The sequence below is a fragment of a genome, unplaced genomic scaffold (assembly GCF_019419815.1).
Source record: "Pyrus x bretschneideri cultivar Hongxiangsu unplaced genomic scaffold, Pyrus_bretschneideri_v1 Contig40, whole genome shotgun sequence".
NCBI classification, from domain to species: domain Eukaryota; kingdom Viridiplantae; phylum Streptophyta; class Magnoliopsida; order Rosales; family Rosaceae; genus Pyrus; species Pyrus x bretschneideri.
Genome location: NW_025999724.1, coordinates 2,120,014 through 2,260,757, shown reverse-complemented (window position 1 = coordinate 2,260,757; position 140,744 = coordinate 2,120,014). Strand labels below are relative to the sequence as shown.

At 36.8% G+C, this 140,744-nt stretch overlaps 16 protein-coding genes, 1 long non-coding RNA gene and 1 other non-coding gene across 24 annotated transcripts; 10 read left to right on the top strand and 8 right to left on the bottom strand.

Moving 5' to 3' along the window:
* The first annotated feature begins 7,748 nt into the window (after window positions 1-7,748).
* Window positions 7,749-11,233, top strand: LOC103965873 (BTB/POZ domain-containing protein POB1). The gene is made up of 6 exons (XM_009378965.3): window positions 7,749-8,218; window positions 8,957-9,082; window positions 9,460-9,581; window positions 9,677-9,740; window positions 9,863-10,142; window positions 10,252-11,233. The coding sequence occupies exons 1-6, from the start codon at window positions 7,954-7,956 to the stop codon at window positions 11,063-11,065; spliced, it is 1,671 nt and encodes a 556-aa protein (XP_009377240.1). The 5' UTR covers window positions 7,749-7,953; the 3' UTR covers window positions 11,066-11,233.
* Window positions 11,234-11,600: 367 nt separating this feature from the next.
* Window positions 11,601-14,205, bottom strand: LOC125467894 (protein CURVATURE THYLAKOID 1A, chloroplastic-like). Of its 2 annotated transcripts, none has more exons than XM_009378966.3 (5): window positions 14,003-14,204; window positions 12,611-12,708; window positions 12,351-12,458; window positions 12,128-12,199; window positions 11,601-11,862 (listed from the first exon to the last, which is right to left on the bottom strand). In XM_009378966.3, exons 1-5 carry the CDS (start codon window positions 14,142-14,144, stop codon window positions 11,797-11,799), a joined length of 486 nt encoding a protein of 161 aa, XP_009377241.1. In that variant the 5' UTR covers window positions 14,145-14,204; the 3' UTR covers window positions 11,601-11,796. The 2 variants fall into 2 exon arrangements, with proteins under 2 accessions (XP_009377241.1, XP_048421938.1); XM_048565981.1 differs by having other exon boundaries at window positions 11,822-12,012; window positions 14,003-14,205.
* A 21,830-nt stretch (window positions 14,206-36,035) lies between these two features.
* On the top strand, window positions 36,036-37,013 carry LOC103965910. Its single transcript, XM_009379009.2, has one exon. The coding sequence runs from the start codon at window positions 36,036-36,038 to the stop codon at window positions 37,011-37,013; it is 978 nt and encodes a 325-aa protein (XP_009377284.2).
* Window positions 37,014-37,800: 787 nt separating this feature from the next.
* Window positions 37,801-40,017, bottom strand: LOC103965875 (GDSL esterase/lipase At4g01130). The gene is given in 7 exon segments (XM_048565943.1): window positions 37,801-38,016; window positions 38,019-38,088; window positions 38,090-38,239; window positions 38,715-38,757; window positions 38,759-38,858; window positions 38,956-39,132; window positions 39,825-40,017. Coding segments are annotated over 7 exon segments (825 nt in total). The 3' UTR covers window positions 37,801-37,924.
* An 8,497-nt stretch (window positions 40,018-48,514) lies between these two features.
* On the top strand, window positions 48,515-53,763 carry LOC103965877 (common plant regulatory factor 1). Of its 2 annotated transcripts, XM_048566037.1 has the most exons (14): window positions 48,515-48,826; window positions 49,965-50,069; window positions 50,229-50,379; window positions 50,471-50,533; window positions 50,622-50,717; window positions 50,831-50,908; window positions 51,339-51,374; window positions 51,465-51,625; window positions 51,833-51,881; window positions 52,009-52,057; window positions 52,392-52,633; window positions 52,747-52,824; window positions 52,919-53,044; window positions 53,149-53,763. In XM_048566037.1, the coding sequence occupies exons 3-14, from the start codon at window positions 50,317-50,319 to the stop codon at window positions 53,377-53,379; spliced, it is 1,272 nt and encodes a 423-aa protein (XP_048421994.1). In that variant the 5' UTR covers window positions 48,515-48,826; window positions 49,965-50,069; window positions 50,229-50,316; the 3' UTR covers window positions 53,380-53,763. The 2 variants fall into 2 exon arrangements, with proteins under 2 accessions (XP_048421994.1, XP_009377247.2); XM_009378972.3 differs by lacking the exon at window positions 49,965-50,069 and having other exon boundaries at window positions 48,517-48,826.
* Window positions 53,764-54,729: 966 nt separating this feature from the next.
* Window positions 54,730-58,537, top strand: LOC103965878 (putative glucose-6-phosphate 1-epimerase). The gene is given in 9 exon segments (XM_048566038.1): window positions 54,730-55,947; window positions 56,140-56,214; window positions 56,636-56,692; window positions 56,786-56,949; window positions 57,109-57,243; window positions 57,358-57,460; window positions 57,775-57,813; window positions 57,815-57,875; window positions 58,101-58,537. Coding segments are annotated over 9 exon segments (957 nt in total). The 5' UTR covers window positions 54,730-55,818; the 3' UTR covers window positions 58,295-58,537.
* A 71-nt stretch (window positions 58,538-58,608) lies between these two features.
* TRNAM-CAU lies at window positions 58,609-58,680 on the bottom strand. Its single transcript has one exon. It is a non-coding gene; the product is annotated as a tRNA-Met (tRNA).
* Window positions 58,681-61,299: 2,619 nt separating this feature from the next.
* Window positions 61,300-63,777, top strand: LOC103965879 (NDR1/HIN1-like protein 6). 2 transcript variants are annotated; one of them, XM_048566039.1, is made up of 2 exons: window positions 61,300-62,514; window positions 63,319-63,777. In XM_048566039.1, the coding sequence occupies exons 1-2, from the start codon at window positions 61,775-61,777 to the stop codon at window positions 63,374-63,376; spliced, it is 798 nt and encodes a 265-aa protein (XP_048421996.1). In that variant the 5' UTR covers window positions 61,300-61,774; the 3' UTR covers window positions 63,377-63,777. The 2 variants fall into 2 exon arrangements, with proteins under 2 accessions (XP_048421996.1, XP_009377251.1); XM_009378976.3 differs by having other exon boundaries at window positions 61,305-62,514; window positions 63,324-63,777.
* A 6,284-nt stretch (window positions 63,778-70,061) lies between these two features.
* LOC103965880 (ubiquitin-conjugating enzyme E2-17 kDa) lies at window positions 70,062-73,064 on the top strand. Its single transcript, XM_009378977.3, has 4 exons — window positions 70,062-70,218; window positions 71,105-71,232; window positions 72,226-72,330; window positions 72,720-73,064. Exons 1-4 carry the CDS (start codon window positions 70,149-70,151, stop codon window positions 72,861-72,863), a joined length of 447 nt encoding a protein of 148 aa, XP_009377252.1. The 5' UTR covers window positions 70,062-70,148; the 3' UTR covers window positions 72,864-73,064.
* A 1,627-nt stretch (window positions 73,065-74,691) lies between these two features.
* Window positions 74,692-75,359, bottom strand: LOC103965881 (heat shock 70 kDa protein-like). The gene has a single exon (XM_009378978.3). The coding sequence runs from the start codon at window positions 75,216-75,218 to the stop codon at window positions 74,982-74,984; it is 237 nt and encodes a 78-aa protein (XP_009377253.2). The 5' UTR covers window positions 75,219-75,359; the 3' UTR covers window positions 74,692-74,981.
* Window positions 75,360-77,662: 2,303 nt separating this feature from the next.
* LOC103965882 (ethylene-responsive transcription factor CRF4) lies at window positions 77,663-78,993 on the top strand. The gene has a single exon (XM_009378979.3). The coding sequence runs from the start codon at window positions 78,026-78,028 to the stop codon at window positions 78,872-78,874; it is 849 nt and encodes a 282-aa protein (XP_009377254.1). The 5' UTR covers window positions 77,663-78,025; the 3' UTR covers window positions 78,875-78,993.
* Window positions 78,994-97,308: 18,315 nt separating this feature from the next.
* Window positions 97,309-98,138, top strand: LOC125469168. The gene is made up of 3 exons (XR_007251526.1): window positions 97,309-97,471; window positions 97,630-97,729; window positions 97,846-98,138. It is a non-coding gene; the product is annotated as an uncharacterized LOC125469168 (long non-coding RNA).
* A 2,908-nt stretch (window positions 98,139-101,046) lies between these two features.
* LOC103965886 (mitochondrial carrier protein MTM1) lies at window positions 101,047-104,882 on the top strand. Of its 2 annotated transcripts, none has more exons than XM_048565976.1 (10): window positions 101,047-101,631; window positions 101,964-102,038; window positions 102,210-102,335; window positions 102,781-102,840; window positions 102,963-103,133; window positions 103,433-103,532; window positions 103,690-103,781; window positions 103,896-104,045; window positions 104,224-104,279; window positions 104,396-104,882. In XM_048565976.1, the coding sequence occupies exons 1-10, from the start codon at window positions 101,401-101,403 to the stop codon at window positions 104,529-104,531; spliced, it is 1,197 nt and encodes a 398-aa protein (XP_048421933.1). In that variant the 5' UTR covers window positions 101,047-101,400; the 3' UTR covers window positions 104,532-104,882. The 2 variants fall into 2 exon arrangements, with proteins under 2 accessions (XP_048421933.1, XP_009377260.2); XM_009378985.3 differs by having other exon boundaries at window positions 101,055-101,631; window positions 104,221-104,279.
* Window positions 104,883-105,381: 499 nt separating this feature from the next.
* Window positions 105,382-107,813, bottom strand: LOC103965885 (putative transcription elongation factor SPT5 homolog 1). The gene has a single exon (XM_009378983.3). The coding sequence runs from the start codon at window positions 107,554-107,556 to the stop codon at window positions 105,547-105,549; it is 2,010 nt and encodes a 669-aa protein (XP_009377258.2). The 5' UTR covers window positions 107,557-107,813; the 3' UTR covers window positions 105,382-105,546.
* Window positions 107,814-110,005: 2,192 nt separating this feature from the next.
* On the bottom strand, window positions 110,006-111,099 carry LOC103965883 (arabinogalactan protein 41). The gene is made up of 2 exons (XM_009378980.3): window positions 110,684-111,099; window positions 110,006-110,304 (listed from the first exon to the last, which is right to left on the bottom strand). The coding sequence occupies exons 1-2, from the start codon at window positions 110,865-110,867 to the stop codon at window positions 110,198-110,200; spliced, it is 291 nt and encodes a 96-aa protein (XP_009377255.2). The 5' UTR covers window positions 110,868-111,099; the 3' UTR covers window positions 110,006-110,197.
* A 6,532-nt stretch (window positions 111,100-117,631) lies between these two features.
* Window positions 117,632-121,938, bottom strand: LOC103965888 (tubulin gamma-1 chain). Its single transcript, XM_009378989.2, has 12 exons — window positions 121,721-121,938; window positions 120,948-121,148; window positions 120,728-120,839; window positions 119,947-120,347; window positions 119,667-119,720; window positions 119,481-119,585; window positions 119,098-119,172; window positions 118,955-118,999; window positions 118,679-118,807; window positions 118,314-118,418; window positions 118,154-118,231; window positions 117,632-117,968 (listed from the first exon to the last, which is right to left on the bottom strand). Exons 1-11 carry the CDS (start codon window positions 121,847-121,849, stop codon window positions 118,163-118,165), a joined length of 1,425 nt encoding a protein of 474 aa, XP_009377264.1. The 5' UTR covers window positions 121,850-121,938; the 3' UTR covers window positions 117,632-117,968; window positions 118,154-118,162.
* Window positions 121,939-128,927: 6,989 nt separating this feature from the next.
* On the top strand, window positions 128,928-131,624 carry LOC103965890 (mitogen-activated protein kinase kinase kinase 7-like). The gene is made up of 2 exons (XM_048566152.1): window positions 128,928-130,833; window positions 131,031-131,624. The coding sequence occupies exons 1-2, from the start codon at window positions 128,928-128,930 to the stop codon at window positions 131,180-131,182; spliced, it is 2,058 nt and encodes a 685-aa protein (XP_048422109.1). The 3' UTR covers window positions 131,183-131,624.
* A 148-nt stretch (window positions 131,625-131,772) lies between these two features.
* Window positions 131,773-137,241, bottom strand: LOC103965891 (protein SUPPRESSOR OF PHYA-105 1). Of its 3 annotated transcripts, none has more exons than XM_009378992.3 (9): window positions 137,125-137,241; window positions 136,836-136,883; window positions 135,026-136,396; window positions 134,749-134,906; window positions 133,756-134,560; window positions 133,454-133,600; window positions 133,033-133,350; window positions 132,875-132,934; window positions 131,773-132,599 (listed from the first exon to the last, which is right to left on the bottom strand). In XM_009378992.3, exons 3-9 carry the CDS (start codon window positions 136,349-136,351, stop codon window positions 132,408-132,410), a joined length of 3,006 nt encoding a protein of 1,001 aa, XP_009377267.2. In that variant the 5' UTR covers window positions 136,352-136,396; window positions 136,836-136,883; window positions 137,125-137,241; the 3' UTR covers window positions 131,773-132,407. The 3 variants fall into 3 exon arrangements, with proteins under 3 accessions (XP_009377267.2, XP_048422108.1, XP_018507556.2); XM_048566151.1 differs by lacking the exon at window positions 137,125-137,241 and adding an exon at window positions 137,012-137,113; XM_018652040.2 differs by lacking the exon at window positions 137,125-137,241 and having other exon boundaries at window positions 136,836-137,116.
* Window positions 137,242-140,744: the final 3,503 nt, after the last annotated feature.

The window sequence follows — 140,744 nt, the reverse complement described above, 5'->3', positions numbered from 1 at the left end:
AATATTATGTGCATCCTTGTTTTAATGCGTCTAATATGCATACGTCAATATATGAATCATTTATATGAAACAAAACCAAATCAAGTTCTGTTTGCTTGGAAAATGATCAGACCAAATTGAGAAAACCGTTTCCCATAACATTATAGCAAGTTAAACCTATAAACTTGTCTTAAGATTGTTGGAAAAATAGGTCTAATTACTATATTAAATCACATTAAAAATCAATAAATAATTCATGCAATTATATATCAAAGTAATGCATGCACATGAGTAGTCAATGTTAAATGAACATGACATAATGGATTAGAAAAACCTGAAAATACGGTCGAGGCGAGTGTTATACACTTTGTCCTTAAAACAAGTTTACACCCCACTACGGTACTCATGATTGATCGGCGCATGTGTCTGAAAAGACAACGACCACGTCCTTGTAATAGTAGCACTCCAAATCACAAGGCTCCATGAACCACGATTGTGTTTGAACTCAATGAGGCTCTCTAATATTTAATGCACTATATGTATGTATGATGAAAAGTTCTTATGTGATTAAAGGGGGCTTCCCTATTTATAGATTGTAAAATACCTCTTTGGAAAGCATGTGACTATTTATGAAGAGTCAAAGTTACAACTCTTCATTTGAGTAGACGCATCTTTCTACCAAAAGGCTCCACCTCTAATTTTCATTCAATTAATAAATTTAATATAATAATAATATTATTAATTTTTCCAACATATCCATAGCACATAAGGAGGTTCCAATCCATCCATTTACCGGCTAGAAACAAGTAGTTTCTGGCACACACTATTATCTAGCGGAAATAAAATAATCGCAGGAAACAAAATGAAGCTTATGCATTCTCATTTACTAAACTTGTGGATCTCTAGCTTCCACAACTCGAGCTCTTATCTCAAGCCTTTTTTAACATTGACTCACCGCATAAAAAATCGCAGGAAACACTTCAATAGCTAGAGGAAGAACTTCGACAGACCGCTAGAAGCATTTCTATAGAAAATCAACTCAACACGTTTGAGCTCCTAGAAGAACAACAAAGCATATTCTAGGACTTCTATTTCCTTCGAGATGTTTTGGGCCTAGTTCGCACTAACTCGTATATAAGGAACTTAAGGCGCATTTGCTTGCCCTCACTAAACTTCCTTGGATTGGACTGGCTTAGCTGGTATTGCTAGCCGGTGTTTGATGCGATCAAGGATTACCATTAATGAGACTAAGTCGGACTCGCACCGACTAAGTCTTTCACTAGGTAGTCTTAGTGAAGATCCCAATATGTATGGGATTGCTAGTCCCGTCACCAAACATGGTCTGTTTGCCCACTGCATCGTCTACACATTGCATCGTCTGCAAGCGTTCCTCTGCAACACCTTTTAATCACCGCCCAGATCTGAAACAAAGCCCTACCCACTGCCCAAACTTCAAAATCCAACCAATAAAATTTAAAAATAAAATAAATAAATAACGACAACAAAATCCAACCCTAAAATTCAAAATTTACCCATTGCCAGAAAATTCTGAGATGGCTTTGCATGCGGGGAAGCCAATGCATGTATCAGTGGGAGGAGAGAGATTTGAAAATTTTTGGGAAAAAAAAAAAGGATGAGGAAGGTGGAGATGCTTAACGATGACAAGAGGGTGAAGAGGATGAGCTTGTTTTGAAGGATTTGTGATGAGCTTTACACCTGCATTTTGCAGGAAAAAGACGGGAGAAAGAAGAAATGGGGCGGAGCCAGAGGGAGAAGAAAAGAAAAGATGCTTTGAGAAGGGTAGTCTTTCAAGAGTAAAAAAGTAAAAGGTCAATAAATAATAAATATGCATTAAATAATATAAAATATTATTATATATACATTAAACAATATAAAATATTACTATATATGCATTAATTAATATAATATTATAGTTCTTTAATTATCCTGCTTTTTAGTTCAACATTGCACCAAACGTTTCGTTAATTAGTTCAGCTTAGTCTAGTCTAAGCTAGTCTAGCTTAGTCCTGAAGCTAGTCAAATCCAAGATAGTCTAGTACAACAAAAGCACCGTTAGGGTGCGTTTGTTCCACCTCCTTAAGAGGGACTGGCTTGGACTGTCTTAGGCAAGACTATAATCTCATGTTTCGTAGGTTGTTGGACTAACATAAATGGGACTCGCCTCGACTACGAGTCCCACCACACTTCACTAAAGCCATGTATCTATTCCCAAGTTTTCACTTGCTAAACCCAGACACCCAGTTCCTCCATGCTTCACCTTCTTCTTCCTCGACACGGTCACCATAGCCAGGTTGTCACCATAAGCCTAGGGAGGACGACGACAACGTTGTGTTGCAGTGTCTATTTCATAGTTTTGTTTTTTCCATCGCTCACATGCCTCATACATGCCCGTTTTTACATTTGGATTTAGACATTGTAATGCAGTGTCTGTTTCCTGGTATTGTTTTTTATTTTTTGATTACTGCGTTGAAGTGTCTGTTTTCTGGTTCTATTTTTTTCATCACTCACATGCCTTCTATGCTTAACCTCTCGCGTGACTCTTGATTTCTACATTTAGATTCAAACATTGCAATGCAGTGTTCCTTTCATGTTTTATTTTTTACATTTGGATTCAAACACCGCAACCCAGTGTCCGTTTATTGTTTTGTTTGTTATACTTGGATTCAAACACAGCAACGCAATGTCCATTTCCTGGTTTTCAACTATTGATTGTAGAAGTCTATGTTTTCTAATTTTGAATGTCTGCTTTCTGGTTTTGCATTATAGGCGTGTAAATGATGGTGGAAAAAATGCAAACGTGTACGGAAACAGTTTCGTGAAAAGGGAGACAAAAAATCCAAACAGCTTTAATTGCTTAATTAGCAATCAAAATTGTCAAGCTCCAAGAATTTGCGAAACTGTTTCCTCTCTGATACATCAAGTCGACTACAAAAAAATAGTTTTTAATCATACTCAAGTTTCAACATTGGTATCTAAATGCTTTCCTGATTTAATGAATTCTTTCTTCAAACATCGACTTTACAATGTCATCACCCCATTGTGCTTTACAAATGTAAAGACCTTAAGAAGTTACAAAATTTCATATCCTTTCACAAATGAGAAAGCACATGTCTTTGATCTCCACAAGTCCCAATTAAACACCAATAGTTGAACCATTGATAATCGAAATCACCGGATCCCAATTCTGCTAATTCCAATTCGATTTCAAAAGTTGAGGAGAGACAAAGAGATGGCGACGAGTCCGTCGATACTGAAAGTGGGGCTAGTGATAGCTGGGATGTGCGTCGGCAGGTACCTAGTGGGCCCACCTCTATACTGGCACTTCATGGAAGGCTTAGTCGCCGTCTCCCACTTTTCTTCTTCCTCCTCTTCCACTTGCCCTCCTTGCACGGGCAATTGCTTTTCTCACCATGTCCTCCATCCCCATTGGTAATGACATAAAGCATATGTGACATTCATTATTGACCTATCTCTAATTAATAAAAATATATCATTGATTAAGTTCAAAACAAAAATTTGTCATTGATGTATGATTAAATTGTAAATTTTTTGGTTAAATTACCTTTTAATTTTAGGGTTGAGTGTTATGTTTGGGATGAATATACCCTTTTAAATAATTAAGGGAGAAAATTTTAAAAATCTTGATTAAATGTATTATTTGTTCAAATTATACATTTTATTGTAGAAAAGCTTGCATTGCCGCCATAATACCTAGTGTTGATGTGGAATAAAATGTCTCTTAAAAAACAAAACTCAAATATCATCTATATCACATTTGCGATAAGTATCTGAACTTATACATCCACATTACCTCCATATTATGTATCAAACCCATCCACATTACCTCTACATTCAGTTTCAAACCCGTCCACATTACCTACACATTTAATATCAAACCCATCCACATTGCCTACACATTCAGTATCAAACTCATCTACATTATGTACACATTCGGTATCAAACTCATCCATATTACCTACACATTCGGTATCAAATTCATCCACATTACCTAAAACTTGATTTCTGTCATGTCTCCTGGTTGTTGAACTTTTAAGTACGAGAACTAGACATAGTAAATTAGAAAATAATCCAATATATGGTGTCTTAAACTTCACTTAAAGAGGTAAAACTCTATACTAATGAACTGGACTAATTTCCAATCATGTTCAATTTCAACAGCCAAACCAATATGCTTTCTAATTCTTGCCCATATTATATTTCGATATGTCACATGCCGTAATTCTTAGATGTCAGTTTTTGTACACATATTGGTGATGGGAATAAGTAGATGGTTGTGGTCGTACAAGCCTATTTAGGTTGGTACCTAACTATTCTCTTAAACCTAATTTTAGGTTTGTACACGTTGCAGTTGGACCGTATCATACAATTTACCAACCAAAAGAATCTAGTCAATGGACATCGCATTTTTTCTGCCCAGCAGTTTCTATACTTCAGCGAATCACGTTACATAATACATACAAATATAAAATAATCAAACTATATATACACACACATATGAGATAAGATCAAGGGACAAATATTTTGACAAACATTTTTACACTTTCTTGTAGCCTTTAGATTTTATAACATTCAACTGTCTAAATTAACAGTGATATGGAGAGTTATAAAATTAAATGACTTGGATGATGATGTGAATTATAACTAATAAAGAAAGCACTAATCTAAATTAAAAATTAATATCTAATAGTATAAAATTGAAAAAACTAATAATCAAACTTCGAAGATATGCACCCGCCTAGCCGCTTAGGCGCTAGGCCTTAGCTCACCGTCCGACTAGCGCTTATCGTCTTTTAGAACATTCCTATCCCTATATGTATATATATTGTCATGCGATAGATTTTGTTAAATATTCAATTAGCTACCGACGAAATTCAAACTTACACCGTCATATAAGGGCTTAACTATATATATATATATATATATATTTAGGAACACATGAGTAGACTTGGCCAATGATCTGAGAGTAGCCTAATTAAACTGATTGTCGGCCACCCAATAAACAATAGTAATTAAGCGGTTGATGTTTTTTTTTAGTAAACGATATTATCTACTATAAGGAGGTGGTGAGTAGGTTAAGCCTCACAATGAGCTAGCAATAATGTAGTTCAAATTCGTATTTGGTGAAAATCGAACTTAAGATCTCTTATTTATAAGTAACGAAAGATACCACTAGACGGTAGTATTCAGTGACAAACAGATGAGGATTTAGATTGCAATAAAATATGGCTTGCAAATCATACTTTTATCGTTTAAACCGTGTACAAATGATTGACTTTAGACCTTATCCGCAAATCAACAGAACTTGTACGTGAAGAACGGCTTAATTCGACCCATCAACACTCTCACGACACCGTGACTAATTCCACAAAATATGCATAAAAAGAGACTCTGGTGGCCTGCTCAAAAGTCGCAACCGTAGCATGCACGAAGGGCATTTGGGGTGTAAACGAAAACTACGTACGTACCATCACTTTTAGTATTCGTTGTTAGTTTATTACTGTTTAGTGTTTATGATCCAATTGGGAGTGGGTGAAAATTATTAATTTTCGCTCTGTTGACATAAAAATTGTCATAATAATTTGGTATTAAATTCGTTATTTATCAAATTTGAATTTAAAATTTTTCACTTGTAAGTGAGTAAGAATGCTAATATATTATTATGTTGTAGTACTAAATGATGACCAAAAGATTTGAAGAAAAAGAAAATGAAGTTTTGATCAGTTCTTCAATTTTTTTTTTAACCAAAATAAAAAATGTTTTAAAAGAAGTATATATATGTTTGATTGTAAGAACTAATAGTTCAATAATATATTGGTTTGAAGAACCACCAAATGTAATACATGCTCAATCTATTATTAAGGAAGAGCTCCAATACGGAATTGGTGTGGGATTTTTTTTTCCTTTCGGCTTGATTAAAAGCCCCAATAAGATTTACGAGGCTCACATGAAAGAACCCCATCTTCGCAAAACCAATTTATGCTTTTTTGTGGAATTGATTGTTTGATCGTTTATTAAATTGATGACATGGTGAGTGTGCGACTTTTCTATGGATTAACATGTAAACAATATTTGTACTATATTAACAAAAAAATATTCATCAATAATTTAATGAGAGAATAGATATTCAAAGAGACTTGATAAAAAAAAGACGATCAAAGAGTCAAAATGTATAAATTGAGACAATTTAAAAACCGCAGGTCTCGTTTGGCAGCTTGGACTCTACTGACTATTTCTGTCGGATAGGGTAAATAGCCACCGGATAGTACTGACTAAATTAGTCGGGTGTTTGGTGCAGTATCGGACTAGTGACCGTATTATTTATACTGTGTTTGATATTATACTATATAGGAGGCATCAAACTTTAAAAAAAAAAATTTAAAAAATGAAATCATTTTTTTGTTCCCAGGTCTCTCCGCACCCCCCCAAACACCCTCCCTCTCTCTCCCTTCTTCTTCCCCGACGGTAGAAGAATCCCAAATAATTGTTCCCCAACTCTCTCCGCCACACCCCCCAAACTCCCTCCCTTTCTCTCCCATATTCTTCTTCCCCGACTAAATAATCCGGACGTTTTGGTTGGTTTTATTAAGCGGGTGTGTACCGTATTATCTTATCCGACCGGTTAAATTAATCCGGTGCTTATTTAGTACGAGTGAACGCCAAACACCCGGGTCCGTATAACTAATCTTATCCGATCCTTTATCCGATTTACCAAACAGGACCGCAATGTGCAATGTAAGAAAATTAAATCTCATGATTTTTATTTTTAAATTACCCATATAGGGTGTAAAATGCAGTTAGCCCATATACATGTTTTTACTAGTTTTCCTTCCTTGGGTGTTTTGTTTGCGTAAAACACCCTTATTTTTACACTAATTTTGTTTAATATGTATTTCTTACCGTGTAGACATCTCAGTAACTGTCTGTATTTTGTTTTTATCAATTAATTGTCTGTAGTTATGTTATCAAATCTTTTATTAAACTATTACTCTACTAATTTACAGCTTTTCCTTAACTAATATTCTCTACATATCTGCTGTAGCAAAACTTAACTATATTCTCTTTTATCCTTTTACCCTCTTGAGAACCCCTTAATATAGTAATTACAATTCATTAGCAAACAAAAAAGTACGTTTATTATCCAAATTCCAAACAACGAAGTTACACACCACAACCTCTTATGCACCACTTGTTATCATGATATGAATCTATCCATATGTTACCAACTCTTTTAACTTCATTCAGTGATATGATTTAGTTTACACATATTCACTCGTTAAGTTTGGTCTTATCAGAATTTTACCCGTGTGAAACGAATCCAAAGAAACCCAATTTGTTATTAGGCATGTATGCAAGAAACAAAGTTTAAAGTGGAATTAGTACTCAACAAATAAGGTAATGAAGGATATGAAAATACCCAAAAATTGGGATAAGCTTTTGAATGAGTAAATATTTTACACATAGCATATGTGGCCACCTTAATTGACCTGTCACAACCCCTAATTACATATGTTTACCTTGCTAATTGCTATTTAATTACCTAAAAGAGGTTAAAAACAGAAGCTGCACAATAAAATCCAAGTCAGATGCACCAACCCAATTGACAGAAATTTCAGTAAACAGTAACAAACAAAACCAAAGCAGCGCACAAAAGAAGGTTAAGGGAGAGAGACAAACACAGAGAAAGTTTGAAGAGAGAGAGAGGAGAGAGAGAAGGGTCGTCTACCGCTTCAGTTTTATCATCACGACTTTATGACCCTCTCCCTCCTCATCTCATCCTCATCATTTCTCATTCATTCCATTTCTCTGCTCCTCCTCTTCCCGTCACCTACCGCCACCAGCCAAACTCCGTCCTACCTACTCCCAGATTCTGCCACCTCAGACCCTCTTCGGGTCGTCTTCTTCTGTGGGGCTTTAGCTCGTGGGGGTTGAATCATGAAGGAATTGAATACGGATCTATTCGACCCGAGAACTACGCTGATGGAACCCGACTTCTCGCGGGCCGTGACGCCGTCGGCCGACGCTGACGGCGACGATTTCGGCTTCGCCTTTAACGATAGTAACTTCTCCGACCGTCTGCTTCGGATCGAGATCATGGGTGACACACCCGAGTCCAGACCCGATTCCGAGGCCTGCACCAGTATTGCTGATTGGGCCCGTCACCGGAAGCGGAGGAGAGAAGACATCAAGAAGGAAAACAGTATGTTCTCTTTGGATTTTTCAATTCGAGTTTTGAATTTTGATGGGTTTTGTTTGGTTTCCGAGAAATTAGGGAAAGTTTGAACATTTGGGGTTTTAGGATTTCGAATTGGGGATTACTTTGAAACTGTTTGTTGCTTGTTCAGCTGAAAAGCTTAGTAATTTGGTGTTTATTTATCATAGAAGTGAAATTATTATTATGATATTGATATTGGTTATTCCCTAATAATTGTACTTAAATTTCAAATGCAAATATTTGGGGGCAACTTTTGATTGAGTCCGTTACATTACTCTATTTTGTTTGTTTGGTTGCTGAGAAAATTGTGGAAATGAAACGGAAGAAGGGGAGTTTCATATGAAATTCGGGTGATACTTCGTATATTGTACGCCTCATAAGTAATCAAGGTATTTCACTTTGCGGAGCCATATGACTGCATAGGACTTACTTGGTTTGACCTGGGACTTCAATTTAAAATTTATACTTGATTTCTTCAACACTTTTTTGGCCGACATGTATTCAACTTGGCGTTTCCATGTATTATTCGATTGTGATTTGTGGACAAGAAGGTATAATTTCCGTTTCCCTGTTGGTTTGTTTTTCCCTTGATTGTTTGGGATTGTGGTTTCTGTTATCTGGATATTCTTCATCACCTGCATGATTCTCACTTCCCATGCATTTTGTTTATGCACATGATGTGGTGTTATGGCAATGTTGGTTAAAGTTTTAAATTTTGTTCAGTTCTGGATCTCGCTGAATGCCCCGAGGAGCAAATCTTGAATGACAACCAGCCTGATATGGATGATTGTGAGGGCTGTGAAAATCAAGATGAGGAAGCAGTTGCAATGGTTGAAGAGTCACCTTCAGGTAACCGAATGTTTCTTAAGTGAAGTTTATAAAGCACATAAGAAGACGGGCTTAATTGAGTAGGATCTCCCATATGCACATTCCTCTGTGTCCTTGAGCTCTAAAGAAAGTCGTATGAATAAAATAATAATGGCTTCGACATAATTCTTTTTTATCTATTGCATCTCTAAGGATTCTGAGCGAGAATGCTGTAAATTTATGAGAATAATATTATCTGAGGTGAAACCCTGATACTATCTAATGAGCGCTTACAATTTCATTATGTCATATCCTTGTCTTGCTGTGAGTCATCTTTGCGGCCATATTAAGAGATCTGCTTTGTAATTCTAGTGGTGTCATGTTTTAAGCGTTCCAAGCTTGAATGAATATTCTTATAGGGGATGAAGCTGCAAACAGCAATGATTCAGATTGGGGAATGGATTGTTCTACAGTTGTGAGAGTTAAAACATTGCACATTAGCTCTCCAATTTTGGCAGCCAAGAGTCCATTTTTCTATAAGGTAATTGTCCTCTGGTTTTATCTGTTCCTGTATATTTGCTCGTTATTGTCAGTGGATAGTTTTTCTCATTGCCCTCCTTTTGTATTATTATGCAGCTCTTTTCAAATGGGATGAGGGAGTCTGAACAGCGACATGTAACCTTGCGAATCAATGCGTCCGGTAAGAACAAATATTAGAAGCTTACTGTCCCCTGAAATGTTTCCTTCCATGGAAACTACTACTTTACGAGTTGACCATGAAGAAGTTACCTAACAAGTGTCGTTTTGTTTCCCTGAGTGCAGAAGAAGCTGCTGTCATGGAGCTCCTAAATTTTATGTACAGCAATACCTTGTCCACCACCACAGCTCCTGCTCTACTAGATGTGTTGATGGCTGCTGACAAATTTGAGGTTGCTTCATGCATGAGGTATTGCAGTCGGCTACTGAGGAATATGCCGATGACACCTGAATCTGCATTGCTTTACCTAGAGCTTCCTTCAAGTGTCTTAATGGCTGAAGCAGTCCTGGCATTGACTGATGCAGCAAAGCAGCACCTCGCTGTCCGTTACAAGGACATAAGCAAGTAAATTTCTGTGTGACTCATATTTGAACTTGATCTGACTAAGTTCTTGTTCATTAAAGTTGTTTGAAATTTAGGAGATATATTTTTGACAGTTGGTTCTTTCAACCAGGTTTTTCGAAGAGGTGATGGCCTTACCCCTAGCTGGAATAGAGGCAATTATATCCAGTGATGAACTCCAGGTTGCATCAGAGGATGCTGTATATGACTTTGTGTTGAAATGGTCTAGGACTCACTACCCTAAGTTGGAGGAAAGGCGAGACATCTTGGGTGCTCGTCTTGCACGCTACATTCGCTTCCCATACATGACTTGTCGAAAGCTAAAAAAGGTCTTAACCTGTAATGATTTTGACCACGAAGCTGCATCCAAGCTTGTCCTTGAGGCCCTTTTCTTCAAAGCTGAGGCTCCACACAGGCAGCGAATTCTTGCAGCAGAGGAGTCAGCTACCTTGAATCGTCGGTTTGTGGAGCGGGCATACAAGTATCGCCCTGTTAAGGTGGTAGAATTTGATCTTCCGAGACAGCAGTGTGTGGTGTACCTGGACTTGAAGCGGGAAGAGTGTGCAAATTTATTCCCATCTGGACGGGTTTATTCTCAGGCATTTCACTTGGGCGGGCAAGGGTTCTTCCTCTCTGCGCATTGCAACATGGACCAGCAGAGTTCTTTCCATTGTTTTGGCCTGTTTTTGGGGATGCAGGAAAAAGGGTCAGTAAGTTTTGCAGTGGACTACGAGTTTGCGGCGAGATCAAAGCCAACTGAGGAATTTATCAGCAAATACAAAGGCAACTACACATTTACCGGGGGCAAGGCAGTTGGCTACCGTAACTTATTCGCCATACCATGGACTTCCTTCATGGCCGATGATAGTCTTTTCTTCATAAACGGCGTCCTCCATCTTAGAGCGGAGCTTACCATCAAACAGTGACTTGTCTGTCAAGCCGATTGTCGAAGCACAAGTTTAATTTTCGTTTTGCTTTTATGTGTTTGCTTTTTACCATCCTTGTCCTAACTTGGACAAGGCATTGTAATAACTAGCCACCATTTAGCCCTCTCCGGTTGAGGGCTTAAACATGATTACAACTATTTACTTTTCCATTCTCAGTTAATCGTGATTATCATGTATTTAAGGTATCCAAATTAGGCGAAGTCCAAAAGTAATCCAAATCATGGTATGGTGGCGCTTTAGCGGTCATGTGGGAATGGCAATTCAAACCGTTAAACTCGATAACTGTGGATAACTGCTAGCATGAAACATATTTGGGATGAAATTTGGTTATATTTCAGATATGGGAAAAAACTAGGAATATTATTAGGTTATGGTTTCGGGTATAGTAATAGTGGTCTCTAATTCGTAACCGACCCCATTAATACATATTGTTTCGGATATGGTTTTGGAAATATTATTCGAATATGGTTTCGGATATGGTTAAAAGTGCAAGAGCCGATTCCGATAGACCAACTGACATAAAATTGCCAAATCTTATTCCAAAGATGAAGGATGGTAGTACATTAACATGACTACAACAATAGTTCAAATATTATAAACCTATTTTAGATTACAGGATACAAATGCCTCTTACAGTGGACGTACATGAATCAAAACGAAAGGATGTCGACGATAAATGTGCTTGAAGTTTGCCACCGCGTCATACGGATCTATTCAGTTCCGGCAATCTTCTTCTTCAGTGCCTCAATGTCTGTAGCTAGTTCTTTTCTGCTTGACTGAGGGTGATACCAAACACAAATAGCACTTGTTAGAATTATCGAGTGCGCAGATACAGAAAGCAAATATGTTGTTCTAGCCATTAAAATCATTGATGGATGGACGGGGGCATTGCGTGAATGACGTGATCATCCAGTGTGTACGAGATCCTATTAAGGGGGCGAATATGAAACGAAAAGCAGATCTTATTTCTTGTAAAGGAATGCATCGTGCTTGAAGAAAACAGCGATAACTCAAACTTTAAGTCGGGAATTTTAGACTCACCTTGAAGAGTAGGTAACGGTAGACAAACCATCCAGTGTATCCTAGCCCTACCAACTCCAGGACCTTTGGAAGCTGAAAGTCAATTCAGAGTAGTTCAATTAATTTCTAAAGAGGAGATAAATCAACGACATGGACAAAGTTGTAACTTGAAAAATAGATTCATCACTTTCCATTTCAAAACTGAAAAACCTAGAGGTATGTGGTTTCCAAAGAAATCACTCACAAGTGGCACTGAATTGACGGCACCAACAATTATTGAGGACAACCACACAGTGACTATCGCCCCACCGCCATACAGAAGTACTGTAGACTTGTTTTCAACTGCATCCCACTGGGAAGGAGAACATACAGGAAATCATTTTTAAACCAACTATTGGATTCACTTCAGCAAGAAAAGTCCAAACAAAATGGCAGTAAGTAGAAGAAACATAGAAATGATTATCATAAGATTCAACACAAAGGGGAACAAAAAGCTTTTCATACCTTCTCCTTCAAGTCTGATATAAGTTCATTAGTGTCGACGGATGTGGATGTCTCTTCTGAAGATGAAGCTCTGACCTGAAGAGAAAGCCTCCGGGACCCTTTGAAAGAATAACAATCTTTGCTTAAGCTTATAGTTAATACATTCTTAACAGTTTATATAAAGAGACAAATTAAAAAAATAAGAAATCAAACTCAGTTTCCAATAGACAGTGAAACCAATTAAGTAAAAGAAAAAACTAAGGATAACAATGGTCTGCTCTAAAAGCTTAAGCAATGATTTTTATTTTCAAACGGTCTGCCAAACCAAAAAGTGAAAAATTCACACCCCAAAAGTCTTTTAAATATCATCTTCGTTTGCGTGTCTTGGATTGCATATATGTGCTCTAGAGTTGCAGCAAATTTCGAGCAATATATGAGATTGGCCAATTCCTACTCTACTCTATGAGACTATGACTGTTGCCTTTTCACAGAACGGCGTACCTGAGTTGAGTCCCACCACCTATATCAACAACTATCAAAGAAACCTGACATGTCAACTTGGCTGTGACCGTGTTATTTGCCCTCACGCTTTGAGCACTAAGGTTCCCTTCTCTTACCAATTAACTGATCAAGGCTATGAAAGGTATTGAAGTGGAATTGGAGCATGGAAGCAAAAAACAACGCTTTTAAGTTCATTTACTTGGAATGCAGTCAATGCACCAAATCAGCTATAAGCCTAAATGCTTAGATACATAAAATACGTGTTAAAATCCAAAAACTCTGACACTCGTCATTCCCACCCATAAAATCTACTGAGACTAGTTCCATATGAAACTAAAGTCGGAATCTTGGAGCCCCATTCTAAAGTTAGAAGTTACTACCGCAATGATCCAACTTAACCAACTAAGATACATTCATTCCTTCTCGTAATTTCTGCATACCTTAATTTCCCGTCTATGACGTATATTAGCACAGGAATGCAGGACAGTTATCTTCGTTTCAATCAACACCCAACTTTCAAAATATCAAAACAGCAAGGTTCAAAACCTCTGCGTTAAGAACCAGAACCAGAACCTTACCTTTCCTCTACATCTATTAGCTTGAGAAATGCAGGAAAACAACAGAACAAAATTCTTCCTTCATGAATTACTTCAATTCACAAAACCATTAACAACTAAACGCAGGGAAAATACTTGATATGCACAAGTCAACTGCAACTAGCAGATAATTCCATTGACACCCACATAACAGATATTACCAAAATAAATAAAAAATCACAAAAAAATTTCCCTCCCACCCACATTTTCTCAGCAACCCAAAAAAGCAAGTAAAAGAACACACATAAAAACCACAAAAAATAACATAATTTGTTAAGAAATAAACTTAAAAATACAAGCTTGAGAAGTAGCTCACCTGAGAAGGATTTAAGAGGGAAGGAAGAAGGGGAGGAGAGGCGAGGAGGGAGGTAAGGCAAAGCGGAGCAGCGGGTGGGTTTGATGGGAAAGCGTGGTATGAAGACGGCGGTGGCCGCCATGGATGAGGCTGTCGCTGCCATTAGAACTGAGTCGTATCGTCAGCTGCTTGACTTGGTAGCCTTGGTTGATTGCTTCTGTTGCTGGCAATGATTTTGTTTCTCTCGAAGTGTTGGGTGTGTGTTGGTTCGTTATCTCGGAGGGTTGTATCCCTTCCTCAGTTCATTGGGAGAGCTTGACACGTGGCAGATTAAACCATCTTGATTGGTTAGTTCCCTATCTGAAATCCACGTTTGAGGTCTCTTTTTGTCAAAGCTCAAAACAAAATAATCTCTCTTTTGCTTCAATTGCCTTATTTTCTTGTCATTGAAATGAATAAGCAAAGATGCTAAATTTTGAGATTCTTGGATGCCACAAGTTGTGTGCAACTATATGCTTATCTTTTTTATCACGTAATTAATTATAATGTTTGGGCAAGACCGAGATAATATGTAAGTTTAATTTAAAGGGGTTTGACATATGAGTCATTTAGATATTAGCTACCTCGACCAGAATGACTCATAATGCCATTAGATCAAGAATTTGTAAATTTGTATATGACATTGCAATGTTTTAAATTTGAGGTATGGAGTTGTAATTGCACCCAAATTTAAGGGTGCAAACTATAATTTTACCCTAATCATAAAGGATATTTTGAATTTGCCAAGATACACATACTTGAAAGATAGTCTAAATACTAAAGAGGTTAGGTCATGATTAATGTTATATAAATGTTACTCAGTTTAATCATACTAGTTCACTCTAGAAAGTTGAATTATTATTCAATTCAATTGAAATAATTAAGTTATATCTTGTGTTAAAAAACGATTAGTATAAGAGAATATAGAAATGTTCATCTAGACACCTAGGTTGTGAACATGTCAAAACAATGTATCTCCACTGTAATGACGATACACTATTTATATACCATCAACATCATAGGGATACGCTGTTAATGTACTATCTACCCAGGTCTTGCACAAACCATGCACACAATCCAGGTGCTCGGGTGAGCGAAGCTTTAAGAGCATGTTGAATATGTGTGAGAGAAAGAAGAGTGGTGTGTTCCATAGAGCATATCAAAAGTGCATATTTAAGTTACAAATCAGAACAAGAGCCATTAGAACCCATTAGGTGTAATGATCTAACGATTCTTATTAAATCTGTAACTTAAATGTCCAGTAGGAAAATCTCTTGGAGTGTCAACTATTTGCTCCAAATGAATTCCAGACCCGTATTCCACACAGTACGTTTTAGATTCGATTTCTAGCACTGGTGAATCGAACGATGGTAGCCAGGAGAAGGCTGAAATGCCTCCGTAAGTCTTCCCAACTCCCAAAAAAATAGACTTCCATGGCAAGCCATCAATTGGTCCATTTTTAGAAAGAAAGAAAAATTAAAAAAAAAAAACTATTTGCTCCCAATGATTGTATAAGTTTTTTGTTTCTATAAGACCAACCCAATTCACGAAAGTATGGGCTTCTTTGAGAGGCTTGGGCTGTTAATGAACCACTACACAGACCCAATTGAGTCAGTGACCCACCTCAAAAATATGTCTTAACCACAGAACAGTAGCAACAATTTTAAATCATATTCAAGCACGACCAAATTCGTGATTTAGTACTGTAGTTTAGTGGTATTCCTCTTCACTTATAAGTGAGAGGTCTTAGGTTCAATTATCGCCAAAGACGAATTTGAACCACATTATTGCTAACCCATTGTGAGGCTTAGCCTACCTTCTCTATCTTAGTGTAGATTGCTAACCCAATGTAAGGCTTAACCTACCTTACTATAGTTGTTAAAAAAAATAAAAAAAAATAGGACAACCAAATTATGATTAATGACCTCGTTGAATAAAAATAAAATTAATGAAAAAGATTGCATTGCTGGCAGTGAGCACTTTTTCTCCAACAAAATAGTATAATTTCATGTTTATTTTTTTGTCACTATGAATTAATCAGATTTGTTTATGCAAAATTGGATCATTGGTTGGCCAGCAACTCTTACTCGAAAGAATTTTTTTTTTTTTTAAATACGTTATTATTTATAGTAAGGGGAAAGGGTGGGTTGACACACTCCAACCTAGAATATTCATTTGGACTTTGAATTGAGCTGTAATGGCCGACACCAGAAGGGTGACGAAGCCATAAAGTGTAGTGATGTGAAAAATATGAGTAAATTTAAACCTAAAAGTGCCTAAATGCAAGAGTGCGCTTGTGAGCAGGAATGAACCCATTTCACACATGATGTCAGAGTATAAGTAAAGTACTAAAAAGTAGAATGAGATTTTTACCATCGAAGGTAATCTCTAATACCAAGATTTGCCAAGAATCGTCGTTGACACAAAAGTTCTGGTACTAAAACCTGGAGGGGCAAAAAATAAAGGTGAGTGGGTCTAAAAATAAAGCTTTGTAAAACCTTTTCAAAATGTAATAACCCGTCACTGTAAAACAAGTATAGTTTCCAAACATAGCATACTACATATAGTATAAAAATACTTATTGTAAATGGTAATATCATCAAGAATGCAATACTTCATAATATTTTGTAAATAAATACTCAACATCCAGTAATCACAATATCTCGAATAAACGAACATATCATATCGAGTGCTCATCGACATATGTTGACACACAAGTTCATGCAGAGATCTTCTGACATGAATTAATAGACTGGGTGTAATAATGATTTACGCTCTAATACTACAATCATGTGAAGACTAGCGTTATGCGCATCACGTACGAGTCCTAATTACCTATAGCAATCTAGGACAGGATTGACACCTACAATGGATCCAAAGTGAGCGTACGGTGCGATGTTAACATACAAATGAAAGACTGGCCATGGCCTAGTCTAGTACTAACACCAGTGTAGCACACGTTGAGCAGATAACGTAAATATGGTCATACAATGGTAAATCGGTAATGCTAGTCAACATAATATTATTTCATAAAATATTAATCATGACCATAAATGAAATCTCATAATAGTTTGCATGCTTGTACATCCCGTAGGAATTAGTATAATTTCATAAATCTCAACAATATAACATTTCTTATAAACGTTAATTTAATTATGACATCACGTAGAAAATTCATTAATAATTATATATATATATATATGGAAACTAAACAAGTGTAAATACTATATAAAGAAAAGACATAATCACATATACTTGCGAGGTGCAGCCATTCGAACTAAGCATAATATTGGGACTGATTAATAAAACTCAACAAAAATGATTAAATTTGGGAAAACGAATTGTGGATTTGGAACCAGGGCATCGAAATACGCTAGAAAAGGTCCCGGGCAATTTTTGTAAAAAGTCAATAGTCAATCCTAAAAAGTCAACCGAGATGTCGAGCTGGTCAACTACGTTAAAACTTCGGAATTTCACAAAATGGATGTCAAAATCGGGCTCGGGGCGTCGAAATTAGCCCAGGAGGGTTTTCGATAAAATATCAAAAAAGTCAACTAACGGTCAACAATTAACTTTAACAGAATATTCTATTCTCAAACAAAATATTCTGTTAAAGTTAACTGGAAGGTTAACGAAATATTCCCTCTAATTCTTAAATGGATCCGGGTCATGCGTTTGGGCCAATTCTTGAATCCGGTTTAGGACTTTTTCTCTTTTCTTTTCTTTTTTTCTTTTCTGGTTACCGTTGCACCTGCCAGAAAACTGGGGATTTGGCTAGGAAACTTCCAAGGCTCCGATTAGCTTCAAAACTCAACCAAAATCAATGCATAATATATGGTTTTAAAGCTGGAAGTACAAAAAGGAGAAATATACCTACATGAGGTCTTACAGTGGCCAGAGTTGGTCGAAAAATGGTTCGAAAGCCATCGGATCCTTCACCGAAAAATTGGGTAAAACTTTCTGAGGTTTTTCCTACCATTAAACTAGTCCAAAATCACATACAACACTTAAATTTGATACTAAACGACGAAAAAGGAAGAAAGTGGGGGTCCCGAGGCTTACCCCTACTCGAAAACAGAGATCTCACCAGAGATCATGGTATCGACGGTGGTTTGTTTTTGTTTATGCACCGATTGTGAGAAGAGAGAAAACAGGTAAGGGAGAGAGAGACATGGCAATGTAGTGGCATGAGAACTCGTTGAGGTGGTGATCGTGATGATGGACCAGTGTTGCTGCACTTCCGTGCAGTGCACAAAGCTAAGAGAAGGAGAGTTTGCTGGTTTATAGAGAATGGAGGGTTACATAGTGAAGAAAGAGAGCTGAGAGGGAAAGTGTGAAGTGAGAGAGATAGAGATAAAGTGAATTGAGTTAGAGAGAGAGTGACCCGAGAGATTTGGAAGGCATGAGAGAGGGAAAAAGAGTAAAGAGTGGGCCCCACTAGCTCACAAAAAAAGGCCACAAAAGACGAAACAGAAAAATATCTTGCGACGTGAAATTATCGAAATGCCCTTCACGTTCGTAATTTCGTAAAATTTTAACTGTAACTCCGATTTCGATTCTGCTTGCACCTACACGTTTGTACTTTCAAGTACAACACAAATACGCTAAATGATACACCCCAACCCAAAATGTCCACCTGGACTCCGAATCGAGTCGTGCTAGCCGACATTAGGAAGGTGATGAAGCCATAAAATATAGTGATGTGGAAAATGTGAATAAATTTAAACTTAAAAGATCTTAAATACAAGAGTGCGCATGTGAGCGGGAATGAACCCATTTCACAAGTGATGTCAGTGCATACATAAAGTACAATAAAATTAGAATAAGACTTATACCATTAGGAGTAGTCTTCGATATCAGTGTTGGCTAGAAATGGTCGTTGACAAGAAAATTGTCACTAAAACCTAGATGGGTGAAAAACAAGGGTGAGTGAGCCTAAAAATAAAGATTTGTAAAAACCTTTTCGAAAACCTAATAACCCATCGCTGTAAAACAAGTATAGTTTTCAAAATATACGTACTACGTATAGTAAGCAAATACTTACCGTAACCTGCAATATCTCAAGAATTCAATATGGTAAAATATCTTGTAAATAAACGCATGACGTCCATAATCACATAAGCTCGCATAAGCAAACATATCATATCGAGTGTTTATCGACACATGTTGACACACAAGTTCATGCATAGATATTCTGACATGTTAATTTAATTACGGCAGTCATATAGAAAATTCATTATTAGATGTATATATGGAAACTAAATAAATATATGTATATATCAAAGAAATGACCCACTCACAGATCATGTCGTCGAGTCGACCATGCCTCATAGCATCAAGAGTCTTAGCGATGTGTTTCGCCTAGAAACGAAACCATTTATGTAAATACGTAATGTATAAACGCGTTTTCGTACAAAGTATGGCTAATAAAGAAACTATTTTAAAATGGTCGAATTTCAGAAAACGGAGGGTGGATTCGGGTCTGGCACGTCGAGAAACTTAAGGAAGGACCTCAGGTTCCTCCACAGGTTGCCGCAAGATGGCTACATAGGCAGCCACGCGCCACCCACGCCCACATGCTTACGAGTATGACAGTACTCGCCTTCCTCACAAGTTCTTGCAATTTTGCAAGTTGCAAGGCCATCTTTTCGAGCTCCATTTGAGCTCATTTCTTAGTCATTTTCAGAGTTCTATATATGAATTTGAAGCTAGGAATAAGAGGGAAAGAAATATACCAGTTTGAGGTCCAGATGAAGCCTGAGACGGCCGAAAAAATGGCCTGATGGCCACAGTTCGATTTCCAGAAATCTGGGAAAAAAACTCCCTTGAGGTATTTCTGCACCATTAAGACCCACGTAACAACCTAGTAATCGTCTAGAACATTAACAAGGGGAAGATTAAAGGGATATCAAGTCCTACCTTACCTGGGATGACGGAAAAATACTCAGAAAGCTCTGAGTTTGAGTTTTTAGGTTTGGATGCCCAAATAGGGCGTTTGTACATAGTATTGCATTAGTAGTGGGTTGGAGGCAAGGACGACTGGTGGTCATGAAATAAGGCATCGGCGATCGCCATGGCTACTTCTGTGTAACGAACACAGAGTAAGTGAGAAAGATAGGGTGTCCAAGGGAGATGTTAGGGAGTGTGATCCCCTTGAATTTGAGTTTTGGAAAGGATGACAAGTAGTGGCCTTAAGGTGGAGGTTTAGTGAAGCTCGCCAGAGGTATGGTGGTAATGGCAGGTCTCTGTGTTTACAGAGTGAGAAAGGGTGTGAAAAGAGAGATAGAAATGAGAGTTGAAAGAGATAGAGAGACCCAAGAGTTTAGGGAACACGGGGAATGGGAAGAGAATGGGTTATGGGCCCCACTGGCTCACAAAACAATGTCACAAAAGAAAGAAAAAAAACAAAGAAATATCCCCCGCGATGTGAAATTACCAAAATGCCCTTTACGTTCGTAGTTCCGTAAAGTTTTAACTTTAACTCTAAATTCGCTTCCTCTTATGCCTACACGTTCGTACTGTCGAGTACTTTAAGAATACGATAAAATAATAGTTTGCACGCGTCACTAAAAGGCAGTCAATTAAAGTCAACAATCTCATCTCTAAGGCATTTTCGTCAAATCACTCTTTTAAATTTATATCATAAAATTAGGGACGGGTTGTCACACTAAAAGAATGTTTCATACGTCTCCTCATACGGTGGTCAACGAAAGTCAAAAATCTAGCCACATTTAAAATTAATAAAATTGTAAAATTAGAGACGGGTTGTTACAATCTGCCCACCTTAAAAAAAATTCATCCCCAAAATTTAATATCACTTGTTACACATAAAATACTCCAAAGATAGGAAGAAAAAAAATATATATATACACACACACATGCCCTTTATGCAAAAGGATCTCCATTTTTTTTTAAATGGGGATTAGGTGTGGAGCCCACTCCACATCAAACTTTAATGATCTGAACCGTCTATTTTGTAAGTCTCGATTCATAGATCATCCTTACAAAAATTCAATTGAATCCGAAACCATTTGCCTATTTAATTATCAAGATAAAATTTCATTGTTTCTTATATAAAAAAGTATTCGTTAATTTCTTTGAACGTAATTAGATGTCTTAAACATTTCCGATTTGGCTAATATTTTGCAAGGATGATCTATGAGGTCCAACTTGAAAAATACACGATTCGGATCGTTAAAGTTCAATGTAGTGTAGACCCTACAACTAATCCCCATTTTTATAAAAAAAAAAAAAAAAAAATGGGGATCCCTTCCCTTAAAGGTATCCAGTCAGAGTGGTTGCATAAAAGAGAATGTCATTCTATTGCGATCGGATTGCAATGATTCCTCTTTCATGCCTTCAAACTCAAACTTTCCTTCTCCTTCAACATAATACTATAATATAATACCTTTATAAAAACACAGAGTCAAAATATTTATATATATATGTATAATAACATCATCAAAAATACATATATAATAACGTAAAGTTAAAATAATTGTATTCAAATCAAAACTAAAAATAGAAAAATTTTCACCTACGCACTCATAGCGTCACGTACTCTGAGAATAAGTGTAGTATCGTTGGGTCAAGTCCAAACAATAAATAAATAAAAATGCTAATGTAGACAGGCCTACTTGCCCACTTGCTTAACAATTCCAACGAATAAGTTATCGATATTACAGTCTGCAGCCTGCAATACCGACAACTGATTGTTGCCTCAATGAGCAAATAATAAATTCTTGAGGGTGCAAGATTACCATCTTGCCCTCATTGGGAAATACATATAAATTGTCTGATTAAGGCCACAATCGCTCTTACGTACTACCCTCTCGGGTGACAACGTCAATAGTACATAATTTTGTTACATCGTAATCTCAATCATTCGAATACTAGTTCATAAAACTCTTATATCTATCATGTAAACTCTTTTGTCTATCATGTACTATCCGCAGAATCTCTATACAACGTCTCAAACGGTGCCATACCCAAAACCGAAATTGTAACCATAGTTACATGCAGTGGCGAAGCCATGAATTATTCACGAGAGGGGCGAAATTTAAAAAGTAAGAATTTAGACAATCATTCAAGGTCTCAGTCCAGGGTTTGCGAGAAGGTTAGCCAATATTTCATTCAACTAAGTAAGCTCATTTTATTGAGAAGATTTGGACTATTTGAAATATTCAAAGGAGGATTTGGAGTACTCGAAATATTCAAATGAGGATTTGTGCACTAACCGTATTATTTGAAGGAGGATATAAGTATCGTTTCTTATAGTATCGTTCCATTACGTAAATGTATAATGAGAACCTAAAAGACGTTAGGCTTTAGTCAGGCGGCAGCCTGGAGCCTAATGCCTAGCGCCTAAGCAGAACCTTGATTTATTATATTCATATAAATAAATGTCTATTTATTATAATAATAATATTATTAATATATAAAAATATTGAAAATTCTCCTTAGTACTTTGGTAAATCTAATAGCATGAGATAAAAATTCAAGTGATTACGAGTTTGTAATGCTTTACGAAATATTTTTTGAATATATGAATTTATTTTATATTGTATATGTGTGACTTGAAACTCATATAAAACAAAAGGATGTAGTGATTATATTTATATGATAGTGTGTACCATAAAAAATAAAAAAGAAATATAATTACAAAATTCAACTATTTTGTCGATTAGTATATCATTTTCTTTCAATTAGAGTGCTATCAGTTCTCCTGGTTATGGCGAAATGAATGGCAGTAACTACTGCCACATGTAAAATGTAAACAAAACTCAAAGCACTCAAACGGTGTCGTGTACTTAAGTTATAATAAAATAGGGTTTTAACTTTTTCGTCTTCTTCTTTCCGATGGAGGGTATGCAAACTCTGCAATCTGCTACTGCACCAAGCTTTGCAACTGTAACCATGGCTATCTTATTAAAGCCGAGATTCGCATTAGGCCGGATGTTCAAAAATAAAAAAAATAAATTAAAAAAATAAAAAAAACCAATCAGTTGTTGTGCAACAGTAGAACCAAATCACCGGAGAATAGGGAAGGGCTGAAGCCTGAACCAGTCGGGTTTTCCGGCGAGGGGAGAGGCTCAACCAGTGCTCTAGTAGTGTTTTCCGGTGAAGGGAGTGACGGCCGCCACTCCTCGCCCTCACGTGGCTTCGCCATTGGTTACATGCAAGATAAGTGTATGTTACAACCATACTTAGTTTATAGAACGGACAGACGTAACATGTTCCCAAGACTTGGAAGTGAAACGCGCATCACAGTGATGTACAGTAGTGACGTGCACACCATGTAACTGAGCAATGCAATTCACAACGCCATAACAAGCAGATTCATATTGAATTTCTCTCAGATTTAGTGAAAAACTATGTCGAGAAGGCTAAAAGAACACTCAAGAATTTGAGGGTCAAAACAAGTCTATTAAATCTAGAATACATGGTAACTGGAATGAATGCATGACATCTCACTACAACGATAGCCTCTGAGAGATTCAATCACCAACGATAAAGATTCGTTCAGCAAAATATTTGTTGGGTAATTGAGGAATTAATGGTCACAACTAAAATTTTAAGGTCCAAGCGATTCTCCTAGACGATCTGTCTGCATCCAAAAAATTGTACAAAGTGCAATAGGGTAAACATGTACCCAAGCTTGACTAGAATGCCTTCCAACACAAAGAGGTGACTATGGAATCACGGCCAAAATAGACGTCAATCGAAATGCCAAAAAATCTGAAAACTTTCAAAAATGAGAAATTTTACTAAGTGGTCTAAAATGTAGTCCCTCTGGACCAACAAAAAGTAAGCTGACTTCTCAAGTCAGTTGATAATCACTAAAACATCATTATGATCTCCACATGTACAAGATACCTCATACCGGGAGCTTCTGGTGATATTTCCCCATCTCCATTTGGATACAGGAAATGATTATAACAACTCGAACGATTTATTGATGATTCGTAAATAACGTCAAATCAATAGTCGTGAATTCCAACTGGCATAGGATAAGATAGGTTGAAGGTATTCAAGGGTAAATATATATTTTGTTATGGTAACCGGTAACTACGTTTGCACAACTGGGGTGATACACGATGATGCAATCGTAGGCGTTGATTTGGTTCTTCCATCATCACTGTCAGAAATTTAGTTGGTCTCAAATAAAGACAGTAACCGTTGACTCTAGTTCATGAGTAAGATGGTTCATTTTATACGGTTCCAACCGTTGTGAACATAAGCAATACTCCGTGCTGCACTTACACAGGCAAAACATCAAGAGAAAGTGTCATGGTGGATTTTGAAATGATCTATGTCATCGAAAGGTGTAAAGCAAATGTGAGGTGAGACAACAGTTCGGTTGCAAGAAACTTGGTTCATAGTCAACATCACAAACTAAACTAACTTTCCTCGGTCAACTTGTGAAGAACAAAGCTATAGTTGAAAATTTGTTAACAAACTGTCGATAGAAATTGACAAAACCAAGAATATCATGCATTTCACAATAATTTGTGGGAATGTCACACTTTCTTTAGCTACAACCTTTTTTGGGGAAATGAAAAGAATATCTTATGCTAGATCACGTTTCCCAAGAAAAGTACTAGATCTAAACAAAGCTACACTTGAGGAATTTGGTATAAAGCTGAGAAGTGTTTAGAGAATTTGCTCTTGTTGTTGGAGTAGGTGAGAAAGTCGTTAGCAAGACTACTACGAATTCATCTTGCTAAAGAAGAAAACTAGTGCTTTACAAGTGTGTAGGAGAGACCATCGATTCGAAGTATGGGTTGACGGTTTTAATCGTCACTCGATTAAGTTGCCATAATCTAGGTACAGCCCTGAGGTTCGGTATATCGTCTTCGCGACTAGGTTTGAGGTCCCCTAAGGTGAAGTGTTGGGTTGTATAATTCCTAATCAATAAGCTTTTTCAACTAGGTTTTCTCAATGTCAAAGAAGTTGTTCGATATGATGCAAAGAGATTAAATGTGGTATTAGAACGGTAGATCAATGGTGTACTCTACTTCCCGCTTCGGTGGTATCCCAGGTAAAATTTCAGAGAAATGTCGCCAAAGATATGCATCCTCAGAACATACGATATTATTTCCTTTCTCTATGACACGTACTAATAGGTCTTCATAGCTTTTTCGATACTTAATTCGCTCTTACAATAGGAAATTAACTCGTGCTTCAATTTTAATGTTTGTCTATGGAACTGACCACAAGAATGACTGGTCAAGAATGTTTGGGTTACCTAAATAAGTAATATGGTTAACACCACAGCGAGTTTACTATCCTCCTACAAGGCTTGTTCCTAAGTTTCCACGATTGTAATTTCTTCGACTCAGGTAATCACCGTTAATCAGTCTATCATTCGCGTCGCTAATTAATGCATTTATCATATTTTGATATTGTTCGTTATCCTGAAACTGTGAACCGGCGTTCTGGCACAAAGGTATCACTCCCAAATACTAGCATGTGTCTGGTATCAGAAATCATAATGCCTGAATACTGGTTGACAGCTCCTGGATATCGAATAGTATGGTCAATGAATAGAGGCACTATAGACTAATTACATGTTAAAGCCCACTCAAGTGGATTGTTTCGGAAGATTAGTAAGGAACTGATCCTGTGAGTTGGTTTAGTTGATTTTAGGAAAAATACTTACTGATTCGGAAATTGCTAATAATCTACTTCAAAATAGGATTTAACGGAATAGAATCTTCCTTCCGAAGATCCGGAATTATAAATCCGCTTAAGGGATTAGTATAGTCGGGGACCAAAGGTGATTGTCCCCAAGATGTTCTTCCATTGAGTGCTACCACATTAGCACCACATTGTTGTTCAAGACATTTCCAGAGATTTCGACGAAAAGTAAAACTTCGTAGGAATTCAATTAAGTGGTATACTAACAGGCACTACCAAGGAATCAAAACTATTTTTGGTTTCCTATCTCGAAAGGTTTGGTAATGGTGACGGGAGAATAATGATGGGATTGATTGGTAAATCTCTGGTGATACACAACTATCGATACATTAGCCCTACTTCAAGGCCATCAACTCATCTCAAAGTTATATATTTCTTTGGCATGGAGGTTCTTGTTTAAAATATTGAGGTGGTTGCCAATATGTTCTTCTAAAAGATCGATAAGTCGTCCAAGTAATCCAAAATTGAAAAAAAATTAAAAAAAAAATTGAAAAAAAAAAAAAAAAAACTAACACATTTTTTGTGCTTGACGAGATGGCAAGATTCGAAATTAGGTTAAAAAATCGATCACGCGTGTGATGGACACAATATTGCCCAAACTTATGTTCTAATACTAAACTAACACACCCCGGCCCAAAATATCCACCTGGACTTCGAATTGAGTTGTGATGGCCAACACCAAGAGGGTGACGAAGCTATAAAATGTAATGATGTGGAAAATGTGAGTAAATTTAAACCAAGAGTACGCTTGTGAGCGGAAATGAACCCATTTCACATGTGATGTCAGAGCATAAGTAAAGTATAGTAAAAGTAGAATGAGAATTGTACCATCGAAGGTAATCTCCAATAACAAGATTTGCCAAGAATCCTCGTCAACACAAAAGCTCTACTCCTGAAACTTGGAGGGGTGAAAAATAAGGGTGAGTGAGCCTAAAAATAGAGCTTTGTAAAACCTTTTCAAAACGTAATAACCCCTTGTTGTAAAACAAGTATAGTTTCCAAACATAGCATACCACATAGAGTATGAAAATACTTATCGCAAACAGTAATATCACTAGAACGCAATACTTCATAATATTTCGTAAATAAATACTCACCATCAGGTAATCACAATATCTCGAATAAACAAACATATCATATTGAGTGCTTCTCGACATATGATGACACACGAATTCATGTAGAGATCTTATGACATGAACAAGACTGGGTGTAATAATAATTTGTGCTCTATCACTACAATCATGTGAAGACTGGCGCTATGCGCATCACATACAAGTCCTAATTGCCTATAGCAATCGAGGACAGGACTGACACCTACAAATGGATCCAAAGTGAGTGTATAGTGCGATATGAACATACATGTGAAAGACTAGCTCTGGCCCGGGCAAATACTAACACCAATGTAGCACACAATGGGCAGATAACGTAAATATGATCATACAACGGTAAATCGTGGTCGTAAATGAAATATTAATCATAGTCATAAATCTCATAATAGTTCACCTACATGTGCATCCCGTAGGATTTAGCATAATTTCATAAATCTCAACAATACGACATTTCTTATAAACGTTAATTTAATTATGGCATCACGTAGAAAATTCATTAATAATTATATATATATATATATATGGAAACTCAATAAGTATAAATACTATATAAAAGAAAAGACCCACTCACAGATACTTGCGAGGCGCAGCCATTCGAACTAGAAAAGCTAAATTCTCCAATAGTAATCGCACCTAAGCATAATATTGTGACCGACGATTAGTAAAAATCAACTAAAATAATTAGATTTGGGAAAACAGAGTGCGGATTTGGAACCAATGCGTTGAAATACGCTAAGAAAGGTCCCAGGCAACTTTCGTAAAAAGTCAACGAAAAGTCAACGGTTAACCTTAAAAAGTCAATCGAGATGCCGAGCCGGTCAACTATGTTAAAACTTTAGAATTTTACTAAATGGATCAAAAACGGACTAGGGGCGTCGAAATTAGCTTAAGAGGGTTTCTGAGAAAATTTTGAAAAAGTCAACTAATGGTCAACAATTGACTTTAACGAAATATTCCATTATTAGACGGAATATTCTGTTAAACTTAATTGGAAGGTTAACGGTGGAATATTTTCTCCAATTCTTAAATGGATCCGGGTAGGGTTAATGGTTCATGGGTTTGGGCCAGTTCTTGGATCCGATTTGGGCCTCTTTTTTTCTTTTTTCTAGTTGTCGTTGCAACCGTCGAAAAATTGAGGATTTAGCTGGGAAACTTCCGCGGCTCCGATTAGTATCAAAACTTAACCAAACTCAATGCATAATATATGGTTTTAAAGCTGGAAGTACAAGGAAGAGAAATATACCTAATGAGGTCCTACCGTGGCCGGAGTTGGCCGAAAAATGGCTCGAAAGCCATTGGATCCTTCACCGGAGGTAAAACTTTCTGAGGTTTTTCCGACCATTAAACCAGTCCAAAATCACATACCGCACTTAAATTTGATACGAAAAAGGAAGAAAGTAGGGGTTCTCGAGGCTTACCCCTACTCGGAAAGCAGAGATCACGCGGAGACCATGGTGCTGGCGGTGGTTTGTTTTAGTTTATGCACCAACGGTGAGAAGAGATGAAACATGCGAGGGAAAGAGAGACATGGCAATGTGGTGGCCTGAGAACTCGCTAAGGTGGTGGTCATAATGATGGACCGGTGTTGCTGCACCTTTCGTGTAGTGCACAGAGCTGAGAGAGGGAAAGTTCGTTGGTTTACAAAAAAGGGAGGGTTATAGAGTAGAGAAAGAGAGCCAAAAAGGAGGGTGTGAAGCGAGAGAGATAAAGATAGAATGAATTGAGTTAGAGAGGAAGAGAGTGACCTCAGAGATTTGGAAGGCATGGAAGAGGGGAAAAGAGTGGAGAGTGGGCCCCACTGGTTCACAAAACAAGGCCATAAAACACGAAACAGAAAAGTATCTCACGACGTGAAATTATCAGAATGCCCTTCATGTTCGTAGTTCCGTAAAATTTTAATCGTAACTCTGATTTCGATTCCGCTTGCGCCTATGCGTTTGTACAGTCGAGTACAACACAAATACGCTAAAAAAAATGTTTCATATGTCTCCTCATACGGTGGTCAACGAAAGTTAAAATCCTCGCCTCTAGGGGTATTTTTGTCACTTCAAACATTTAAATTAATAAAGTCATAAAATTAAGGACAGGTTGTTACATGGGATTAGCCTCACAATGGGCTAAGAATAATGTGATTCAAATTTGCTTTTGGTGAGAATCGAACCTAAGACCTTACTTACAAGTAAAGAGGAATATCACTAAGGTCATCTCCAACCGAAGGGTCCAGAGGGCCAAAGGGCCGAAAATAGCCCGAAAACCATCTCCAACCGAGGGCTAAGCCAGAGGGCTGTGGAATTTGAGAGGGCCCCACGAAATCGGAGAGAGCTAGAGGGCTGGCCAGAAAAACTGGAAATCCTGTCGGTTATAACCGACAGGAATGCTTTGATTTTTTTTTTTTTTTTACCGTTTTATTATTATTTTTTATTTACAAAATTTTTCCTATAACTTCTATTTTTCATATTTTTTTTTAAATTCTATTTTTTTTCTATAACTTTTATTTTACAAAATTTGTTTCATATTATTTTTTAAATTCTATTTTTTCCTACAACTTCTATTTCACAAAATTTGTTTCATTTTATTTTAAATTCTATTTTTTTTTCATATAACTTCTATTTCACAAAATTTGTTTCATATTTGTTTTGCAATTCTATTTTTTTCCTATAACTTCCTAAGCCATTATACAACATTAAATTAAATTAAGTAACATGAAACAACATTAAACAATATGAAATAACATTAAATTACATTAACCAACATAAAAATTATACTACATAAAAAAAACATTTAACAACATGAAACTTAAACAACATTTAAGTTGTAGTTTTTAAATAATAAATTATGTTTAACCCTATAGCCCTCGGTTGGAGACGGTTTTTTGTGATAGGGCTAAAACGAGCCCTCTGACCCTTTGGCCCTCGGTTGGAGGCGGAAGCAAACATGGCCCTGTACTATTCATTAAAATATTAATATCTTGGAGAATCTTGGAGGGCCAGAGGGCTAAAACGAGCCCTCTGGCCTAGGGATGGGTTTGAAAAATCGAAAACCGAAAAAAATCGTACCGAAAATCGAACCGAGGCCGAAAAAACCAAACCGAAAAAACAACCAAACCGAAAGTGTAAAACCGGACCGAACCGAATCTGGTTCAGTTCATTTCGGTTTCTGATGTTCGAAAACCGGACCGGACCGAACCAAACCGAAGTAAGGCAAAACGACATCGTTTTGTATTTAATTATAAATTAATAATTTTTTTTTATCTGGAACGGTGTCGTCCGACTTGTCTAGGTCTAGTCGTCTTCAGTCTAAACTCTGAAAGTGAAAACCCTAAACGCTCTGGCCTTCCCTTTCCCTTATCTCTTCTGCAGCACTCTCACTCTGGACCATCTCCTTCCCAGTTCCCAGCTCCGCCGCTCTTCCGCTTCGTCTTCTTCCTTCCCTGCGACCTACTGCAACCTGCCTCACACATCTCGCTGATGCGACATCGTCTTACTCTCTCTCAGCCTCTCACCCTCTCACCCCTGTGATCTGTGATCAGTAACCCGCGCACGACCCACGACTTCCTCTCGCCGTTTCTAGTCTCCAGTCTTGACCCACAAATTCCCTCCTTTGCAAGGTTAGTCTCTCACCCAATCACCCTGCTCTGCTGTGTGCAGATTTTTTATTTTTTCGATTTCATTGGTTATAATCTGTAGACATTTCTATTGGGTAATGGGTATGCTATATTGCTATAACCATTGTTAATGGGTAATGGGTATGCAAAATAGAACAAAATTGAAATTAAAATTCTGTATTAATAATAACATGAGAAACTGATTAGGGGCTTGGATGGTCTGAGAGTTGAATGGGAGCTGGTAATGTTGGAGAGTAACCATTTTTGATATTTTTTGAATTGATAAAAGTTGTGGAGTGTTAGTGTTGGTTGAATGAATTGGATGGATGATTTGTATCATTGTATGGGGTTTAGGTTGGTTTGCAGCATCATGTGTGGTAGTGGATCTGTTTTGCAGCATCATTGTATGGGTTTGGGTTTTTTATTTTTTCACAATTGCTTATTGTTTTGTTCAATATTTGAAGGAAATTCCTGGAGCATTTCAGTTCAATTTGCTCCCCTTTTTATTTTTAATGAATTTGTCGTCTTTTCGATATGGAATTAACCAAGGGCATTTATGATATTTCGAATGCTTAGGATATGAGAGTGATTAGTAATGGTTAAACATTCGTATCAGAGGAATGATTAGTAAATCGGGCAATATACACATGTTTCCACACCTCTAATTCTGGAAGATGAAATGCTTTATTAGTTGGGATTATTTGTGATTTAATCAAAGTAGTTAGTCTAACAATGCTTAAGATATGTGTGTGATTATTCTGGCAACTAAAGTAACATGGTGGCATTTGTGAGTAAGATTTCAAAGTAATTGTCATGATATGGACTGCATGATTACAACAGTATAATTAGTGGAGCTTCCATGAATGTGTCGAATAAGGAAGTTTTTTGGCTTTTCTTCTGAATGAGGTGCATGAATCAATCCAGTTTTAGAGGGTTATGGCCTTTTCTTAAGTGAATAAAATGATGAATCGGCATAGTCAAGATCTTTTAATTTATATTAGAAGTACTACTATGCGGGTGTGTGTGAGTGTGAGAGGGAGAGATGGGGTCTGAGAGAAGAAAAGTAGAAGGAAAATATTAAAAATGAAATTAGGTAAGGAAGAGAGGACCCTTTTAAACTGAGCCATAGTCGATATCACTGATGGAAATCTTTGAGTGGTTCAGATGTAGAGGAATGGAAGAATTTCTTTAGGGGAGCAAGGGACGAGGAGATGGATCTTCAATGGGATCAATTTGGTTTTGGCTTCCCTTTTGGTATTTGCATTTTCAGAACTTAGGAATAGTTCTTTTCAGGCTATATTGCATGTTGCGGTACATTAGTTTTTTGTTAGTCTGCTGCCATGTATCTTTGTTGTTTAGTTGAGTTTGTTGTCTTTGTTGAATTGTTTAGCTAGCATCTTCTAACATGGAGAAAAGACATTAACCAAGATTGTTTGCTTTCTCTGCAATGTGCATATGCTCTTGTTCCCACCATTCTTTCTAAAGTTTTCTTTCTGGAAATTTTCACAGAATAAAACTTCAGGCTTAGCAGGGTCTTCTTCTTCTCAGGCATTATTCTCGATATTAGTTGCTTAGCAGGGTCTTCTGCTCCAGACACTTCTAGGTATTGTACTTTATCCTGACGTTATATTTAACAATATGTTGTACAATACAAATAACTTGTATGTGTAAATGGTTAAAATTTGAATTACCTTAGATTGTTGCATATGATGCTTGCATTAAGTTGCATTTGTTACTAAGGAATCAAGTACATCGAATAAAGTGGACTTTACCCAGCATCTTTTGATGGGAATCGTTTGTTTGAGTTAAGGGCTAATCTTTTGACACTCCTACTCGTGTGGATAACTAGAGTTGTCTCTCTTTCGTCTTGTAGCCTCCATTGGTTTTTTTTTTTTTTTTAAAATGATTTTTGCCTTGTATTACTTGTATAGCCCCTGGAACCTTTTATTTAAGTTTATATATGAAGAAGAGAGTATGTGTAGTCATTGTGTTACCGAACCCAGCCCTACTCCACACAATAATTTTGGAGGGAGAAATAAAAAAATAAAAAAATAAAAAACCGAAACCGAACCGAGAAAAACCGAACCGAAAAAAACCGAAATAAAATTGAACCGAACCGATGAGAACCGAACCCAGTCCTACTCTGGCTAGCCATCGGTTGGAGATGGCCTAAGCTGTAATACTAAGTGCCTACTCAAATGGTATTTAGGTATCACATAAGTACGACACGCAAGTAGAAAACTTCAAAAAATATTTACAAAATCAGAAACGGAAATTTTATTTGAACTAATATAACTCACTTTACACTCATCTCTCTCTTTACACCTTTTTTTTTTTTAAATTAAACTATCAATATCTCTTTAAACCCAAATTTATTATCTAAAGTACCATCATAGGCCTAGTTCAATATGTAAGTTTATCTTTATACTCATTTAAAAAATAAAAGACAAAAAATTTAACGTCTAAACAAAGCGTAGGAAAATTTTCTAAGGTGTTGCTAGAGAGAATGTGGAATGGCATAAGAAAATTTCGTTGCTCTTTTTCTCCACCGAATCAACTCAAGCATTGAGGTGTTCAAAATATTCTTTCAGTTTGCAAAAGTTTCGTGTTTTCTTATAGTATAGAGTGTTTGAAGTGAGTTATAGGTTGAATTAATGGAGAATTGTGAGAAAACTGAATTGGGTTATGGTTTCATGTGCACCTGGTGCTCCAGGCTGGTTTATTGTTTGACGAGATTTTTCCAAGTCCGATTACCTAATTTGGTTATCTGATTTCAACTTTCTCCTCGAGTGATCATTGTTTCCTTTTAGCAAGAAAAATTTGAAGGATCAGAAATTTCAAAATTACCATCCATCCGTCAAAAAGAGTTTGTTTTTCTCTATGAAAAAAATGTTAGGGTTTTAGCCAAATTAGAACCTAGAAGAAAGATTATACGGTTTGATTATTGGATGTGAGTTTATTGATAAATTTTAGTTTTTGTGTTAATTTTATGGTACTTGATAGTAATTATATAATAGGACTAAAAAGATAATTCACATTTAAAATTAAGTTAAATGTAAAATGATGTTATATGAATTCAAATAAAATTTCCAAATTAGAAAGTTTGTGTTGTTAAAGAGATATCGAAGCGATATTGCATAAAGACTTTCTAAGTCGAAAAACTAAACTTTAATGCGCCAATCACTTCTAATTAACAAGCGCTTCTTAACGTTCCCTAACATCTCCCTTTAATGTTGTATTAATGAGAGATTTTTCAAAGTAGAAGGTATTCAAGTGGGTAAATCCTGTGTCATAAAATCAGTGGAGGGACATAAAAATATATATCTTTTTCTCTACTTATATTATAACAAGAAATTTATTATTGTGCTTAAAACACAGGATGGTATATCACGTATTACTATATAAGTGGAAGAAAATTTTATTTTTTAAGTTATTAATAGTAACACTGTGATGTACCACCTCGTGTTCTAAACATATGGAATAAACTCTCTATTATAACATGTAAAGAGGGACAAGGATCCTCGCTGGATCCTTTTTCTAGGGATTCCGGACGTACATCGTGCAATCATAAATCATTTCAAAATTTAAAATTTAAAATTAAATATTAATAGTACCTAACGAAAACTGACCGCAAGATGTATGATGAACGATCCCGATCACAAAATTCCGAGATCCCATCCTTTTCCTGTAAAGAGGACTCAAACGTGGATTATTTTGTTTCGAGAGGCACTTGAAACGAGGTTATTTTGTTTTGAGCTTTGACAAGCATATTGTTCTGCACTTGAAAATATATCAATGTCCAAGTACCAATTGAATATTCGGTGGTTGGAAAAATCTCTTGTTATTAACAGATGACAAAGCCAATTCTTTCGGCAATAATATTGGAAACAAGAAAAAAAAAATTATTCAATACAACAATATATTTACACAAATGAAGGGGAGAGTTCTTTCTTTTTTTTGTCGAAGGGGAGAGTTCCTTTTTTTTTTTTGTCGAATAAGGAGTTTGACTAAGTGACACAATAGTAACCTAATTTGATATCAAATTCGTCATTCACAATATTCAATAATATTGGAAACAAGAAAAAAATAAAAACTTTATTCAATACAACGATATATTTACACAAACGAATAGGAGAGTTCTTTTTTTTTTTTTCGAAGGGGAGAGTTCCTTTTTTTTTTTTGTCGAAGGAGGAGTTTAGCTAAGTCACACAATAGCAATCTAATTTGGTATCAAATTCGTCATTCATGATATTCAAATCTAAAATATCACTTACAAAGAAAGAAAATGTAACCACATCGTAGCACTGAGTAACTTTCGTAGTTATGGTTGGATATTGGAATCTTTACCTATTCATTAATTTTAAAAATAGGATAGGACATTTGAACCAAACCACTACAAAGGTCAACTCAATTACATCCAACATATCATCAACGAACACCCTTCTCAAATCAAGGACAGATGTCATTGTGTATGTGTATAAAACAATACTAATCTTCCTACATAAAATTATAAAAATTATTGTGGAGAAAAAGAGAAAAGAAAGCTATATGCAGCTGTATGCACTATGAAATATGAAATCAAGGGACTACATTTTTGTTTCTCACTGCATAATTAAAATGTATACCCTATGACTCATCCATGGGGCCCTGGAGAAGGACTTACCTATCATATGAACTTATTATATATTTCTTTTGTGTCTTTGTCTCACTCCTCCACGTGATATGTTTTTTGCTTGTCCTTCCTTTTTTGTCATTTCCCTTTTTATCCTTAAAGAACTTTTGAGTTTCATTGAGCGAAGAGGGATCCAAATCAGTTGCCTAAAATAATGCTCAATTGTACACTTTAGAGGATCCGGCGCTTCTGTCTTCTCTTGTGGAACTATAACCCTCCAAAGCATTTGCTAGCACAAGCAACCAAGCCACTCCCACCCTTTCCTTCATCAGCTAATTCAACTAACTAGGAATTCAAAAAAAAAAAAAAACAAAAACAAAAACTAAAAACAAAAATTAACAATTAACAATTGTAATAGTAAAATAACACCTTAAACAACTCATAAATTGGACCCCTTCTTATTTGGTGCCCCAACTAGCATGGCTTTCCATATTCATAGAATATATTACACAAACAACAGCCAGAACTCTTCTAAATTCCATATGTTCCACTCCCCCATTTCTCCTCCCTCAACCTCTCCAATACATCCCAAATGCCTGCCCTCTATTTCCTAGGAAAAACTCCAAGAACATCGAGACGAAACGAGGACGATTTTGAAGAATTTAGACTCATGCAGCAGGCTTTCATTTTGCAGAATATTACTTTGGTGATGTGATTTTGGTTTACCTTCTCAAAACCTAAGCCAACAATATTAACATATCTCTTCATTTCTTGGGCATATTCTGCCGACACCTCTTTCATTGCACCAAGCAAATTGTTTATTGCCTTTGAGTTTGTGGGATTTTTTTCAGATTCTTTATTCGTTATGAATTGTGGGAGGTTTGTATAATAGGAGCTTTAATGGATGTGGAATACAGATGGATATATGTGATTGCAATTCAAGAAGAATTTAACAATAAAATCACGAGACTCTCAGGGTTGCATTGATTGATGGAGTTCTTCAACTGGTGCATAATCTGGCTGATGATCTTATTTTCTTTGTCATTGCCATTGCGGTCATGCACGCAAGCCTCGAATGGCTATGATCCTTTGTCCTTGACTAATTTCCTCCGTGATTATGCAAATGTAAGCCTAAGTAACCCTCACACCGGCACGTTGTACAACATTTCTCTCCCGGCTAATTTTTCCGGCATGGAATCTTCCTTTGTTAGGATCCTTACTGCAAAGTTTTGGAGTAGAGGTGCAAATTTCAGTTCAGTTTATATCCCACCAAGGGTTATACCAATACCTTCTGGCAGAAGGTTAGCTATAGTGTTTGAAAATCTAGGCAATTGGTCTTCACTTTACTACGAAGTGTCAAATTATACATTGGTTGCTCCTGTTGTTGGATTCATGGCTTATGATTCTCCAAATGCAACAGCAATTGGCAACCAGAAGCTCACTTTCACTACCGAGGGTGACCCCATCACAATCCGGTTTCCTCACATTGATGTTGCGGAAGGGGAAAATGTGACACGAAAATGTGTCCAATTTGGTGACGGGGGGAGCTTTGAGATCTCAAACATGACTAGTGAAAATGAGTGCATTACGCGTGGTCTAGGGCATTTCACTGTTGTTGTTCCATCCCCGCCAGCACCAGCACCAGAGCCCCCGCCAGGGGGGAAGAAAAAGAGGCACCAGAAACTGTTTGTGATTGGAATTGTGTTTGGGCTAGCATTTTTGGGGTTGGTAATGATAGTCATATTCAAGTTGCAGACGAGGAGGAAACTTAAATCTATGGAGAAGCAGTCTGAAAAAGATGTGGCGTTCGATACATTTTGGGTTGGGAGAAGTAGAATGCCTTCTGCATCCATGACTAGAACTCAACCCTACCTTGAACATGAAGATGTTCCTGACTCAAATTTTATTTCTAGTTCTTTCCTTTGTGTACACCTTCTCTTTCCATACAAACTTGTGATAGTGAAGTAAATTTATTTATGAACTTTAGAATGATGACAGAAAAGTATTCTCAAGTTTGTAATGTCGTGCCAATGTCGTTACTGCATCTCTACCTCAGAAGATAATCTATCTTGTAACCAGTTGTATATCCTCCTCAGTCTCTTATCTCTTCTCAGACTACACGCGAGAGGCGTCGTGGTTTTACTTTGCTGCCAAATAGTTTTCTAAGTTCTAAACAATTTGGTAAGTACTTTTTAAGTTCAGTTGTAAAAAAAATGCATGCATGTTTACTTGGCTAAGTGTTTTCAGAAGGGACGGCAGCTTGGCTTTTGTGCCTATAACATTCAACAGATAAAACGTAGAGGACAAATTTAAAAGGTTCTTTTAGCATAAAATGATTTGCAGTTTGCAGCATTTGAAACTGTAAAAGTTCTACATTAATGCGTAAGAATATGATTACTCTAACATAATCTACATTAGCCAACAACCGATCCATCAGCATGGAATAATTTTGTTTATTTAAAGAGAAAGTGACCTGGGTTTAGCATATAGTTTTATAGGCTATCTCCATCATGACTAGTGATTCCTGAAATATAAAAACGAAGATTCCACATAGCGTTTCAAGAATAAGACATGGACTCCATCCCAGCTCACATAGTTGTAAGGGTCACTACAAGCTGTTGCAGTCACAGGGCTCCCATTGATCACCTTTGTGTTAAGACCATCGATCTATTCTATGGTAATGATTAGTAAGTTTGTGTTTTGTTGTAACTTTATTAGGAAATGTCCTCTTGTTGTACTGCGTGACAATAAGTTGTCAGATTGATTGTGCACCATATATTAGTTTGATTCGTTTTGAGTGTATGATCCAGATTCATAGTCTGACAACATAAGTATTTGTCTGTCAATAAGTTTGTCAAAACAAAAAAAAAAACATTTCTCTAAAGATATAAAGCGTAGTTGAATAGAAAACCTTGATTGGGAGCTATACCATGAGATGTGGGATGTCTAAAGAGCTCTAGCAAAACAGAGAAGTGTCTGCATATATGAGGGAAGCATTTGGAAGGAAGCCTCTAGTTTGGCCAAGTGCCTCCTTCAACATGTTAGTTGTGGTCCACAACTGTATTGCTGTAAGCAATTGAGCATCCAAATGCATCAAGTTCAGAAGGAGGAAGCCCCACCAGAGATGATGGATAACAACCTATTGGTGCCAGATTAAGCACCAGAAATGCAAGCCCTCCTAATCCATGTAGTTCCTATAGATTTTGAAAACCAATATAAGCAATGTGCAAATGTCATAGTTCTTTAATATTATAACGGTAACTGTATGTATTATTCTCCAACAAATATTTGTGTTGCAACATTGTGACCTAGATCACAAATTTTGACAAAAATTCTAATTCACAATCTAGTAAAAAGAAAAGTCTTTATACCACCAAACAGTCTAGCAAGAGAACATTTTTATATAACCATAAACATTATTTTTGCTTCTCAAATGTTGCATGCAATAGTGACTGAGGAATGCTTTGCCTCTCCTCTAAGGAGAAAAAACTATGCACCCCGTTGCATGAAACAACATGCCTCACTTTTTTATAACATACGAGTAGCACGTGACCATGAATGTGAGATATTCATTTTATACAACTGGTAAAGGAAAGCTTTTATACCATTGATGATCAAGCCCAAAGCTCATTTGACCAACAAACAGTATAGAATCAAGTAATGGCTCACCTTGATGGTACAAGCAATTTGTAAGACCACTTGACGAAGATACCACACCAATGGCTCCCAAATTGGACGTGAAATCGTTTTGGCCAATGTATAAGGTGTAGAGTGATTTCCCAATAACATCCAGGGAAGGAAATCTTATCAGTTCTAAGCAACAACAATCGAAGTATTCAGAACCAACAAAAACCGGCATACGAACGTAAATTAAAACAATTTGGTCAAGACATTGTACTCATATGTATACGCTCACCTTGTTGATCCGAGGACTGGTGAAGCTCTTCAACTTGGATTCCAGTGACAAATAAGGAAACGTTTGGCAAAAGCACAGTGGATGCCAATGTTGCATAGTTTGCCCTATGCTTGTAGTCAGGTCCAATTGATTTCAGATATGGACTTATACATGGCAACCCAAGAGCTTCGGCTGCCAAAGTTTAATGCCAAAAAGCATAAAATCAGATCTCATATCTGCCGTTTAGTAATTTTGTGTTCGACACTAATGCACATCTTGGGGTTATCGATATCACGTGGCGTCATTTTCTTAGCAACAAGTATATTGTGGTTCGACATATCTAATAAATACTGCTCTAAAAGTTCTGCACAACGTACATTCTAAGGTTTAGCTTAGTGTGGAGACATGCATATATGAGTTAGGTCAGTTGGTCAGAGTAATGTGTTCACATATATGCTCTCAATTCAAATCTTCTTTACGTAAATTAAAGTAGTTTTGACCATCGGTTGTATAAAAAAGATAGGTCTAACTTCACCTATGATGATTTAGATATTTTCCATTACATGCCTTAACATCAACATCATTCTTGACATAATTAGTGATACAAAGGAAAATTGGGCAAGAAAATGACTAGTGATTAGTCCAAACTTTGTCCAGTTTTGGAGTCTTTGTCTTGTGGTGTAATTGACCTGTCAAATGGAGGGCCTCCCGTATGTTACGGGATTAGGAAAATATCAAGCCAAATGACAAATTTGATGAACAAATACAAGCAATAAACATGCATGAAATCTGACCTCCTATTCCTAATAACCAAAGTCTCTGTTTGGCTGGAAAAGTAGTGGAAAAACACAAGAAAAATGGAACCAAACAGAAGATTAAGTTACCTAGAAAATCAACAATGAGCCTCCCATCCGTAGCCCGACCAACAGGTCTCTTGAAATAGGTCATGCCATAAAGTCCAGATTGCGCCGGAAACGTTGCCTAAGACCCATCTGTATTCAAGTTCGAGTCCCCGAAATTGAAAATCGCCTCAAATTCACATTTAGAATGACCTAAACAACTCAAAGTTGCCACCATTAGCATCCACACGACCATAAAAGGCGAGGCACATAATTACAGAAAGTTCTCACGCATGAGACTTCACCATCACCTAGTCGCGGTCATGCTGTGAATTGTCCCACCCTCACATAGTTACGTTGTTGCCCACAATTGACATATATGTTGATTGACAATTATTTTCCAAGTTCGAATCTCATTTTTCCGTTAAAATAAAACATATTCTGTCAATTCGGTCATATAATTTGTTGCATAATTCTTCTAGGTATGTTTCAAATCTTTAATACTCTGACTTATTTGATTGAGAATTCTTTTGATGACTGTTGTATTCATGTCAATTATTTTTGTTTAGCTTTGAAGTCTAATCACATTTAGAGACAAGGAATGGTAACCCGCCAATGTCATTGAAGCGTTTAAAGTGATTCGTTAAAATGTTAATCTTGATTATTTTCATGCAAACATGTAATATGAAATGAGGAAATAAGCATTATAAAACGTTGTATGGCTTAAGCTTTATAAAACGTTGTATGTGCTTAAACTTTATAAAACCTTGTACGTGCTTAAGTTTTGTAAATAGTTAGCTTTTTTTTTTTTGAATTTTAACGAAACACTTCCATTATTATTCACTTTTAACGAAAATGACATTTTTACGTTAAAAAGTCACTCCTGGTACTATTCACTTACAACATTTTTTTGTCATTTTAATTAAAACTCAAAGTTTTTAAGTCATTTTCATTAGTTTTTTTTTTTTTTTTTTTGTGTGCCAAAGTAAATTTTATTACAAGAAGAGGCCTAATTACAAGATCAGCACAATACAAATAGAAACCCTGAAACAAAACTGAGCCCAAACCAGATTTTGAAGCGCAAAGTAGAAGAAAACAAAACAAAATAAGGGAACTACGAACACGCTAGCCACAATTAAGGCCGGCGACTGTAGAGAAATTACCGGAATGGAGATCACTCGCACCGCGATGAGAAAAACTCTCACTGAGAGATAAGGACTTTCACCAAAACGGAGAGAAGAACAATTAAATTGATTGTTAATAAGTAGTTTAGATAATAATTTAAGGGAATTGTTATTAGTACTCCAAAAATCTTATGTGGTACTTCAAACTTTTCATAATTAGAAAGAAAAATACACTTATAAGAGTATTAAATAAAATTTTTGAAATACTAATAACAGTTCTCTAATTTAAATATAACGAAATACGAATAAATATGTACAATCCAGAAACTCAAGATCACTTCACATCCATGTGTATAAGGAATTATTGGGCCAAATTGGGTGGATTTCGGCTTTTGTAATTTTCACCCTGTTGGCCTTGCGTTGTTTCGTTATTGTGATTGGGCCTTTGAGCGCAGCGAAAGAATAAAACATTAGAAATCAAATAAAGAAATTAGATTTTGTCCAAAATAAATAAATAATAAATTAGATCGGATCTGAAACCCTTTTCTTATGGTCCACGTCAGTTGGGGCCCACCAGCGTGGCTTTGCTAACCATGTGTCTTAAGAACACGTCACCTTGTCGGTAAGGATGCTTTTTATTGTTCACAAGAAATTTTTAATCGTGACTGGAATACAAGCGATATACGACATGTTTTAATAGAAATGATGAAAAATTTTACTTTTTAAGTTATTAATTTTTTAGCATATATATTACATATTATATAGTAACACGTGATATACTGCTCTGTATACCGTTTATACCGAAAAATATCTCATTGTCTACACTGATTCACCACGCCATTAAAATTTTAATAAAAGAGGCTACCCTCCAATCACGTGTCCTTTTCCTAGTCCACCGCAATAATCGCATCGCCGTTCATCCAGCCAACTGATCAACGGCCAACCTTTTGCATGACGTTTCCATTCTGACTCTTTCGCGACACCATTTAGCGGTAATTTTAGCGTACCGAAAATACAATTAAATGTAACACATGTTATAATAAAAATATTTGAATACTTCAATGTATATTATCATACTTTAGGTATAAAACCGTATTCTTAACATACTAAAACATTTCTCACCCGTTTGGTATTACAACTTAAGTAGCCTTTTGGGAGAGATTTAATTTTGTAGTCGAATTAAACAAAACCTGCCGGCACTTAACTCGCAAATATTTAAAGCTTGTTTGACAAAAAATTTATTTTTCCGTTTTTCTTTTGTGGTTAGATTGAAGGAAAATTTATGAAGCAACTAAGGTGTAGATAAAAAGTATACGAACGTGCAAATAAAATGAAGATTAAATTTGAAAAACAAGAAATAAACAATTTTGAATTATTTTCACTTTTTAATATTTTATACTCTTTTTTTTTTTTTTTAATTTCTTCTCCTCCCATCTATTAACTTTTCTTTCTCCCGTGCACTTTGGTTTTTGGAAGGTGCTGATGTCCTTTTTATGCGGGATTTATTTATCATCTATTTATGATTAACGAATTTTTATTATTCGAATATCATAATTAAAATCGTTTATTTGTTTATAATTATTTAAAAATCTTAACTGGAAAAAAAATTATTCAATTTGAAGATCTTTTAGCTATTTACATGCATAAAGTATATAAACGGTGAAGATACTACTTGTGACCAAAACCATTGATCATGTATAGATGATTAAACAATCTCTAAATTGAATATTTTTTTGCAGATAGTTTCCATAAGCGATGGTGCTCTAATACGAAGTACTAATAGTCATTCGTGGACTAATCTTGTTAGCCTTTTAGGTTGTTGTGCCTTAATTATCTGATTCTTTGAGGTAAGTGCCACTCTTAGTTATAGCAATAGAAATGTGATTTTGTGATCTTTAAATAAATGATAAAGAAAATAAACCATTCCAGTTATGATATTCAAACAACAAAGATCTATTAAAAGTAAATAGGAGTAGCAATAAGTCCTTCCATGAGAGAACACCAGCATTATTTTTTCCCTGTAGCTTTCAAGGTTCAATAAATTAATAGAAGGAGGTTAGTCGACATAATCGATGGTTGGAGTGCGAAACGAAAAACTCTTGGTGTGACAACAACTACATAAAGAAGAATGTAAAAGTGGTATCATATGGAATAGACGAACAACTGAAATTTTGAGTTTTTCCCTTTAAACGAACATTTTCTTACTTTTAACCTGACTTATTTTTTTTTTCTAGAGTTAACTTAATAATTAGTATCAACCTATTACTTAGTACTATAGTTTAATAGTATTTTTTTTTATTTATAAATAAAAAATCTTAAATTTAATAATCATTAAAGGAGAATTTGAATCATATTATTAAGCTGACCTACTCGTCCACACTTAATGTAAATAATATAGTATATTTGAAAAAACTCAAAAAAAAAAAAACAAAACAGTAGAATTCAACTAAGCAAATTTTCATTTATAGCTTAGGGACTCGTATTCTATAAACCTTTCGTCCTATAGAACCCTAAAAATAATTCATAATTAGGCAAGCCTTGATTTCTTGCCATTTTTGTCCTTTTTTGGAGTAAAATGTGGGATTTGGATTCCATCCAAATCTAAATTATGAGGATTTTAGGAATCTTCACATCTTAATTGTTTACTGTATATTGTACGGTCAGAAATTATTTTAAATTTTTTATTTATAATCAAATATAAATAACGAAAACTGATCGTATGATATAGATGAACAGTTAGAATACGAAGATTTATAAGATCCCACAAAAAGTATCCGAAAAGGATCCTCATCTTAAAACTGTGTAGGTAGGGATGGGTACACTAGAACGCAGCACCCGCGTGGACGTAAGTGGTGACACGTGGGCCATTTCAAGATCTCTAGAAAGTACCGACGAGATGATATAGAGCTGACTACGCAATCGATGCTCGCCTGGACCCCACATCCAACCGAGTCAAGATACGTGGAACACGTCAGCCGGCTGGACCACAAACACAGACATGTGCGGTGGCGGGTAGGGCCCAGCCAGAACTACGTGTTGAGATCGATGCGTAACCGTTTGTTTATTCTCTTTTTAGGCAAAGGCGGGAAAGGCCTCGTTGGCACTTTGACAGTTCCGTTCTATCTCCTTCTCTATCTCTCTCTCTTCGGTGCGGTGGCTGGCGCCTGTGCGTCCGATTAGATCAATGTAGACCGTCTATTGTGGTTGAGTCAGAGTGGGGCCCACACGAGATTTAACCGAAGATATGAGTTTCGTTTTCTAATGTATCTGGGATGGCGACTGAACCGTGGGGCGTACACGTGGCGTGATGGTGAGGTAGGGAGTGGGATGTGTGCGTGAAGCGTTGAAGATGGAGATGAGGTGGAAGGCGGGCGGAGTGCGGTGGCGACTGGGTGAGATTCGAGTCAAAATGGCAGGATGCGTCAGACAAAGGAGTGGACTCCGCGTCGGACTCAGTGAACGATGAGAGGTGACTGCTTCCACCTCGGATTACCTGAATTGCCCTTCTCTTCCTTTTTTGTTTTGCCATCTAGACCCTGGGACATCCTTGGCGGTCGAAGTCAAAGTGTTTACATTGTGAAAGAATGGGGCTTGGGTGCCTTGTCATATCATTTGCGCATCCTTCACAAAAATCTGATATGTTTGTATTTTAGTCGCACTTGATGTAATGTTGTTTTTACCCGTTGTGAAAAATAGTATAGTTAGCTTGTCGTATTAAGGTTTTTATCCAACATATGAGTAACTAGAAATAATATTTAAGCGTGATTAATATCTTCATCATTTCAACTTAATAGAAATTCATTTAACCATTGATCATCGTAAATTTTTTCTTTTGATCAGGGAAAGATGAATTTAAACTTGAGATTCTTTTCAACATTCGATAGAGAAAATACAACTAGTAGCAGCCAATTGGTCATTATGTTGGGTTTAAGGTTGCCTTTATTTGAAAGGTATTTTCACACCTTCACTTCAAAGTTCTTGCCCTAACTTGTTTGTTACAACGCATATACCGTGAAAGGTAAATTGGTTTTGGGTAATATCTTTTAAGTAAAACTCTTCAAAGTACAAAAGACAAAATAAAAAAGGCGGACCTCGTTGTGTCATGTCATGAATTACACTCATTAACGAGTAAACTAATACTAACACTTTAGATTAATCAAATTTTGAAGTACAGGGCACATGCATGTCCGAATGAGCAAACCACAAGGTACTAAACATATAATTTACCCTAAAATAAATACGTAACACACTTTAAAGTCTATTAAAATTGCTTGTAAAAGAGGTTAAAATAATTTTTTATTTTTGCAAAGACGAATTTGAACCACATCATTGCTAGCTCATTGTGAGATTAAGGTCCTTTTTAATATAAATAATATTATTTGTTCAAACAAAATTGCTTTAAACTATGTTTGAGATATATAAGTAAATAAACTTTCCACGCCCAAAAAGCACTTAATAACCTCGTTCAAGAAACTCTTCAACATTTTAATAAAAAATTTAAACGTATTTCTAATAAAAAGCATATGAGCAAATGTTTCCTACCTGGCAAATAGCAATTCCAAATCATCCATTACAATAGCGTTTCGTCAATTAGCTTTTGCATCCCAAAGAAGGTGAAAGTTAAACACGTGAACATCCAACCATCATAGAGTGATTTAGTAGATAAGAACGAATTTCAAACCTATATTCTACATGATATATTTTAATTTCAGCTCTTGATACTTGTGAATCATAAAAAGTGATCAAGGAGAGATTAAAATATCTTAATAAGTCTTCTGAACTCTGAAATAATGGACTACAATGATGAAGGCACCAACTAATCTTCTTTTAAAAAAAAATCTTGTTCAAAATCGTTAATAAAACGAATAGAATGACCAATAAAACCATGGATTTTTGGTGTTTATATAAATTATAATAGAGGATCAATGTTATCAAATAAGAAGCAATCAAATATAGGGAATTGTGCAAAAAAATTATTAAATTATGAAAAGCTATCAAGACCAAAAGAAAATAATCAAAAGCTAACGTGTGCAAGTGCAACAAATGGTATTTGTGCAAAAGCTAAATGGTATGTGGCACACAGCTTGGATCTTGACGTCATGGCTTTTGAAAAACATGCTGCGCCCCGGGTTAAATATCTTGCCGAATCAAAATTTTAAAAGGAAAAATTAGATCGTTAGACTTTACTTTATCGACACACATAATCTTAATCTGGTTATCTCACAATCTTGTTCACGCGTGGCTTAAAGATGAAAGACCCCCCATTTATGCCGTCCATTACTGGCTAACTGGCTGGTCGTGGATTCCAAAGGACATTTTAAACAAACATTTTTTAACAATAAAAAATTTGTCTACAGGCCCTTTAAATTTTAAAATAGGATTTATTTATTCGACACACTCTTTGTGAATTTCCACGGTCAGAACTGTTTATTTTGTAAGTTTCAATTCATTGATCATTCTTGCAAAAATTCAATTCAATTTGAAACCATTTGCCTATTTAAGAGTAAAATGTAGCATTAGTCTCTCAACTTTAATCAAATAGGAGCAATGATCTTTCGACTAAAAATCAATTACCATTGGTCTCTCAACAAAATGTGCAATTATGGTCCTTTTCATCAACTCCATCAAAATGAGTTATGTTGGAAGGACCCTTGCTACAATTGGATTAAATTTGAAGGACCAGTGCTCCAATTGAGTTAAAGTTGAGAGACAATTTCTCCAGCTGGATTAAAGTTGAGGAACCATTCATACAATTTTTTTTTATTTGATTTTCCATATTTACCCCTTGATTTAGCCTCACGTGCATGACACATGACTCATTTTAACATAAGTTCTAACAGAGTTGGCGAAAAGGCCTATAGCTACACCTTTTGATGAGTTGAATAACTAATGTTAATGAATTTTTAGTTAAGGAATCATTACTCTAATTTGATAAAAGTTGAGGGACATTGCTACAATTAAATTGTCACAATGAAATTTCAATATTTCTCATAACAAAATGTTCATCAATTTCTTTGAACTCAATTAGATGCTTCACATATTTCCAATTTAGCTAATATTTTGCAAGGATGATCTATGAGATGCAACTTAAAAAATAGACGATATAGAATCGTTGAAGTTCGAAGTGGTGTGGAATCCACAATGAATCCCCATTTTTAAAATTAAAAAAAAATGGAGGTTTCCTCCTCTTAAGAGCAATTCCAATGGAAATGTCAAAAAATAAATGTCAAATGTTAGTTTGTAGCTGACGTGATAATGTCAATTTTTCTCTTCCTCCAATATTATAAATGATATTTGTATGACCAATTTTTAAAAAGAAATCAATTAAAATAACTTTTTAAGATTTATAATTGGTACATTAATGAGACTCACATAATAAAATAGTTAAAAAATTACTTGACATTACCTTTTTTTATATGTCAAATTTGACATTTGAAAATTCATATGTCAATCCACATCAGTTGAAGTTTATTCTTACATTCAAATTTGATTACATGACATTTCACTTAAAATTTGATATCTCATTTAGAGATGGTCTAAAGGCTCCAAAACCCAGAGGGGGCGTTTATGGGGAGCGGAAGGTGCAGTCACACATGATTCTAAATTTGAAGGAGCCCTTAAATTTTTGCCATCTAACATCATGTAATAATGTTCTATATTTAAAAAATTGTTTTTGTTAGCACTTTAAACCGCAATGTGCACTTTTTATAAGAACTTGGAGTACAATGAGATATTTGTGTCAATAATAACACCCTGAAAGCGACAATTTCTTAATTTTATATCATAACAATGTCATATATTCAAGTAAACTTTAAAGTTAGAGGTCTGATGTTTATTTTTATTTTTTTTTTATGTTTGGCTGTTTAAGATAAAATTGCTTTTGATTATTTAGTGAAGGTTATGTTTGTAACTCTTTTACTTATCATTGAGGACATTTGTAAACATGCAATCAGTGAGTGCTAAATTGTTTTGATTTTTTTTTTTTGAAGCAAACGATATTATCTACGCAAAGAGGGTGGGAGAGTAAGCTAAGCCTCACTATCGACTAATAATAATGTGATTCAAATTCGTCTTTGGCTAGAATTGAACATAAAACCTCTTATTTACAAGTGAAGAGGAATATCACTAGACTGTAGTACTAAGTGACTTTGTTTTGATTTAAGTGAATATTTTCTAACATCAATACATTGTCATACTTTTTTAATACTTAAAAAGATTAAAGCATTTTTCACAGAATTTTAATACAATAATATATTTTTAATAAAACCTAAAATTTGATATTAAGAAAATATATCATTTGATATTAAATTCACAATCGACGGAAAACCAAACCTGAGAAATCTCAAATTATTAATTGATTTATTTGTAATTCGGGTAATTAATTAATGAAGTGGACAAGGACCACGTCAGCCACAAGACGGGTGGACTAGGGTGGACCCGGAACCCGGGACGCGTAGATCAATGGCCCCTAAACACGTGAACGGACAAGGTCACGCTGGAATAAATAAAGATGGCCAGCGCGAATATCGACGGGCCAGCTCAACAACCTCCACACCACCTCGTATATACGGTGTACCGTCTACGATCTCCTTCTCATACGACACGTGTTTCGTGAGGTGGCCGTTGCCTTGGCGCTCTTCTTCTTCCTCCTCCTCTCCCTCTTGTTCTTCTCCTGCATAACTACATCTCTCTATCTCTCTCTCTCTCTCTCTCTCAATTGCATACCTTTGCAAATATAAAACAAGTTCTTTATCTCGAAATTTTTAGAGAGAGAAATAAAATGCAGGGGATGTGAAACCCGGGCCGCCATTGAAGACAGTTGAAGCTTTGACGAATTTTGAAGCAAATTCTGCAGGTTTTTTTCTTCTTTTTAGCTTTGGTTTCGGACGTCGGGAGGCTGAAGATTCGGATTGAGAGTTTTAGGTACGTTTAATTTTGAGTTCCGGTTGATTTTTTTTCGTTTGTGTTGTGTCTCGCCTCTGTTTGGTTGCTGAGAAAAGGGATAAAGTAAGGGGAAGAGCTTAATCTCGTTGTTACTTGAACGGAATTACGGTGAGAAAATGTTTAGGAAGATGAAGGAATTCAAAGTATGCGTCTTTTAAATTATTTTCCGGCAGCTTGAGATTTTCCTAGCAACCAAACAGAGGATTACAGTGGAATCTTTTGAGTTTTCATTGATCTGAAGAATTCTGTTTGTTTATGCTGGAATTTTATGATTTGATTTAGAAATTTTCTCGGTTCACTGTTTTCTGTCCAACTGTACAACAATAGAGCAGAAATTAGGATTCCAAAGTATAATAATTCGTGTTAGATTAGAACTAATCAAATCATCTGATACAAATACAAATTATAAGATGATTTCTAAGAAAAAAAATTTTGCGTGTGAAGGGTGTATCTGTCATTTAATCACAGGGTTAATAGCTGTGATGGATTTGGTGATGCAATGTATCATTATCCTGCTATGACTGTGATTTGGTGGAAATACCATGTTGCCCCCCAGATTTTATTTAATTTTTAATTTCCTAATTTTGTATGTTCTGATTAACTTGATCCCCGTTTTGTTTCGGTGAAAGATATTTGTGAGAATATTGTAATTAATTTATCGAAAGAGAAAACAGGCATGGATGTATTTGTATTGTTGCTAATTTTTTAATTAGTTGATGAACACTCACATAAGCAAACAGCTAATTGCTACTACAAAATATGGTAAATATTTTAAGTCTCAATTGTTGTTCTAGTGTGATGTAATCAGCACTGTCTTCAATCAATCTTTTAGATTTACCGGAGATTCTGATTCCGGTAAATAGGATAGGATAGGAACAGTTTCATATGTGCATTAATTTAACCTGTATACTTAGCATGTGTTGAACAAGCAATCTGAAGCAACGTGGTATTGTTGTTGTTGCTTTAGCGTTAATTGAGTTTGTTTATCGAGCTGAATCGATTCATTGTTCTAATATTTTCCAAAGAGGATATCGGTTTTGGTTTGTGTTAGGAATTCCCAATAGAAAGCTGACTCAAAGAGATGTGCACTAATTTCTTTTTTCTATGCAATACATAGGTACAATATTGTTTGTTGAGTTTGCTAGTTGTTGTTTTCGGTCGCTGTGGATTTGCTAAACTAGGAAACGTACATGAACGGAAATGAAGGATGCCATGAGCTAGCGTTAATTTCCTGCAATTATAAGATTATCAACTCAAGTTTGTGATGAATGTCTCTGGTTGTGTTGATATTGGTTCCACATTTTTTGTGCTTTTGTTTATAAGCCTAGCAGTTTTTTTATCGGGTACAGTTGTTCATGGCACCTATTTATGCAATGTGCAGTCTGGACAGATCAAAGGAGTGATGCTCTAATCAAGGAAGTTCGCAATACTTCTTCACGATATCTTTGAATAAGCCATAGTGTTTATCCATGGGAAACGATGATGATGCAAAGTCTGTTAAATCTGAAAAATCATATTTGCCTCTGCCGGCAGTAAGCTGAGATACATTGTTTTCGTGTTAATCTTAGTTGTTTACTGTTGGAGCTTGTATCTAAGTATTTCCCAATCATTTTACGTTGACAGGGTCAGGCGAATCCTAACAATCAGACCAATATGCATGTCTATCCTGATTGGGCAGCCATGCAGGTTACAACTTTGTTTTGCAGTTTTGCTCCAACAACTTTTTGTTACCATTTCATGTAAACTGATTAGCACTAATGTTTTATACCTTCAGGCTTATTATGGTCCGAGAGTTGCTCTCCCCCCATATTACAACTCAGCTATGGCTTCGGGCCACCCTCCTCATCCCTATATGTGGCCCCCACCACAGGCACTTTCTTTTACTTCAACGTGGTTCATTCAATTTAAATTCGCAATTGCATTGCATGCTGGAATAACTTCAGTATACTGTTTGAGAAGTTGCTGACTTGTTAATTCTTTCAGCATATGATGCCACCCTATGGGGCGCCTTATGCAGTATACTCGCATGGAGGTGTTTATGCACATCCGGCAGTTCCTCTTGTAAGTTTAAATTCTCATCATTTTTAGTGAAGATCTACATTTCATCAGAGTTTCTGTTTGATTTTCAGCTTGGAGTGATTTATTGATTTTTAAAGTTCCCCAACGTTATTGCTACTCCTTTTGAAAGCGGAGGCTTGATTGTATTGGCCCCACTTCATTACTATTGTTATGTACACGTATTTGTACTAGTACTTGCTGGATATTCCAATTGCCGCTGATCTCCAATGGAAATTAATAAGTATTCCTATTTCTTTATTTAGATATAGCGCTCAATCAATAATTCATAACTCCTTCCACCCTTTTCGTTCAAAAGAAGTTGTGCAATCCAGTGTCTTCCCCCTCCCTCCCCTTTTTACCTGTGTGATATAACTGTAATATTTACAAGACTGGAAGTTTCTTACTTATTAATGAATCGTTTTTCTTGATATAGGCATCCCATGGTCAAGGGGGTCCATCCTCACCTGCTGTAAGTGAAGTTTTTACCTACACTATCTCCATGGTTAAGCGCTTTAATCTTTATGTTTGAATGTAGCTCTATTGTGGTGCAATAATGCAGGCTGTGACTCCTTTGAATATGGAAACACCAACAAAGTCATCTGGTAATACAGACCGTGGGTTAATGAAAAAGTTGAAAGGATTTGATGGGCTTGCAATGTCAATAGGCAGTGGTAATGTTATGAATGCCGAAGGTGGAGCTGAGCGTAGTCTCTCCCAGAGGTTTATAAACCAGATTATCTTTGTTCTTCCTTTCGTTCATCAACCTTTTAGATACTCCTTCTAGTGCACTAATCTGGTCCACTCTCTGGTGGACTGGAATTTTCCCTTTGCTCACTTGTATCTGGAAAATTTGTCCACTAGGCTCTTAGTTCTTCGTAAATATATTATTTATGCGCTAATTTGGTGTATTTGTTACCATGTTAATAGTTCTGGGACTGAAGGTTCTAGCAATGGAAGTGATGGGAATACTGCTGCAGTAAGGACTTCTTCCTTTGCTTGTAGCATGTTTCTGTTATACCTTCCTCTTTTTTTTTTTCACTTGATTTGAATTGTCTATGTATATTGATGGTTAATAGAGAAGTTAAATTGCACTATATGTCCAGGCAAATCAAACCAGAAGAAAAAGAAGTCGTGAGGGAACACCAGCCACTGGTATGAATGTTCTTGACCCATTGTTACATCTTGACGAACAATAGAGTAGGCCTGCCATCAGTATTTTTTAGTAAATCGCTCTTATATCATAAAGCTTAAAGTCTTAAGATGTGAGCCAGTTGTTGTTTTACATCCAAACACATTCACTCGCATGTGAACATCTCTCCACCACTTAATTGAGACTTTGATAGGTTATAGTTTTGGAGGTTTAAAATCAGGATCCTCCGCTTTGATGCAGTGATAGATTCACTGGTTTTTTTTACAGTACACAAAATCTTAAGTTCTGTACAACCTGTTTTTGAATCGTATTTGTGCTCAATATTTGTTCCAACAGCTGGAGAAGGGAAGACTGACATGCAGCCTGGACCAGCTGAGGAGGCAAGTGCAGCTACTGATAAAGTGTTGGGTGTAACTCTTGCTGCTGTTGGTATCCCGGGAAAATTGGTTGGACCAGCTGTTTCTCCTGGCATGACCACAGCGTTGGAACTCAAGAACTTGCCTATCTTGAACTCGAAGACAAGTCCTACCACTGTTCCGCAATCCTGTGCAGTTTTGCCTCCGGAAACCTGGATACATGTATGGTTTGCGTATATTGCATTGTAGTTGTTAGATATGCTTTTGTTTCTCATACTTAATCCAAATTATGCACCACTGAATGTAGCTTATGGTGGCTTGAATATGATTCACAGAATGACCGGGAGATAAAACGGGAAAGGAGGAAACAATCTAATCGGGAATCTGCTAGAAGATCCAGGTTGAGGAAGCAGGTATGAAAGTTGTGAAAGATCCATTTTCCAATATTCTTTTTGTAGCGAGTGTTCTTATTAATGAAGATATGATGCTACTGCTTATTCCTTCCAGGCTGAGACTGAAGAACTTGCACGAAAGGTCGAGGCCTTATCTGCAGACAATGTGGCACTTAAATCTGAAATAAACCGGTTAACCGAGAATTCTGCTACACTGAGGCTAGAAAACACTACATTACTGGTACATCCACATGCTATTTCAGAATCATTTCTTTACTCGGAAATTGATGAAAATTTATGCGGCTGTTTTTCTTGTGTTAACATACATTTTTTTCCACATGCTAGGATAAACTCAAAAACGCACGCGTAGGAAGAATGGAAGACATCATCATGAACATTGATGATAAGAGGGTCCAACCTTTCAGTACCGAGAACCTACTGTCAAGAGTTAATAACGCAGGTTCTATTGCTAGGGATGCTGAGAAAGACAGTGACGCTTACGAGAAAAACAATGGGACGAAGCTGCACCAACTCCTGGATGCGAGTCCAAGGGCCGATGCAGTCGCTGCTGGCTGATCATCGACCGGTAATTGGCACAGTTTATTTAGTAACGTAGTTTTGGCATATTACAAGCCCAAAATTACTGCTAACAAGAAGCAGGAGAAAGCGACAGCTGAGCCGGATCAGAATTGCGGTGAAAGCTGAGGCTCTAATTTTTACTCTGTGGTTAGTTATCTCGTGGAAGAACTAATGGCTTCTTTGTATTTGAATTTAATGTTATGAGGTGAAAGACTAGAATTCAGATGTGCTGGAATGGCCGCTGAAAGGTGATGTACATTGAAGGGTGTAGAGATTTAGTTTAGAACCACCTTCCTTAATTGTATGCGTGTGGGTGTGATGTAAACTTAATTAACAGTAATGTGATGACACTGCAATGTCGATGTATGGTTTTATTTGTAACTCATTTGTCTAAATATTCGGCTCCATCTCTCCCATCACGGGTGAATTACCCGTGATAGACGTGTACGCGTGTACAACTAGTTGTGGGCAAGAAAAATTAGAAAGGTTGCATCACCTTTCAATTAGAATTGCAAAAGCAATGTCTTCTTGCATAATATGGATTCCAAACATCCATGATCTGGATGTGAATGAGTTGAATTACTTCTCTCGGCAACAAGATCGTCATGCTCATTTCTAGCAACCAAGGTGAGATTCAACTAGTTTTTTGTAGCAACCAAGGTGAGATTCAACTAGTTTTTTGTGGATTATGACGAGTATGTGTATGTATTAGCATGAAAATTACTTTTTTTTTGGGGTCGAATAATATGAAATCTTTAGTATATAACTTCACAAGTGCAATACGGTGTTGCGGTTACGCTATAATTTTTTTCTTATAAAATAACATTATAATTTCTTCCTTATAAAATACATCTCAAGTAAATAGCGATGTTACAATTACATTGAAATCTATCCTTTATAAAGCACATGTCTATGATACATGCATTGTCCGTCGTATCATAAGTGACGTCTTATTTATATCCTTCTCGTGTTTGTTCGAAGACTTCTTAAATTTTTGTTATGAAGATCTTCAACTGACCACTAAAAATGAATCTATTTTAAAATATAAACAAATTGACAACATAATATAATGACTTGTTTAATATATTGCTTAACCATACAAATTCTATTCTCTCAAAGAAATCATTCATCTTGCTCGTTAATACCCAAAACATTGGCCATAAACAAAATCAACAAATATAGGAGGAAACAAAACTTTGTGATTTTCGTTTCACATTCAAAGTTGGCACATTTATTCATTCATAAATCAAATTTTTAAAAGTGCATAGTCCCTCTCGATTTCAAAAATTTCCCACAAAAATTGTTTAAAATATTAACCGGTTGTACAGTCTCTCATGTACTTCTTGTATCTCCACGTCCCTACTCTTTCCTAGATCTCTGCAACAAAACACTGTTTTTTTCCTCCTTATCATCAAACATATTTCCTATTATTTTCCTTCACTTCCTTCTCATTCTCCCACCAACTGCACTTTTGTTTTTCTCTTATTATTTAAAAACTGCTAGAATACGTATTTTGTAAACTTAATGATATGACGATCGGTAATCGAATTCTATTTTTAATTATTTAAAGATAAAATCTAACTATCAATCAACTCATTATGTAATTTACAAATATAGTTTAAAAAATAGTATCTCTGAACTCTTTCTTTTTATTTTAAATTTTTTCTATTAAGTTCCCTTAAGAATTAGTTTGTATTATTAATATCAAATTCGAAACACTGAATGCTTCCTAGGAAAAGGGTTGCTTTTGCAGTTAAGACGTTTACTCAGTTTTGGTGTTTGTTCAAGGTACTGTGTGTGCATTGTAATTGGAAACACTGAATGCTTCCTAGAAAAAGGGCTGCTTTTGCACTTAGACATTTACTCAGTTTTGATGTCTGTTCAAGGTACTGTGTTTGCATTGTTTAATTTGCAAGTTAAAAATGGCTTCTGCCTGAAAGTTTCTGACTTTAATTAAAAACTTAAGACTTATAAGGTAGTTTAGAGCGTATTCAACATTCCTTTGATGGGTTTTTTTGAAAAAGGCTTGTTACAGTTGAGAATTTGGCCTTATTCTTTTTTATGAGTGTGTTCTAATTCAAAGTTCCATAGAAGTGAGGCTGTGCAAATTTGGATTTTCCCTTTTATTTTCCATTAAATTGATTGCGTGAATTTTATGTGGGTGTTGAAGTTGGAGGTTTCCTGCGGAGCTGCCAAATTTCACTTTTTGGGTTTTCTGGATTTGGGTTTTGCTGCTTTGATGACACTTCAGAGGCATTAGCAGTTTGGGGTCGAAAAGTTGAGATTTTGTAGATCTGAGGAGTAATGGTAGTTGGGTTTTCTCTTTTAATTCGAAAGATTACTGCTTTTTTACAAGTTTAGGTGTTTCTTTAAGTTTAGATCTTTGGTTGTGTCACTGGGATTTGCTGAGTTGGGGGACTTGGGAGAGGGAGAATTATGCTTGTTTTTCACAAAATGGAGCATTCAGCAGGAGAATGGCAACATAGGGCAGCAATTGAGATTACAAAAGATTGGAATGGGGTAGAACAAGTGGTGCTTCAGAACCAGCAAGGGGCTTCGGCACGGGTGAGATTCGAGAATATCTTGTTTTCGCCATTGATTAAGTTTTCGAAGGCTCTGAATTTACAATTTGTCATTAAATTGTTAGTTCATTTATGTGAAAACTTCTGTTCATATACCATTTTGGTTTCTGTATCAGTGGGGTGATTAGCGTGTGTGTAAACGTTGCAATTAATGAGTTCTCTTGTGATAATATAGGTTAGCTTACTTGGAGGACAGGTCACTTCATGGAGGAATAAGCACGGCGAAGAACTCCTATTCACTAGCAGCAAGGTATAACTTTTCATTTCCTATTGTATAAATTTGCTTTCCATTTATTTCTTTCTTACAATTTTGTGGCTGTTGTAGTTGAAAGCATTTGATTTCGTCTTTTATCCTGGCATGAATGTTGTCTATGTTTGTATATATGGTTGAATGGTCACGAAGACTGGGGGTAGAAGTAAAACTGGGTTGACCAAGTACACTCTGCCTTAAGATTATCCAATCTGTGCTAGTCATAGTTTATGAATGTGTTTGAATCAGATTTCCGGTTGGATCGGGTTTCAACTGCGTTTTAAGTTTTATGCAAATCTATGCCCTGTTACCTAATACACAGCTGATATTTGGCATAATGTGGACATTAGTTCCAAAACAAATCTTACCGACTAGAGACATGGATAAAAGATTCTTTTAACGTGCGTTTCATCAATCACAGGCAATCTTGCAGCCCCCAAAAGCGATGCGAGGAGGAATTCCCATCTGTTTCCCACAGGTATTGTCAATTATTCCTGCATAAATTATCCTTATAAAAAGATACTAAAATCTGAAAACTCCAACCGATGCTTTTTACTTAATGCTTTTGAAGTTTGGGAACTGTGGATCGCTGGAAAAGCATGGTTTTGCAAGGAACAAGGTGTGGGCAATTGATGATAATCCTGAAATGCGTCAACCAAATGATTCCAATGGAAAATCCTTTATTGATCTACTACTAAAACCGTCTGAAGATGACCTGAAGTGTTGGCCCCATAGGTATGAGCTTGGATGCTGTATTCTTAGATAAAACTACAATAAGCTGTCACTTTAGGTACAATCAACTCATTTCCTATTGATTGAAGTTTGTATGCTCAATTTTTGTAACAAAATGCAAGTCCTAGATAATTGTCTTCTCGTCTCTTTGTTCCTGTGCAGTTTTGAGTTTCGACTTAGGGTGTCTCTTGCAACAAATGGAGATTTGAACCTGACATCAAGAGTTAGAAATGTCAATGGAAAGCCGTTTAGTTTCTCCTTTGCCTACCACACTTATTTTTCGGTTTCTGATATAAGGTATGTAGCCGTTATTGTTGAATTCACAATCATCTGCCTTCTGGTTGTTGCATATTTGATTCCGTTATTGGCGTGTGATTTTATTTATTAACGTGAAATGAGTTCTGTCCCTAGTGAGGTGAGGATAGAAGGGCTGGAGACACTTGACTACTTAGACAACCTTTGTGAAAGACAACGTTTTACAGAACAAGGAGATGCCATAACTTTTGAGTCTGAGGTAAATTCTTTTTATTTTAAACATGTGAAATTGGTTTTACATATAAAGTAGGAAACCCTAGATTCGGAAACAACAGAAGTTCACAACAAATTATTATTTCATTTCTTCATACTGTGATGTAAGTGGCATGGAGGAAGAAATACAATTCAACCTCCCAGAACAGTATATTCATTATGTTTGTCTGCCAAACTCAATCAGTCTCGACTTTATAATCTGTTAGAATTAAATCTTAGCTAAAATTTTCTATTCTTGCAAGTATTGTCGATGCAATATGAGTGCTTTGGCTTATAGGTACAAAAAATTTCTACTGGCAGGTCAGTCGACTTTATCTAAGTTCGCCCAATGTGGTTGCATGTCCTTGATCATGAGAAAAAGCGAACATATGTAATCCGAAAGGAAGGACTACCAGATGTTGGTAAGCTGGCACATGTTTGACATTTCACTGTTATTACATTTTCATATTTGACAGAAAGTGAAATAGATTGAAAATTTTGGCGTGTGGAGCTTGTATACTCAAGTCTCAGTTTTTCGTGTGCAAAAGGGATTAGCTTAGCTAAACATATTGCATTGACATGCTTGAACAAAAATGACTCGATATTGAATTTGGCTTTCTGTTTGCGTTGCATTCCCCCATGTACAGTTGTTTGGAATCCGTGGGAGAAGAAATCGAAATCTATGGTTGATTTTGGTGACGAGGAGTACAAGCAGATGCTTTGTGTGGATGGGGCAGCGATAGAGAAACCTATCACTTTGAAGCCAGGCAAGGAATGGACAGGGCGACTGCAGCTCTCAGTTGTGCCTTCGAGTTTCTGCAGCGAGCACCTTGATCTTTAGAAGCGAGGTTTTTGAAGACCAGTACAGATTTTATAGGGTAAAGTGCTTTTAGATTATGTTGTACTAGGCTGCTAGCGGATTATCGTAGAAGGGGTCTGTCCTGTAACCTGTTGTAGTTTGTTATAGTTCGATTCTTCGAACTAGGATCCTAAAACGAAGCACCGAGACCTTGTAATTTCATCCGTGGTTTTGTTATAGATTGAAAAAATGTTGAAATGGAAAGTATAATTTGGAGAACTTCAATCATGAAGATATGAATTGGGGCCAAATTTAAAAAAAAAGAAAAAAAAAAAGTGGGTGAAGAAGCCACTCTTTATCAGAGCCAGGTTTCGATCCTGGGACCTGTGGGTTATGGGCCCACCACGCTTCCGCTGCGCCACTCTGATTGTTGTGATAAGTGGTCCTCAATAAGTTATTTGTATACAATTGGGAAGATCATTTATATGAAATTTGGATGATCGTTGAAAGCGAATACTAATATGAAGGCAAAGAAAACAAAAAAGTGTGTAGCTTAGAAGTGTCTAATTTGAGAAAAATCTTGTGTATTATTTCGGATATAGTCAGAAGTAAATTACGTAACGAGTGCAATAAATATATATCTGACAATAAAGTAGAATTTCTTTTAATTTGAGCTACCATTTACATCGTGAACGACAATATATGAATTAATTGGACTACATTTCGGCATGAATGGGAAATGAGTCACTAGTGTATAGTTGTTGACATTGACATTGCTTATCATTTGCACCATTGAGACGTAAGAATCAAAGCTATATAAGTTAGTGGGAAGAAATGCCCAACTTTAATGCATAAATGCCACTTTAATTTGACTCATCAACCATCATATTCAAAAATCAAGATATTATATAATGTGAGCACCAACTTTTTTGCTATTAAGTTATTAACACACTAGTCAACTATGTTGTTGAGAGACTTACTATTTTTCGGATCTTTTTTTTTCAAACATCATATGAAATTTTACATTTTTTCAATTTGTCATATGAACTAAAATTTTAATCAATTTGTCATATTAACTTTTCGAAATTATTTATTTGTCGTCTCATCCTAGCGCCATTAAGTTTTCATCAAAAATACTTGCACATAACTTGTGTTTAGGGTTATTTCGGACATTTGACCTCATTTTCATGTCATTGTTTGCTATGAGCAATAACTTTGTAAAAAGAATGTACGTTTGATATGTAGCGTTGTTTTACAGGACAACCATACTTCAATAACATATGATATATGTTTTGAGGACTCTACTGTTGAAAAGAAACTCAATCAAAATTATATCATGTCATTATATTAAGTTTTATTTTTATTTAGAATAAAAATTATTATTCCATTGCATAATCATTTTCATTTTTTAGTTTGTAGAAACTCTGAATTTTTGTTTTTTTGAAGGCAATTTTTAAGGAGAGTGCAGACTTAAAATGTCTCTAATAATTAACAATTTAACTCACTAATGCTATCGTTTATAAAAAAAAGGATATATTTCCAACTATTATTGATTTTTTTTTCAAATTAAATATATTTCTTATTGTTATTTTCTTCTGATAATGTATTTCTAATAGTGTGGATTGATACATAGTTCTCAACTAATAGGAAGACAAAGCATTGAAAGTTTTTGATTTGCATTTGTGGTGGGTGCTGGACAAAGCATTGAAGTTTGTATTGTGTATTGTGTTCAATTTGCTGTTGCAAAATAATATGGGTTTTGTGGTGTTAGAGCAAGCTAGTCACAAGTGCTTTTACGGCACGCCATATGTTAAGAGTACAACGAAAAATGAAAGCCTTATATTAATAGTCAAGAAATATTTTAGGCATCTCCATCTTTTGCTAAGTGACTTTGGATTGTACATTCTAACGGGATTCCATCAAATGATTTGATATGAAAACTTCAAATCTGTTTTAGTGCCACTACTAATTACTCGAGTTGTATTAGACTGAGGACTTGCTTAGAAGTGCTTTTAAAACAACTAAAAATGATTTTCCATGATCCACTTGGATTTTTATAAAGATTGATTTAAAAAACATTTTGACTAAAAATGCTTTTAGTCATTTTAAAAACAATTTCAAACAAGTATTAATTTAAAGGAAACTGCAAAGCACTTCTATTGTTTTCTATTTTTCTAATAAAAATAAAATAATTACTGTTAAATTTTGAAAACAACTATTTGTGTTTGGTAGTTTTTGAAAACGATATTCTTTATATTCTCTGAAAAGTTGTTGCTCTTGCATTCAATCTTCCTAGTTTCCTAATTTATGTTTTATAAAAACTATTACCTACCAATTGTATTTTAATTTATTACCCTTCTGAAAAAGAAAAAAAAAAACTGTTTTTAAATATTATCCCAGCCCCAACCTACAGTTTTCCTGCCTTTGGCCATTCATGCATATACCATAATCCAGCCAACCAATCTAACCATTTCACGAAACAAAATTTCATAAAGGTTTAATTTTGTAATTGCCCCCTCAACTTTTTATTTCTTTCACTTTGGTCTTTTAACTTCTTTCTGTCTCATATTGGCTTCTAAATTTTGAAAGTGGGATTAGCTAAGGCAGAATGAAACTTCGGTTACAAAAGTTGAGAGAATGGCACACAACAATTTTTGAACAGCATTTCAGTATTAACTTGCTTTTGACCAAAATGCCACCCAGCTACTAGTACGTAAACACTTATATCTAAGGATATGAGTTTGTTTCTAAGAAAAAAAGTCGTGGAATTGAATAGCACCCACCACTAATCCTATTAAATCTTGTAATCGTCATCCCTATTGCTCTCGTTGAACAAAATTCTTAAGCGTTCACGGATCAACTTGGGACGAAAAAATTGAAGGCAAAAAGTGAAATCACCACTAAAGTTCAAGGACCAAATTCGTAATTAACTCTTTCATAACTAAAACAATAAAAACAACTTGTCCAAAAATCCTTGCCGCCAACATCAGCATCCAAACGGCACGCGTGAATCTCGCGCCTAAATTGCCCCCGCCCCGACCCGACTGGATGTCCCCATCGTCCCAAGCCTTACTGCTCACCCGTCTCTCCCTCTCTCTCTCTCTCTCTCTCTCTCTCTCTCTCTCTCTCTCCCCTACTTCTCAAAAATTGAACGACTCTGTCTTGGTGATCCGATTTCCTGAGATTCAATCCTTCCCCTTCCTTTCTTCCTCCATTCTTCATCTTTTTCCTCCAAATTTCACTACCCATTTCTTCTTTTCCCAGGAATTCAAATCCACATTTCAAATTTATCAGAATTCAAATTCCAGAAATTGCAAATTTCCATCTTTTTTTTTTAAATGTTCTGACCCCTTCTTCCTGCTCTGCACGATTAATTTCACTACCCAAATCAATCCTATTTCTTGAACTCTATATTAATTACTAATTTCTTTATTATTCAAACAAATTTCAATCTAATCCCATTTGGGTCTCTGTTTTTTTTCTGCAAAATTACCCAGAACAGAAACAGAGTAATCCAACAAAATGGCGCAACAACCGCCCATTAAACCGGTTCTCCAGAAACCTCCAGGATACGGATACCCGCACCAACCGGGCCGGCCCGTACCCAGTCCGCCAGGCCGAAAGCCCAACATTCCCCCTTCCTTCCGCCCAAAGCCCAGCCGGGGGAGCAGCTGCTACTGCATATGCTGCTGCGTCTTCTGCGCCTTCCTCCTCGTCGTCATCATCCTCGCCGCCCTCGCCGGAGGCATCTTCTACCTCCTATTTGACCCCCGGCTCCCGGCCTTCTACCTCCTCTCCTTCCAGATCCCCAAATTCGAACCCGTCTCCAAACCCGACGGGACCCACCTCGACGTCCAGGCTGTCACCAGTGTCGAGGTGAGGAACCCCAACCCGAAACTCGACATCTTCTACCGCGAGGGGATCGAGATGTACGCGATCCTCGGGGACGAGAACGACGTGGGGTTGGGGCTGGGTTCAAAGCTGCTCAAAGGGTTCACGCATAGGCACCGGAACACGACGAATTTCAAGATGGATATGAGGGTGAGGAACAAAGTGGTGGATCAGACGGTGGGGCGGAGGCTGGCGGCGCAGCTGAAGAGTAAGGAGATAAAGGTGGCGGTGGAGGGAAAGACGAGGATTGGGTACGTGATCAAAGGGTGGAGGGTTGGGACGATGCAGATCAATGTCTTATGTGGTGGCGTGAAGTTGAAGGTTGTTGATGCAGGAGAAATGCCCAAGTGCACCATCAATGCGTTCAAATGGTACGGAATTTTAAATTATTTATTTTGAATTTTGCATGCGATTTCATGTTTTAGATTTTTGTTTCTTAGCAAAAAGTTTATCATTCAGCATATTTTTGCTCATTACCCTTAAGTAATCATCTTATTTCTCGTCGAGATCTGAGTAGTAAGCATTACCATTTATCACCGCTTGTGGGTGGTGAGCAAAAAATACAATCTGCTCCATGCTTCTTTTGACTACGAGGTTGATGGGTTCACTTATTTTAGTAGAATTTAAACTTGTTTAATACCGCTAAGAAGATCATCTTTTAGAACACATTGTAATATCACATGACCTAACAACTACTGAGTACCATGGAGTAACATAAAATTATTAAATGATAAAACATAAATACATCACTTACCACATCATCTGATATAAAATTTAGTACTAAAAAAAAAAAAACGCTCCCTTAAACGATATTCAAATAAAACCTGATTGTGAAGAGGGCATAGGTGTTTGGGGAGTATATGAATTATGAAAAGCATTCTCAAAAAATTAAGATATGTAATTAGATAAGCGAGTGACTTTGTTTGTTGACTATGGTGTAAATAGAAATTTCATAAATGTATATATATGGATGTGGTGTCTATACATTTCAATGCGACTGCTAAAAATTATTAGAATTCTTTTTTCAATTGATACATGTGCATGTCATTACATCTGAGAAGTGATTTCCGCACACTTCTTTTTTTCCTTATGTACTCATGTTTATAGGATTTGTGTCAAAATTGAGCATGAAGTATAGTCACGATCTTTAATTTCTGGGATTTTGTTGATATGAGTGCAGGATCAACATTCGTTGATACGATGGATCTGATCCTCACAAAGCATAATATGTAAAGGGTGATAGCGCAAGAGAATTCAATTTGGTGAGCTCATCAGCTGGATGCTGCAATTTCCAAGCAGACATTTGTTGCCAGAAGATTAAAGGATATGGATTTCTCCCTAATCTATATATCTTTCTAATATTTATAAACAAGCGAGCCTTTTACAACGTATATTCTTTGGTGTTAAAAAAAAAAAAAAAAAAAAAACAGTATTGGATGGATGGGGGCAGTATCTATATGAATTCCAAAACACAGGCTAACATGTGTGAGTTTAAGCTTTTGGATCCTTCTAACGCATTTGGAATACATATCAGTTTAGAAGGAGCGAGGGTTGAAATTTTAATTTATTAATTTGTTTATTTTGGTGACTGGTTTGGACACTTGGTTTAATTAATTAGTTATTTATCAGCTTAATATATTTTTTTTTCTTTTTATATGAAAAAAGCTTATTTGGTTCCTAACATTTTGCCATATGTATTTATTTGCAAGTTAAAAAAATGTAATTATGTAATTTAGTACTACAGTCTAATGATATTATTTTTCACTTTTAAGTGAGAGATTTTTTGTTTGACTCTCGTCAAAGACGAATTTGAACCACATCATTATGGTTTGTCTATTATCAGACTTGGCCTACTCTTCCACCATTAATGTAGATAATATTGTTAATATATATATATATATAATTAAGTATAATTAAGGTGTAACATTACATCTCCTCTCCCGCTTTTGTAAAAATAATAAGTTGTGACATCTTTTTATTACTTTGGTAAAAGTGGGACACAACTTATGGATTGACTACAAAGACAGTGGCAGTAATATACAGACACTGATTGCACCTAAACCCATGTCTCTAAAACGAGCCAACAAATAAAACTAAACCCTAGCATCGAAAATTACACAGAATATAACCAAAGCTCACAAAAGGGCGACGAGTGCTTATAACACCACGCTAAATTGGGGCTGCAGGTCTTCGGAGAGTGTCTGGTGATAGTGACTTTATCGGCAGAAGCCGTGACGGACCCGAACTTGAAGACGTTGATATTGGCGGCAACTGGTTGAGGCACCACAACTACGCCGTCCATGCCCCGAGACTCGGTCGGTTTCAGATCTGGATTGGCCTTAGTTTCAAGTTTGGGTTCATTCCCTTCCACCACGAGAGCAGACTTGTCACTCCCCAGACCTGGGGCCGTATAAAAACCTGAATCCATTGAGGAAATAAAAATAAAAAAAAAATAAAAAGAAGAGCAATGTAATGTTTTGGAGCTAATTATGCATTGCGTAACTGATGTGATTTCAAATTGTTTTAAATGGTGAGAAAACTGATAGCCTCTGCCCACGAAGAGGTGTTCGACAAGGTGATCCTCTTTCTCCTTATTAATTTGTTCTTTGTGATGAAAAATTATCTCATCCGATTAATGAAGCTGTTGACTCTGGAAAATGGAAAGCTGTTAAAGTTGCAAGACAAGGACCTGCGCCGGCTCTCATCATATGTTTGCAGATGACATTATTTTATTTTGTGAAGCCTCCAAAAAGCAAGCTCAGATTGTTAAAGGGTGCATTGATAAATTTTTCCTGGCTTCTGGGAAGCAAATAAGCTATGAAAAATCGATAATCTATTGCTCACCTAATATTAATCGTGGAATGGCTCTTGAACTGAGTCGCATTTGTGGTTCTCCCCTGACTAATGATTTGGAAAGTATTTGGGAGTTCCGCTCATTCATGTAGGAGTTTTGAGACCCTTTTGTCCTATATCAGGCAACAGTGGTTTTTCACTAGCCGTTATATAGGCTTATTCCTTCTTTTTAGTAATTAGAACTTGGATCATTTGGAATGAGGATTGATGTCACATCCTGGCCCGGGTCGGATCACTTCCCGGACCTGCTCCACCACCTTAGCACTATATTGTCCGCTTTAGGCTTACCATTCCCTCACGGTTTTGTTTTTGGGAACTCACAAGCAACTTCCCAGTGGGTCATCCATCATGGGATTGCTCTAGCCCCCTTCTCGCTTAACTTCAGAGTTCCTACGAAACCCGAAGCCAGTGAGCTCCCAAAAGGCCTTGTGCAAGGTAGAGATGAGAATATACATATAAGGATCACTCCCCTGGGTAATGTGGGATGTCACAATCCACCCCCCTTAGGGGCCCAACGTCCTCGTCGGCACACTTGCGACCAGGGTTAGGCTCTGATACCAAATTGTCACATCCCGGCCTGAGGCGGATCACTTTCCGGGCTCGCTCCACCACCGTAGCACGATATTGTCCGCTTTGGGCTTACCATTCCTTCACGGTTTTGTTTTTGGGAACTCACGAGCAACTTCCCAGTGAGTCATCCATTATGAGATTACTCTAGCCCCCTTCTCGCTTAACTTTGGAGTTCCTACGGAACCCGAAGCCAGTGAGCTCCCAAAAGGCTTCGTGCTAGGTAGAGATGAGAATATACATATAAGGATCACTCCTCTGGGCGATGTAGGATGTCACAATCCACCCCCCTTAGGGGCCCGACGTCCTCGTCGGCACACTCGCGACCAAGGCTAGGCTCTGATACCAAATTGTCATATCCTGTGCCCGCTCTACCACCGTAGCACGATATTGTCCGCTTTGGGCTAACCATTCCCTCACGGTTTTGTTTTTGGGAACTCACGAACAACTTCCCAGTGGGTCACCCATCATGGGATTGCTCTAGCCCCCTTCTCGCTTAACTTTGGAGTTCCTACGGAACCCGAAGCCAGTGAGCTCCCAAAAGACCTCTTGCTAGGTAGAGATAAGAATATACATATAAGGATCACTCCCCTGGGCGATGTGGGATGTCACAATTGAGGTTTGGGCTACTAATTGTGTGGATTAGGCTTGATGATTATACTATAATATTAATATTAATTAATATTAATTAATCAAGACAAGGGCCTTGGGCCTCAAGGAATTAAAATTAATTTGATCAATTAGTTTTAATTTCAAATTAAGTTTTTAATTAAATTAATTAAAAACGTTTTGATTAATAGACACAACTCTTTGGAAAGAGTTGTATAACTTCAGATACATTCAAAAGGTGTTTGAAGAGGTATGAAAGAGCCTATATAATTGGAGTCCTCAGTTCCATAAAAAATGATCTTTTATTCCTCCACTGTTCGAAGGACATAGCGTTTGTGCTAGTCTCTATCTTCAATTCATTCAGCTTAGTATCATTTTAATTTTTTGTAATTATTGTGTAATTACATTATGTATTGCAAGTATTTTTGAATAATAAAGTATAAGTATTTCAGTTCTGTATTTCCGTTATTTTATTGTTTCTACATTGTTCTCCAACAATCCATTCTTACATCACTAAAAGCATTTACAAAGGCTTGGTAGAAAAGGCTCAAACTCGATTTTCTGCTTGGAAGGTGAATTCAGTATCTCTTGCTGGTCAGGCCACACTTGTCCAATATGTCACCTCCGTCATCCCATTTTATGCTATGCAGACAGTGAAATTACCAGTTACCATTTGTGATCAACTTGATAGGTTAAATAAGAACTTCGTTTGGGGCTCCACTTAATCAAAAAATAAGGTTAACTTGGTTAAATGGAGCCAAGTTTGCCTTCCAAAGTCTCTTGATGAGCTTGGTTTGAAAAACTAAGAGATGAATTTGGCTCTTCTTGTAATTAAGAACTCTTGGAGATTGATGCAGGGGGATAATGGCCTTTGGGTAAAACTTTTACAAGGAAAGTATGTTAAAGGTGATATGGGTTAATTACTCAATGATAAAACTGCTGTACGCTTTTCTTGTACTTGGAAATGAATTCTTGAAGGGACTAAACTTTTGCATGAGGGGCAACTATGACAAAATGGAAATGGCAATATGGTAAAGTTTTGGACGGACAAATGGGCTAAATGTAATATTTTGCTTCATCATGCTTCTTGCCCGCTTTCCAATGATATGCTTAAGGCCACATTATTGTTACAATAATGGTTGGGATATTGGTCAATTATTACTTGTTTTACCAAGGGAGATTGTCGAACAAATTCTTAGCATTCCATTTGGTTTTGATGCTTTAGCTGATAAGTGTATCTAGAGTGGAACAGTGATGGTAATTTTTCTATTCAATCTACTTATATGTTGGCCATTAATTCAAGTGGTTTTCCTAATTGACGATGGGAATTTGTTTGGAAACTTCATATTCCTCAAAGAGGTTAGTCTTTCTTACAGCTGCTTTTTCTTAATAAGCTTCTCATTAGTAAACAAAGGTTGAAAAAGGGTATGAATGATAAACCCTGAGAGTGTCAAAGATGTACTTGTGGCGTTGAATCAATGCCTCATGTTTTCAAAGATTGTCCTAAGGCAAGAGAACTTTGGCAAAGGTTGGGAATGTATAATCCACAATTAGATCACATTGATTTTCATGATTGGCTTCATTTTAATCTCACCAATAAATCTCTCATATTTGGGGGGGGTGGGGTTTAGAGTGGAGGTTAGTTTTTTCCATTGCTTGTTGGTTTATTTGGTATCAGCGAAATAAATTTATTTTTTAGCAGAATTTTGCCATGATTGATGAGCCTACAATTGCTATTTGTACTTTTCATCATGAATGGTTGAAGGCAAATACTCACAAGATTGATAAACCTCATAGGATTGAATCTTTGCTCCATTGGGAAGTTCCTCTTCACGTTGGTTTAAGCTTAATGTTGATGGTTGCAAGAAGGGAAGTAATAATTCTATTGGAGCAGGTGGTGTTTTGAGAGATTCTGATGGTAAATGGATTTCTGGGTTTTGCGACAATTTGGGCTCAGGTGAGATTCTCAATGTTGAATTATGGGGTCTTTACTTAGGGCTTACAATTGGCATGGAGATTGCGAATTGATAAATTATTGGTGGAATTAGAATCTGCAGTTACAGTTCATTTGGTGTTGCAAGCTGCTGGCAATAATCACCTTTAGGTCCCTTGTGTTGACCCATCGAGATTTGCTTTCAAGATATTGGCAATGTGAACTTCGGCATGTCTACACAAAAAAATTTTATGGCGGACAATTTAGCGACCTATAGTATTGATTTAGATTTAGGTCATTTTTATTTTGATACTCCTTCTGGTCTAGTTAGTTTTATTCGTGAGGATCGACTTTGGATGTCCTGGTCTAGATTTATTATTGAATAGGTTTGTTTGGGCTTGCTTTTAGCCCCATTTTTCAACCAAAAAAATAACGTGAAGACCCTTACAAGTGTCTAAAAATAAATAAAACTCTTAAATCCCTCTTTTAACACAACCTCAACTTGTCTGGTACTTATCTAATTCATCTTTAAAATAAAATGGTGATGGATGTGACAAGACTTGTAACTGATTGCTGTTTGACAAGTGACTTGGCAATGATGCGGCTTCCCTATCAACAATTAAGTGGGTCACACTTATGCCATATCAGAGATTTATTGACAAGGTTGACGGATGTGCCTCCTCCATCCTGTGGAGGTTGCAAGAGAGTCAAAAACAAGAAAACGAGTGAGAAGATGAAGAACGAATAAGGAGACGTGCCTAACACCAACAATGGTTAGGGAAAGAATAGTACTTGGTTACTCAAATGATGAGTAGGAGTTCTTAATCAAAATTATTTGTGGCCGATTCATAGAACTTCGTGTTCATGATATGAACTATTCATATTATGAACTACTCTATAAAGATCACTTTTGCAAAAAATCAATTAAAAAAGTTAGGCCGTTTAATCATCGAAGCACAAAATCTGCTTCAAATGGTGATCAGTTTCCCACCTTTCTGCAAAAAATCAATTAGATGCTCTCTAGCCTGCTCTATGTTTGGGCTAAGAAGATGCTCATCCTCACTATTTGACCCGACCCATTCCAAGATTCAAAGCAGGGTCAAGTGGTCAAGTACCCTCCAAACGCCATCCACAGCCGTTGAAAATCCACAATCTAACACAGTCATTAAAATCAACGGCTTAGAATCATAAAAAGCAAGAACATCTTTGGAATCTCTCTCTCTCCTAGGGGTGGGTTGAAAAAATCGAAAACAAAAAAAAACCCGAACTGAATACCGAACTAAAATCGAAAAAATCCGAACCGAACCGAAAGTTATTGGTTTGGTTTCGGTTTCGATGATTCAAAAACTAAACCAAACTGAATTAAATATAGTTAAGTTTATTTATTTATTTAATGTTTGAGTGTTTATATTCCAAGCCCAATTTAAGTTTAGACCCAAGTTTTAAGCTTTTGCTTTAGGCCAACCATTAACCCATAATCCAAGTCTTTTTTTCTTCTCCCACCCAATCCTCTTCTTTCTTCCATTTTTTTCTCCCCATCCGACCCTCTGTTTTCTTTCTTTCTTTTCTCCCCACCCGACCCTCCCTGCATCTTCTTTCTTTTTTTCTTCCTTTAATTTCTATGAAATGAAAAAATTGTAAGCGAAGTTGTAGAGCATAAACCAATTTTCAAATTAAAGAAAAATGGTTTATAAAAAAACCGAACCAAACCAAAATCTAGTAAAAAAAATCAAACCAAAATTAAACCAAACCGAATAAAAACTGAAAAAAATTAAACCGAACAAAACCAAACCAAATCAAAATTTCGATTTGATTTCGATTTTGACAAAAAAAATTGAACGGATTGAAACCGAACCCACCCCTACTTTCACATCTATCGGCCAGATTGTGACAAAAATACATTATTATTATTCCGTCCCCGCATGTCATCTTCTTATTATTGGACACATTGTCAAGTTCCTTCCTCTTCTCTCTCTCTTCTCCTCTCTGTCAAAGCAACGCCCCCTTCCTTCCTTAGATCCGTACGATCTGCGAGGTCCATCCATGGCTTCCAAACGGATCTTGAAGGAGCTCAAAGATCTCCAGAAGGACCCCCCGACCTCTTGCAGCGCAGGTATAATCCCCTTCTTCTTCGACCCCTCTTCTTATTTACCTTTTTTCTGTGTGGTTTTACCCTGTACTTTCGTTTTTTAACGTTCTCAGCCGATTTCGAAGCTCGATCTGTGAATTTTGAGCCTTTTTCTGATATGGGTTGTGTGTAATTGGCTTGTTTGGTTTTGTGTTTGTTGTAGCTGAAGTTACTTTTTGCAGAAAGAATTTTGGGTTTTGTGAAAATTATGTTTTGGATTGCATGTTCATGACCCTGCTACAGTGTTTGTGTTATTAAGGCAATGAAATATTGGATCTTTGGTAGGCACTTTTTTGTTTGGTTTTCTTCCAATGCAATTTTGCGATTGAACAATTTTTGAAAACTAGTGAATTTTAAGTGTTGTAGTGTGCTAACCGAAATTGACTTGAGTTATTCGGAAGTTTTGTTGTGTCAATGAAATAAAGGATCTTTTTTTCATCACAGGGTTGGAAGACATTTCGGATATGTAAAATCTTGTGATAGACAAAGTTGAAAACTTATGAATGTTCAGAATTGTAATGTGCTAACTGAAATTTGACTTGAGCTATGCGAATAGTGGTGTCAATGATTAGAGTTCATACTGTTATGGGGAGGGAATTTGCACCCGGTAGCGAATTTGTCATGGTTGATCACCATTGATCTTTTATTGAGTTGTTGCCTGATTGAGACTTAATCAAAGATACACACTTTTTTCAACAGGTTTTGTTTTTCTTTCTAATATTTACTGAACTGTGGAAGTAACAAGTTTCTAGTTGCTGAAGAAGGCATGCATTTAGTTGCTTGAACTTTGTGTGTTAAATTTATATGTAATATGCATTTTAAAAATGGTTTGCTATGAAACGATTATGAGGTTACTTGTGTTCGATGTCAGGGCCTGTTGCTGAGGACATGTTCCATTGGCAAGCAACGATAATGGGCCCTCCAGATAGTCCTTATGCAGGGGGTGTCTTTCTAGTTACCATTCATTTCCCTCCTGATTATCCATTCAAACCACCTAAGGTATGGAATTTTGATTTCTTTGTTAAAGTTGTTAATTTAGCTTCATAGCGATGGCATTATTGCCAACTGTTGTTTCTTCCCCATGCCCCCTTTTCCCTATCCCCTTGGTTTTGGTTTGGGGTGTGTTCATGCATTGTCAAGAGATCCAATAAATATTATGGTTTTTTAGTCAGAGTGTCAGAGAAATTGTACCGCATAATGTGATTCTTCCATGGTTGGAACTTACAATTAAGAGGTTGAAAATGTATGAACATTTTAAGAAAGTACCCATTTTTTTTAATCAGTTTGTCCTATATTGAATTGAATCCCAAATCCCCAATTCATTGTCTATGAGATTAGGGAACCAAATTTTATAAAAACTAGTGATATTTGGATGACAACACAGGACGAGGACATAGGCATGGTGACATTGAGAACAACCACTGGATCAGGTGGCGGTGTTTCAATAGTGTTTGGAGTTTTAGCGTGCGGTGGTATAGTTTAGTCATCCAACAACTTTTCAGTTTTTCCATCTATTTGATTCTGGCATGCGACAAAGTTGTTGCTCTTTGATAGGGAAGGGATTGTATTTTTGTTTTGGTAGGTGGTGATGATTAAGTCTTTGTCCAATTAACTCTTACTCCCTTGGATTTTCATTGACTTGTGTGATATTTGTCTTGTTAAACTACTTAACAGTAAAAGTATGTGTTGAAACATTCTTGATGCCTTAAATATATAGGGCCATGGGCCATGGCTTAGGGGCTCAAGTCAAACACTTAGGCCTATGTCTTATCCACCTCCCATTGCATCAGCATGTTCAATTCCGTGTATGACTTGGGGTTCGGCTGGTAATGGCCTGAGAAGATACGGTTGAACCTGGCGGGCTCATCAGATCTCAAATTGACCCTTTTCAGGGAAATGTCAATAGTATATCATGTTTTGAATTGTTGCCAATGCTTTGGCTGAAGACGAAACTCAATCTATTAATATTCTTTCACCAAATTGTTTTTGCAGGTTGCCTTTAGGACTAAGGTATTTCATCCCAATATCAACAGCAATGGAAGTATCTGCCTTGACATTTTGAAAGAGCAGTGGAGCCCTGCTCTCACCATATCTAAGGTTCTGATCTCTTCGTGACTTGTTATGATTTAATAATGTCATATGTTTCAATTTTTCCAGTCCAAGATACATGTGGGTTGGTGATTACCATGAATAACCCCACAAATTGCATATTTTCCATGCTGAAGTCCAGATGGCAGCGCGTCTGATTAAATGCTTTGTTCACAAATTACCTAATTTTAATCTTCACCATGTACGCCTCATCTGGATTTCCATCAAGGAGCATATGCCACTGGCTCTGCTCTCCATTGTTGCAGGAAACATTTCGAGAGTGGGTGCACTGTGGAAGGCTGTCATTTGTTAATACACGGTTCCTATGCACCCTTTTCACTGTTTGATATCTGCCAGTTTTTTAAGTGGGTGGGAAAGGTTCTTGTTTCCTATTTCAGGTATTGCTATCCATCTGTTCCCTGTTGACGGACCCAAACCCAGATGATCCCTTGGTGCCGGAAATTGCTCATATGTACAAGACAGACCGGTCAAAGTACGAGACAACCGCAAGGAGCTGGACCCAGAAGTATGCTATGGGCTAGCATGCTTTGTCGCGAGGGCATGTAGGACATCGGTTTGTATTCATTACCTTGTTATGTATAAAAGAAGCGTGGTTTCTACTTTTGTAATAGACATTGAAGAATGGTTCTACATGTTCACCCTGGCAAGTCATGACGATGTTTTAGGTGGTTTAATGGATATTTATCGTAACAACTATGAAATATCAGCAGTTAAATGTTCAATTTACCGTCTATATGTGAATACGTAAGTATTTTGTGACCTCCCCCGCGTGGATTTGATGCATGATGGTACATTAACCCTAATGCCTGCACTACTATGCTAGTCTCGCGGTAGTTGTATACGGCATCACTGTACCACTAGCATAAGGCCATATAGGTACCGTTTGGTACGCAAACGGGACGGAACAGAATGGAATGGGATAGGATGGGATGGGACGGAACGAATGTTCTGTGTTATGTTTGGTACTCGCAGGATGGAACGGAACGGTTGTTCTGTTCTACGTTTGGTAAGTGCATGATAGCACAGAATCAAACGATTAAATGACCAACTTACTCTCGTTCCGTTTGTTGTTTGGTGCAATGTTTATGTGTGGAACGGAATGAGACTTTTTTTTTTAACCATAAACGATACCATCCCATCATAATCCTAAGACTCTTAACCATAAAAGAGGCGGATCAGAGATCTGAGAATGTTACTTTAAAACTCCGCCGGCACCTTAGGGACGCCCTAGACCCGAACCCGAAGACCCAAAGATAATATAACGACATATACGTTGTCCTGTCAATTTGGATTCCTCTAGCTGGCATAAGTGCAGGATACTTAGCTATTAAGTTATTTAAAAAAAAATTGAATTCCTTTTTCTAAAGAGAGTTTTTATTTATGTTTTGAAACTTGAAGTAGCTAGGTGCGACAACTTTTCCACTCTTTGTTCAGAAAAGATTGCTTCCGAAAAAGCTTAATTTGAACATGGTTTGAAATAAGTGCTTCTAGATAAGCCAAAGATTTTGCATGAAACAACTTTGTGGTTTCTGCTACATGCTGAACACAAAAACACTTTTTTTACTCAGAGCTTTCTTCTTCCAAGCTAAAACATCATTTTCACTTGTACATTCCCCTGCTTTTCATGTAAATGGAAGTGTTTCTGACGGATTATCTCCAAATCTGACATAACAAAACCCCCAAATGTACACACTTTCAAGTTTGAAATTAAATTGAAAGGAAATACATGAAATTAGATAAGAAAAAACAATAGCAACTTATATGACACTAAGTACACAGTCACGTAGACATTTTATGTCAATAATATAAAGATATGTGTACGTTTTTTTCATCATATGTGCTTGTTATGGCATTAGACGCCATATGGCGATGTAGCCTATTTAAATTGTTATCCTAAGAAAGAGATTTTCTAGGCTGTCGTGAATCTTTGACTCATAGATTTTTGTTACACATCTAACACTTCATTCAAGTGGTACATACTATCTAATGAAATATAAAAGAATTTTAGGGAAATATTATTCCATGCTACATGGTATGGAATAATACAAGCATTTCATGACGTGAATTGGTTTAGATGATGTGGTCAGCGTGAATTCAAGTCATCCAACGCTCTACTTAGTATGAAAGTTGGACCCAAATTTGAGAGAAATAATGTTCTTTTAACCAATAAAAAAATAATTTGCACTAATTAGTCTTAGACGTTGACCACCACTTGCTTTTATGGTGGAAGGAAATTTCTTGGCAATCCACTCGTTGCTTTAGAGGGAGGAAGGAAATTGGAGGGAGCTAACTTTGGTGATGTGAGCAATTGATGAATGGTGACAAGTTGGAAAGCAACAAATGAGAGCAGAGAAGAGAAAGTCCTTGCGGTTTCCTTGCCACCAATTCCCAAGCCATGATATGATACACGATACCCCCTAATTTGTCTTACATGCTTTTAGGAAATCGTTATTAGAACATCTTCGAATGAGATGTCAAATTTTAAATATAAAATTTGAATTTGACGATTTATGTTTTGATATCTTTAAAAAGTTTACTCTTCATCTGTATGTCAAATTAAATATTATTTTATTACACTATTTTCTTTTCTTTTTATTTTTTTAATAGGATTCCACAGCCCCTCCAGGCTCCAGCTCCGTCTACTTGTCCTCCAACTCATCAACTTCCGCCAACTGGTTCCCCTCCAGCCAATTAATCGCGTCGTCCACCGCCTTCTCGATCTTCTCCTTGTCCGCCGGATCCAATTTCCCGGCAAATTTATCATCCCTCACGGTGTTCCTCATGTTGTACGCATAATTCTCCAACGCATTCTTTGCTTCCACCTTCTTCTTCACCTCCTCGTCCTCCGCCCTGCCCTTCTCCGGATCCTGTACCATCTTCTCTGTCTCCTCCTTGCTCAGCCCCCGCCGTCTTATCCTCCGCCGACACGTTCAATATCCCATTCGCATCAATGTCGAAACAGACATTGATCTGAGGCACGTCTCTGGGAGCAGGAGGGATTCCGGTGAGCTCGAATTTCCCCAACAAATTATTATCCTTCGTCCTCAATCAAACTCCCAGCTGATTATCCGAATAAGTCCAGAAAATCTGCTCTTCCTTCTTCCTCGGAATCAGCACCGTCATAACACCGCCGGCGCTTCTCAGGTTCTAATGAGAGAGGAGAGTTGCAAATCTGATAAAAACAATTAATAAAATAACATTTAAAATTTAATTAAAAAAATATTTGAAACTGCTGTCAAATTTGACAAGGGGAGAGCTGCTATTCCATGTTATACCATATCAAATTTGGCTTCTTGGTTGGAAAACATTGCAGTTGTCTTTTTTTACTGTTATTACTGATTTGGACATTTTGACATCTCTTTTGGAGATGGTCTTAGCAGTATAAAATTTCTCATTTTGTATTTTAATTTTTTTTATAATTAAAAAAAAAAAATAGGAATTTTAACGAAAAGCTCACGGTACTGTTCACTTTAACGAAAAATCACACTTTTACACTAAAAAGTCAATCCTGGTACTATTCACTTTACCCTTTATTTTGTCTTTATCGTTAAAACTCAACGTTTTCAAGCATTTTTCATTAGTTTTCCTAAAAATATACTTATGAGGAGTGTATGATGAGATTTTTAGAGTGCTAATAACCATACTTGGAAGAGATCCCTATTTTTTTTTTTAGAAAATGGTAATTAGTTGTAAGACTTACTCCAAATCGAACTTCAATGATCTGAATCGTCTATTTTCTACTTCTCGATTGGTAGACCATTCTTGAGAAAAATTTAATTCAATATGGAACCATTTTCCTATTTAATTATTACGATGAAAATTTCATTGTTTTTTATAGAACAAAGTAGTCGTCAATTTCTTTGAACTCAATTAAATGTCAGAAATATTTTTGATTTGGCTAATATTTTGTAAGAATGATCTATAAGGTGCAACTTGAAAAATAGACAATTCGAATAGTTGAAGTTCGATGTGATGTGTGGACTTCACAACTAATTCTCATTTATGCCACTTAGTAGTACGGTCTAATGGTATTCCTCTTCACTTATAAGTAAGAGGTTTTAGGTTCAATTTTCGCCAAAGGCGAATTTGAACCACATTATTGCAAGCCCATTGTAAGGCTAAACGCTCCCTCCTCAGTATAGATAATATCGTTTGTTGAAATAAAATATTCTTATTTTTTAAAAATGGGATCCTTCCCTTAAAGACCTCTGCTAAAAACAGTTCCCTATTTTTACTAGAATTATGTAATTTTCCCTTATGTTTTCCTTATACATAAATTTCAGCATTAAATATAGTGGTCTTTGGTTAGTCAACAGCCCAAAAAGAAAAATCCAAAATTTGAGTGGCAGAAAATAAAAATGATATATAAGGTAATGGTTGACGACATCGGATAGCTACTAGACAAATATGTTGTTTTTGGGAACTGGTAACTTGGAGCGCAAGCACCAACAAGGCCCATTATATTTATTTGACTTTTTTTTTTCAGTTAATTATATTGCCGCAAGATAAATTAATATTTTGTGCGACACTTAATTTTCACTTGATTGGAGAAGTATTATGTTTAGCTGACACGAAATACGTTTTATTATAACTTATGGTGGGTGGCAAATAAATCGTTATATAAGTACTTTGTAAATATTTATAAATAAATATAAAAATTCATAAAAATAAATATTGAGGCATTTGACTTGATTAATACAATAGAAGGAAAGTAGAACACTAGAAACTTGGTCCCCAAGCAAAAATAACTATGGGTTGCACAAAATACTTACCAAGAGATATCAAATAATCTCAAGTTCTCCCAAAGAAAAAATATTTGTTATTTTCACATGTTTAACGTGATTTTATTGGTCAAATTCTTATGTATCCGTTATATTACACAAATTATTTGATATGACAGTCACACAATTATGTAATGTTATTAATTATACACTCAATTCGTAACACTGCAACATGTGCAGCGGTATCCAAGAAATTACACAAATATATAAACAAAAAATACTCCAAAATAATGAACCCTAAATTGGGCAATTTGACAAAGAGTTCTGAATGAAGGAATAAGATCCTCTCCGGATCCTCTTTGTAGGGATCCGGATGATCAATCAATCGTGTCTGTTCATTGTATATCGTGCGGTTAAAAATTATTTTTTAAAATTAAATATAAATAGTATTTAACGAAAACTGATTGTCCGATGTATAATGAACAGACACGATTGATTGATTATTCGGATCCCTACAAAGAGGATCCGGAGAGGATTCCGGTCTCTGAAAGAAAACCTTCGTATTAGGGAGGAAATTCAACATGACTTTAATAACCCCATAAACAAATCTTAAATTTGAACTGGTAAGACAAAAACATTCTTAATACTTATCAAACAAATATACCATAATTAATGGAAAAACACGAAAATGTTGGAGACTGCTAAGATCCTCCTATAAGTACGCGATCCTCGGTAATTTTGACTCCTCCTCCTCCTCCTCTGCTCTCTCTCTGCTCTTCCTCCTCACTCTCTCTCTCTAAATTCTCTCTCTAAAGACTCTCTTATTTATTCCAGGCTTTTACTTTCTCTTAGTGCGTTTCATTTTCCTCCGCCATTAACAATTGCACTCCAAATTTCCCTTCTGCTTCTTCCCACCATTTCATCATCTCAGTATTTTGTCGTTTAGCCTGTAAGCTACAGCCATGGATCGAGCCAAGCAGTACACGCAGCGTCGCACGGTCAAAAACAAGCTTGTCAAAAAGCTCACCACCCGCTTCCGGGAGTCTACTGCCGGAGCCCCCCAAATCGTAAGGATTTCCGTCACCGACGACAACGCCACCGACTCCTCCAGCGACGAAGCCGAAGCCGAGCCGGGCCGGAAATACCGGGTCCTTGTGAAGCGCGTCATCAACGAGGTCAGAATCGAAGACCCGTCTCCTTCTCCGGCGCTCGTCTCAAAACCAACTAAGCCTTCTAGGTGCAGAGCGGCGGAGGAGAGTAACGAAATTTCGCCCAACGGAAAGAAATACCGAGGCGTACGGCAGAGGCCGTGGGGGAAATGGGCGGCGGAGATCCGAGACCCAAAACGTGGGGTCCGGGTCTGGCTCGGAACTTTCGAGACGGCGGAGGAGGCCGGTATGGCTTACGATAAGGCTGCCATTGCGTTTAAGGGACCTCTGGCTTTGACCAATTTCCTCAAGCCTCCCGAAATTGCCATTCCGGACATCTCGGAAGAGGACTGCAACCCAATTTCTCAGTCTCCGCTCATCTCGCAGTGCGGCCACAGCGTCCGGTCGCCAACCTCTGTTCTCAGTGGCCGAGAACCCGAAATCGAATGGAAAGTTTCGGAGAGACAAAATTTCGGGGTTTTTGATACGGAGTTTTGGTTGAATGATTGTTTTGAACCGCCGATATTTTTCGAGGAGATGAGTGTCTTACCCGAAACGCTTCTGAAAAATGAGGATTTCTCCGACTTATCGCTTGATTTCCGGTCGTGTAATTGGGATGACGTGGAGGATTACTTTCAAGATGCTTATGAGTTGAAACGATGACTTTCAAAAGTGTGGTCTTTTGATTTTGAATAAAGATTTTGAGTCCCAAAGAGTTGTTTGGAGGTTGTGATTTAGTGATTAGTTTATATAAAATTAATCTAAATTGTTATTATTATTATTATTATTATTATTATTATGACTGTAAATTATGGGACGTATGTATCTTGATTTTTCATTGCTTAACTTAATTTCTTTATTGATTTAAATTTGCAATCCGTTATTTAAAAATGTCTGTATTTAACTGTCTTCAAACTTATTACATTTAACAATTAAAGCGTATTACGTTTAACAATTAAAACGCAGGAGTAGTTTCATACTTACGGTTATGCGTTTAGGTATTTCAAATTTAAAATATCTACAGTGTACAACTTGTTTCATGCTTCGAAATTAAATTTGTTGTAATTTTGAATTAAAGCGTTTCATACCTACCAATTAAGACAGTCAAAGTTCTCGTCACATAAATGTTTGGATTTACAACTCGTCTCATACCTAACTTTAACCGCTAAAATAACTCAAATTCAACACAAGAGTATCTAAATCTTGTGTGATTTGTTCTAAAAACAACAACAATTTGGAGTAAAAGTGATATGAGAGTGATTCAAGTCATTGACCCAAATGGGGTTCTCTGTCTCAGTCAGTGTCTCTGGAAGACAACACGAAAGAGCGAAGAGACTGTAAAAATCAATGGTGAAGTGCGACCAATGTTCTTGCTCCAAAACCAAAACGTAGAAATTAACTATTATTTAATACTGATTTAGTGCTAGAAATCTTGGAAGGGGTGAAAATAAATATATAGGGGCCTTTGCTTTTTCAGAAATTCCCAGACAATGTCAGCCTGCTTCTTCTGCTGAAATCCCCGGCACGGTTCTTGAATCTCCGGCCAACTGAAGGAAGCTAGCTGCACAAAAACCACGGATTTGCATTCCCTGGTAAATTTAAACGTTAAATTAAGAGAAGACCTTTCCACTGTTGTGTTGATACTGCATGCAGTGTGTCGTGGAACACGAGGTTTCAAAGTTCATGTCAAATCTCAGACCCACAGATTTGCACCTTGCAAGTTGCAAATCCCATCTTCTTCTGTGACTAATGACTAGACTATGTATCTCTCAAATTCTGGTGACTAGATTAGATCTTCTTGCAAACATGTATTTAATTTGGGTCCCCTACCCAGCGCTCTCTGTACTGTTTTTGCCAGAGAGAAATAATCATTAGATCTCAATTCTCAACTTCTATGTTAAAAACTTTTTAGCCAAAACGATTTTTGAGATCAGTTCACTCTTTACATTATTATCTTAGATTTACAATAATATAAGTGGTTCATGATATAGTACACCATTAGTCATTTTGATCATTTGTGAAAAATATCTGTTAAATTGAAGAAATCACTTGTTCAAGTGGAGGAGTTGATCTAATAAAACCATCCTCGATCTAACGAAGACTTTTCACGAAACATCAAAATAATTGATGGTAAACAATCTAATGGACTACTTTTATCGATTTTAAATCTCATGGATTAAAATGATGAGTTATACCAATCTCAAAAACCGTTTTGGCTAAAAAGCCTTATCTCTACTAATTAATAAAACACTCATTGTCAACCAAAATCCTATGAAATTACCAGTTTAACCCTCTAATTAAAACACAACATGAATAAAAAATATGGGGCATAAATGTAATTTCACACAACCAAATTTTGCTGTTATTTTTTTCAAATCCTCACCTACCTGTAATCCTAACGTATCTCTAATTTAAAAATAAAAAATAAAAAAACTTCTCACTCTCACATTCTTTATCACTTTGTCACTCTCTCCTTCTATTTCAAAAAAAAAAAAAAAAAATTCTCACACACTTTGTGTGTGCCCATATGCTAGTGTTAGTGAAAAAAACCCTTTTGTTTAACTAGGGGGTTGGAGGCTTGATGACTGTTACTCAGTATTACTTGGCATTTGACAATCAGACCATCAACTAATCTTATAGTCTTTTGTAATATTCTAAACTATAAATTTCATCCTCCACTCATAATATAACCTATAGATCAGTAATACCACATGACAATGTTGCAGTAACCTTTAAAGCTTTTCCTTTCCAACATCACTGATAAATTTTCCTCATCCCGTGTCGCGTTACCATTCTATTCATGTTCTAACGTTGTAATCTACGTCCATCAAATCATATTCCTATACACATATTATAACGACAATCAGCAATGAGACTGTCGCACACAAAATTTTCTAACTTCGATTCTCTTTTTAACTTTGAAGAATATAATTGTTGTGCTTCATTTCACATGACAGAATAAAAACTGAAACACTATAAAGAAGGATCTAATTAAATTGTATTGAAATTGAACTAAATTACTAAAAAAAAACATGATAAAACTAATTGGACTTGGTTTTCTCTACTCTTTTTAGTAGGTAATTACTTTGAACGCAATCTAAAGATGAAACGATCCAAACCAGACCGCACTTCCCTCTACTTGGTCCGGTAAACCCAGTAAAAGATAGCAGTTGAGTAGGAATTTTATTTTATTTTTTTGAATGATTTTAAATGAGTTGCTTGGGACTCAAGTCTCAACAAGCTTATCATTTCCAATAATTCCATCGTACCATTGAAAATCAACAGAAATATAAAAAATGAATTAATTAATTTATGAGAAATGCTAATGAGGCTCTCTCGTAGCACTCTCTCTAGATTTTGTCATTTTTTACAATTAAACATTAATTTTCGTATTAATATTATAAAATATTATATAAAATATGAAATGGCAGAGAGTTCGTAAATGGATCATACTTTTGTGGGAATCTCGTTGACTAGCAGCATTTATCGGAAATGCAGCCAGCCTCTGCCTCCCTACAATATATTATGTCGCAGGTGTAGGGTCCACCCTACATTACAGAGGCAACAGTGCCTGGGCATGGTACCCTTTAAAGCAAAACACTGAACCAGAACCTAGTAGGTTGATTTAATAAACAACCCAAAATAATAATAATTAAAACTCTTTGAAATTCAACTCAAATAGTACAGTAATAAATCAGTAGATCTTCCTTCTTCTTGCTATTAGTCTAGTAGTGCTACTCAATGTGGTCCTTCTTATACTGTGCAAGTTTTAATTTTTCAGAATTCAAGTAATGAATGATTGAATGTGCAGTCAAAGATTTAACGATCACGATTCGAACAATTAAAGATTCTAATACACACAATACTTTGATTCATACTAAAAAACATACAGATGCGGTTGCAAATTAAAATGTAAATAGGTATCCTAAGGAACAAAATCGTGGATTCATATGCTTTGCGATTTTCTTTATATGAATCTTGAATCTAAACAAATCAAATATCGTTTTATGAAGCACATCTTAGCATTTTTAGATTGTTAATGTTTTTGCTGTCTAATAATTAGTCAAACTATCAATATGAACATTCACTTATCAACAATTTAGTTAGAATCTTGGTTTAACAATATGATAACATGACATGATAAATTATTCGTCGAGATATACTGTCTTTCGTATTCAAAAGTCCACAACCATGAAGAGCTTCAAATCATTTTCAAGGTGACATTAGCAAATAGATTAGGGCCTAAAAGTATGCAAACAAAAATGGACATGGAACATTCCCCTACCTAAATAGCAAAGGAAGACAAAGGGAGGACAGAATTTCATCAAAGGTGAAACTAAAACAGGAAAAAACAAGATCTTTATTCCAATTACCTTAAAACACAAGGTGTATTAATCTCTTTTGGACCCAAAGTTGGTGAATATAATAAAACGGGATGTGCAGCCCACATCTTAAACTTTACTTAGCATGAAACCATAGGGTTTCATGCTTAAGTACTATATAATTTTTAAGGTTTAAAGTGGGCCACAAAATCTGAAGATGATGGGAGAGGGAGCCCGAGGAAAAGGTACATCATTTGCAGAGGAACGCAGAGATCATATCAAATGTATCAGAAGAACAGGTGGGATCAGTGGTCCCATTCAACCTACCACCAGAACAAGGATAGTGATTTGCATCGGATCTTTGGGTCCATGAAGCCATTGATGAACTTTTTTGCTTAAAAATATAAGGCTCTTTCTCATAGTATTTTTCGTTATAAATAAATCACAGTTTAATCCGTTTTTATAATATGTTTTTGCTTATGTGACAAACCGTTATTTGTATGTGAGGAGCAACCACTTCTAACATAGGACGAGTCGAGCAATGTTCTTGGTTTTTAAGGCTAAAACACGCTTTTAGACGCTGTAGTATACACAAAGTTCCCCTACCATCCATGTAGTCTCGATTTCATTGTATTTAGTCTTTGTAATTTCTAATATGTTTCCATTCAAGGACATCCGTCAACCTAGGTTAACGGAAGTTGATGAACGTCGTCAAATTGGAACAGATTCAAAACTACAGGGACTAAAAACGTGCCTTAGCCTTTTTGCTATGTCTTATGGAAGTGCGGTCACATTTTCCTCTATTCACATCGTAAACAAAATTTCATTGTAAATACATGATTTTAAATTGTTTCATTAATATATGTGAAGATACGAAAGTAAAAGAGTCCCACGTCAGTAAAAGAGAAAATCTTGCAATGACTTATAAGAGATTGAGTTGCTCTTTATGCTGCCAATTTGTTTTAATGGTGCAACCCCAACTTTTTTAGGGTACCAGAGCATGTTGGCCCACTGTATAGCCTAACAGTGGCGAAAGAAGAACCTTGCAAGCTTTTAAGAGATTGAGATACTCCTTGTATTGCAATTAATTTTATGGTAGAATCTCAACTTCTTCGATATATACATTGTTGAGTGGTGAATGGTGATGCAGTACAGTAACATCATGGTCAATGGTGTATAACCAACTAAAATGGCCAATTTCAGAAGCAGAAGAGCTTTTTGTGTATTTGACTTTGTCGATTTTTATGGTGCATATATGCAGAACAAGTCTGAGGAAAACTCATTGATGTTTCATGCTGCTAGTGTTCTCATTGAAAATATTTGTGAGATGGTGCGTGTTCAAAGTTTTGGGTCCATCCCACATTCCCACTTTTGTGAACTGAAAGAAAATCCTTCTGAGCACTTGGGCTGGCCCCAAATTTGTCACTCCCACAGATTATAAGCAGTTGTGATTTATGTTAACCTTGTGAACATGATCTAAATTAAATCACATGGAGCCTAATGATGTATAGTTTTCAAAGAATAATGAAAATAAACACAAATAGAACCGGTTTTAAATTTTCAAAGAAAAATAAAACCAGAGGACATAAGTTATGTTTGGGTGAGGAATTTCCAAGTCTCAAGAGATTGACGCTAAATTAGTAAGAAATGTATCACAAATGTTAGATAAGAGCAATTAGAAATGTCTTTTATGAGTATTATAAAGGTATGCATGTGAGATTTGTAAGGACCCGTTTGATGAGCTGGATGAGATATATTGTGATTGATTAAAATGGACTAGAGTCTAGTCCGTTGTTTGTTGTGTCAAAATGTAAGATGGAATGGACTAGATAAGATGAGTTGTGAATCCACAATAGAGTAAGTTATTTAACGTATCTTATACATGTGTTACAAATCATGTCTTACAAGTGTCTGCCAATTCAATCCTATCCCTAAGGCCCAATTCCATCCAGCCTACCAAATGGGCCCTAAATGGCTCATGAATTTGACAATCTCTTTCACATGTCGTTGTAATGCTTATGAAAGGGTATGTATTTCTAATCCCTCATATCTAACATTTTTAATCTATTACTTACTAACTTGATATCAATCCTTGAGATTTGGAAATCTCTCATCCCAAACATGGCCTAGAGATTATAAGCCGCAACCAAGTTTAGTGTCCGTTTAATGATGCGTCATGGTTTATGTTTTATTAAAAGTTCATAACTAGTTATGTGTATTTTTACAAAAACTAGTATACAAGTTGTGCATGTCATAATATGCAATATACATGTATCACATGCATCACTAACATGATGAGAATTTTATTTTTAAAAAAGAAGATGGAGTAGGAGAAGAACGTGATGAGAGTGAGAGTGTGGGGGTCATGAACAGCTAAAGCCACCAAATCTTCCCTTTAAAGGAAAGAAAAAAGAAAAAGTGACAAACAAAATGATTGTGTAGAAATACTTTAATTTAAGTTAATGCAGAAGAGGAGCCCTACTTCATACCAAACCACAGGCAAAAGAAAAGAAAACCTGATAAAATTGAACATGGCCAGTTCAGAATATGATTAAAAATAAAAAAGGCCATTGAAAATTACAAGATTAGTGGGTTTTTGATTGATGGGAAATTGGGAGTTTTAAGAAAGAGAGACCTGCAGTTTTTTTCAATCGAGATAAGACAGCATGGGATTTCGTGGTAGGCTCAGCAGCAATGAAACGAGGGTAAATAGCAGGTTGTGTAGTTTCTGTTCACAAAAGGGGCGTTACTGTGACATTGCAGAGGCCCCATTTGAGGAGAGGAACAGATTGATTGCAATTAGAGATCAAGTGAAGGAAGTTGAGAACTCATTCGTGTTTTTACAGGTAGTTACTTGCCCCCCCTCACCATTATTTTGTTTTTCTTTGTGGATTGTCCAATTTTATATATTTCTCTTTTATAACACTAATTAAGTTTGCTTAAACTACGGAGAACATGGGTCCAGAAGGTAGAAACACATTGCTATAGCCAACTAGATTAAGCCCAAGTCTGCAATGTTGTTCCATTTGCATCATAGCTTTAGGTGTTTTTGATTTCTCTGTCACCATATCACTGTTGTATGATCTTTTATTTAGTTTTTTTTTCACACTTCTGGGGATCGATATACGCAGAGAATGAGTTCTTGGCAGCAGATGGATAGGCAAGCAGCATTCAACAGTTAGGAAGAAAGCAGGCAAAATCTAGTAGCAAAGGTGGCAGAATATAAGGGAAGAAGGAAACTTAATGTGCTGACAGAACTGAATGCATGTTTTGGCAGTGAAAATAATGTCCCTTTCAATTGGGATTTTAGAGAGAGGTTGAAGATAATGTCTGATGAACCTGCAGGTGGAGTTCACAGCACAAGGTTTCTCACTAACTGCATAAGAAAATTGCTCATCTCATGGAAGTGGCAAAAAGTCGTTGGAATTGCAGTGAAACTGGTTATGGTTTCTGCGAGCATTTCTTTTGTAATTGCTGCTTGTAAAACCAGGCAACTATTGTACACCAGCTCAACCAAAATGATTCCATTTTTGGTATCCAAAGAAGCAGGAAAAATTGACGCTCTATTAACCTTCTCAAAGATCCCTCTTGATGTCTTTTTTGGTAGGGGATGATTGTTAATCTTTTTTTGTTTTGTTTTTATGTCTCTCATACACGTAGTTGTCAAGAAAAGTTTAGAGATTTATATTTTGATTAATTTACAAGTGCAATTCTTGTGAGATATAAATTCATAGTGGTGTCACTAGACTAAATAATCATTGGTGAAACGTCTTGATATCGAATATCTTTCGCTTTTTAATATAATATTTTTTCATATAGCACGTGCCTATCCACTTGTAAGAGTTGGTAGTCATCAAATGTCTTGTATGATACTTTCAACTATTTCTGGCCTTGATAATTTAAATCAAAATTTGATAGTTTGGAATGACTTGATAATTACAACTTTTGTATACATCTTGAATCGAACTCGGGATCGAAACAGATCCTGGAGTAGTTATTTTATACTTGCTTGGATGAATACAAATTGTAATAAACTGAATACACATATAACAAATAAAACAAAAAATTTAACCAAGTCTCAAATGCATTTGTTTGGTTTGCTCACAGTTATGTCTTGATATATAACTTAAAATCTCAATTGCATACAAATTCAACGGTTGAAGGCACTTTTTGTTTAAGGTTTTGCATAGCATGGTCCCAACATCAATGCCGGACGACAGGATCGACGATAATTTTCTCCAATCCAACAAGATTCTCTATTAGGAACTTGACATGTTGATCGACGCAAGGACGATGGCGGTACCCTAATATTTCTAGGACCTTGACGTAATTATGGGGGCATTTGGCAGCTCTCTCTCTAATTCTACTTCTCCCCATGGGCAAGGAAAAATCTCTTTAACCTTCAAAACAAGTCTCTGCAAGTACGGACATGCCTTCATGAAACAAGTTAAACGACCAAGACTCTCTGAATGTTGTACATTAACTAGTAACTTCAAATGCTTGAGATTTGTTATTATGGGAAACGCCGCATGAGTCTGAATGTAGTCATCAACTCCATTGGTATCCAACTCGAGAATCTCTAGTCGAGAATCTCTGGTGTCACATCATAAACAATGCAGCTATGCGACACGGATATCTCAACAAGCGAAGGTGTTTACCCAGAGCAAGATTGACAGTCCATTTTCCATTATAATGAAAGGAAACCAGGTTTACATCATGAATCTCGATACTTTTAAGGTAATGACAAGAATGTATCGCCAGATGTTTAAGGGCAATTGAGAGGCCGACAACTCTTAAATCAACCAAATCACTGAAAGCGTAGCCCGCTGTTAACCTCTCAAGAACGGGACAATTAGACAGCAAGTACTCGAGAAATTCTCCAGTCACAGAAACCTTGTAGACATGAAGAACTTTGAGGGCTTCAAATCTACCACAGGAAGCACCTAGATTTGGAATTTCAAGACCTAATAGTTCCTTGCCAAATTTATAATAATTCTTTGGAAACCCAGGGGCAAATGCACAAAAATCCAACTCACGCATTTCAACTCTCTTACTCATTGCAATTCGAATCCAATGATCAACGGAGCTTGTGAAGCAAGAGTCTAGGTCTAAGCAAGCCCCGAATAGTCTGATGGTTGCGCCATCGCCTAGAAAGAATACTAGTAGCTGCTGTTTCCTTTAGTGACATGAGTGACGGTATACTAACAATAATTTCATGTGGCAACTCACTGATTCGGTCCACCGAGCTGCAACAATCACCCTTAATAATATTTTCCCGCAATTTCTCAGCTATCAATCTTCCGTTCTTTTCTTTTACCTTTGGTCGCTTCACTAAAGCAACGTATAAGCTTCAATGAACTGCAACTCGCCTAACAAAAAATCAATTGATGGAGAGAATGCATCAATCAAACGCTTCCACCATTCGAGCAATATTCTAATCTAACATAAGTACAGGGAGCCGGATTCTCACTTGGCTACAACAATCAAGTGAAGATTGATATTGAACAATTTGCAAATTTAAGTGTCACCACTGGCCTAACAATGCAAAAAAGGAAGTAAAACCAACATAGAAAACTATTCTGCAAAATTAGTAAGAAAGAAAGGTTTGTAAAAGCAGGAGATATACAGCTGCCTACCATTCGTGGCTATCACTACCACAAACCTTAAAGTAGGTTTTATCTAATCGAGTTTTTGCCCAATGTTCTTTAGGAAAAAATTGTATAAATTCTAATATCGAAATTGGTTTTATCTAATTGGGTTCTTGCCCATTATTCTCTGAACATTCTTCACTTCCAAAGGTTTGTGAGTCCACTGAAACCCTTCTTGCTCCTTTTCTTGTTACAAAATCGCTTCATCCGTTGTTTCTGAATTAATTACAAGAAACCTTGATTAAAGTTGAACAACATTCAGTTTGAAAGGTATTACAAACTCGAACAGTAACATCAGTCAAGTCCATAGAAAATTGTTATGCAGGATGGCATATATGTATATATATCAATGCTGCTTAAAGTTGAGCAATAATATAAAGCTCAGCAATATGAGAAAAATGAAGCTGGTCCATATCAAATCAGAAAATACCTAGCACTTGAAAAATATCGCATTCAGATAGCACGCTTATTAGCCGAGGTAAAACAGAAATGCCCACTAGAGATTCTCCCTTAGGAGGTTGAGCTAGCAGCTAGCTAAAAGAACAAAATATGGACCCTGTTATTTTAATCTCTATCTACCTTTACAATCGATGAACACTTACAAATCAAGGGAGATGAATTAAACAAACTTCCGCAGAACCTTAGCACAAAACAGGTCTTCTAACTCTAGGCATAAGAGACATCAAGATATGAGTCCTTGAACATTTGTAATTCCTGCTTCTATCTAATTTCTTCTCCAGGAGGATGGCTTAATTAAATCCCTCTTGGGAAGAAGCCTCAACAATTTCTTCTCCCATCTTATCTCTTAAACAATGGATTGTTATAACTTCATTCTTCTTCTCACTGCTATACTACTCACACTTGTATAGTGTGACAATCCAACTCGATTGGCAACTAAATTTCCTTCTAAAATCCGTAAGATAACACATTATGCAACACATTAACCATAATTGTCCATCCACTATTTACATTCCATAGGCAGCATGATAAACATTATAAAACCGAGAAAATCGTAACCAACGCCTTTCATGACAACCAATCTTGACAAATCTAGTCCTTAGCTATTATTTTCACTAGAAATTTAATCTACACTAAAACCCTAAACACGGTTCATATGCACAATGTTCTTCCTGTCTTACCCCTACTAAGTTTGCATTAGTACGTTTTTACACAGACAAAAATGCCCCGTACTCATCTCTTTCCTCCCGATTTCTTCGTGCTTGGCCGTCGTCCTGTTTTACCAAGATCTTACGATTTCTGCTAACTTGGTGCGACTTCTTCTTACCAAGTAGCCACTATGCTCCAGACCTTTCAATTGAAGTTCCTCTCCTTCAACCTTTGCATGTTGGATTTCACATCAACATCTCCCTATAACCTTGGAGCTTTGTTCGGATTCAAGCTTTCCGATGGTAATTGGACAATTCGTCCGACGCACGCCATCAAGGTTAGTCTGAAACAATTCCTACCATATTGACCTACTGCATGTCAAAATCGGCTTTAAATTTGTGATTTAAAATAATTGGTCTTTTGAAAAAAATTTCATGATTTTGTCTAATCCAATTTAATGGTTAGAAATTTCGCATGGGGATTGCAATTTCATCTGCTCCAAACAAATAGATTCTTTTTATTTTGAATTTAGAAAATTATATTCAAATTTGTTTTACATCTAATTCAGTTGTATTTAGGGGTTGTGTTTTAGTATTTCCTGGCCTGAGTTGTATATAAAGAAAAAGAGTAATTTTTTTCTATCGTAAAGAGTTCATCAGGATCATAGACATGAGTATGATATTATCAAGTAAGATGCCGAGTCCTCTTGCATTCATATAATTACATTTGTGAGCTGCTTTTCTGGGTTATTGTTGATTTTGTTTGCTTATCTGGTATATACAAGAAGAGTGACACTGCCACCAACATTATCAATTTATACATGAAAAATGTAACACTTGGGCCAATCTAACCATTTATTTTGAGCACTTCACATCAGTAAAATAATAAAACATATGACAACGGGGTTTTTCAAGTCAATTTTTTGTTGGCATGTTGTTGTTCATGTAAGTGTTGATTGATAAATGCGAGTGCTTTTGGCATTTTATGACAAAGAAGAAGAAGAAGAAGAAGAAGAATATGTATGCTATAACATTATGAGTCTGAAAATTGAGACATGTGAATTGTATGTGGGACACGTGAATTGTGTGGAGGTAAGCAACAACTATGTGATTGTTTTTTCGCTAAAAAGATCGTGTGACTTTTTGATATATTGTTCATTATGAAACAAGGAAGAATAGGAAGAAAATGATATGATCTCTAACTATTCGACTTTGTTACAAGCAATATTGTTTGGTGAAATAGTTGTGTTAAGATATTGGAGAAAATTAAAAATATTAAAAATTAATCTTGAGGTGTGTCTCATAGGGCTGGGTTCGGTTTTTTCTCAAAACCGAAACCGAACCGAAATTTCGGTTCGGTTCAATTTTTTTTCGATTTTTTTCGGTTCGGTTTTTCTCGGTTCGGTTTCGGTTTTTTTTCGGTTTTTTTTTTTTTTCCCTCCAAAATTATTAAAAAAAAAATGGAAATATGAAAGTTCACATTCAAAGCCACTTCTTCAAAGTCATTCACATGAAAACCTACAAGTATGAAATCAATTTTACACATCTACATTTCATCATTTCATGTCTTGGGACAAATAAAATCTTCCAAGTCCTCAAGCTCAATGCTTAGGCGGCCTAGGCGGCAACATAGCACCTTTGTTTGAGTTTCCACTTGCCATTTCTACATACAAATAAAAAATGAAACATGTAAACATGATGTAAAGCAAATTTGTTTAAACCATACTTGACATTGTATCGGGATTAAACCATAGCCCTCAAGAATGACTTCTATGCATGGATACCAAATTTGTTTAAGAAGTCTATAGCACAACTGCACAAGGATGAAAAATATGTTAGTGGGGAAGGTGAGGATCATATGAAATGAATGTGGCACTCACAACTATCGCATAATTCATCTGCTTTATTGCAGCCTTCCCTTGATTTTCTTTTTGTACTAGTGGGGAAGGTGAGGATCATATGAAATGAATATGGATGATGATGGAAGTAACAGTTCCCTTGAAGAAGGACCTGGGAATACGAACAAAGACAAAGAGAAGCAGCAACTTCCATGCTTGTACATTGTACAAGAATGTTGTGAAAGGTACCAGATTGAGACTACCTAAACATATGTGTTCTATATTTTTTTGCTTATGTTAAGAATATGCTATTGGGAACAATGGTAAATAAACAATATCTATCAACTTTATTAACAATTCTAATCAGCCTACAGAGGTTCCTAATCAGCCTACAGAGGATTTCGGTTAGGATTTCGATTAGGCCTTACAGAGTTGAAGTAAATGGGCATCCAGGAAAGAATAATGAAAAAACCCTGCAAAAATTGAAAAAGGAAACAAAAATAATGAGTCCGTGCAAGCATATATAATTTCCATACAAGGATACAAAAAGGACTTCTGCCCCTTGTTCGATATGTAATCCAATTCATATTTTGATATTTGAGGATTTCGGTTAGGAGTACTTGATGTTGCAGATAACCACACCAAAACCCAAAGAAATCCAGATAAACCAAAAATCACAAATGGTCCGAAAACACCACCTTGTGACATAAGGATTGGAGAAAGCATGAGTCCTACTGCACTTCCAAGCTGAAACCCAGCCATTGCAAGTCCAACAGCTCTGGCTCGTTCTGTTTGAGGAAACCACCTGAAACACAAAGTTCACACCAATTACTTTCCATAGTCATAATAAGATCATGAGAATAAATTGAGTCCATTGATTCAACATCTACATATTTAAACAGCTTCCCAATATTCAAATCACCAATTATTTGATTCAAGTTCAACTCTTTGGTGATTTGGACCAGTCCCTCAGCTGAAGGCATTAATTTCAGAACTTTTTATGCTCATATACTTCATAAATTCAAATAAAATCATTTCAATAAAAAATTAAATTAAATTCGATAAGCAGAAGCAGAAGCCCAGATATGAGAGTACGAGACCAACCTTTTGCAGTCTCAAGACTCGAAGTCGACACGGTAAGAACAATCTGAGAGAGACAGAGCGAGAGAGAGATGAGGCTCAGGGCCTCAGGCTGCGCGAGACTGAAGAAGAAGAACTGAAGGCAGGGAAGGGAAGTAGGGAACGAGAGAGAAAAGGCTTAAGGGTTAGGGTTTTGTTAAAAACATTAAAAAATTAAAAATAACCTCACAAATCCTGGCATGAGGGTTCGAACCCATGCCTCCAGCTTGTAAAGTTTCATTGAAACCAACTTGGCAACAGGTTCTGTTTTGTTATGTTTGTATGACTAAACAATTTATAAATATTCAAAAAAATTATATATATATATATATATATCGGTTCGGTTCGGTTTCCAAGCCTCAAAAACCGAAACCGAACTGGTCAGATTCGGTTGGTTCGGTTTGACAATTTCGGTTCGGTTTTTTTCTGCCTCAGTCCGGTTCGGTTGTCGGTTTTTTTCGGTTTTCGGTTTTTTGAACCCACCCCTAGTGTCTCATACTCCGGGTGAAATCCGGATATCAATTCTCAAGATTAATGGTGCCACAAAATAAATTGCATAACCTTTCGAATGGTCCAGGAAGGTAAATGAGGTCCTTGGAGCCCTGAAGTCACAAGATGTTGGACTCTATGAATTTGTCAGAAAGAATGATGTCGCCATATTCTACAGACATTGTTCTGAATCTCGCAAGATCCATCGCCGAGAGCGGCTTCAAAATCTAAAGGGCTGTGTTAGTGGGGATCGGCATGCACAAATTCTGAAGGGTTGTCCCAGTGGGTGCTCCAGCACGAGTTCTCGTCATATTCTCAAGGGTATTTGTTGTCATTTCTCTAAAGATCAAATCTTTGTCTAAAGATGGTAGAAAGGGAGGAGAGAGAAAAAAAGGGAGAGATTGTACTTTGGTTCAAGATGAAGGTCTAATGCCAATGGTTAAGTGAGATGAAAGCGAAAGAGAGGGCGATAGTTGTAATTTGCAAAAGTAAGGCCATCTCCAACCGAAGGAGGGCCAAAAGGCCATGTTTAGCCTTATAAGTTCTTCTTTTGAACATGCAAAATTAAGTGTTCTTCGATCTCCATTTTTGCCATATCTTCTTTGTTTCCCCGAATGCTTAAGCCAATTCGCGCAACATACCCATTATAGAGATCATAAGCTTCTTGCTCATTTTTTACAATCTTTTTATACAAATCTTCAACATAATCCTCTTCAGAATTCATAATAGGGGTGAACTGCTGAGTTTTTGTTTCGATCATTATTTTCTTATGTGGAGGAGGATGACAAAATTAAATGATAGAAGTAGATGTAATAGATGGAAGAAAATAATATAATATTATCTTGCTTATTTGGTTTGCCTAATCCATCTATGTCGAGGCAAAGCCCTAAATCCGTTTTGTTGTTGCATACAAGTTTTACCCAGTCGAAGAGTATACAACTTATTATTATTATTTTTTTACCCCAAAGTGAAATGGTTCAAAAATTGCACCTATGAGATATATAACTAGCGTTTTGAGTCTACGTTTCCCTCTATTTAAGTGCTAATTGTGGATGCAAATTTCCATTGTCTCTTCTTCTGAAGAAAATGCACCTGCAAAATAATACCACATTCAATTAGAGCAGTTCCACCGTGGGAAAGGGCCCCCCGGGCTATCCACTATTTAATCCACCTAGTGAACAATAATTGCCCTTAATGAATAGTAATTGCCTTTTGCATCTTCACCCATACACTTGAATAGCCCTGCCAACAATTAAATAAAATAAATATATTTTTGCAATTGTTTGGAATTTCCCGTGCACCTCTCCACTCCCTCACATCACTCCCTTTCTTTCCACTCATCTTTCTCACTTCTCTCCATTTTTCTCTGAAGTTCCTTTCTCTCTCTCTCTCTCTACACTCTCACTTTTCTCCATTCTTAAAACTGACTCCCTTCCTTTTCTTTCTTCCATCTCCTTTTCTCACTTTCACACTAAAACCAACCAAACAGCCCTCACATAGACACAGACACAGACACACCCAATCTCTACAAACTCACAAATTCTAATTTCAAAACTAATTCGAAAAAATGAAGTGCAAATCAATCCGAGCGATGCAGAACCTCCAAGCGGCGCAGTACCTGGAGGTGAGGAAGAAGCTCCGGTCAATGCTCCCTCGCTGGAAGCGTCCTCAGATTTCTCCGGTTCTTTACTCGCCTCTGAAGCACAATGCTCGCAACGAAACCTCCGGTTTCTCCTTGAACGCCAAGGCAAAACAGAAGAAAAAACGTGGCTGACGTCAAGGCGACATCAGCCTTGCATCAAACCCACTCCGTGCTCTCGAGTTGGCAACTCTCCACCGGCTTCTCACTTGGTCCCGCTCGGGCTCCCTTGCTAGCACACGCTGGACTTGATTGCTTGGGCTCTCTAGCCCTGTTCACTCTCCTGTCCCTCGGGTTCCAGCACACGCTGGAGCTGCTCTTAAGGCCAAAAGCCTCACACACCCACGATGAATTGGGGTGGGGGGATTTGGCTAAAGAACCTCTGATGCCAAAGTTAGAATTATGAAAATAATGTATTTTTAGGAGTTTGTGGTAACAAAATGACTTAGCATTTTAGTGGGATAAATTAAGTATTTATAGGAGGGGGTCGGCCTTTAGGGTTGGGAGTGGCCGACCATATACGACGGAAATGGGTGAAATAATTCAAGATATTATGTGAAATAACATTTTGAATTTATTATGGTAATTATTCCAAATTAAATAGGAGATTCTGGAAGTTACCTTATTGAATGAAATCAACGAGGGATTGATGAGTGACATTTGAATAAATTCTTTAATGATCGCCTTTAACTCTTCCATTGATGAAGGGGATTTTGAGCCGTCCGTTGCATGTGCGTGAAAATTTAGGTGTGCCTTGTTTGTCTAACGAGGGTAATCTTGTCTTTCTTGTCCAAAAATCCATATGTCGCCTCTATGATTTTAGAAATTATTTTTGGCACCACACTAATCACCAGTCTCCCAATCTAAGCTAGGATAAATAATTTAGCTCATTTGAAGGGGAAATAAAACAAAGTGAATACATAAAAAGAAAAAGAAATAAAATATGAGAAACGCTAAGGAGATTATGTTAGAGTGAGCTTTTTTATAGACTCTCTCTCACTTCATGTTTTTGGTACAATATTTTATGATATCGGCACGAGAATTGTGGTAAAAACATAAGGTGGTGGAGAGTTCATTAAGAATCTCATTTTTCAGATAGTCTCTTTAGCATTTCTCGTAAAATATTGTAGACAAAAAACATGAGTACTAGTAGGGTCCATTTCAAGGTTTGCAGCAGCTGTCACCGTTTCCTCCTAGGAACCAAGTACTTCCTTCTAGGGGTAGAAACCAAGTACTTCCTTCTAGGAGCAGGAACCAATTACTTCCTTCATTCCCATGTTTAACGCGTGGCATCTGCCAAACACATTTGCACATAGTTGATGAATTATCCCCCCGTGTGATTAAGGGCTCGTTCGTCTGATTGTGTTTTTTAAATAACTGAAAGTGTTTATAGAAAAAACTGTTTTTGGGTTTTTACAAAAAGTATCAGTTATGTGCTTTTTTCTAGGAAGCGCTTTAAGTGATTTTTCAGGATTTATTAGCATTTTTACTAAGGATTGTTTCCAAAAATATTTTCATCAAAAATATTTTCAGTCATTTTAAAAACACAACCAAACGAGTTCTAAGTCGTTTGTATAGATTGTCCACTTGCTTTTGCATTCCCTTAACTAGTAAAAGAGCGTCAATTACCTCCCTTCCATTTCATCCAAATTTTTGTTAAGTTGTGTTACGTGAGAGGCATGTGAAACAGTTTCGAGGATTGGAATCAGACTGGAAAAAACAAAAAGATTCGACAAAATTTCATCCAAATTGCTTGGACGAGAAGGGCGTAATTTTGAGTGAAAGAAATCGAGAGTGACTTAAGTCCTGAATCGTCTGATGGTTGTGCCTCTATGTAGTGGATTTACCCAATCGACGTATGCACGACTGTCCTGGTTGTCGAAGCGATGAGGGTTCGCATCAAATTCATTAGAATCAAAGACGAGAGTCATAGTGGACGCCATCGCCTAGAAAGGATACTAGTAGCTGCTTGTAAACCCTAACCCTAATTCTTCACGGTTTGTTTGGAAGATAACTAGACAATTTATAGGATGGAATTTGTAAACCCTAACCTTAATTCTAATATATATACATAAATATGATTCACAAAGACCCACAATACTACGGCTATTCCTTATTGAGGTTTATATGCCATATATAAATCTAATAAAATGTCAAACAATTAATATCAAATATATAGAAGTATTCATATTATTAGTAATATAATGATGTGTACAAAGTTAAAAAACTTTGATCAAATTTAAATACCATTAGAATTTTGGTAAAAAAAATGTTAATAACTAGAAACCGAATTCAAAATATCCTCAAAAAAATATAGAAAACTACTCTGAAAAATTAGTAAGAAAGAAAGGTTAAAAGCAGTAGATGTACGTCTGCCTACCCTTCCTGACACTATCACCACCACAAATCTTAATTTGGTTCAAGGCTGGTTTAGGGCTATGGTACTTTGGAAAAAAACAACTTATTAGAAAAGCTAGAACATCAAAATGACAATCTTTGATCATGCATTACTCTTTAGCAATTATTACATCACATTAAATATTATATCATTTTGAATCATTTAACATATTTACATCAATAGAAACAATTTTTATAAAAAGCTCTCGCAAATTCCAGACTTTTTACCTGCAAGATATCTTATAAGCAGATTTGATGCCCTAATTTATCTTTTATGCAGCACCTCTTGACCAATCCCATGAGTGTCATGTCAGTAACTCTACCTCAAATTAAAACACTTGTTATTGAGGATATGCGGCATAAAAATACAAGTAGCATCAAACAAGAAGATGCCTATTGACCAATGTTTACTAACTAATTTTTTAACTATATTTTGCTTAAAAACGACACTACGTTTTCCAAATCTCTGATAAACTGTCCTTCACGTATTGACTACTTATCTTGATGATTATGTAAGGAGAACTACTCTATGTGGATGATAACGTTTGTCTTTTCTTTTCTCCCAAACTTTAAATTTCTCATTCTCCCTTCTTTAAATGTAGGCAGTCAGGGAAACCCAAGCCGGTGTGAAGCCTCCAGGAGTTTGGGGGACGCTGAATAGGGTCATTGACCCTGTCAAGAACAAAGCCCCCCTTCAAAACTGTATGTGAACTCCCTACTTCTAGTTTTGATTTATTTCTCTACCGTTCCACCTGCCATGAGTAATTGGATTTGCAGCTGATTTCGCTGAGAATAGTTCTAAGGTCGCCTTTTAGTTAAAATAGATTATTGATGGCATTCCTTTTTTCTTTTTGTAACAGTACAAAACTATCGCCTCTTGCGGACTGCCCTTGGAACGCAACTTACCTGCGATGTTCCTTTTTCTGCAATCTGTTGGTCAACCCTTGAGCCATTGAGCCAGTGAGTCACATTATTTTTTAGAAAATTCAAAACTTACCTTCTGATTTTCTTTTATGCCTTGCACCAGCTGTTGTAGACAACGTGATTCAACTTATTCATTTGCCCCTTCTGTGCAGATCAGGCGAAGAATTCTTGGTCTGGTGGGTGATGAACCCAGCGCAGCCAGTGTCCTCCGGGCAAATTTCTCTGATTTGTTGCAGGAAGCCTTGCAGCTGCTGCTACGTGTCCATTAGATGTGGCAAAAACTCAACGACAAAATAGTCTGTAGACGTTATTTCTCTAAGATAAGCTTCACCATGATTTTGTTTCCTTTCCTTTCTTGTCATTGTACTGAAAGAAACAGTGATGCAATCCTAGATATGCTACAGAATTTATTCACGAGATTCTAGCGCACCCAAAATTAAAACGATGATCTGTTTGAATTTAAAAGTTTTCTTTTTGCAGAAGGATCCTTTTCTTCCTTCCTTTTCAATTTCCGTTCTCCCTGAGTTTAATCTCAGTTTTCTTTGAGACAAGTCTCAACTATCCCGGACTTTATGCCTCTTATTCGGCGTTTTTCACCTATCGTTTTCTGTCTTTTAATTTTCATTCCTCCCTCTTCCTTAGCCAATCCGACAAAAAATTGAATATAAGATCCACTTCCCTCCCTCACTCCTCTTCCCCCACCCCAACCGGCATGCCGTGTCCCCATCAAGGCCAATTGTTTTGTGGCCTTCGCCATAGTAAGGGTATTTTACATACCCCTTAACCTTATTTTTTTACCCATAAAATACTTTGTTTGTATATATTTGCAGGGATTCGTGCAGGAACTTGAATATGATGTTTACTTTCTCAGTTTAGAGTTTGGCTTCTTTGAGGATGTGGATGTGGCAGTGATCTGTTTATGGTGCTTTAGATTAGGGTTTTATGTTGTTTGTTTTTTCAGCCTTAGGGCCTAAGCTTATGTGTGTCTCGCATTGTATCTTGGTTGTGGCTCTTATTTTGCTTAGTCCTTGTACTTTATATTGATGCTTAGGCCTTGTACCACACCCCTGGGCGATGTGGGATGTGGTCCTTATATGTATATTCTCATCTCTACCTAGCACGAGGCCTTTTGGGAGCTCACTAACTCCGAAGTTAAGCGAGTAGCGCGCGAGAGCATTCCCAGGATGGGTGACCCATAGGGAAGTTCTCGTGTGAGTTCCCAGAAACAAAATCGTGAGGGTATGCTGGGGGCCCAAAGCGGATAATATCGTGATATGGTGGTGGAGCGGGCTCGGGAAGTGGTCCCCCCAGGCCGGGATGTGACAATTTGGTATTAAAGCTTAACCCTGGCTGCATGTGTGTCGACGAGGACGTCGGACCCTTAAGGGGGCTGGATTGTGACATCCCACATCGCCTAGGGGTGTGATCCTTATATGTATATTCCCATCTCTACCTAGCACGAGGCCTTTTGGAAGCTCACTGGCTTCGGGTTCCATAGGAACTCCGAAGTTAAGTGAGTAGCGCGCGAGAGCATTCTCAGGATGGGTGACCCATCGGGAAGTTCTCGTGTGAGTTCCCAGAAACAAAACCGTGAGGGTGTGCTGGGGGCCCAAAGCGGACAATATCGTGCTATAGTGATGGAGCGGGCCCGGGAAATGGTTCCCCTCGGGCCGGGATGTGACACTTAGCCTCAGTTTTTACCCATAAGATACTTTGTTTGTATATATTTGCAGGGATTCGTGAAGGGACTTGAATATGGTGTCTACGTTCTTAGTTTAGAGTTTGGTTTCTCTAAGGATGTGGCTGTGGCAGTGATCTGTTTATGCTGCTTGAGATTAGGGTTTTTTGTTTGTTTTTTCAGCCTTAAGGCCTAAGCTTATGTGGGTCTCGCGTTGTATCTTGGTTGCGGCTCTCATTTTGCTTAGGCCTTGTACTTTATGTTGATGTTTACCTGGCTCTTTTTGAGCCCTTATACTAGTTTTTAATAATAAAAAAAATAATAATAAACAAACAAACAAACAAAGACTACCAAAATGGGGATTAATTCCAAAATACTATGTTCTGACATCTAAAAGCATCTCCAAATGGGATATCAAAAGATAAATGTCAAATGTTAATTTGATGGTTGACGTGGTAATGTCATATTTTCTCTTTTTCCAACTGATATGTTTTTTTTTTGTTATAAATGATATATGTAGGACTCATTTTAAAACGAAATCAATTAAAATAAATTTAAAAGTATGAGCAAGCTCCAACCAATAAGTTAATCCTATGTGGATTGAAATATGAGTTTTCATATGTCAAATTTGACATATAAGAAAAGGTGATGCCAAATAATTTTCAATTATTTTATTATGTGGGTCCCATTTATGCACTAATTATAGATTTTGAAAATTTATTTAAATTGATTTATTTTTAAAATGGGCCTACAAATATCATTTATAACAAAAAAACATATCGGTTGGAAAAAGAGAAAATCTGACATCGTCACGTCAGCCATCAAATTAACATTTAACATTTATCTTTTGACATCTCCATTGAAAATACTCTAATAGGAGAGTTTCTCCGGTACAAATGCAAATACGCCAATGTCAATGGTGTTTAGGGTCCGAAAGAAGTACTTAAACTCCCTAATTTTCTTTATTCCATTTTCAAGACTCTAACTCTTTAGAAAGATTCATAACAGGAAGCATAAAAGACTTGTAAAGTAAATATACATACTAGAAGTTAGGATGACTAGGGAAAAGTGGATGGGGAAGATAGAAAGAGGTTTACACACAGAGACAAATGGAGAAGATGGACTTGTTAGGGTTTTGATTTTTGATAATTAAGGACATGTTTGGTTAATTAGCTGGGTTCTTAATAAGGATAGTTTAGGTACTATCAGTCCGATGCACTTTTGTTCAAAACATGGCATGTTGATTGGAGATGGGTTATTAGAAATTAGCTGGGTTCTTAAAAAGGATAGTTTAGGTACTATCAGTCTGATGCACTTTTGTTCAAAACATGGTCTGTTGATTGGAGATGGGTTATTAGACAGTTGTAGCTATTTTTCATTTTTGGACATTTAGCTATTCTTATTGGAGATGCTTTATTTATTTTTTGGTTGGAGATGAATTTGTGCATAAAAAAGTGGTCAAAGGTACGAATCAATGCCCAAAATCAACTAAGTTGACTATAGATAGCATGAATTGAGTAAACATTATACTTAGAGAAAATGAAATTACTTTGGAGAGAGGGTTTCCAATAATAATGGAACTAAAGAAGCACAATTACGTTACGAACATTTATTAATACATTTATCATCTAACGGTCAAATATAAAATTAAAAAGGGATAATTTCATACTTGACTATTAAATAGTTAATCAATTACATTAAAATTTGAGCACGAGTGACATCAATTATTCAATACTTGAAGACGAAAGAGTGAATATGTCCTCGGTTTTAACCCAAATACAATAAGTCCTAAAGCCCACTCAAATTTCTCCCATTGGAATCCACATCCACAGGCACAGCACAGCAGCCCCAATTTGTTTGGCGCCCTCTGCTCCACGCCACGAATTATACATCGAAGTATCGAACACATACGCAATGACGCACTCTCTTGCGTCCTCCCCATGAAAATTTCAGTCTTTCTCTTCCATATATTAAACAAATCTCCAGACTTTCTGCAGGACAGACCGGCAAAGACCAGGAGGAGGAGGAAATGGTGGGTTCAAGGCACGGCCTGCCCTCGTGGATGACCACGGTGGCCGCCAGCAGAGTTGATTTCGAAGGAAACGTGGATACCATGTTCAGAGAAGCCAAAGAGCAGCAGAAACTGTTCCATTCCATGCGTGTTTCCGACGCCAATTTGGGTTTTGGCGAGCGGGCTTTATCAGCCGCCGGTGCCGCATTCGTCTCTGCGATTCTCGTTAACCCTCTTGACGTTGCCAAGGTTCTGCTATTTCTCTTCCTTTTTTTGTATTCTTTGTATTTAAATTTGTCCATTTCTTCATCTTTTGGACAATTTGTCCCATTTTCCATATGCTGTGATTGAGATTCTGTATTCTTCTTAGAACCCTTATGAAAAAAATCATATATTTTTGCTGTTGTGAATTAGTAAAAGGGTAACTTTATTGGTTTAGAAATTACCCTTTTGAACCGATTGGTGTTTGCCTGAAAATTTTAGTCATTTGTGAAGGTTCATGTTTAGAAAGCTCTCTAACCTTGAGGTTTGTGTTATGGCAATTGATTGGTGTTATGCATTGTTTGTTGCATTGCCTTCAGACAAGGTTGCAAGCACAGGCTGCTGGAGTTCCTTATCAGGGGCTATGTGATGTGGCTTGCACAGAATCAAACTCGGTGTGTACACAACTGGTTTTCGATTACTTAGTTTAGTAGTACCTCTTTTATTGAGTTCATCTTCAATTCTTAATTGCTTTCATTAAGCTTGAATCATATCTAGCTTGTTTCATGTACGGATATTTCCTTGTACTGAAGCACCTTACATTTTGGCTTTGGGATCGTCTGTAGATGCTTTCAGATTTGAGATCTTCCATGCCACGCACAAGCTCAATACTTGGATCCAAGACTGTCTGCCCTCCAGAGTGTAACCAGTATAAAGGAACACTGGATGTGATGTACAAAGTCATACGCCAGGTTAGTGGGTGCATACATTTATGTTTATGTAGTATATTCATCTCCCAAAAAGGGTTGACTTATCTTCCTTTGTGTTTATGGTTCAATCTATCCTTAAATAACCTTTGCAGTCAAATAGAGTGCTCCTGTCATCTTGTGATGTAAAGTGTCGACCTTAAATATTTGTTTCATAGGTTAAACCAGGCATATGTTTTTTTAATTAACCTTATAATGAAAGCTACTCACTTCTCTCTCATTAATTGCAGACAGATTGAAAGTATTGTATACAGTCATAGATAGAGAGTAACTGGGTAAATTTCATGTTAAGACACTTTTCGTTGCCTTGTCCATGTGCCTAATGTATTGCCATTGAGGGACTATCTGTTTATTTAGGTCATCGTCTTTGAGTTTGTAGGCAAACTTTTTAATAATATTAGCGGGGTTTCACAGGAATGAATTGGTGCAGGAAGGATTTTGGAGACTCTGGAGAGGTACTACTGCAAGCTTAGCATTGGCCATGCCAACTGTAAGTCTCCTCTTTCCAATGATTACCTCTTTTATCTAAATGGTTCCTTGCAGCGTTAGATCCCATGCACTTTGTTCTGGAAGTAATGTTGCTAGTACTTACTTTTTCTATTTGTCAATCAGGTGGGGATCTACATGCCTTGTTATGACATTTTCCGCAATTGGATGGAAGATTTCACGACTACGAATGCTCCAAGTTTAACACCATATGTGCCATTAGTTGCAGGGTCAATAGCACGATCCTTAGCTTGCGTTTCTTGTTACCCTGTTGAACTGGCAAGGACGCGCATGCAGGTATCTTTTATGTAGATTTGATGCCCTAGTTTATCTTTTATGCTGGCCTCAAATTATAACAATTGTTATTGAGAATCTGCGGCATAAAAATACAATTAGCATCAGACAAGAAGATGACTAACTATATATTTTGCTTAAATACCAGATCATGTTTTCCAAATCCTTGATAAACTGTCATTCATGTATTGACTAATTATCTTGATGATTATGTAAGGAGAACTACTCTATGTGGATGATAACGTTTGTCTTTTCTTTTCTCCCAAAATTGAAATTTCTCATTCTCCCTTCTTTAAATGTAGGCATTCAGGGAAACTCAAGCCGGTGTGAAGCCTCCAGGAGTTTGGGGGACGCTGAATAGGGTCATTGACCCTGTCAAGAACAAAACCCCCCTTCAAAACTGTATGTGAACTCCCTACTTCTAGTTTTGATTTATTCTCTACCGTTCCATCTGTCATAAGTAATTGGATTTGAGCTGATTTCGCTGAGAATAGTTATAAGGTCTACCTTTTAGTTAAAATAGATTATTGATGGCCTTCATTTTTTCTTTCTGTAACAGTTCAAAACTATCGCCTCTTGTGGACTGGCCTTGGGGCTCAACTTACCCGTGATGTTCCTTTTTCTGCAATCTGTTGGTCAACCCTTGAACCAGTGAGTCACTTATTTCAAGAACATTCAAAACCTACCTTCTGATTTTCTTTTACGCCTTGCACCAGCAGGTGTATACAACTTGATTCAACTTATTCATTTGCCCCTTCTGTGCAGATCAGGCGAAGAATTCTTGGTCTGGTGGGTGATGAACCCAGCGCAGCCAGTGTCCTCGGGGCAAATTTCTCTGCAGGATTTGTTGCAGGAAGCCTCGCAGCTGCTGCTACATGTCCACTTGATGTGGCCAAAACTCGACGACAAATAGAGGTTATTTTTCTAAAATAAGCTTCACCGTGATTTTGTTTCCTTTCCTTTCTTGTCATTGTACTGAAAGAAACAGTGAAGCAATCCCAAATGTGCTATCGAACTTATTCACAAGATTCAAACGCACCCAAAATTAAAAAGATGAACTGTTTGAATTTTAACAGTTCTCTTTTTGTAGAAGGATCCTGCAAGAGCATTGATGATGACAACAAGAAAAACGTTGCTTGAAATTTGGAGGTATATGAGACTTCTAACCACAATATAAGCCATCAATCACATGATTTCAGTTCCCTAAATTAATGTTCATTTTTCTTTTAACCAACCGTGGCCTCGTGCTTTTTTGTGTTTAATAGGGACGGAAGGATGAAGGGGTTGTTCATGGGAGTTGTTCCCCGTGTTGGCCGTGCCGGCCCTTCTGTTGGCATAGTCATCTCCTCATATGAAGTCGTCAAGTATTTTTTATATTACAGACATCTGACACCTCAATGATCAAAACTGACACATTCATGGATTGTACTTGCGCGTTCGTTGGTTTCGGGATTCTGGTATACTTGTACAAAGCTTACCTGCCGTTTAATCATAGACGGAGCTGCCTTGAAGGAGCGAAATCACTTGCTTATGTGATTTCATCTGTGCGAATCACAATCTTCTTGTCATGGTGGTGGGAAAGGTCAAAGGCGACAGAAGATAGCAGCAATTTTTAGGGAATAAGAGATCCTCTCTTCATTGTTCCTCTTGATTTTTTTTTTTTTTTTTTTTCACAAGAAATTTGAAACTCTGTATTTGATTGCAGCATAACTGTGCTCATATTTTCTTCGTTGAAACAAAAATTAGCAAATACCTACCGATGTTCTTTTCATACTTTTAAGTTTGGGTTGAAAGTTCGAAATCTATATTTATTTATTCAACCTCGACGGCAATGGAGGCAGGCAAACATATAATTCCAAATACTTGTCGCAAATAGCAGTCTTTATTTACTCAATGAATTTTTTTGGAATTTTTTAAAAATGTTATATAAACTTATAAATCATTTTAAAAATTTTATATGAATTAAAATTTTAAGTGATTTTTGTTATATACTAATTTTCCAAAATTAACCTAGAATAAGTTGTACATGACTTGTGTTCAGAATTATTTCAGTCATTTCAACACCTCACTTCTCCTAATAAGTTGCCTTCGACAAAAATAAATCGGGGTTTCTAAAAAATACATAAAAGGATTGATTTGGTATACGATGATATGAGGGTTTTCTGTTCGGAAAAGGATAACGACTTGCACTCATTTCTCTGTGTTTTGAAATAAAAACGACTCGACTCAAAATAGTCACCGGACCCTCCAATTTATAATAAAGTTGGATGATATTTAAAATTTATATTCCCTTAATACAAATATTAGAGTTTTGACATTAGCAAAATGCCAAACTAATACTCAAAGTCTCAAGGGGCTTAACAAAAAACATAAAAACTAATACTCAAACGTAACTGGAAATCTTAAAAGCTGAAAATCAGTAGAGCATTGGAGTCTTCATGCCATCATGGATGGGAGTTGCTCTGGGGTCTCTCATCGGAGACGTCATATACGAATGAAGCGGAGTTGCATTAGGATCTCTCATCGGAGTAGTCATGAACGAATGGAGCGGAGTTGCTCTGAAATCTCTCATCGGAGTCTCAGCCCCTCTCATGCCATTGCCATAGCGATACAGTGTTCCAACCGCGGCAAAGTTATCAGAATCAGAAACACAACTTCGACGATCAACTGTGACAATCTTCATTTGGGACTCTAATTCAACCAGCAGATTTTGTCCTTTGACCTCTACAACACGACCGCGGTAGCCTTCATAAACACCCTGCCGAATTTTCACCCTAGTCCCTGCATCCAAACCATTAGCATCAGGCCCTCTTCTTCCACCTCCAGAAAACTTGCTCGGAGTTCTGTAATGGCCAAATCTTGAGAAACTAGAAACACCATTAGCATCATCACCGGTAGCACAAGAACTCTCCACAACATCGTCAGCGAACACGCAAACATGTTTCTTGGTTTTATCAGTTATAATGGTGACCAGCCCATGCTGCTGATCAACCTTCACAACCATGCCAGCAGCACCTTTCTGACTACCGGATGTAACCTTCACATGATTCCCAATTTTAAAGTACTTGCAAAGATTGTTCTTGTTTATCACAAGAGTTTCTGGAAGGCCTTTCATGTCGGGTCGCATAGGAACATTCCCTTCCTCAACCTTCTCAACCCTCCCCGCCAAATTTATCAGATCTCCCTTCACCACCACAACTGCATCACCCTTCATAAACTCTCCTTTATTTCGGTTCGAAAACATATCATCGCCACGATCGGCATTCTCTTTCCCTGCAGGGTTTCTAAATTTTTCAAGTTCATCCAAAGTAGGATTTACATTATGCCAGCTGATCGAACTCATTGCCACGGTCTTATACAAGAACCCATCTTTAAACTTCATGTCGCCAATCTTATCAAAGTATTCACCCGTCGCCCGATCTCTTGTCTCCTTTACCTGAATCCCCAGTACTCTTTCAGCTTCATCAACGTTCATCAACCGCGCAGGAGGAGGAACAAATCTCTTCTTTTGTAGGCCTAGTCCCTCCAATTTACTCGCAAGTTCTGGAAAATCAATCCTTGGAATCAATTTCACAGTAACCCTCCTCCTCACATCATCCACATCCACAACCCTGCCAAGGTCCCCTTCATACGTCTTTACCCTCTTCATCCTCACCCAACTATCCACTGAAACATCGACGGAGGGTTTTCTCTCCACAGAAACGACACCTACCATCTCCTTAATAGGAACAAGAACAATTTTCTGGGCAGCAAACACATAGTGCATGCCTTTGCAAGCTTCTCTCACATGGGCTTCTTTTTCTGCCTCAACATATATGTAGTTTTTCAGATTATCAGAAGCAATTGCAGACCTGATCATATAAGATGGATTTGATTTTTGATTGATGCACTTCTGCGCCAAGCAGAGAGCAACCTCTCTCTCGTGCCCGATCGCGCATTTGACCATCCACAATTTCGGGTCACTTACGCAAGGCAACCGAGCTTGCTGCCCAATTTCATCGTCATCATCACCATCATCAAACTGAATTTGGTGAGAATCAAAATGCCCCTGAACTCTTCTCTCTAATTCTTCAATATCTTCCTCCGACTCCAATTCCTCCGGGAACAACGACCGACCGTGTTTCGCCCTTCTAACGTCGTCATCGTCTTCTCCATCACTCGGGTTTGGATCGTCGCCAGGTTGGGCTATGAAGCCCTCGTCCTCGGGCTCAGATTCATAGTCTTCCTCTTCGCTATCGACCTCGGCTTCAATATCCAAAAACTTCGATGCGAAATCTTCTCTGCGATCCGATCTCCTCCTTTTACGATCAGAGCCTCCTCCTTGTCGCTCCTCCTCCTTCTCTTCTCCGTCTTCGTCGTAAAAAAGGGCCTCTTCTGGATATTCTTCCTGTTCGTATAACGAGTTTTCTCTTCCGCGGCGCTTCATTGCCTTCGTCTAGGGTTTCGTACGTCTCGGCTCTTCGTAGGGTTTGTGTGATTTGGCTATTCCTCAAGAAACCCCACGCCTTATGCCTCGTATATATAGAGGCGCGAGGGTACAGGGTACCCTTATTGTAGACATCCGCTCCCTCTTCCTTTTCCTCTTCCTCTTCCATTGGCTGCTTCTCATCACCGTCGTCGCCGCCTCTGTTCTACGCTCCATCGATTTCCGCAGGGTGTGCGAGGGTCTACGGCAATGTGATACCGAATGAGTTAGGGTTTCGCCAATTAAGCTTACTTGTACGTGAGAATTTTATGTTTTTGTTTGTGGGCCCGAAACGGTTATAAGAATAGAATAGGCCCTTTATTTAATTAGAGCCCAATAAGTTTTTATTTTTCCCCTTTATTCTCATTAGGCGGTTAATATAGTAAGGACTTTTATGTTTTTTTGGCAAAAATAAAGTGATTCTTTATTCTTATTTGGCATCCTTTTTTTTTTTTTTTTTACTTTTTATTGGATTCTAATAAGAAAAATTGTTAAGTTGTTTTTGTTGGAATATTGTTTTATTAAAATATCATAGGATAATAGAAGGATAGTGATATTCATACATCCTTATTAATTTTTTATCTTTAATCTTTTCTATTTAACTTGATCCAACGATCGAAAAATTGAAAGAGGTATGTGGAAAATAAAAATTGGTGGGTGGATAGAACTACCCTAATGTAAGTGTTGATCGTTGGACCACAATGAGGGATAAAAATGATGCCTTCATATCCCCTGTATCTAATTCGGTTAGAACTAGACCTAAAGTATCTTGAAGTAGCGTCTCCAAGGAGAAATTTTTTATTGTAACGGGAATATGAGTGGTACACCATATGTTTTTATGTAAGTGGTGGGAACTTTTATTTTTTAAGTTATTAACTTTTTAACATACATATCCCACCATTTATATAGTGACACGTGATGTACCACCTCGTATGCCAATTACACTAAAAAATCTCTTGTCTACAAGGAATACTTTGTTCTCCTAGCAGTTCATAAGTGTACGGTTTGATGGTTTATTGAAATGCGTCTGTATTGCTTTTTGGTGATTTCATTTTACGAATAGGATCCTCTTTGTGGGGATCTGGATGATCAATCAATTGAGTCCGTTCATCGTACATCATGCGATTAGAAATTATTTTGAATTTTGAATTTAAAATTGAATATAAATAATACTTAACGAAAACTGATCGCACGATTACAATAAAAGGACACGATTGATTGATCTCTGAATCCCCATAAAGAGGATGCGGAGAGGATCCTCGTCCTTTATTTTATAAGATTCGAAAAAAATACTTTATTCTTTTTCTTTTAGGTGTCCAGCAATTTATTTTTTTTTGTTTCTTATTTATTTTCAATTAAAATTTTGTTTTGGCCAGGTGATTCATTTTATTTATTTATTTTTTTTTGTGTTTTTTGTGGCTCAATGAGACAAGCCAAATACTATGGTATTACAAGCATCTTTTAAATGAGCTCGAGCTTATGTTTGACGCGACTTAATAAACATTAAAAATAAATGAAATAAACATTAATATTACTATTTAACGAGTACGATCGAGCGAGCTGTTGTGTCAAAGCCTTGAAGTTCACTTTCTGTTTTATAGAGGGCATGATTGTTGTTTTATACTGCAATGAATTCAGACTATATCATGTTGTCGCCATTGGTAAGTTATGGTACATTCAAACACTTCCAGGTCGATCCCTTCTCATTTCTAAATTTTCTGTTGTTTCTTCTATCTTTTTCAGATAAAGGAGAAGAAGAAGAGGATGAACCTGATCACAGAATTGCAGCGGTAAGGACTGCCTGCAATAACTGTGCTCTCGGAGTTGGAGGCTGGAAGGGGCTCGTCACTGCCACCGGCTTCTTTTTCACTCTTGCTCTGATAAATTTTATAGGTCAAGCATGGATCACCATTAACATCACCGATATTGTCTCAACTTAACCACCTATAACCTTGTTTGGTTTATTTCTTTATACATCATATTATTCTGCCTGTTTTTATAGCCTTGTTATTATTGCATACCGGAAATTGGTATCCTATTCATGTGATTAGAGCTATAAGATTTTGAAAAAGGGACGGTCGGAATGGACGCTCGTCAGCTAGTACCCAGAGCATATATACTAGACAATGTCCCCATCTTATGTATTTGTTTCTCTTTCTGTACGTCCAAGACTCAAGTTTATCAGATATTGACAAGGCTCAAGCGTATCACAACTGCATGTTTCTTGTTAGGATCTAGATCCTCTCCTTGTATTTTCTCGACTTTTAATCTTAGTCGCGCATGAAAAACGTAAAGGTATGCGAGCAAGTAAACGAGAAGATGAGTTTGTAACACATTTCAGGTGTGTCGGGTCACATAACGTGTTTGTGTCCATGGGAACGTAGTAAAAGAAAGGAATGGAACAGAAACGAAGAAAGGAACAATAATTCGACAACAATTATACAACAGAAGCTAAATCAACCTCAAATATTACCACTCATCAATTTCTCTAAATATGCACAAACAATCACAGAGTCAAATAAATCATAGAGGACAAAAGGAAAAAATCACCACGATTTTTTTCTCATATTTTTTTTACTAATTCACCTAAAAAGAATCCAACTCAAAAGAAATTGTAGGATGATGATGCGTCCAGAGGATGAATGAGATATGTCAGCACCAAAGCCACTAGCATCAACACATATGCAATCCCTTGGTCTATTGAAGTTCCTGCCAAATTTACAACCAAAATTTATAAAAAAAATCACATTATTTTAAAAAACTTAATCCTTGTAGGTTCGTTCTGTTTTCACTTTAGTCCAATCGTCAATTAAATTGAATTTTCCATCCATTTTTTACGAATTGGATTTAATGGTATCAACCGAATGAAACTACAAGTACGAAAATGTGTTCCGAGACACCATTAGTGCAATTTACCCCAAATAAAAAACCCAACTGCTCGTTGCTCAACCAAAAAAGGAAAACAAAACCAGAGTGCCAAAAAAAGAGAGAAAGTTTTCGAAAACAAAAATCAACAAAAGGCATTCAGATCTAATTATAAACAAAGAAATATACAATGAGAATTAAGAAAACAAAAATTGGAAAATACCATCACTGGAAGGGCCAGGGGCAGGGGCGGCGGCGGCGGGAGAAGGGGCGGAGGAAGGAGTTGCAGCAGCAGCGGAGGGCTTGGGCGTGGCAGCAGCAGATGGGGATAGAAGGGCGAACAAGACAATTGCAGAGACTAGAACAACTCTGAAAAATGCTTTAGAAAATCCAAAGCAAAGAGCCATTTTTCCTTCCCTATTAAAACTCTAAACAAAAAATAAATTTTAAAGCAAAGAATTTGAATGAAAAAAAAACAGACAAAAATGAGCAAAACTCAAAACTTAGAGAGAGAAAGAGAGAGAATGTGAGGGAGGAGAGAGAGAGAAGGAGAGAGTCTAGGGTTGTTATATAAAGGGTTGGTTTGAGAGTGGTGACCGGTGAGGAAAGGCCAGCAAGAGAAGATTAAGGCAGGCTTCCCTGTATTGTAATTGTAATGGCCTTTTTCATTTATTTTTTATTATATTTTTTGCTTTTATCCTTTTTACTGTCAATTTGGTGACGTGGCCATGTGTTTTTTTGTGGAAATTAATATTATTCAAACAAGTCTCGGATTCTACAATTCGGGCGGGGCCTACAACGGGATAAACGGCTATAATTGTGTGAGAGGTGAGGACTATGTGAGATTGGAGTAATTTTCCGTGTGTGTTCGTCGCACTGTCTAATGATATTATTGTTTTATTTATATTTTAAACATGGTGGAATCGAGGCAAATAATATTGAATTTACGCTTCGAAGATCTGTATGGAAGGACATCCTTGTTCATGCATTCTCTCTTGTGGAGAATGAAGAACTGAATACATCATCTTACGAAAATGAAAATTATATTACCTTGAGAATCTGGTATTGACAATTGTCAATGAAAAGGAGTTTACATTATATTATTCGGAAAAGGATCCTTGTTGGATTCTTTTTCTGAAGATCTTACGATCGTAATCGTTCATCTTACATCGTGTAGTTAGAAATAATTTTAAATTTAAATTAAATATAAATAATACTTAATGAAAACTAACCGTATGATATACAATGAACGATCACGATTACGGGATCTCCACGATCACTAAGAAAATGATCCGTTATTCTATGTGATAGTTGATTTGGTATTAAATAAATCATGTGTGCAAATTATTAAATAATTTTTTTGTTAATGATTATTTTTCCTTTTAAGCTGGTGATTAGTGTTTCTGTCAACAACGGACCAATGGTTGGTAGTAGAACAGCTTTTAGCTTTGTTTTCATTATGTTATTGACGAATTATATTGTTTTATCTATCGTCTCTATGCAATTGGATGGTATTCAAATTCAAAATTCAAATAATTTCTCTGGTTAATTCGAGAGAAAGAGAGAGGTGAGACCAGCTAAGATCATGTTACTATTTTAGAGTTGTCAAGGTTCTAAAAGATAGGAGGCGCTAGTCGAACCACGAACTGAAGCCTAGCGTCTAGGCGGCTAGGCGGGGCCTAGGCGGACGCCTAGGTGGATTTAAGTACATCTATTATATTTTGTGTAAATAAGTGTTTGTTTATACTTAATATATATATATATATATTGATGATAAACTACAATATAAAATGATATATATATATAATATATATATATATTATGAAGTACTGGAACATAATGAAAACATTGGGAACAAGCTTATAAGGTGTGTTGTTTATTTAAGTATTCAACAAGTCTCTTACAAACTATTAAAAAAATAAAATTCAAAATGAAAATTATCTATTTTCTGTCTAAGTGAGTCGCAACCTAGGTGAGTGCCTAGGCGGTTTAGACGGGTACCTCAGCAGGTTTATGCGCTCTTTCTTAATTTTCAAACATCTAGGCATTAATCGAGACGGTCGCCAACAGCCTAGCGCCTAGGCAGGGATTTTTAGGTTAAGCAATAGTCGGGGGCCAGGTAAGAGCCTAGCACCTAGGCGGGACCTGTGTATTTTTTAGTTTTTGTTATTAAATTTATATAACATATAAATATGTGTCTACTGATACCTTAAAAAAAATACTTATATTATGAAACATAAAAATTATAAAGTATTACAATTTGTTGAAAACATGGATATCTTGAATGGACATTGGTAGAGTGGAACACACATAGTCGTAGAGAGAATTTGAGTTTCCATTTTATGTCCGAGAGAGTGAGTCATGACTTTGAGTCATTGAATAAAACCTAAACAGTCACTTAGCCCACCTGGTCCCGCTTAACCCCTCCTAGGCATGCTTAGACGTCCTACCCGATATTTTAAAGGCCTAAGAATTAATCATGATGGTTGCCAGTTGCCTAGCAACTAGGTGACCACCTTTTAGAACAATGCTCAAAATATATACAAATATAAGAAGAAGAAAAAACACTTAAGTGGAGTGCAAAATGAATTTTTTTGGTGTGTTAATAATGCCAGCCTAATATTTTTTTTTTCTTTTTTGGAGTTATCATTGACAATCTATAAAGTCATTATGCACTCTAAATACATACGACTATAAAAAAGTGCAAAATAACTTTTTACAAAGTTTCAATAACGCCCCCTAATATTTTAACAACACCGTATTTTTCTTTTTGAATTCTTATATAGCGAGACTTAAATTTATAATTTATTTTAGGGTGGTATTATCTACACACCCATATTTACTTTTCATACCCTCTTTATCTGTCATTTTATTTTCTTCAATTAATTCGATCCGACGGTCAAAACTGAGAAGAATGTGTATAAATTATAATGATCCTTTGAACGATCAAAGAAGGCTTGGCGTTGAGGTTAGCAGGAGGTCTTCAAATTTTTATCTTGAGAATGATTTACTCCAAATTACATCATCGTTACTTGAGCCCTACATAAATATTGTTTTCTGTAGGGCATTTTTTGGAAGACGCTGAATCTTTATTGCATGTGAGCACTGTAGCCGTGGCCAAGCCAGTGATATGGCTCAACCCTTAGGAGGCAGATTTTCCACCTACTTTTCACAATTTCACAATTATTTTAACATTCAACATTTCCATAATGCATATCATAATATAACCTCAATTCAAGATTAATCTGAGACTTAATCAAGTGCTCATCCTCAAAGCTATAACATGAATACGATATTTTAACATTTTCCTACTATCATTCAATTCAATTCATTGTAATTCACATTATATACTTTCCATATAAATTCCTCATTATTCATAGAACTTATGAAATAATGCAATATCAAGGAAATTCATAATTTACATCCACAAATTCAATAATTTCTCACATTGTAGGGTACTGATCATTTGCCCTAAAACCATTTGTAACGCCTCACCCTGAAATATTTATTTAGGAAAATAATATCGGTGATAGTCCCAAACTAAACTCTTGTTTATTTAAACTACCATTAATCACCATTCTTTACTTCAATTTCTTAATCCCTCACAAAAACTTTAAACAACATTCATTTACCAAAAATAAGGTGAAACCTCAAATTAGTCACCAAATTTCTTTCCTTTTTCAATTTCTCAACAAAAGCTTATCCCAACCATTTAAGGCTACATCTAACACTGTTAGACTGCCTACATACCCTTGAGTGGGATCAAGTCTTTCGTAGTTCATCTTTCCACTTTATAACTCATTTCTAAAAACATTTAAGTGACTAACAATCACTAACTAGGTTCAAACAAAGGAATCGCACCAAATGCATATCAAATATGGATTCATAATATCGAAATTAGCTTAAAAATATGACATTGGCTCACTAGCCACATGCTGCCACAGGTGGCGGTCGGCCATCTCAACTCGCCAGAAAATTCAACTATCTCCAAAAATCACCAAATTTGACAGAAATATAGATCTCAATGAGTGGAGCAAGTTTTATACCTATGAGTAAGGCCAATTTGGCCTGGAAAAGCTCCAATTTCCCTCTAACCCGCCAAAAACCCTTTAAATTGGCAACTTTGATTCGTCACCTCCGGTGCTCCGCCGCCCCCAAACTTGTTTGGGCTTTGTTCTTAAGGTTAGGGGGAGCCTATTGGTGATGGTGGTGGTTGGATGTACTACTTTCAGAAATGGCGGATCGCCTTCATGGAACCATCGCACCCATCGGTGCGATTTTTCATGTACCCAAGCCAAATTCCATCAATTTTTGGATGAAATCAGTAGAGGGAAGAATAGGAAATGTTTTCCAGGTGGTGAGAGGCTTCAAATCGCTGGAGATTGACCGGGAAACCGCCGGAATTCATGGCCTCCACTGGCCAAGTCGCACGAGTCAAGAGACCTAGTTCCCCCCCTCATTTTCTCTTTCTCTCCTTTCCCTCCTTTTCTCCCCCTTTGATTGGTCCCTCTCCTTTTCTCCCCATTTGATTGGTCCCTCCCTTTCCTCCCCCTTTTGATTGGTCCACCCCCTCAGTTTCTCTCATTTCCTCTCCATCACAGCCACACAAGTGGCACATCTATTACAAAAATATCTCTGACTTTCAACATTAATAACTTCTTCGTTATATTTTTGTTTCACGAACGGTTTGGGCCTACGCGTTCGTGAGATCGAGTTCTATTCAAATATATAAATTGTGACCTCGAAGTGTCTACGGATTTTAGAGTATTAATTTCCAAACTTCAAACTTTGTAACTCGTTTAATTTAAAACTCAATTCACATAAATTAATATAAATTTTCGAAAAATAATATAAAATCTCAATAATACCAATATGTAAATTATAATAATATTCAGTAAAAATATTTTAAAATTCCTCAATTAAATTTTTCATAACCATAAATCTATTTATTTTTTATTTTCTTCACATATTCATATATTTAAATTTTCAGGGTATTACAAATGGTCACTGGGTGGGTCAAATGGGTGGTCATCCAATGGGTCAGATGATCTATGGTCATCCAAGAGATGTAGGGATGGGCAAAATACCCATGAGTTTGGGTAACCGCGGTTATCCACCTATTTAAAGTTCACGGTTACGGTTATGGGTAACCGTTTAGATGAACAAACGGTTATGGGTATAACCATTTATCCGTGAAATTTAAATGGACGGTTATGGGTATTACTCGCGGTTATAACGGGTATCCATCAGTTATGAGAATTACCCGCAGTTATAACGGGTATCCATCTACCTATTTAATTTAATATATGTAAAATTAAAAATCCTAAATTTTCAATCTCTCCGCGTCTCAAACGCCCCGTCCCCCTCTCATCTCTCCTTCTTCGCTGCCCTCTCTCTCATCTCCGCCGCTCATCTATTAAATTAACAAATTTCTGTAATTAATCCTTTACAAGCATTGACATGCGAGAAGTTGTGTATATAAATATTCTTGCTATAATTAGCTCCTCCAAAGTGATTAACGACCGCCCAACCTTCAATCTGTCTCTCAGGGAAAAAGATAATTATGACTTCAGGTATGTTTCTTTTGTGCTGGCTTTAGTTCTTATATGTTTTTCTTCTTTTCTTATGTTTGCATCTGTTGAAGATACAAAATAGCTAGGGTTCTGCATATATATATATATATTGGGGGCTTAGGATCAATTACTTATTGCATAAAACTATGTTTAGAAACGGGGACATATCTCCTTCTTCACTATTATAATTAAAGATTTGCTTGGTTGCAGCAGAAAAATATCGCTCGTAAACTATTATTTCAATTATTTGAATTGTATGAGGACTTAAATTATTAAAATAGGAAAATGCATGTTAAAATGTACCTATAAGTGTGTTTAATTGTCAAAATACGAAAATTATGACAAATTTTTCTTTTGTAATTTTCAAATTGTTCAAAAAAAAATGTAGACGGGTGAAAAAATGGGTAAAAGGGTAAAAAAAGATAAACGGGTTCAAAAACGGGTAAACGGTTATGGTTATGGGTAAATGATTATGCTTAAATGGGTATACGGTTATGGATATGGTTAACCGTTTATGCAATTACCCAACGGATAAACGGTTATGCAGATATGAACATAAAAGGTTATGGATAAATAATCACGGTTACCCACCCATCATAACCATTGCCCATCCCTAGATAGATGATAGATTTGATCACCCTCAAATCCTACAACAACGACAACATTTTAGTTCTATCTTCGATGATGATAACCCTAATGGTTGTAGCATCGTGTGAAAAACATTTTATGTTTGCTCTTCTAGGATGTTTGTCTTCTGGGGCGAAACCTAGAGTTTTATAATGATTTTACTTTTGATCTTCTAGGAGTCTTGCCTTTCTAGGGCTAATGCTGAGTTTCCTAGTATTGCTTATGTTAGTTGGTATTGGTAATAATAATTTATTTTCTTGTTTTTTAGTACGTCAACGCCACAATATGTGTTATCTTTATGTTGATTTAAGTAATAATCCTTACAATCTGACCTAATAAAATACATCAAAAGTTTATAAAGAAAAAAAAAACACAAAAACATCATCATCTCACAAAGTTTAACCTTCTAGAAAACTAGTTCATTGTAGGGAGTTTTAACGAAAAACCTACGGTATTGTTTACTTTAACGAAAAATCACATTTTTATATTAAAAAATCAATACTGATACTATTCACTTTACCCTTTATTTTATTATTATCATTAAAACTCAAAATTTTCAAACTTTTTTCATTAATTTTCCTTTAATTGTAAGGGTTTTTATCAGAAGTTGTCCCTTATGTTTTGTCAACTCATTAGTATGGTCATTTATATTTCAAACTCATTAGTTTGATTTTTACGTTTCAAAACTCATCAATGCAATCTTGTATCAATTATTCCACTCATCAATGTGTCCTTGACATCCAACTTCGTAAGAAAACTGTCAGTTTGCTTGCATTCTTCAGACACCCGTCTTTTTTACTGTCACGGCTGATGTGGGCTTTTTGACTTTTTTGACATTTGTCATTTTCTAACCATAAATGACTATTTGCGATAAAAATTTCGAATCTTAATTAGCCCAAGACTCACAACTGAAGCCTATACAACTATGATCTATCTCTCTTACCATGTAACTCAATCACTCAATCACCAGATAAGACCGAGAAACTAGTTATCATGTACGATCAGTAATATGACAAATTTTCTCCACTTGGAAGGGTACATGCAATTGTAAATGGAGCTGCACTCACCAAACAGTGCTTTCGGCTTGATAACGGAAGAAAATCATGGGGGAGATGAATCTAGTGATACAGCTTCAAATTGGTGACCTGGATTTCCAACATTTCCGGGTACGCCAAGCAAAACGAAACACCCACAAAAAATAATACATTATAATCTTATAAACCAATTCACTCCGAACACAAAACGTGATTCATATTCCACAATGCTCCCCTCCAAATGTAGCTTAACTTGCGACATTCAGTTTCAATCCTGTGTAATCAGACGAAGAAAAGCGAACATTAAAGCCAGCTTTTAGTTCATTTGAAAGGAAAGTAAAAGACAGATACGTGGTGAATAAATGAGAGACTCGAAACTCAATAATCGGGAAGATCACGTGATAGTGTTCTCAAATCATCAGATGAATTTAGTCGCAGGAGATGTTAGTTGTAGCTTACCTGATTTGTTCATACTGCCAATTTTGGGTCGACTGTTCCTGATGCATTGCCTTCTCCTGTAAGAACTTGGTCTGGATCCTGGAAAAAGAAAATCAATCGGGGGTTAAATTAAAAAATAAAAAGCAAATGCGAGGTAAAGTTTGTAAATCCTGATAATTACCTCCATTCCCCATTTGATGTAATCCGGGGACTCACAGGCCTTATATTCATCAACCAAACTCTCTAATATTTCTCTTGATTCGTCAAACTCCGAAAGGTCATTCTCCTGTCCATGTTTCATGTCATAGTTATATCAGACACAAAAAATTACGGACATCTATAAAGTGGGAACACCAGAAAAGGTTTTCCATTCATCACCGATGATGCCAACAAATTAAAAAAAAAATGAGGGCAAAAACACGAAAGGCATGCTTCTTCGCTAATTAGTTAACTACATGGAGTATGCATATGACAATATTGCTGAAGCAGATCAATATGCAAACCGTATCTGAAGTAATAATGACAGTTGCTGGGCTGGCAACTTACAGCAAACATTGGGAACTTCCGATAGTTGTCAAGAAAGGCTTGCTTCTTCCGTAACAATGAGTACTGGCTCAAACACTTACTGAAGAGGTGGCGAATACTAGTATGGCTTGCCAGCATAAGACCACTGACCTAAAAAGAAGAAACATACAAACAACCATTATCAAAATTAGGTCATACTTTAAATAAAAACATATGAGTCCAAATCCAAAATTATCGATCAGATCAACATAAAAATCAGACAATGGAGAGAAGCTATGATAAGAATTAGATCCCCACCCTATGGGCAGTCTGCACATATGGAGATTTTCTAGACAAAGCAACCTACACAGAAAAGAAGAAAGTGAAAGATTAAATATCCAGACAGTTCTGAAATAATTGGATTCATCTCATATTTACTTTATTTTACTGCATAAAAACACCTGAATGCTTGCGGGTCCCCATTCAATAAAGTTAACAAGCTTTCTTTCACGTATCCTCTGCAAACTTTCATGAACCTGATTACAGAGAAAAATGCACAAATAAACCACTTTGAAAACAAAAGAAAACATTAGAGGAGGGACCAATGTGTTGAACATCCAATACTCAGAAAGAATTCATTTCCAAAAAAATCCAAGACAACACTACAGTATTAAGAGAATAGGCCAAAACTAAGCAGATATATAGGATAATCATTTTACAACAATTCCATTTCAACTTTCTGAATGTAAAATATGATAATGATATAAGTATTGCTTATTTTTCATCAATATAGAACTGTAAGATTGCCCTTCATGTTGCTCTATTAATATGGCTATTTAACGACCTGAGTAGGGTCCACTTCTCCTTGGATGATGTTTAATATTGAAATGTATTTTGCTTGACTGGCTTCTTTTGTTCGAGCATACGAGGAAACCATGATATTTTTCGTCTGCAAAATGAGATCAATGTCAGAGAATTGTTACTTCTGCTTTTTTGGAAAAGAAAAACAAAGGTAAGACAAGATTCTAACCTGCAGAAGTCTTCTCATAACATCAAGTACGGTGGTTTTGCGAATCACATTAGCCTGTGAAGAGGAGATATCCTTCTAGTTTAGAAGCATAAAATGAAAATTTAAAGTTCGTGACAGCATGAGATGCCAGATCATCTCCCACATTTCTCTCTATCAATTCCCCCTCTATTTAGAAACTTGCCCAGGCATGTGCCCCAACATACATAAGTTCTTGGATGTATCTATAAATACACACAAAGACATATATATATGGGAAAAACTAGCTTGCGCGATTGATTACCTGGCGCTCAACTGTGAGCGGTGTATATCCTGTCATTAGAAAATGGCATCTTGGTGTTGGAATTAAAGATGCAAGCAGACCAACCAAGTCATTGTTCATGTAACCTGGATATCTCAGAGTGGTTGTACTGGCAGACATTACAGTAGAAACCAAAGAATTTGTTTGGGCAAAGGTGGGATTTGTTAGATGAAGGCGCTCAACAGCAATTCTGTTCAATGCAGTGTTGTCAAGGACCACAACACAGTCTGCATTAAGCGTTAGTCGCTTAAGCGTCAAAAGTGAGTTATACGGCTGGACCACCACATCACTTGTTTCCATCTGGTTAGGAAAGACACTGTATGTCTGCACCAGTTTTTTGCTGTATCTATCATTCAATGTCTCCAACAGATAGGAACCCATACCTGCATCGTATATTTTAGTGGAATAAAGAATTGCCCAAGAAGTAAAGTAATTAAGCAGTCGCGAATAAGAAAACCATAGCATTATACTGCAAAGTACACCAGAGTCATTGAAGCAAGATCTTGCCCCAATGGACATGGAGATACTGAGGGTAGCAACTAATTACATTAATGGTTCTTCACACTCCTAAGTGAAGGGGGTGCTATGTATCGCCAGCCTAAATTTTATATCTTGTTTGAAATAGGCAGGACAATCAAATGTTACAATTAATATAATTGACCCAGCAATGCTCTAAGTAGGAACCAATTTGGGAAAAAGTGTTAATTAAACCATGAAACGAAAAAAAACATCGGGTACGGTATAAAAAAAAATGCAAAGAAACCTGAGCCAGTTCCTCCAGCAATTGAATGGCATAGAACAAATCCTTCAAGACTATCACTCCCATCCGCTTCTCTATCAATCATGTCCATTATAGCCTCTTCAACACCCTTCCCCTGATCAGTATTCACAACGATTTCAGTGCATTTATATGCAATTGAAGCATAAAGCTTCGTTACCATGAAATTACATTACAGGACCTCAAAAGTAACTTCCACACAAACCTGATCGTATCCACTGGCCCAATTATTTCCTGCACCGCCACCATGATCTGAAACAAAGATGTTTTCATGATTGTAGAGATTTCGATATTCGCTGTTTTGAATCCCATTAATCACTCTGGGCTCCAGATCGATCAACAAAGCTCGTGGTATATAATGCTGATCATCAGCTTGGTAGAAAAACACATCTTTCCGGTCGCCTCCCTGGTGCATTTCAAATTTTCAAAACATAATCACAGACATCTTTATCAAGAGCAAGACTTTTCTGACTAGCAGTTGATAAGGTTGCTATAGTGCCTACTGCCTATACCATCACAATTCACAAAGCCAATGCATAATTCCTCATTGCTACCCAAATTGACAAGAAGACCATTAATTTCCCACCAATTCTTAATCCACATTATCGAAGTGATCGAAATCAATGACTTAGTCAGGACAATATACCGTCACAATATAATCTCTATTAAACTGAAATTCTTCATCATTTTACGGTACCTCTGAAAACATTATTTACGCCCTAATTGAGCTTCAATTGTCCTAAACAATTATAAATTTGATTTTTTTTTCCCTCCACCATAATTTTCTCAGCAATTCCTTGAGAGCTTGCACACATTCAAACCCACACAATTAAGGCGAAATTAAACAAATTTTCGACTCAAAATTCCATTTCTTTCTTTGCCAGGGCAGTATTTTCTCGGAAACCAAACAAGCAGTTAAGACGCAGAGAGGAAAAGAGAGTAGAGAGTCAGAAAGTGAGTGGGAGTGGGAGGAGGGACCTGAGTGGCAAAGTCCTCGAGAATGCCTTCCTTGCTGATTCCGTGCTCGAGGCAGAGCTGCTTCCAGAACTCCATTCCGATCTGGTTCCCGCATTGTCCCACCTGCAACGTGATGATCTCTCGAGGCATTTTCCCTCACTTTCTCGGAAAAACTAGGGTTTCTCAGGTGAGTGTTATCAACTGATCGCTACTTCAAGGTCCAACGCGCCTTTTGTTGCCAATTCATTTTTAATTTTATTTTGTTGTGGGTAGCAATTTTTTTGGTCAACTGAAATTCCCAAAATAACCTGTACAACAGCCCAAAGTTTTTATTTACTTTTATTTATATATTCAAATTCGTAATTGACGAAATTTGAACTTTATGACTTCTAACTTATATTATTGGTTAAAAATAATTGTCCTCTCGGCTGGAAGGTTATTTTTGAGAGAGACTCTAGCTTGGTGCTCACGGCAATGAAGGATCAAGGGGAAGATTGCTCATCCTTAGGTCTTGTAATAAACAATGTTAGTTTCTTCCTCAGAGGGATGGCTTACTTGAGGTTTACCCATGTGCAGCGGGAGGGTAATTCTACAGCTCACCGCCTTGCTCGTATTGGTATTAGGAGTTCTCAAGAGTTTATGTGGTTTGAGGAGCCTTTGAATTTACTCCAAGATGTTTCAGTTAAGGAAGGAATGTAATTTCTTTATTGTTCATCTGATGATAGGTTATATTGTTGTGTGGGACACTCTTTTTCCCTTCGACCGGGTTGAAATTCCCAACAAAGTTTTTATCGAAATCCAGCATGTACACTATTCTTAGGTTGTATGTAGCCACGCGCACAATTCAATGCACATGGCAGAAATTCTGATCAATTCAGTGATACTGATCAGCAATGAGCCCACTTATTTTGGGCTTTGTGTCAAAAGATATACTAGGTTCCTGTGCGTTCAAGCTTAAGTGTTCGTCTTACTTTTTCTGCTTAATGCCACTCAACAAGTTTTGACTTTTTGCATTTCATATGCTTAAGGTTAAGGGATAGGGAATTAAATCCTCTCCGAGGCAATGTTTCAGGATCTTATTAACTGGACAACATAGGCCGTTGAATTTTGTTCCAATGGCTACAAACGCACCCATAGTGTTTAGTTTACCTTCAGAAACTGGAAACCTAATGTTCAAAAAGTCTCTAGTACTGCTGTAAATTGAAACTGCTGCAAATTGAAGATTCAGTTAAACATGATAATCTACATATCATAGCTCAAACAAAAATACCCAGACCATGGAATCAAGCAAATAAACATCACGCAGATTAACTAGATTAATTATTAAAGTACAACTACACCTTCACCTTTACATTCAGCACATAACTAAAAGCAATAGGGACCAACATAATTAACAAAATTAAACACACCTAAAACACAGCATAATTAGCATTATTGATTTCCCATACTACTGTTACTATAAAACGTACATATATATCTAGTTAGGCCACAGGAACGCTCCTATGGAAAACTGCCTCTTGTGTTGAACATCCCCAGTGATCGGCAGACCATACTCTCGAAGCAAGCAGTCAAGCTTCCACTCCGGCATGGTCTCATAGTCGGACTTAGTGTACCGCGGATAGTGCAGAGGCATCTGAAAGTATCCGCAGTGCTCTCCCTTGTGTTGTCCGTTGGCTGCACCACCGGTCGTTGATCGCGCCCTAGCCACCGATTCCAGGCCTCCTCCACTCATAGCTAGGGTTAGCTTGCTTGTGTCTGTGTTTCGTTTCGTGGTTAGTTAGGGTTGTGGGACTTGAGGAGGTGGTAGCTATTTATAGAGATTCTGATGTGAAAACCAGAGAAAGGAATAATATTGTTTGCTGTGTATGTACGAAGCAAAGCACTGTCGAGGCTGTGACATAAATAGTACAATATTACTGAGAAAACAAGGTTCCAATACAAATGTTGGACAGTTAAAACCAAGATTGGGAAGGAATAGTGGGAGAGGTGTCACCCCTCACAAGGTATTTGGTAATTGTTTATTTTGGGAAAGAGACATAAGATATAGACAAGTGCCATAAGGAAAAGGAAATATAGACAAGTGCCATAAGAAAAAGGAAACATCGAGGAATTTTTCATTCGGAGAACATTATTTGATAGGGTAAGAAATTATTTTCCACTTAATCGCTTTTGTATTCTCCAAGAAAACTCCAAATGCATTACGTTTTCTAGGATGTTTATTTTTTCCACCAGGAATTCTAAGTTTTGAGTAACTTCGCGTTTTCCACAGCCCACAGAGTGGAAAAACTGCCTTTACCTGCACCCTCCTTTCCACTCATCAATGATTAAATCATACCGTGTCTAAGTAGAACTTTCAAAATGATAATTAAAGGTTCAAATTAAGTTTATGAAGTACATTGCCTTCAAGTTGTAAACTCAACTGATGTTGTAAGTTTGAGCAATGTTTTTTTAATGGTCCAGACTACTAAGCAGTATGAGAAATAAACAATCAAGATTGAATTAAAGAGATACTATTTTTCCTTACTTCTCAGTCTAATAGATATAAAGCCGGACTACTGGGTAGCCTGGACTATGAAAGACTTAATCTAAGTTTGAGAGGTTCAAACTTTAACATCTTTTGAATTTTGATAAGAGAAGTAGCTCACTGATAATAAGTTGTAAACTCAACTCACGTTCTAAGTTTGAACCTTCAAATACCCGAAATTCATCTTACCTTTGTGACCTTTAGAAAGTAGGTTGTGAGAATTTTACTTTTTCAGTGGTTAGTTAAATTTTACAAATTCATCCAAGCAATCTAACAACTGATCGTAGCTGGTATTGACTTCAATCATGGAATGATTTTTATGGTGTAATAAATTCTCCTACCAAACAAACAAAATAATTTCCAATGTACTTGTGCTCTCCATATATTTCGTGGAGTTGGGCCTTCCAGTGCATCATTATGAATCTGCAATTATTCAGAAATGTTCTCCATTAGAACGATGGTCTACTATAATCTGCAATTATGCAATTATTCGGAGAAGTTATTTATACATGTAACATATTTAAGGGGTCTGATAATGTATGTCCCATTTAATAATACGAATTTTATACAAGATTTAAACCATTGATTTTCGAAATATTTAATGATATGTACCATAAAGGAAAATCTGAAATTTGAGCATTGGAATTGTTAGAAACTAGTGGTGGTTGAAATGAATGCTAACCATAACTGCAATGATTCAGTGCCACTAGAGTTGTGCACATTCAATGCAAAGCATTGATGTGTTTCATTAGTTATTTTCCGACTCCAATGTCCACACATCGATCAGTGTGTGGAGTTTGAGACATGTATGGCTAGATATCTGCCAATAAATTATGAACAACTTACACAATAAAAATACATATTTCTCGTGTGGTATCAACTATTTAATGATGTGTAGACAAAATTTGTAGTTGTGATAAACATTGCAGGCTCATGCAGATTTACTATCAACGTCGTCATTGATATTGTCCTAACTTAATCATCTATTAGTATTACTAGGTGTTGAGTTTTATCATAAAAGACTTATGTTATATTAAAGGTAAAAACTCTCATAAATTGATTATTTTTGTCATATGATTGATGTGGGATCCTATTCTCCAACAAGATATTCTTTTTTTTTAACATAAAATATCATGATAGCGATATACCCGTATAATAGAAATCTTTCTCCCTTCGATTGAGTGGTCGAATGTAAGAGAGCATTCAATACATAAATGCAAACATACAATTTGTATACAAAAGTAGCTAACTCCATTCATGAAGCATAGACAAGTGGAATAAGCAAGAGATATAGGCCACAGATGGTGCCTTCACCCTCACATCATTCATGTCGGTGGTACCAGTCCGTTCTCGAATTACTATTTACACTACGGTCATGTTTGATCATTGGAATTGGATAGTTTTAGGAGGTAGGATTGGATTGCATTGGTGTTACAAACTTGGTGAAGCACGTGGTGAATTATTTTAATGATCAGGATCTTTGTTTTCAACTCACTACGTTATGAGGTTTAAACCGTCGTCATCTCTTTAGTAAAGATTGGCCTACAATATCAATTGTATTAAACAAAAACCATAAAATTAAATTAAACGCTTATCCTGCCCATTAATATTCAAATCTTGATATTATGGAGCTAGTAACACAACCTTTTCTACCACATGATCAAAGTGATGACCACCACACAACCATTGGCCTCAAACAAGTCAACACCAACCACATTACCCATATAGGTTTTCCGCACATGAAATCATAAATATTGTGTCACATATCACATATATGTCTTGCAACAAGTGAATACGTAATATGGTCCTGATATGGTGTTATGAAGAAGGCCCGCCATATGTTGTAGCATGTAGGTGAAGCAACATAAGAGTCAAACAGGGAATGGGTCGTTAAATTATAGTCAAATTGTAATTTTGGTCTCTAAACTAAAGTTTATGTCTAAAATTAATATCTAAAATATGATAACATATGGAGGTTTAGTCATTGACGTAAATATTGTGAGAATGTCCGTCAAAATTAAGCACGTGACACACATGTTATTAAAAGGGACATATGAGCACTTCTCCAATTTACTCTTTAAAAAGGTCTCACGTGCGTTTTTACATGCTTAATTTTGACAAAAGTTATCATTAAATTGGCATGAAAGATTAATGCTCCACAATTTGTCAAATTTAAATATTAATTGTAATAGATTTTTGGATAAATTACATAAAACTATCTCAATTATTGGGTCAATCACATTTCATACCCCATCTTTAAAACATTTCAATGTCATACATCATCTGACAAATTTGTTACAATTTCATACATTCGTCAATTTGGTTGTCACTTCTTCCGTTAAATAGTGACGTGGCTTGAGACGGGGCCTACTCTCTATTAAAAAATTAATTAAATATTAAAAACTAAAAAAAAATCATTTAATAATTTTTTTTACATGGGGACCCACCCCTTATCCCTCTTACCCTTCTTCCCCGCTCCTGTCCCCAACCCAAAACCAGAACCACCCCAAACCCAGATCCCACCCGTGCCAACATCGCCACCGCCCCCCCCCCCCCCCCACCCTCCCCGACAACTTATCCCACTCCCCCACTCTTCTCTTCCCTCCCCAGAAACAAACAAACTTTGAAACAAAAAAACCCAGAATTTTTTTTGCAGGTGATCGATTTCGCCGATTCCGCCGTCATCCACCCCCCCGGGCCCTCGTGGCACGTCAATGTCGCTCCCCGCCTCCTCTTCCAAATCCTAAACCAAAACCCAGAAAAACTCGATCGAACCTGCTCTCCTTCGACCCCAGAACCCAAGCACAGTTGTCTCCCGTCCCCTAAGCGAAAACCCACAAACCCTTGATCAAAGCCTGAAGCTTTCTCCGAAACAGGCGAATTCGAAATTTAGGGTTAGGATTTGAGTGGAATTAGGGTATTTTGTTTAAAATTGGTTACATGGATTAATTTGGTGAGGGTGATGGGTGTGTAGGAGGAGGGGGGGGGGAGGGGGAAGAGCGCCATAAGACGGAGGTGGAGATGGAGGAAGAGAGGGCGGTAAAGGTTTCTAGTTTTAGCATTAAAGGAAGGTTGGGGGGACACGGTTGGATGGGGAAGAAACGGTGAGGGAGATAAGTGGTGGGTCCCCCATGCAAAAAAAAATATTTTAATTTTTTAGTTTTTAATATTTAATTAATTTTTTAATAGAGAATGGGTCACGTTTCAAGCCGCGTCACTATTTAATGGAAGAATTGACAGACAAACTGACGGAATGTATAAAATTGTAAAAAATTCATAAGATAAGGTATGATATTGAAATGTTTTAAAGAAGGGGTATGAACTTATGATTGGCCCAATAGTTGAGGTGGTTTTATGTAATTTACCCTGTATTTTTTTATTTAACGAACCAAAACGGAAGACAGCAACCAATCTACAAATAAGTATGATATTCTTTTTAGATACAACAATATGTTTACATTTATAGATGAGGAAGTATCTAACTCGTCATTAATGAGATTCAAAGCAAAGAATATAAAAAAAGTTCATCACTAGCCAATTAGGAAAAAAAAAAAAAGAAATTTATGGATGGAAAAAACACAAACGGATAATAGAGTAAAAGATGTCTTTAAAATAGGTTATCATATTTTACACCATGAAACCAAAAGCCATTAGACTCCTAAACTCAACACCACCATGGCATGCACGGTTCAAATCCCCTCCGAACAAGAGGAACAGCACTAGGTTCACTCTTCAAAAATCCAAGCAAGTGGTTTTAAGATTGGGAAATGATTTCCGCACGGTGCATGCATTATCCTTCCTGTTTGTGTTTGTTTCGTCATTCACCACTGATTTACTCAGTCATGTGGCTGGAAACGATTGGAAAAGTAAACTAGTTACGAATTTAATTGCTTTATTATTATGAAATGCTATTTTGGTATTTTTGTTTTGGAGTTTTCTTGGGTCACGTATCACGTCTTATAAGGTCTGGTTTGATAGTTATAATTGTATTAGAACGAACTTAATAACTCTCTAAATTCAGTATACATTAACGTTATTTATTTTATTATATTTAAAAAGAAATTCAGTTATAACGGTTAACACACTTTCTAAATTGAGAAACGGAGACATCGAAGCTGGCGGGAAATCTTGGAAGGACAACCGCACACAAACAACACTTAACATTCCCAAAATTCTTCACTTTCTAACCAAATCCAAAATTTTCCAGGAAAATCTCATTGTTTTCTTACTGATCTGCTAGGCACGATTCGACTTTTCGCTCTGGAGTACAATTTTTCTTACCCCTTTTTTTGAGTTATTTTAACTGTATTCCACGTACTGGGTACTCTCTTTTAACTATCAGCCGGATTTGGCTGGAAGAATAATTCAAGTTTGATAATCTGGCTTTCGATTCGATTGGTTGCTGAGAAAACCTAGATGAGTATGTTTGTCTCTGCTGTTTCATCGACAAGATTTGGCAGAAACCCTCATCGTCTTCGATGTCCTTCTTCGCATTGTTGTTCTTGAAGAAGCAAAATTTTTCGGGGTTCCTTGCGGTGCAAGAAAAGACATTTTGCATGTTTGGTGGTTGACATATCCTATTCGATCGAACCATTTTCCCTGGTTAGTCATATAATACCTCGACCATTATCATTGTTTTCTTATTACTTCTTTTTGTTTAATACGTTTGGTTCCATTTCAGGATCTTCGCAGTCGAATCCTGAAATGGAGCAATTTCGAAAGATCGGGGAGGATATGGGAAGTTTAAAGGCCTTAATGGTGTTCCAAGACAACATCCAAATCAATCAGCGGCAGTGCCTTCTGCTGCTCGATATCTTCAGCTCAGCGTACGAATCAATTGCGGAGGAGATGAAACATAATCTTCGGTTTGATGAGAAGCACATGAAATGGAGGGTTCTCGAGCAGCCGCTGAGAGAGCTCCACAGGATATTCAAAGAAGCAGAAGCTTACATTCGACAATGCTTGGAAACCAAGGATTGGTGGGCTAAGGCCATCACTCTCTATCAGAACTCCGATTGCGTTGAGTTTCACATCCATAACCTACTTGCCTGCATGCCAATCGTCATTGAAGCGATTGACATTGCTGGAGAAGTTTCAGGGTGGGATCAGGATGAGATACAGAGGAAGAAAACCGTGTTTGCGGATAAGTACAAAGAAGACTACAGAGATTGGAAACTTTTCAAGTGGAGGTTTGGGAGGCAGTATTTGATTACTCAAGACTTCTGCAATAGGTTTGAATCAGCAAGCAAAGAAGATAGATGGACTCTTCAGCATAAAATCCGCGAAAAGAAACTTTCGGGTTCAACAAAGTACGGGAAACGCCTCATAGATCTCCTTTTCAAAAGCATAGACGGATCAGAGACACAGAATTTGAATGGGAAGCTCCTACCTAGTTCAATCCTGGTAGGGTCTAAGGACTACCAGGTGAGGCGGCGACTTGGGGGTGGAAGTCAGTATAAGGAGATCCTATGGTTGGGTGAAAGCTTTGCCTCAAGACATGTAATTGGAGAAGTAGAAACCTTGTTGCCAGAAATTTCTTCGTTGTCATCGCTTTCCCACCCGAACATAGTGCACTTCCTTTGTGGGTTTACGGATGAGGAAAAGAAAGAGTGTTTTCTCATTATGGAACTCATGAGTAAAGACCTCTGCAGCTACATCAAAGAGATTTGTGGCCCGCGAAAACGTCTTCCATTTTCTCTTCCTGTTGCTATTGATCTGATGCTTCAAATTGCAAGAGGAATGGAATATCTCCACTCGAAGAAAATCTACCACGGAGATTTAAATCCTAGTAATATACTTGTCAAAACACGAGGCATCTCCACAGAAGGTTACTTACAAACCAAGGTTTCAGGTTTCGGTTTAACTTCTGTCAAAAGCCCCACACAGAAAAACACTTCAAATCAGAATGGGAGCCTACCTTTAATCTGGTATGCGCCGGAAGTTCTGGAAGAGCAAGAACAAGGAAAAAGTACTGAGAAAAAGTACTCAGAAAAGTCCGATGTGTATAGCTTCGGGATGGTTTGCTTTGAGCTTCTGACAGGGAAAGTGCCCTTTGAGGACAGTCATCTCCAAGGGGACAAGATGAGCCGAAACATAAGGGCGGGGGAGAGGCCACTGTTCCCATTCTACTCTCTTAGATATGTGACCAACCTCACAAAGAAATGTTGGCATAGTGATCCATACCAACGGCCAAGCTTCTCGTCCATTTGCAGGATTCTTCGCTATATCAAACGGTTCCTTGCAATGAATCCTGATTACAACAGCCAGCTAGACCCACCGGTTCCTATGGTTGATTACTGTGAGATTGAGTCGGGGCTTCTGAAAAAGATTCCTTCTTGGGGGACTTCTGAACCATCACCAATATCACAAATCCCATTCCAAATGTTCGTTTATAGGATCGCAGAGAGAGAAAGAACGTCTTCAAGCCTGAAGGATACTTCAGAATCGGGAAGTGACGGAGCTTCAATCTGTGGGGATGAAATTGTGGTCCCTGCAGATGATTCGTTCCCATCAACACCTGAAAGGAAGAGTTTCTCTTCGCCTGATAGCGTGAAAAAGAAACTTCCATTCTTGAAGAAATCATCAGATGTGAAAGCCAACAGACTATCAGGTTGCCCTAACCACACAACTCATTTGTTCCTGGTTATTTTCAAGACACAAATTAAACACCTACAACTTATTCACAATCATGAAAAAATAAGAAAAGGAGAGTAGTGTAGTATACAGACATGCTATGGTCAATAAGAAAACAGGATTAATTCTTATACGCACATGTGAACTGATGCGATCTTTCTTTCGGTTACACAGGAACACCAAGAGGAAGGTCCAGACCTCCACAGATGACCCCTTGTGGCCGCAGTGTTAGTCTGAGATTAGGTTCAGAAAGCCAGCTGATGGAAATGAGTCCAAGAATACGGAGAACTAAATCCGGACATGTCTCAGATTCTGAGCTCTCCTAGACCTTGACATGTCACACATTGTGTCAACAATTTATCAAAGCTTCCATCTAATTTTCAGTCTGTGGATTTCTCAGACGAACATAAGAGAAGCACTGTTCAAGATAGGAACAGTTTGGCTTGGTCCCGAGAAGTAAAATGTGCTCAAGAACACAAATATCTCTGCTGACGAAAACTCAAATGTACAGAAAGAACTCTATACCAGGAGAGAGACGGAGGAAGAAGAAATTGTTTAAGTCCTGAAAGTAAAGGGCAAGATTTGCAAGAGCATTGGGATTTCATTTCACAGTCAGAACAAGATATACATACACCATGAATGGGCAGAAACTCAGAGATCCTTCGCGATATCTTTACAAAGAGTCGGGTACAAACTTACAAGTTCGAGTCATATAGAGCTTACCTTTAGTACATTACATATAAAATGTGGTAGACCCTTCCAATCATGGTAGCTTGAAGGTTTGCACTCTGTAAAGGAACGATCTATTCAGGGCATCCGTCGAGCATAGGTGCAGGCGAGACTTCAACAGTGATGATATCTGACAAGATATTGCCGCTTAACAGCAAGACAAAAGACAATCAGAAATCATTTCAGCTGGGGGCGAAAAAAGAGATTGTATATATATTTGCAAAGCATTTAGAAGAGGCACAGTTTCTATTAAAATTTAGAGTTCCAAGCATTTAGACTGATATCTGTACATTTAATAATTTCTTTTACAGGTTGATTAGGTTCTATATAACTTGAGAAATTCTTTGATAACGCCGCTCATCTACCCTTGCTAACTTCTGTCCACTTTCATAATTAACTACTCCAGGTAACGCTCTGGGAAATCAGAGGAACCCTTTAGTTAATATACAATGATCTTCAGTAACCCCCAGTTTTGGAGGCAGACCAGCTCAAACATCGCTGCTGTACCCGTGATTACATGAATGTCTGCATTCCATTCCACTCTGACATTAACGAATAGTACAAAAATGTCAGTATCAAGTTATTAACAGGTAGATTGTTTTCTTCATGAAGTTCCCTTGTCACCAGCAGCCCGTTAATTGATATCTTTTACAGTCCTATACGCATCCAGGGAGCGAAGGGTTGGCTCTGTTGAATTTCTGTTCAGTGTAATCTTCAACCTGACCAGGTTCTGCTTCCAGTGCCATCCTAGCAGGACGTACAAATAAAAGAATTATGGAGACAGAAAAGATTCTTTAGATGATCGAGGGCGATTACTTTCAATCACACCATCTGCAATAATTTCAAAGTTCCACTTGAGTTGGCAGCAACAAGTATGTTAGACTTTCTTCTCCAACAGACACTGGAGACAAACTGCCCGCTGTAATCACCAACCTCCCTTCCAGAAACAGGATCAATTGATCCAAATTTGTGCGAAGTGATGGGCATCGGTAGACTTCTGTAGTAACTATAAACCTGTAAAGGGAAAAGCACAGAGAGCGGAACAATTATAATTAGTTAAAATTGGAGCAAGCGTTGGAAGGTTTCTCATTTGTCAGGGATTATTCACTTAGGAACATATCTTTTTGAAAAATCCTACACTACGCAGGCCCTTTGCCATCACATGCTCATTCTAATACAACATGACACGTTAAAGGGTATGGCTAGAGGATGCTTCAAACACCAACCCATTATTGAAAAGTATTAATTCATATCCGGAGGACAAAACTTGAAGATAAACAAATTCGTACCTCATTAGTTTCTGATCCACATGCTATGTATCCATCCGAAACAGATAAACCCACGAAATTCTGAAAAGATAAGATGTGGCGAGTTAGAACTACAGATAAATGCTATGCAAAACATGAAAAATGCTGAGAAAGTCGTATGTCCAGAGTAATTAGCCAACCTTCTCATTAGTGTGACCACTAAATGTTAAGCTGCAGGCATTGGGAGACAATCCGGTTGAGGTAGATTGGTTAAGATCCCAAAGCTTCAGAGTGTTGTCTGTAGATGCAGAAACAAGGGTTTCCGCATCTACAAACTTTACATAGCTAACAGCTTTTCCATGACCAGGTAAAGTGCACCAAGGGATTCTAGTGTTCCGAAGATCATAGCCATAAATTTTGTAATCAGCGGATCCAAAAACCACGAGATTAGAAGAGCAAGCAGAGAACTGAACACAACATACATTGGCAGCATTCTGGATTGTGTCTGTTGATTTTTTCTGCATAAACAGATGAAAAAGTTTCAGAAAGATAATCGAGGTCATGAAGATGAAAATATCTTGCATGGTAAGGTGAAATTCAGAAACATATACGAGAGCATACATCATTAGTGCTCCATAGTTTCACTGTACAGTCATCACTTCCACTAGCAAACTTCTTTGGGTCAGCTTGAGAGAATTCGACACACCAAGCCCTCCTTTGGTGCTCTACATACTGAGAAAATCCTTGCCCAGTAGTTGCATCCCACATCTGAATGAAGGCAAATGAACACGGCATTTTTTATTCGTAAATAAAACAGGATGGTGACTTAAAAGATCGCACAGGCATGCATGATTCGATTTATGTCTGAATTTACATAATTTTACGTGCTATTAGGCAGAAAATTTGTGGTAAAAAACACACACCTGTACGACTCCATCATAATCCGATGAAGCCAGATAGTTCTTAAAATAGTTGTTCCAGCAAACGCAGCTCAGCTTAGATTTGTGTGGCATTTCAACTACAGGATAATGGATATCCAAAGAATTGTCTACAAGCGAATCAAAATCAAAGATCTTGATTTTCTTTGATACTCCAGCAGTAGCAATGTACTCCTCATCACGGTCGAAACTCAAACAGCAAATCACATTGCTAGAGTTTAGAAGATCTCTGTTTCTTGATGTCCCACATACTTCAAACTTGCTAAAGCGAGAAAACTTGGCTAAACCATCAAAAAAGGCTCCAAGCCGATCACCTGATTTCTGGTTGGTGCTTGAATCCTGACTACCATTTCGCACATGAAGCCAACTGTATCGATTGTTTAACACCTCCTTATCAGAGCGTGCTACAGGAGCAGTTTTCTTTAGCCTCATCTGGGATCTTGTGGAAGCATAAGCATCCCCTAACTGGTTGATATTCTTCATCAATTGCGTCTCAATCATATTTGACACTGAAACCTGTTCTCTGTCGCTATGAAATTCCTTGTGTGCTAAGGAAACATCTGAGGATGTTCCTGATAAGGACCTCCCTCCAAACTTGTTTATATCTTCTTCTAAGCATCTTATATCTTCAACTAACTTAGAGGCATGACCTTGCTTCTTGTCTTTTAATGAGCTGAGAAAACCAAGTAATACCTCTGATTCTGCATCAAAATCATCAGCAGATTTTGAGAAATCGTCACAAGAAGCCGATTCTTGTTTTCCACCCATCAGTTCAGACTGCAGGATCTCTCTGCAGCACATCGGAAAATAAGAACTTCAAAATTTGGCCAATTAAACATAAATAAGGGATATACCTTCAGGTCAACATGCACTAAATGATTAATATTGTAATGCTACCAAAGTACCGATTTTTCATACTTATGACAGTTAATAAAAATAGCAGAAGGCAGTAAATTAGAGAACTGCAGATGGTGATACCTAGTTGTTGGACGAGACAAAGGTTCAGGATGGAGAAGCCATAAGCAAAAGCCAGCTCCGAGTGGATTTTGAGAAAGAAAACTTGGTGGCAGAATCCGATCGTGCAAATCCCACATCAATGCGGAATGCACCTCCCATGAGTCACAGAGACACAACAACTGTCATGAACAGGCTAAACAAGTCAAATAACCCGGAGGACAGAACAATTGAAGTCAAAAGCAAAAAATAAACAGTACAAAAAAAGAACTCGTCGAAACAGTGGAAAATATCTTCTCACCTCAAAAAGAAGGACCCCAAGGGCATAGACATTTGAAGAAAGCGTGCAACCTCTCTCACTGAACTCCTCCGGACTGGTATACCACTTTTCTTCCAACTGAACAATTACAGAAGTTGACCCTTGCTGTACTGGAACCAATTTATTTTGGTAGCTCGAATTCATTCGGAACTGGAGTTCACCAAACTCAATTTTTTTTGGACCAGCTATGAAATATTCGTCCTCATTACCTTCACTCATTTTTATCTGTGTTCCACCTAAAATACGTTCAGCATCTGCATCTACATCCTGCTCGGATTGCCTTTTGTTAATCAAATCTCGGTTCACAATACTGATTGGTTCTCTGATGGCTGATGCACCTGTGTATTTAATCTCATTTGATGGCAACAAAATGAAGCGCGATGGTCGTAAGTCTTGCAAGGGAACACCCTGAGAGTGTGCAAAATCAACCAACTCCACAATCTGCCTAAATATGAGCAGCCTTTCAGCTACATCGACTTTGTGACTCCCAGGTTTAAGCCACTCCCTCAAGCTGATCCCATAACTGATAGATTTTGTGCCAGACTGATTTTGCACATGTGAAGAAAGCCGATCATTGTTGGCATTTGCTTTCAACTCTGCATCACTAGCTACCTCAGAACCAATATGGGGCTTTAAATCATTCTGGCCTACAACCTGACTACCAAAACCACCATAAGGTTCTGGAAATTTACTGATTGTTTTTCCCTTTGACATTTCCTTTACAAGTAACTGAGAATTGCTATTTGTAGATTGCGTCTTCAGTCGCTTCTTGGCAATACTAAGCATATTGTTTGACATAATCTTGCTGTCCTCAGCCCTTAAATACGCAGACAGTTTATCCGCCTCCTGCTCAGAGTAATTGCTTGACAATGGCTTCAGACTCCTTACGCGAGGAGACATTTCTCTAAGCTCGCCTCTTACTCTCAACAGATTCTGATCATTGCCAAGTGAAGTAGAATCTCCACGAAAATTCTTACTTCTGAAACCTCGTGCTACTGCCGGATCTGGGTCTTGCCAACATTCTTGACTAGAAGCTGAGTCTGGTTTCCTATAACGTTTCAATTTTAATTCTTCCACCACCTGCCTCATGCCATTTGCAGACCAGCGGGGCTCAAATCCAGATGAAGAAGTTACACATCTACTCAAATCCTTGCCCTCCATTGTGGACACCACCGGTGACTCAGGCAGATTTTGACCCTCCAGTGCTACATTGTGAAAAGGATCAACCTCCTTTGGCTTGAGCTTTTCATTCCTTACTGCTACACGATTTGCAGCCATGTTATCGACGAAGTTCTCAATACCATCCATCTTTCACTTCAATCAATGGAGATTAATAAGTTGTTGTGAAGTGGCCTACTCATGTCACAATAAAAATGAATGAATCAATGACAAGGATCATGAATTAATCCATAAACTCATCTTTTAAATAGGAAGAACATAAAACACATCTCTAATTACCTAAATTAGGAAAAATTAATAGAACAACTAATTCTGGAAAAACAAAGATACCATCTTGGCAACCCAAAAAGAGAGCATAAATTGCCTAAAACCCAAAATTACAATCTCATGAAACAACAGAAAAATAATGAGTTAAATCAAGTTAATCAGCATAATTTAATTTGTAGTTAACATCATCATATCTAGCATCGTTCAAAATAAAATAACACATGCTTCATCAAAGTAGCAACACAGAATCTAAACAAGTTAATCAAATTCCAAACAATATTACAAAAAATTAACCAAAACCCATTAATCTTAATCAGATTTCAAACCAAAAAAGAAAAGGCATTACCATTGAATCAAGCTCCAGACTGTTCAACAATGTCAGCAAGCTAACCCCCTGCAAGCTCAGAACAGAGATGCATAAAAAACTTCTCTCAAATAATTTTTTTTAAAATAAAAACTACAAAAAGTGGAAAATTTATATAAAACTCTAATCTAAAGTCTTTTGCGCGGTAACAGGAGGACCTTGATTAAATTTTATCAAGTTGAACATAATTTGAAAACTTTCTAGTTAATATGATCATGATATCAAATTATATTTTTGTGTATTTTACACTTGAATTTGGAGCTTTTGGTACCTTTTGTGTTGCTTGTTTCGAATTTCAGAGGGGCCTTTTGCAAATTGCAGTCTGTGGCCAAGAAAGCTACAACCACGATACTTTTTCCTCTGCAAAATTTGTGAACGAGACCGATTCGTTAAGTCGGTTGTTTTCTGCGGAGAGGTGTACACAGAAGTGGGCATAGACTTGGGTTTTATTACCGATTGCGACGTGTTGAGAGTTTTTGTGCTCACATGAGCAACTGCGGCAATTAGCTAGTGATGCAAGTAACGTTTTTACCTCCTTTTTCTTTCCCAAATTAGGTCTAACCGTCTTAAGCATGTGACAATTTGTTTTTATCAATGTGGGATGACGTATTCGGAATTGGAACCTTTTAAAACTAAGAACGATGTAAAGTGTGAGTTGTCAATGCAATATGTCTTTATTAGTTTAGTGCTGACAGCTCAACACTTGGAGATATAGACGTAGCATAAGTAAGAATGAACGAGGTAAAAATTCAACAGTATATAAGAAAGGAGAGCAATGTTGTACACCAATGTAGGATGAGGTATTCAAAAATGGAACCTTTTAACATCAAGAATGAGATTTAGTGTAAGTCGTCAAAGTAGTCTATATTTAGTTTAGTGTTGATAGCACAACACTTAAAGATATAGATATAGCACAACTAGAGATGAATGAGATAAGAATTCAACAATATATAGGAAAGAAGAGCAATGTAGTACAACAATGTGGTATGAGGTATTCAAAATTGGAACCTTTCAACACTAAGAACAAGGAGTATAAGTCCTCAAAATAGTCTGTCTTTATCTAGTTTAGTGTTGACAACACAATACTTAAAGATATAGGTGTGGCACAAGTAGGGATGAACGAGATAAGAATTCAACATATAGGAAATGAGGGCAATGTAGTACACCAGTGTGGTATGAGATATTCAAATCAGAACCTTTCAACACTAAGAACGAGGTAAAGTGTAAGTCGTCAAAGTAGTCTGTCTTCATTTAGTTTAGACATGCCAACACTTAGAGCTATAGGTGTAGCACTAGTAATGAGAATGAGATAAGAATTCAACAATATATAGGAAAGGAGAGCAAAGTAAATTAAGAATGTGGGATAAGATTCAAAATTGAAACCTTTCAAAACTACAAACGTGGTAGACTGAAAGTCGTCAAAATAGTTTGTCTTCATTAGTTTAGTGTTAATAGCACAACACTTTAGAGTATCAATCTTCTCTAATAAAGTGAGCCAAATTATTTTTAAAATAACAACTGGTTAGTATATATAGCGTAAGGGATAGACACAATTCCAATTCGATTCCACGTCTTAGATATCAAATTGCACACTAAACCATTGTAACATCATATCAATGTTGTTTAGACTTTAAACTTGTAACTTGATCAAACCAAATAAGAAGTGACCAATTTCGTTCGGTTGTTTTCTTTAATATTTTAATTTGGTTTCATTTATGCGGTTTCTAATTAGATTAAACTGAAGTTATTCAACTAATCGAAGCATCTGAGTTTCGTATTAAAGTTACACGTTTTTGTTGGATGTTAGACTCTAATCCAACGGCTAATAGGTCAATATAGTTAATAAGGATTGATGTGGAATGTAAGTACGATTAGGGTTTAGTTATAAGCTATAACTTGAACTCCAAGTAAGATATATAATCCGGTTATAATTGGAGAATAAGGGCTCTTGATACTATCCTATTAGGACTAAGATTTGGTAGATTGTATCCTTGTACAATAAGGAATTCTAGTGCATGATTATGGGAATGTGCACTAGAGTTGTAATAGTATAAATACCAAGGGAAGGTCCATGCATACACCACCGAAACACATACTTAGAGAACTCCCCATAGGTTCACGTAATACAGTCGTGGTGAGTGTGCAGAAGATCCTTCTCTAGTTCTAGGTGCTTTGGTGTGCTAGCTGCAGCTTCAGTTCTAGCTGTGCATTGAAGGATGTCTTCACAAGATTAGTACAATGGTGTTTTAATATTACATAAATGTATTAAGTCTAATAGTTGGTATCAGAGCCAACGTTTGTGCAATTAGAATCCATAAAGAATAAACCTATATCATGCATGCAAGTTCAAAGGCATATGAATGAACTGATATTTTGCTCAAGATTTGAACCTGGTTTTCCGCAGCTATATTTAATAATTGCATATGATGTCTGATTACATATTCATGCATCTTTGTAAAAATCACGACTGGGTTTAAGAACTGAGTTATATATGCTTAACTTCATATACTGCAAACAAGTACCATGATGACTTCTTGTACCAGACACGCATTCACATAAACCCTAGAACTATCAATTTTGGCATAACTGGTATAAGGATTAATTTTGGCCTATATAAAACTTAAAGAATTGTTTGCTTCAGAATCTTGATTGTTGAGCATGTTAATGATCGAAAGTTTTAAGGTTCATAACATGCGGAAAGTTATAACATGATCAATGTTTTTTGAGATGTAATTGGATGAATGGAATACAACAAATTCATTTCAGTCATTCAAGAATTGCTAAAATTTCAAGGTCTGATTGATCAGCTTGTGTCAGTAGCCATAACAATAAGGTTATATTCCTAAATAAAGGTGTGACTAATCTATATTGGTTCGGTTACTAATAGCTTAGGGGAAGAATGTAAGATGCATGAGCTGTGAAAGTTAATTACCCAACAAAGGTGGATGGCTTTCATGTTATACCAGTAATTATGCAACTTATATACTTTGCATTGATATTGATTAAATTTGAATGCCAAACAAAGGTTGAGTTGTTTCAGTTATATTGAATATAGAGTCTTGAATGCTTATTTTTGTTTGAAAATCTTTCAGTAATTAGCTCCCTGAATTCAATTTAAATACTCAATGGAACCAACTATAAGAAGTGGAGGCAAGATATTGAAATAGCTCTAGGGCTCATGGATTTCGATTTAGCTCTAAGAAAGAGTGAACCAGCTAAGCCTGCTAATGATGCAACTGTAGACAAGAAGAATGAATATGAAAAATAGGGTTAAGGCTAACAGAATGGCGCTGCTGGTAATCAAAAGATCGATGTCTGACCTAGTTTGAGGAGCAATCACTGAGTCAGATAATGTTAAGGCATATCTTGACTCCATAGAAGCCAAGTTCAAGGAATCCAAGAACGCTAAAACTGGAACCTTATGAACACCCTTATAACCACTAAGTATCTTGGTGGTGATGTGAGAGAGCACATTCTCTCAATGGTTGATGTAGCTGCAAAGTATAATGCATTTAACATTAAGATTGATGATCCCTTTCTAGTTCATCTTGCCCTAAATTCCTTACCCCCTGAGTACTCTCAGTTGAAGAGTACTTACGTAGCTTAGAAAGAAAAATGGGACTTGAACAAGCTAATTGCCATCTGTGTGCATGAAGAGCAGAACATTCACCAATATAAGAACAAGAAACAAGTCAATGCAGTGCAACATGTTGATCTTGCACATCCTTCAAGTGAGAGAAATAACCCTCCACAAAGAAACAACAATAGAGGTGCTAGAAGGGTTAATAGGGGTCACAACCATTTAAAAGTTAATAGGGTTGTTGGTATAAAGTGTTTCTTCTATAAAAAGGTTGGACATCAGAATAAGGAATGCATTAGGTATAAACGTTG

Excerpts from the sequence above, each read along its gene's own strand:
- LOC103965880 (XM_009378977.3), top strand. The coding sequence starts at position 70,149 with ATGGCTTCCAAACGGATCTTGAAGGAGCTCAAAGATCTCCAGAAGGAC. Across the intron at positions 70,219-71,104 it reads CCCGACCTCTTGCAGCGCAG|GGCCTGTTGCTGAGGACATG; the intron begins GTATAATCCCCT and ends GTTCGATGTCAG. Across the intron at positions 72,331-72,719 it reads CTGCTCTCACCATATCTAAG|GTATTGCTATCCATCTGTTC; the intron begins GTTCTGATCTCT and ends TTCCTATTTCAG.
- LOC103965885 (XM_009378983.3), bottom strand. The coding sequence starts at position 107,556 with ATGAAGCGCCGCGGAAGAGAAAACTCGTTATACGAACAGGAAGAATAT.
- LOC125467894 (XM_009378966.3), bottom strand. The coding sequence starts at position 14,144 with ATGGCAGCGACAGCCTCATCCATGGCGGCCACCGCCGTCTTCATACCA. Across the intron at positions 12,200-12,350 it reads CCGTCAATTCAGTGCCACTT|CTTCCAAAGGTCCTGGAGTT; the intron begins GTGAGTGATTTC and ends ATTGACTTTCAG. Across the intron at positions 11,863-12,127 it reads ACCGTTACCTACTCTTCAAG|TCAAGCAGAAAAGAACTAGC; the intron begins GTGAGTCTAAAA and ends TATCACCCTCAG.
- LOC103965873 (XM_009378965.3), top strand. The coding sequence starts at position 7,954 with ATGAAGGAATTGAATACGGATCTATTCGACCCGAGAACTACGCTGATG. Across the intron at positions 9,582-9,676 it reads AGAGTCCATTTTTCTATAAG|CTCTTTTCAAATGGGATGAG; the intron begins GTAATTGTCCTC and ends ATTATTATGCAG. Across the intron at positions 9,741-9,862 it reads CTTGCGAATCAATGCGTCCG|AAGAAGCTGCTGTCATGGAG; the intron begins GTAAGAACAAAT and ends CCCTGAGTGCAG.
- LOC103965877 (XM_048566037.1), top strand. The coding sequence starts at position 50,317 with ATGGGAAACGATGATGATGCAAAGTCTGTTAAATCTGAAAAATCATAT. Across the intron at positions 51,626-51,832 it reads GAGCGTAGTCTCTCCCAGAG|TTCTGGGACTGAAGGTTCTA; the intron begins GTTTATAAACCA and ends CCATGTTAATAG. Across the intron at positions 52,634-52,746 it reads CTCCGGAAACCTGGATACAT|AATGACCGGGAGATAAAACG; the intron begins GTATGGTTTGCG and ends TATGATTCACAG.
- LOC103965888 (XM_009378989.2), bottom strand. The coding sequence starts at position 121,849 with ATGCCTCGAGAGATCATCACGTTGCAGGTGGGACAATGCGGGAACCAG. Across the intron at positions 119,173-119,480 it reads GAGAAGTGGACCCTACTCAG|GTTCATGAAAGTTTGCAGAG; the intron begins GTCGTTAAATAG and ends CTCTGTAATCAG. Across the intron at positions 118,232-118,313 it reads ACATCAAATGGGGAATGGAG|GATCCAGACCAAGTTCTTAC; the intron begins GTAATTATCAGG and ends TTCTTTTTCCAG.
- LOC103965886 (XM_009378985.3), top strand. The coding sequence starts at position 101,401 with ATGGTGGGTTCAAGGCACGGCCTGCCCTCGTGGATGACCACGGTGGCC. Across the intron at positions 102,336-102,780 it reads TGTACAAAGTCATACGCCAG|GAAGGATTTTGGAGACTCTG; the intron begins GTTAGTGGGTGC and ends GAATTGGTGCAG. Across the intron at positions 104,280-104,395 it reads ACGTTGCTTGAAATTTGGAG|GGACGGAAGGATGAAGGGGT; the intron begins GTATATGAGACT and ends TGTGTTTAATAG.
- LOC103965881 (XM_009378978.3), bottom strand. The coding sequence starts at position 75,218 with ATGGTACAGGATCCGGAGAAGGGCAGGGCGGAGGACGAGGAGGTGAAG.
- LOC103965879 (XM_048566039.1), top strand. The coding sequence starts at position 61,775 with ATGGCGCAACAACCGCCCATTAAACCGGTTCTCCAGAAACCTCCAGGA. Across the intron at positions 62,515-63,318 it reads ACCATCAATGCGTTCAAATG|TGCAGGATCAACATTCGTTG; the intron begins GTACGGAATTTT and ends TGTTGATATGAG.
- LOC103965891 (XM_009378992.3), bottom strand. The coding sequence starts at position 136,351 with ATGGATGGTATTGAGAACTTCGTCGATAACATGGCTGCAAATCGTGTA. Across the intron at positions 133,601-133,755 it reads ATTATGATGGAGTCGTACAG|ATGTGGGATGCAACTACTGG; the intron begins GTGTGTGTTTTT and ends GCCTTCATTCAG. Across the intron at positions 133,351-133,453 it reads AACTATGGAGCACTAATGAT|AAAAAATCAACAGACACAAT; the intron begins GTATGCTCTCGT and ends CTGTTTATGCAG.
- LOC103965890 (XM_048566152.1), top strand. The coding sequence starts at position 128,928 with ATGGAGCAATTTCGAAAGATCGGGGAGGATATGGGAAGTTTAAAGGCC. Across the intron at positions 130,834-131,030 it reads GAAAGCCAACAGACTATCAG|GAACACCAAGAGGAAGGTCC; the intron begins GTTGCCCTAACC and ends TCGGTTACACAG.
- LOC103965910 (XM_009379009.2), top strand. The coding sequence starts at position 36,036 with ATGGAGTTCTTCAACTGGTGCATAATCTGGCTGATGATCTTATTTTCT.
- LOC103965883 (XM_009378980.3), bottom strand. The coding sequence starts at position 110,867 with ATGGCTCTTTGCTTTGGATTTTCTAAAGCATTTTTCAGAGTTGTTCTA. Across the intron at positions 110,305-110,683 it reads CCCTGGCCCTTCCAGTGATG|GAACTTCAATAGACCAAGGG; the intron begins GTATTTTCCAAT and ends TAAATTTGGCAG.
- LOC103965882 (XM_009378979.3), top strand. The coding sequence starts at position 78,026 with ATGGATCGAGCCAAGCAGTACACGCAGCGTCGCACGGTCAAAAACAAG.